This window comes from Pinus tabuliformis, chromosome 3_1 (assembly GCF_031772625.1).
Source record: "Pinus tabuliformis cultivar Carrire ecotype Pingquan chromosome 3_1, CPIR1, whole genome shotgun sequence".
NCBI lineage: Eukaryota > Viridiplantae > Streptophyta > Pinopsida > Pinales > Pinaceae > Pinus > Pinus tabuliformis.
Genome location: NC_142301.1, coordinates 834,933,634 through 835,077,812, shown reverse-complemented (window position 1 = coordinate 835,077,812; position 144,179 = coordinate 834,933,634).

Here is a 144,179-nt window from a genome sequence, read left to right as displayed (position 1 = left end):
TCTACTAAAGTGTTCTCCACCCATTCTAGTTGATTTTCATACTGTTCTATTTCAGGAATTCTGTGGTGGACATAGGGAGATAGTTTGTTCTTTTGTCTTCTATTGCAGATGAAATCTAAAGGGTCATATCTCCATATGAAACTTTGTTTCAGTTTCAGCATTTGAAGGATTTCTTCTGCTTCCTTTCCTGCTTCCCTACTGTTGCGTATAAAGGGGCCAAGCGGGTCTTTTATTCTGAGTTGAGCTTTCTTCTTAGCCTTCACAAAATGTACCTCATCTGAATTAATCATTTGCTTGTAGTTCTCCAAAGTAAACAATCTCATGGGGAGGTATCTTGGTAGTTTGTAGGGTGCTAACTCACAACCATATATTCTGATTTCACTGTGATTTTGGTACAAGTACCAGTCTCTCACTCTATATTGTTTGGAAAACTGTAGGACCCTCTTGATATCTGCACTAATTCTGGGCAGAGGACTTCCTGACAACATAGTTTCCACTGGGTGCACAAAAAGATCTATGAAATCTGTATAAGTATATGGAGAGTCATATTGGTGGATTAATGAAGTCCAAAAGACTACTGATTTGGGGTTGCCTATAGTATGAAGCTTTTGGAGTACAAATGGGAATTTATTGGCTTGATAGTACAGGAATAGATGATATAAAACTGATGAATATTTGAATACTCTTTCATTGTCCATTCTCATGAATTGATCATGCATCTTATCTGCAATGAACTTAGTGTTAGTGTCAGCCTTTGTAGCCTTCCTCTAGTGATCAAATATGCTCTTACAAGGTGATTTTAAGGTGTCAAGGTCAATTTTGTCATTTCAAAGTATCTTCAAGCAAAATTTGGTCACTAGGCATTAGGTCTAGGGTTTGCTTTCACTCTTTTCAAAGTTTCCCAAATGTCAGTCTATGTCACTTTTCAGATGAGTCTATCATCATTCATATGGTTGTTATCATCATGTCAAGTTCCATTGCATCATTTTACAGCTTATTCATGCTTCAGTTGTGCCTTGGTAAGGTCCATTTCCCTCTCTTAGGGTTTTGGAGCTAATTTCTCTTGGATGGTCAAATCATTAGAAAAACTTGTATCCAGATGTTCATACACCTTCCCCTATCCTTCATGTACCTTATTAAACACTTCCCATCCCTTAGATCCGCCAAATTCCTCATTTTCGCACAAACCCTAGTTTCTTGCTACAACCTGGCAATTTTCTAGGTTGGGTCTGTGTTTTGCCCTTTTGGACCCCTCCCCTCACTTGATCTCTAAGATTCCACTTTCCCCTACTTCCTAACATCCGTCCCTACTTCCAAAAATTTCCCCAAGAATTTAGAAGCCCCTTATCCCCTTCATTTCGCTTCATTTCGACAAAATCTCTTGTTCCACACATCGGGGTAGGTTTTACTCAAATGATGTTTCTGAGCAATCAAAGATGAATTTGGGAAAACTGAGAGAGGTTTTTGTCCAAAACATGCAAAGGAAGAAAAATTTCCTTCACATTTTACACAGGTTTCATGGTTTTAGAGAAATGTCAAAACTATAATCGCCTCGGGAGAATTGATGCACCTCTAAAGTGACCTTGGGAAAATCAAGTTTTCTCCTAGCTTGGTTAGTCAAATGACTTTCTTGATGAGTCAAATGATAACTAGACACAAAGAGATTTGCAATGAACTATCATGAGATTAATTTGGAGTTGAGAAAGGCATTCAAAAGTTGACTGCAACAACACTCTTCCTTGAGGCAGCCTCATTTGGCACATTTTTACCAGTCTTGGGAAATTTGATTTTTAACAAGGCAAATGAACTTTAAATTAAAACATTCCACTTGGGTTGGAAAGTAGACTCAAAGCCCTTTCCAACAAGCTATCTTGTGCCCAATTTGGACACTAGGAAGGCCTCCAAACGCCTCCTGTAAAAGGCGCTACGCACTGAGATGGGCGCTACGCACTGGGCCTCACTGGCCAGTGTAAAAATACACAAGCGCTACGCACTCAGGTGTGCGCTACGCATTGGATAAAAAATTTTGCTCCTTCATCCAGATTCATGCCAAATTTCCTCCAACTGCTTTGAAGTAGGTTCTTTATGTTTTCTTAGTAAATTTTAGACATGATTATGGTGTTTTGAAGTGGAGAAACAAGTGGGAAATGTAAAAACCTATGTTTATTTCCAAATTCACTTCTTAGGGTTTGAAACAAATATTAGGGACTGTGTGGGTTAATATATGCCTATGTCATCTATTTTCAGTGGTTTCCATGCTCATTGTTAACCTTAGCCTCACACTCTCTTTTTTCCATTACATCCCTGCTGTCATTGTTATGGCCATTGTCATTTCCACCTCTTTTCTACACACTTGTCAAATTCCTTCATAATCAAAGCAATGACTGTTTTTTCATGCAAACTCATTTGAAAAAACTATTCTCATTGTGGCTTTCCTATGATACTTTGATACACATGTGACATATTCTGAAATTGTGCCAAACTCTCATTCTTCATCTCATTGAAAGCCAAACAAACTTGAAACACCATGAAGGCGGATAGACAGTGACTTTACAACTGAAACTGCATGCACTAGAAGGACACTAAAACGTCGAAAAAGGGAGGATAGACTCTGGATTTTGGTTGAGGCTTCGGTGGCTGGGCATGATACATGATGGAGGGTCTTCGCTCCGAATTTGAGCAAATTCGGAGAAATTTTTGTCATTTTGAAATTTCTGGCTTGCAAAACAGGTTTTTCAGCCCAACGCGTAACGCGTCGATGCGCTCGATTTTGATTGGGACACTTTCTGGAGGGAAACTTTATATTTTTAGGTTTTTCATGGTAAGTTATGCATGCTCAGTTATTGCCGAAGCATTTCATCAAGTTCTGGATGATCAAAAGGCCCAAAAACACCATGAAAACCACCTTGCTGCCACCTTTTGCAACAGCAGGAAGTACTTCTGGGAGAATGCAGTTTTGGAGGGGAAAATGAGCTCCAAATTGAAAAGTTCCACTTGGGTTGGAAAGTAGACATCCAGGGATTTCCAACGAGCTATCATGAGCTCAATTTGGATGTCAGGAAGTGCCCCAAAAACAGGCTGAAAGGTGTGTTACGCATTGGGATCAGGGCGCTACGCATTGGGGTTTTTGGTCCAGCTTTCATCCTCCAGCTCAAGATTTCGGCCAGTCATGACCAGTTTCACCTCTTGATGTGATTTTTGACCCAAATTGATGTAATTTAATGTACATGGTGTAAATTTGGTACTTATTTACCTATTCTAGATGATTCATCCACAAAATAGCAAAAAATTAATGTAATGAATCAGTTTCCTAGCATATAGGGGTTAGTTGTTTGACTACCTAGATTTCAGTTCCTTGTTTAGAATTGGTTGAAACTGCTCAGAAGGAGGAGCTCGACCCCTAGAGGTTAGGGAATGGGTTGGCTTGGTCTATATTATGTAAACTTTCAGTCAGTAGCAAAGGTTGGACTCTTGGGAAGATTTTGGACACTATTGTACATATTTTTCATATTTTGGCTAAGGAAAGATCAGAGATTTTGCAGCACCTATTGGGATCCTTGTGGGTTTGTGTGTTGATGGTGTGTTTCCTTCTGTAATTTTAAGTTGTTAATGTGTATCATTTTCCTTCTTTCATCTTCTGCAATTGAACAAATGAAGTGTTAAGGTAGAATCCATAGATTGTTATGCTCTACCTTTAAGTTTGTTTGATTTTCCATGTTTTCGTCAATTTGAAGAGGATCCATATTCTCTTTTGCCCTATTCAACTCCTTGTCATTCTGATCCATCCATACATCTCATCAAAAGGCATCAAGACTATTGCCTACCTTGCCCCAACTCGATCTCTGAAAAAATCTGACCTCAATCCCCGCATCCAAAATTGGTTTTCCCATTTCTCCAACAAAAAACTCAAAAATCTAAAACAAACCTTCCTATCTCTTTACTAGCCTAAAATCAGTATTAAATTTGAGTCATCTCAACCCCTTTGAATACCTTTTTCCGAGATAGACCCAGAGAGAGCCCTCTCCTATCCTCGTAGGGCTAGCTACGAGGCTGAGCTTGGTTTGATGTGGCCTTGAGTTTTGCCTTCCTCAGCCTGAGGCAGATTTGAGCGCTAACATAATGGCGACCATACTGGGGAAAAAAATGGTTTGCTTGTTGATGCCATTTGTTTTATAGCTAGAGATGGAGCCTGAAGTTATGTCAGGTAGCCTTCGAAACACTTTTGATTTGCATTAGCGGAAGTAGATAAACGTTGCTTCAGTCAATCTCCAGTCTAGCTTGTAAATGTGACATCTAACTTGTTAATTACCCCAGTACATGTATCAAGTTTAGATCTGATGGTTGATGGTGGACAACGATCAGACACTGGCAAGGCTGAAATCATTCACCTGGTGACTCTAAATCAGTTTCGAGATCAGATCCAAAGACTCCACTAGAGGATGATCTGACCAGCAAAAACATGAAAGGACAACATGGACAGATCAGGTATTCAAGTTGGAATTTCATCCAAGAAATTTTGTTCTTTTTCATAAATTATTTCTTCTGTTTTCCCAAGAATGTCAAGAAGGCTTTGCAAAGTATATTGTATTTGAGAGGAGATCCTCAGCCTGCAGTTGATTCTTTCCCTTTGAAGATTGTGAATACCAAAGATTTGCATGCCTTTGAGCTTGATCAGGATCCTTTTTCCAAATTTTGTGATGACCATCTTCAAATTGATGAATCTCAAGAGACCAAGACTGATTCTATACCTTCTGTACATACCCCTACACCTTGTAAAATTCCAGATCGGTATAAACCTCTTGTTTTACCTTCTGTTCTCCATGCTTTCCCCAAAAACTATGATCTATACTTGTCGAGGTTTGTCCGTGAATGTAAGAATGTCAACGCTGAGCAACATGTCCAGAATTTTGAGTCTTTTCTAGATCTTTTTGAAGTTGATGAAGAAGACATCAGTATAAGGCTTTTTGCTCTTTCTTTGCAAGGCAAAGTGAAGAGTTGGTTCAAAACCCTGCCTGATGTGAGCATCTCAGATTTCCGACAGTTCGTCAAAGTTTTTCTCGACAGGTGGATGATTGGGCAGAACCTTTTCTTGATTATAGAAGAGTATAACCAACTGAAAAGATTACCAGGGGAGACAGTACAACAGTTTTCGGCCAGATTTAATCAAGTTTATTATTCAATGCCAGTTGAGGTAAGGCCTACTCCTAGATCTGGTCTCTTGCACTATCCGGGTTCCTTTGATCGGGAGATGGAGTTTCAGCTGAGAGAAAGGGATATTGCAACACTTCACGAGATGCAAAACAGTGCAGTAAATGTAGAGGCGCATCTACTGATCCGACGAGCAAGGTTGAAAGAAGAAAAGATGAAAAACATAGGTCCGACCGAATCAACATCTCTAGAGGTGAAGCTTGACATTTTGGTAAGTGCAGTGGAAAAGATGATGGACAAGATCAACGCAAGGAATGATTATGATGTTCAAGCTCATGGCTTGTTGATTGAAGAAGAACAAATGGCCGCTCCAAAACATTTTGTTTCTTATTGTAGTTGTCATAGATATGATAATGATTGTTTTGTAGATCACCTTGGCGAAGAAAGAACCATTGATATGACATGCATGCTTGATGATATGTTTTATACCGATGATTTGCCTCAGTTTGATCAGTATGATGATGATTATGTTCTCCAAACAGAAGCTAATCTTGCAATCAAACAAGCAGCTAGTTTGTGGGAGGAAGAAGTTCATTTTCAGCAGCTTGAATACAATGTTCAGCCATCACATATCAGCTATGACAGTGACGAGGAAAGTGCAGCAAATTTTGAAGTAAGTGAAGGATCTTTGCCTTTTTGTTTTGATTCATGTCAGTTCATCAGAGACAACTTCCATGCAATCAGAAATCAGCTGTCAACAAGTTTTGATTTGGACCATCTTGAGAGCAATGAAAACCTTGTTCAAGACTTGTCATATCCAGAATTGCAGCCCCCGAATGCCTTTGATTGTCAAGTTGCAGATGAAGGCATGGAAGCTAACACATATGATCAAATGATACAAGAAGATTCCCTACCTTTCTGTTTTGAATCATTTCAGCTTTTGAAGGGAAATTTGCATAGTACATCTTCAGTGAAGAATGAGCAGCATGTAGGCAATCATGTAATCACATTGGAACCAATAGAGAATGGTTTGCAGCAGTCTTTTCAAGTTTTTCATGATCCAATATCTGATGTTTTGGATGAGGTTTGCAGTCAAAGTCTTTCTCCATTGACTATATGTGAGCTTGAAATGTGTATTGATACAAACTTGATCTGGCAGCCGGTTTCTTTGTCATTTTCAGCAGAGGTCTCGTCACAAGGCTCAGATCAAAGCTTGCATTCATGGTATGAGGAAAAGAGAAGTAATCCATTGGATGAGCTACGTTCCAGTGTGCTTGAATTTCAAGATCCTTATGAAGTGTTTTTGGAGGCGGATAGAGAATCCATATCATTCAACGGATCTGTTTCTAAGTTGTCATGGGAGTTGCCTTTCAGTAGTTCTCTCTTGTTGTTCATAAGCGAGCACTTGCGGAAAATTCAAACAGCAGATGGAATACTTACTTGGTTGCACTGGTTGTTTCATTTCACTTGATCAGGTGATGAATGAAACTGTTAGAGTAGGTTGTGATGAATAAGCTCCCGTTTAAGCATCATTTCCAATTTGTCGGTTGTGTTTAAGTATCGAGTCAGTTTTTAGTTGAGTGAGAGTCAATTTGTGTTGTCAAGTCTCGGTTTTCAGTCATGCATTTCAGCTTGAGTTTTTGACTCCATTGCCCAATGGATGAAGGCACTGGTCTGCTCTCCCAAAGGTCTGTCGTTCTTGGCACCTCCAAGGAGCTACCATCCCCATTGGAGCCAATGTTAGTGTTAGCCTTTGTAGCCTTCCTCCTGTGATCAAATATGCTCTTACAAGGTGATTTTAAGGTGTCAAGGTCAATTTTGTCATTTCAAAGAGTCTTCAAGAAAAATTTGGTCACTAGGCATTAGGTCTAGGGTTTGCTTTCACTCTTTTCAAATTTACCCAAATGTCAGTCTATGTCACTATTCAAATGATTCTATCATCATTCATATGGTTTTTATCATCATGTCAAGTTCCATTGCGTCATTTTACAGCTTATTCATGCTTCAGTTGTGTCTTGGTAAGGTCCATTTCCCTCTCTTAGGGTTTTGAAGGTAATTTCTCTTGGATGGTCAAATCATTAGTAAAACTTATATCCAGATGTTCAACACCTTCCCCTATCCTTCATGTACCTTATTAAACACTTCTCATCCCTTAGATCCACCAAATTCCTCATTTTCGCACAAACCCTAGTTTCTTCCCACAACCTAGCAATTTTCTAGGTTGGGCCTGTGTTTTTCCCTTTTGGACCCCTTACCCTCACTTGATCTCTAATATTCCACTTTCCCCTGCTTCCTAACATCCCTCCCTACTTCAAAAAATTTCCCCAAGAATTTAGAAGCCCCTTATCCCCTTCATTTCGCTTCATTTCGACAAAATCTCTTGTTTCACACATCTGGGTAGGTTTTACTCAAATGATGTTTCTGAGCAATCAAAGATGAATTTGGAAAAACTGAGAGAGGTTTTTGTCCAGAACCTGCCAAGGAAGAACAACCTCCTTCACGTTTTACACAGGTGTCATGGTTTTAGAGAAATGTCAAAACTATAATCACCTCGGGAGAATTGATGCACCTCTAAAGTGACCTTGGGAAAATCAAGTTTTCTCCTAGATTGGTTGGTCAAATGACTTTCTTGATGAGTCAAATGATAACTAGACACAAAGATCTTTCCAATGAGCTATCATGAGATCAATTTGGAGTTGAGAAATGCATTCAAAAGTTGACTGCAATAGCACTCTTCCTTGAGGCAGCCTCATTTGGAACATTTTGACCAGTCTTGGGAGACTTGCCTTTTAACAAGGGAAATAAACTCCAAATTACAAAATTCCAATTGGGTTAGAAAGTAGATTCAAAGCCCTTTCCAACGAGCTATCCTATGTCCAATTTGGACACCAGGAAGGCCTCCAAATGCCTCCTGGAAAAGGCGCTACGCACTGAGATGGGCGCTACGCACTGGGCCTCACTAGCCAGTGTAAAAATACACATGCGCTACGCACTCAGGTGTGCGCTACGCATTGGGTAAAATTTTTTGCTCCTTCATCTAGATTCATGCCAAATTTCCTCCAACTGCTTGCAAGTAGGTTCTTTATGTTTTCTCAGAAAATTTTAGACATGATTATGGTGTTTTGAAGTGGAGAAACAAGTGTGAAATGTAAAACCCTATGTTTATTTCCAAATTCACTTCTTAGGGTTTGAAACAAATATTAGGGACTGTGTGGATTTATATATGCCTATGTCATCTATTTTCAATGGTGTCCATGCTCATTTTTAACCTTAGCCTCACACTCTCTTTTTTCCATTACATCCCTGTTGTCATTGTTATGGCCATTGTCATTTCCACCTCTTTTCTACACACTTGTAAAATTCCTTCTGTTGTCGCACAGATTGACATGACAATGCTCAGACCGGGGGCTGTCACTCTGATCCCCGATCCCTCCGTTTAAGCCTGTCTCCCGCGGCTAAGGGGGGTAGTCCCTGTGAGATGATGAGACCAACTGTCGACCAGTTGGTTGGGAGACACGAGACACGATATGAAAAGCACTAGATGGATTTCGATTAATTTAGCAGACTAGTGCCTTAAAAGATGATTACTTGTTAAATGATATAAAAATATGGACCATGAACAGCAATCATTTATCATTAAAAGCAAGATATATGTTAAAACCACAAAGCCCTTTAATGACCAAACCTCAACAATGATATCCAAATTTTGATCAATGCTTTAAACAACAACGAAATTAAGAATTATTAACCAGATATCGACTTGAAAATTTAGATCTCAGCATGAAAGATAATTCCCGAAAAATAACTGGATCTGACAAAGAAAAAATCCCGCAAAATTTTTCAATTTTTTTTTTTTTTTTTTTTAAAGATTTAAAATAAAATAAAAAATCTAACCATTAAAAAATTTAAAATTAAAATATGTACAAATCTAATTTAAAACATTATAAATCTAAATTCTAAAAATAAAACTAACACATTAAAAATTAATTAAATCAAATCTAAATAAACAAAATAAAATCTAATTAAAACAATAATTAAATCAAAATCTAAAACATACACATTTTTATTTTTTTGATCTTTTTTGAATCTATAATTAACAAAAAGAAACTGAAATAATTAAAATCCTAAAAAATACGTAACTAAGCAGAACTTAAAAACTAAATTAAAATTTAAGTTATAATCTACGCTACCCCAAATCAAAATGAAACGAAACTCAAATCAAAACCCTAATTACCATCTATGCTAACTCTACAATGTAGAAAATAAACCAAAAAAATAAAAACGTAGGCATATGTGTATGAACGATGAAACGTAACTGGGCATGAATGTCACGTGGAAACCCTAGCCGAATAGGAAAAATACCACAGGTGGAGAAACTTCACGATTAATGGCGCATTGACAGATTTCGGGCTCAGAAAAATACGAAATTTTAGCGGTGATTGAAAATTTGGAAACGCTTAGAGTTTACCTGCGTGATGGCCTGACATTTATCCGATTGTCGGCAAGGAAAAATTCGATTACCTGATAGCTGCTGAAACGACGTGGCCCTGGCATAAAACAAGACTGCGGAGAAAAGCTTTGGAGGCACAGTTGACGGCAGACTGCAAATTTCATAACCCAGCTACGGATCGACGGATTGCCCCTACTGCCAGCGTGGTTTACAGGTGATGGCGGCAATGTGTGAGTAGATCCGATGCCGAACTCGTGATAGAGCCTGAGCCGCAGCTGGAAACTTAAACCGTCAGAGGATTTACGCTATACATTGCTGGTCTCCTGCTCATACTCGTTTCTTGCCTCAGAGATACTCAGAGCACGGTTTCAAAATATCGCTCCGAGGAGAGACGAAGTGATGTGGGATATTTCGCTTGGGCTTCGAACTTCCTGTGCAAGTAATCTCTTCTCACCAAAGTTCTGCGGTCTTGCTAATAGGCATCATTATCATCATATGCGACCAAACAATATTTCTCCTCTGCCGGCGGAAATCATTCAGAGATTTGTTAATGGACGAATTGTACTGTTTGCGAGGTCGACAGAACAGTCCACCGTAACTTCTTTCTGATGCCCACGCTGAAGATTTTCAATAAATATGCAGAAAGAAGCTATGCTTGCAGATGGACAGCGTGTTTAGATCGATTCTTTTGAAGCTGAAATAATGCAATGATAATCCACCGCGTATAATCCAGGACCTGCCAACTGTTATTCCTACGTAAGATGCCCACAACGATAGATTTAATGCTTAAACTCCAGATCCGCAGGTTTTGCAGACGGCTTGATGCCCAGTATTACATCGATCCGACAGCTGATGAACTGAAACCTCAAAAATTCCTCAAATACTAGCACCTGCAGAAAAAGGAAAACCCTAACAAAATCTGTATAAGGCAAAAATTTTGAAACCCTAAAACAGCTGATTAATGTACAGGTTTAGCCCCTTAATAGCCAGATTCAGCAATGAGCACATGAATATTTTAAAGAAACAAAGATTTCAGATTTTCACTGTGAAGAACTTCAGAAAATCTCTCATGCAAATTAGAAAAAATAAACCGAATGATAGACCTAGGATCAAATCCAACTGGGCTCAGCAAAAAATGCTTGGGGGAGTTGGCTTGTTCAGCCGAGAACTTCCCCGAACGCCCAAAAAATTCCTTCAGAAAATGTTTTCTGCACAGCTGAAAACAACCGTCAATAAAGAGGGCAAAAATGCTGCTAGATCTCAAACAGTAATGGAGATACCTGTCATTACTTCAGAAACCCTAACAGCACTCAAACCCTAGCAAGTCGACAAGATACCTGTGCCCCCAATACTCTACAAAACAGCTATTATTAATGGCTGAAAAGAAAATATGCAGAAATTTAAACAATCTCACAGCATTTCAAGAGAGTAACACCAGCTAAAATTTTGACCCCAAAGTCTTCTTTTATTAACCAGAAACAGATTTACAAGAGAGCTTCTTCAGTACTAGACTCACAGATCCCATGATCTGAAATGACCCCTACCACCCTATTTAAAGGAAATGATCCCAACGGCTAGTTCGAGTGATCCATGTAGAAATGATCTCGACCATTGATGAGGATCAAGACATCTCTTGATCTCATCCATCGATTTATTAAATAATATTTTGCATGCATTCACTAAAAATATTATTATTTTATTAGTTAGGGTTTTTGCTTTATTTTTTAATTTTTTATTATTTTTTTATTTATTTCATTTTTTAATTTCTTAATTCATTTTAAAACGGATCATCGAACTAAGCCTTCGGAAACATCACCTAGGACCTAGGACTTAGGACTCATGAGGGGATTTAAAACATTTTCAACCCTCAAGACACATTTCATGATGACTTTTTACAATTTACATCTCAAGGGGACAAACCTACTTAATACAGACCCTCACAAATCACCCAGTTCTGCGACACAACTATAATCTAGCAGATCAGCACACTAGGATTCTCCTAAAGTTCTAATGACAAAATCCATCCCGGCTTTGGGGTCAGGTTTGAAGGAAAACTCTGCCGATCATGGATCGGTGAGACGAAAAACCTTCCGGGACGTAGATTACCACTAGAAGGTTAGGTCCACCTAGGCAATTTACATACACGACTCATATCTGCTAAGATTATTTACAATTCATACATGCAGACTGGGTTTACAATCAAAATGATTAAGCTGCTGATGACTGCAGGATGGCACGGACACGCTGATCAGGTGCTGCCCCTTTTTGCAAAGAAAAGGGGGGGGGGGGGGTACTGCATGGGTAGTTGACCAGTAGAGGTCAACATCTGGCTCTACTTGGGGACACGTTGCTGCTTGCAGGAATGTGAGAATCTAGAATCTGCATCCATACAACACAAAAATAAGTAGCGTCCATCCAAAATCATCATATACATTAAGCACATGAAAGATAAAAGCTCTTCATTTATTAACTATCTAAAGCAGAAATAAAAATGCGGAAAAAATAAGGAGTAGGGTTAGAAATACGATACAAAGGATGCCCTACGGCATCAGATGTGTTCAATATAATGCATATTGAGCATTTGCCTGCTTTCAAGCAAATCTGTCGGCTGTTTGTTGGATGTGCCATGTCCAATTTTGCATATGGTAGGACTCTTTCCTATCCGAAAATCAAGCTGCTCGCGGCCGTCTGATGCGTCAAATCTTCTTCTTATTTTCTTTCTCTTGCGCTTTTTCTTTCTGGCAGGTTGAATTACTGATGATCTGGTACTTTCTGTTTCAAAACTATCAGATGAAGTATGCGTGATATGTCTTTCTTTATCCCGCATCTGATCTTTATGTCTATCTGGATCACCTTCAATTAACCATCTTTCATTCGAACCAATGACCTTCTCATAATAAGATGGAGCTTGTTGCAGCAAATGAGAAGGTTTCTGATCTATTGATGTCCCCTGGTTTCTCTTATCCTCTGACCATTGTTGAAACTTTAGAACCCTTATTTTAATGGCATCCATCTGACTAGAGTATTCAACCTTTATATCACTGATTTGTCTGGCATGGTGTTCTTCCATATCTTTTATTGCTTTATCATTCTTTTCCTTTATGTTCTTCAAGCAATGTTGCATGGAGTTTATTTCTTCTTTATGATTTGCTTGCATGGTGGCCAACTGATGATCCATAATTAATAACTTGTTTTGCATAGAATCAATTTCCCTATCATGATCAGCTTTCATGGTCGCCATATTTTCTTCTAAGCCTGACATCTTGCTTTGCATGAATCTAATTTCTGTTTCATGATTAGTCTTCATGGCCTCAATTTCTTTAGCATGCTGATTTTGCATAATCTCTATCTCCCTATTACGTTTTTCAAGGTGGGTGCACAAAGTTCTCACGTCATTGACATAATTAGTTTGATTAGCCTCCATATTTTTTACCAGCATCATTAGTTCTTGTATAATTTGCTTTTGCTCTTCCTTTTCATTGTCATTTGTCCCTGATTTTTCACTATCATGAACTTGGTCTGCGATATTTCCGGTGGATGACACATTCTGATCTTGAAAACTTTCTTCAACAGCTGGATTTTTTATAAGATTACTTTCTTTCTTTTGCACAATTTTAGAGGTAGAAGGCAAGCTGTTTGGACTATCATATCTATCTTTAAAAGCATTGAGAATGTCTTGTAAAGAAGTGAAAAAATCATTAGGAAAATTATTAAACCAATTCAAGGCATCACCCTCTAAAGAATGGACAAATAGACGCATCTTGAAATCTTCATGATTATATTGAGGAAGTCTACAATATATGATCATTACACAAGTAAACCTGTTTAAATGCTTTCTAACAGCGACCAAATCACCACCCGAGAACTTAAATAATTTAGAAATGGCCTCTTTCGGAAGATCATGAAGATTATCAGTAAAATGACATGGTTTAAATGAATAATCCATGATGAATGATAAGGGATTAGATAGATGATAGAACTAGATCTCTGCTCAAGAAAATCAAAAGATGAAAGAAGTGGAGTCGCCACTTGAACAACGAGTCTGATTCTAAGATCTAGAAGCAATCAACAAACAGATATGCGGGAGGCTTCTTGTCTGGGAAAAATAAGAAAGTGGAGCCGCCACCCAAACAAGAAACACACCGAAGATATGCTGATGATATGGTGAAAAATAAGGCAATAAAAGATCCAAATGATAACCTTAAAGGTCGAATCTGCCAGCACAAATGAGAGATGAGAAAGATGATAAGATGAATGTCGATGAAAAGTCGTTGAAACGCCGAGAATAAAGTGTCCCCAGCAACGGCACCAAAAAATGTTGTCGCGCAAATTGAAACGACAACCTCAGACCAGGGGCTGTCACTCTGATCCCCGATCCCTCCGTTTAAGCCTGTCTCCCGCGGCTAAGGGGGGTAGTCCCTGTGAGATGATGAGACCAACTGTCGACCAGTTGGTTGGGAGACACAAGACACGATATGAAAAGCACTAGATGGATTTCAATTAATTTAGCAGACCAGTGCCTTAAAAGATGATTACTTGTTAAATGATATAAAAATATGGACCATGAACAACAATCATTTATCATTAAAAGCAAGATATCTGTTAAAACCACAAAGCCTTGTAATGACCAAACCTCAACAATGATATCCAAATTTTGATCAATGCCTTAAACAACAGCGAAATTAAGAATTATTAACCAGATATTGACTTGAAAATTTAGATCTCAGCATGAAAGATAATTCCCGAAAAATAACTGGATCTGACAAAGAAAAAATCCCGCAAAATTTTTCAATTTTTTTTTTTTTAAAGATTTAAAATAAAATAAAAAATCTAACCATTAAAAAATTTAAAATTAAAATATGTGCAAATCTAATTTAAAAAATTATAAATCTAAATTCTAAAAATAAAACTAACACATTAAAAATTAATTAAATCAAATCTAAATAAACAAAATAAAATCTAATTAAAACAATAATTAAATCAAAATCTAAAACATACACATTTTTATTTTTTTGATCTTTTTTGAATCTATAATTAACAAAAAGAAACTGAAATAATTAAAATCCTAAAAAATACGTAACTAAGCAGAACTTAAAAACTAAATTAAAATTTAAGTTATAATCTACGCTACCCCAAATCAAAATGAAACGAAACTCAAATCAAAACCCTAATTACCATCTATGCTAACTCTACAATGTAGAAAATAAACCAAAAAAATAAAAACGCAGCCATATGTATATGAACGATGAAACGTAACTGGGCATGAATGTCACGTGGAAACCCTAGCCGAATAGGAAAAATACCACAGGCATAGAAACTTCACGATTAATGGCACATTGACAGATTTCGGGCTCAGAAAAATACGAAATTTTAGCGGTGATTCAAAATTTGGAAATGCTTAGAGTTTACCTGCGTGATGGCCTGACATTTATCCGATTGTCTGCAAGGAAAAATTTGATTACCTGATAGCCGCTGAAACGACGTGGCCCTGGCGTAAAACAAGACTGCGGAGAAAAGCTTTGGAGGCACAGTTGACGGCAGACTACAAATTTCATAACCCAGCTACGGATCGACGGATTGCCCCTGCTACCAGCATGGTTTACAGGTGATGGCGGCAATGTGTGAATAGATCCGATGCCGAAGTCGTGATAGAGCCTGAGCCGCAGCTGGAAACTTAAACCGTCAAAGGATTTACGCTACACATTGCTGGTCTTCTGCTCATACTCGTTTCTTGCCTCAGAGATACTCAGAGCACGGTTTCAAAATATCGTTCCGAGGAGAGACGAAGTGATGTGGGATATTTCGCTTGGGCTTCGAACTTCCTGTGCAAGTAATCTCTTCTCACCAAAGTTCTGCGGTCTTGCTAATAGGCATCGTTATCATCATATGCGGCCAAACAATATTTCTCCTCTGCCGGTGGAAATCATTCAGAGATTTGTTAATGGACGAATTGTACTGTTTGCGAGGTCGACAAAACAGTCCACCGTAACTTCTTTCTGATGCCCACACTGAAGATTTTCATTAAATATGCAGAAAGAAGATATGCTTGCAGATGGACAGCGTGTTTAGATCGATTCTTTTGAAGCTGAAATAATGCAATGATAATCCACCACGTATAATCCAGGACCTGCCAACTGTTATTCCTACGTAAGATGCCCACAACGATAGATTTAATGCTTAAACTCTAGATCCACAGGCTTTGCAGACGGCTTGATGCCTAGTATTACATTGATCTGACAGCTGATGAACTGAAACCTCAAAAATTCCTCAAATACCAGCACCTGCAGAAAAAGGAAAACCCTAACAAAATCTGTATAAGGCAAAAATTTTGAAACCCTAAAACAGCTGATTAATGTACAGATTTAGCCCCTTAACAGCCAGATTCAGCAATGAGCACATGAATATTTTAAAGAAACAAAGATTTCAGATTTTCACTGTGAAGAACTTTAGAAAATCTCTCATGCAAATTAGAAAAAATAAACTGAATGATAGACCTAGGATCAAATCCAACTGGGCTCAGCGAAAAATGCTTGCGGGAGTTGGCTGGTTCAGCCGAGAACTTCCCCGAATGCCCAAAAAATTCCTTCAGAAAATGTTTTCTGCACAGCTCAAAACAACCGTCAATAAAGAGGGCAAAAATGCTGCTAGATCTCAAACAGTAATGGAGATACCTGCCATTACTTCAGAAACCCTAACAACACTCAAACCCTAGCAAGTGGACAAGATACCTGTGCCCCCAATACTCTACAAAACAACTATTATTAATGGCTGAAAAGAAAATATGTAGAAATTTAAACAATCTCACAGCATTTCAAGAGAGTAACACCAGCTAAAATTTTGACCCCAAATTCTTCTTTTATTAACCAGAAACAGATTTACAAGAGAGCGTCTTCAATACCAGACTCACAGATCCCATGATCTGAAATGACCCCTAGCACCCTATTTAAAGGAAATGATCCCAACGGCTAGTTCGAGTGATCCATGTAGAAATGATCTCGACCGTTGATGAGGATCAAGACATCTCTTGATCTCATTCGTCGATTTATTAAATAATATTTTGCATGCATTCACTAAAAATATTATTATTTTATTAGTTAGGGTTTTTGCTTTATTTTTTAATTTTTTATTATTTTTTTATTTATTTCATTTTTTAATTTCTTAATTCATTTTAAAACTGATCATCGAACTAAGCCTTCGGAAACATCACCTAGGACCTAGGACTTAGGACTCATGAGGGGATTTAAAACATTTTCAACCCTCAAGACACATTTCATGATGAATTTTTACAATTTACATCTCAAGGGGACAAACCTACTTAATACAGACCCTCACAAATCACCCAGTTCTGCGACACAACTATAATCTAGTAGATCAACACACTAGGATTCTCCTAAAGTTATAATGACAAAATCCATCCCGGCTTTGGGGTCAGGTTTGAAGGAAAACTCTGCCGATCATGGATCGATGAGACGAAAAACCTTCCGGGACGTAGATTACCACTAGAAGGTTAGGTCCACCTAGGGAATTTACATACACGACTCATATCTGCTAAGATTATTTACAATTCATACATGCAGACTGGGTTTACAATCAAAATGATTAAGCTGCTGATGACTGCAGGATGGCACGGACACGCTGATCAGGTGCTGCCCCTTTTTGCAAAGAAAAGGGGGGGGTACTGCATGGGTAGTTGACCAGTAGAGGTCAACACCTTCATAATCAAAGCAATGACCGTTTTTTCATGCAAACTCATTTGGCAAAACTATTCTCATTGTGGCTTTCATATGATACTTTGATACACATGTGACATATTTTGAAATTGTGCCAAACTCTCATTCTTCATCTCATTGAAAGCCAAACAGACTTTGAAACACCATGAAGGCGGATAGACAGTGACTTTACAACTGAAACTGCATGCACTAGAAGGACACTAAAACGTCGAAAAAGGGAGGATAGACTCCGGATTTTGGCTGAGGCTTTGGTGGTTGGGCATGATACATGATGGAGGGTTTGCGCTCCGAATTTGAGCAATTTCGGAGAAATTTTTGTCATTTTGAAAGCTTTGGCTTGCAAAATAGGTTTTTCAGCCCAACGCGTAGTGCGTCGACGCACTCGCTTTTGATTGGGACACTTGCTGGAGGGAAACTTTATATTTTTGGGTTTGTCATGGTAAGTTATGCATGCTCAGTTATTTCCGAAGCATTTCATCAAGTTCTGGATGATCAAAAGGCCCAAAAACACCATGAAAACCACCTTGTTGCCACCTTTTGCAACAGTAGGAAGTACTTCTGGGAGAATGTAGTTTTGGAGGGTCAAATGAGCTCCAAATTGAAAAATTCCACTTGTGTTGGAAAGTAGACATCCAGGGATTTCCAACGAGCTATCATGAGCTCAATTTGGATGTTGGGAAGTGCCCCAAAAGTAGGTTGAAATGTGCGCTACGCATTGGGATCAGGGCACTACGCATTGGGGTTTTTGGTCCAGCTTTCATCCTCCAGCTCAGGATTTCGGCCAGTCATGACCAGTTTCACCTCTTGATGTGATTTTTGACCCATATTGATGTAATTTAATGTACATGGTGTAAATTTGGTACTTATTTACCTATTCTAGATGATTCATCCACAAAATACCAAAAATTTAATGTAATGAATCAGTTTCCTAGCATATAGGGGTTAGTTGTTTGACTACCTAGATTTCAGTTCCTTGTTTAGAATTGGTTGAAACTGCTCCTAGAAGGAGGAGATCGACCCCTAGAGGTTAGGGAATGGGTTGGCTTGGTCTATATTATGTAAATTTTCAGTCAGTAGCAAAGGTTGGACTCTTGGGAAGATTTTGGACACTATTGTACATATTTTTCATATTTTGGCTAAGGAAAGATCAGAGATTTTGCAGCACCTGTTGGGATCCTTGTGGCTTTGTGTGTTGATGGTGTGTTTCCTTCTGTAATTGTAAGTTTTTAATGTGTATCATTTTCCTTCTTTCATCTTCTGCAATTGAACAAATGAAGTGTTAAGGTAGAATCCATAGATTGTTATGCTCTGCCTTTAAGTTTGTTTGATTTTCCATGTTTTCGTCAATTTGAAGAGGATCCATATTCTCTTTTGCCCTCGTCAACTCCTTGTCATTCTGATCCATCCATACACCTGATCAAAAGGCATGAAGACTAATGCCTACCTCGCCCCAACTCGATCTCTGCAAAAATCTGACCTCAATCCCCGCATCCAAAATTGGTTTTCCCATTTCTCCAACAAAAAACTCAAAAATCTAAAACAAACCTTCCTATCTCTTTACTAGCCTAAAATCAGTATTAAATTTGAGTCATCTCAACCCCTTTGAATACCTTTTGCCGAGATAGACCCGGAGAGAGCCCTCTCCTATCCTCGTAGGGCTAGCTACGAGGCTGAGCTTGGTTTGATGTGGCCTTGAGTTTTGCCTTCCTCAGCCTGAGGCAGATTTGAGCGCTAACACTTAGCATAGTCAAACATGATGGTAGGGGGCTATCCAGGAGTGTAAATGGACATGAAGGCTATAATAATGTCATCAACAAATTCACTTGTAGTCTGGCCTAACACACTGGATATCATTACTATGATGTCTCTGCCAAGTTCAGAAAATATGGTCCACATGTAAGGGGGAGGGTCTTTTGGAATGTATTGTTCTTCCCTATTGAAGGTCTGGAATAACTAAGCAAGTTTGATGGAGGTGAACATAGGGAATCTGTTAAGCAGGTCTCCAATAGAAAGGGGGGTCAAGTTTTGGCCTAGTTGCAACTACAACATTTGATTTATGGATTCAGCAGTGATGGTAAATAATACAGTATGGTCAGGATTCATCACTACTCTTTGGCTAGGACTATAGTTCATATGGAAATAGTGGACAATCTTAGGGTAAACCCGATTCCAAAAGACCTATTTTGTCTGTGTGGTTTAAGTACTAGTCTCTGTACCTGCAGTATAGCTTCAGTGGGGATTCTTGGACAGAGGTATCTTTGATTTGAAAGTCTTTATCTGCTAAAGGGAGATGGTCTAAGTCTCTGTGGGGAGTAGAAATTGGTAGGACATTCAATGCAACTGGAGCAACCATCCTTGGTTCTTGTGGATTCAAAGATGGGGGCAAAAGGTTTTCAGTCAAATTGGGGGCAAATTGGTTTAATTCAGAATGGTTTGGAGTTGCTGGGCAATTGTTTTACTTAATTACTTAATAACTTAAAGCAATTGAGTAAAGGTTTGGGAATTAAACAGGGTTTCTCAGTGATTTTAGGTAAATACCTGGTTTCGGCTTTGAACGGATTGATGGACGATTGTGCACGATTTGCAGGAAACATACGTGACTGAAAGGTGGTCTGGAAGTTCATCAACTTTTAGCAGGTTGGCAGTTGGACGTGGGTTGACGGTCACATGTACTCTAGTGCTTTCATGGAGGTCTGAGCAGTCTTTTTCACGATAAAACTAAAAACACTGAGTTTTTTAGTTTTATTTGGAAAGTCAACTATTTTAGCGGGTACATGGGGAAAGGTACGATCAGATTTAAGTGGGGTATGAGACGTTTTGTCATCTAGCGGGAGGCGGTAAGCGGGTTTATTTCGCACAACTTTTGGGCTGGAGTGGTTTTGGGGGAAGGCCACCAGATGCCATTCATCGGGCGCCACGTAGCAGTGGGGTGAATAGTGAAACCACCCATATCGGGCGGGTAAATTTTTTCCTTTGGAGGCCACCGGATAAGATCATCAACTCTCGGATCAAATGGGACCTGATCGTATGGTGATCGGGGTGAGGATTTGACATGAGGTTTAATGGAGGGGCCCGACAGGGGGTTTTAAAGCAGTGGGTTTTAATTAATCATGGATTATGGCGGATTAAGGGCATTGGGGGTGATTTTATTGGTGGGAGTCGATTATTAATTAACTGCAAATTGGTTAATTAATTCGTTTTATTCAGCAGAGGGTTTTGGTTCTTAATTAGCCGTTGATGGACTAATTAACACATTAATCATTCATTAATAAATTTTATGTTTCAAACTTCGGGGCAGGATATTAATATAGGGGGTTTTTAACAAATATATAGGGAAAATGTTGGGTTGTGTTATATTCTTTCCATGACTAGCCCACGTAGTTAACTAGGTGGTTAGAGGGGGGGGGTGGCAGAGCCCCCTTCGTTGTGCCAATTGTGTAGCAGGGGGGGTCACAAGGGGTTTGAGGTGTACCCGTAACCCCACTTTATGGGGTCCAGGGTAGCGCCCCGAAAAATTTTGGTTTTGGACCCTAGGTTAACATGGGCAGACCCACCTATGGTTTTTCATGATTTTCGCACATGTTTTTGGACGTGATGGTTTTTGGTCCATGGTATTGGACGTGATGGTTTTCGGTCCATGGTATTGGATACTGCAGCATGTATAAATATGTATTGTAACATTGAAAGGAAAATAATGAAAAATCAAGCTAGTAGTCTCAGTTTTTGGATCTAGGGGAAAATCTCTATTTATATGTGTTTTATGTGTTATGCTCTCACATTGTTAATTTTCTGTGTTTTATAATTCGTATGTAGGTAATTTCTGTACGGAGTTAAAACTTACATTTGGTATCGGAGCAATTTTGGCTTCAAGGGGACGCCTTTGTTGCTGAGGGGTTTTTCTCAGGCCTGTGGTAAACCCTGTTCAGTGGGAGATCTGCGAGATCAATTCTGGTCGTGAAAAAAATGGCAAGCAGTGGAAAGATAGAGATCAAGAAATTTAATGGTCAGATTTTTGAGTTGTGGAAACTCAAGATGGAGGATTTTTTGGTGGATAAATATCAGTGGATCGTGGTAGGATCTGGGTACTAAACTAACGAGAGTGTCCAATGAAGAATGGAATAAGTTGGATCAGAAGGCAAAGAGCACAATACGATTGTGTGTCTCAGATTCAATATTGTTGAATGTATCAGGGGAAGCTAAGGTGAAGGCTTTGTGGGACAAGTTAAGGACTTTGTACCAATTTAAGTCTCTAGTGAATAAACTGTTCCTGTGGAAAAAGCTATATAACCTGAGGATGAAAGATGGAGACTTGGTGACAGAGCATCTGAATGCATTTAATACTGTGGTAAGTCAGTTAGTATCTGTTGATATTAAAATTTCAATTGAAGATAAGTGCATTAGTTTTTTGTGTTCTCTAGCAGATTCGTGGGATAGTCTAGTTATGGCAATAGGTAGCAATGCAACTACCTTGCAATTTGATGAAATAGTCTCATCCTTGCTGACGGAGTAGATGAGACGGAAAAATATGGAGAGCCAGAATGGTGATGCCTGGTCTGTATGAGGACGGTCCCAGAACAAAAACAAAAATAAGTCATCGAGTGGGAGATCTAAATCTCCAGGAAAACCTTTAAACGTGGTGTGCTGGAAATGCAGAAAGGAAGGGCACTACAAAAGGGACTGTAAATCTAAAGCTCCTAATAAAGGAAAGGGATATGATGATGCTCCTTCTGCAGAGGCAAAAACCACCTCAGATGAAGGTGGGGATGTGTACTTGGATTCTTCAAGTACACATGTAGATCATGAGGCATGGATGATTGACTCAGGTGCATCCTTTCACTTCACTCCCCATAGAGAGTGGTTTTGTGAGTATGAGAAATATGATTGTGGTGATGTCTTCTTGGGGGATGACAGGAAGGCTAGAATCATTGGTCGTGGAAAAGTAAAGTTGAAGCTGCAAGGTGGAAGGATTAGAACACTTCCGGGTGTTCTGCATATTCCTGCATTAGCAAGAAATCTGATTTCTGTTAGCAAGCTGGATGATGCAGGTGTAAAAACAGTGTTCGAGAAGGATACCTGCAAAATGGTTCGATGAGCATTGGTATTGATGTGGGGAGTTCGAATTCGAACTCTGTACAAGCTGCAAGGTAGCACTGTTGTTGATGGGTGCAACAGTTTTGTGGTTCCTGAAAGTGGAGCAGAAAATCTAGTGGTCTCTGGAGAGAAGACCATGTTGTGGCATCAAAGGCTTGGACATATTGGAGAGAAGGACCTTTGAATATTTCATGGTAAAGGTATGGTAGAAGGTAGGAGTAATAGCTCTCTGGATCCCCTCTGGTGGTAAGAGGGCGAAACAGATATTAGAACTTGTGCACAGTGATGTGTTTGGACCTATGAAGGTTCCATCACTGGGTAAGTCTGTGTACTTTGTATCATTTATAGATTACTTCTCAAGGAATACATGGATATATTTCCTTAAGAAGAAATCTGAAGTCTTTGATAGGTTTAAAGAATTTAAGTCTCTCGTGGAAAATCAGACAAAGAAGAAGATAAAGGTGCTGAGGACAGATAATGGTGGAGAGTTTTATAGCAAGGAATTTGAAGAATTCTATAAGAAGTGTGGTATAGCATGGCAGAAGACTGCTCCATATAAATCTCAGCAAAATAGAGTTGCAGAAAGAATGAACAAGACATTGATGGAAAGGGCAAGAAGCATGCTCAATGGTGCCGGGTTAGGACAGGAATTCTGGGAAGAGGCGGTGGATACTGCATTTTACCTAGTCAATAGGTCACCTTCATCAGCGTTGGAGGATAAGAGTCCACAAGACATATGGACTGGTAAGAAACCCTCTCTTTCACATCTAAGGGTATTTGGATGTGATGCATATGTACATGTTCCAAAGGAGAAACGAACCAAGTTGGATAATAAATCTGAAAAGTGCATCTTTATTAGGTATAAGGATGGTTTAAAGTGTTATAACCTTTGGAACCCAATCATAAGGAAGGTTGTGTACAGTCGAGATGTGGTGTTCAGAGAGGTAAAAGATGTTATTAAACATGAAGTCCAACTAAAGGAACCTGAGAAGATAGAGTTTGAGCTTAAGGAGGAAGAATTAGACTCTACAGCAAAAGAGGAATTAGAAGATGAAGAGCCACAAATTCCAGGTGTGAGAAGATCAGTTCAAGAAAGAAGGCAGCCAGAAAGGTATAGTCCATATACTTTCTGTTGAAATTTTTCTTTATCTATTACTGACGATTTTCCCATAACTGTGAAGGAAGCAGTAGATTCAGAGGATGGAAAACTTTGGAAAGAGGCCATGGTTGATGAAATGGCATCTTTGCATAAAAATGAGGCTTGGGATTTGATGGACTTGCCGGATGGAAGGAAACCCATTGGCAGCAAATGGGTGTTCAAGAAGAAGACAAATGCAGAAGGAAAGGTGGAGAAATAAAAAGCTCGGTTGGTAGCAAAAGGTTATTCTCAGGCGTCGGGAATTGATTTTGGTGATATTTTTTCTCCTATTTCCAAGGCAACTTCTATTATATTACTTTTAACTGTTGCTGCTTCTTTTGATTTTGAGGTAGAACAGATGGATGTGAAGACAACATTTCTTCACGGGGATCTAGAAGAGGGAATATACATGAAGCAACCTAAAGGCTTTATAGTGAAGGGTAAGAAAGAACTAGTATGCAAGTTAAAGAAGTCTCTGTATGGGTTAAAACAGTCACCAAGGATGTGGTATCAGAAATTTGATACATTTATACAAGGACGTGGCTTCACCAGAAGCAAAGCAAATCACTGTGTGTATTTTAAATTAATTGGTGACCGTGTTATTTATCTAGTCTTGTATGTGGATGATACGTTGCTGATTGGAAATGACAAAGAAATTATCTAGGATTTGAAGACCTAATTGTCCTCCAAATTCAACATGAAAGATCTTGGTGCTGCAAACTATATTTTGGGCATGGAAATTAAAAGAGATCGGGCAAAGAGGAAGCTCTGCTTAAACCAGAGGAAGTATGTCGATAAAATACTGCAGAGGTTTAATATGCAGGATAGTAAACCGGTGAAGGTTCCTATTCCTATAGGTGTGAGGTTATCTATTGAACAATGTTCCAAGACACAAGAAGAGGAAGATGACATGTCCCATGTTCCATATGCTAGTGCAGTCGGTAGCCTGATGTATGCAATGGTCTGTACTAGACCAGACATTGCACATGCAGTGGGAGTATTGAGCAGGTTTATGTCAAAACTAGAGAAGAAGCACTGGAAAGCAGTGAAGTGGGTTTTCATGTATCTGTGTGGCACTAGTGATTATGGTTTGTGCTACCAAGGAAGACCGGGACTAGAGAGAGTGTTAGATATTCATGGCTTTGTTGATGCAGAATGGGCTAAAGATCTGGATCAAAGAAGATCTACAAGTGGGTATGTGTTTAACCTATTTGGAGGTGCAGTCAATGGGATGAGTAAGAAACAATCTATAGTGGCACTATCAACTACAGAGGCAAAATACATGGCAGCCGCTCATGTAAGCAAGGAAACAGTTTGGTTGTAGAGATTGTGTTCAAGTATGGGGTTAGTACAGGAAGCTATAAGGATAGACTGTGATAGCCAAAGTGCAATTTTCTTGGCAAAGAACCCTGCATATCATTCAAAGACAAAGCACATTGATGTTCAATATCACTTTGTGAGGGATATGATAGAAGACAAAAACATGTTGCTGGTAAAGGTGGACACTTTGAAGAATACTGCAGATGCATTAACAAAATATGTGAGCTCTGAGAAGTTCTCTTGGTGTAGAGAAACAATGGCCATTTCAGGGCGAGAAAAATGACTAAGCTCTCTTGTGGCCCCCTATGGAAAGAAAAAAACAAGTGGGAGAATGTTGGGTTGTGTTATATTCTTTCCATGACTAGCCCACGTAGTTAACCGGGGGGTTAGAGGGGGGGCTGAGCCCCCGTTTCTTGTGCCGATTGTGTAGCGGGGGGGGGGGGGGGGGGGGTCACAAGGGGTTTGAGGTGTACCCATAACCCCACTTTATGGGGTTCAGGGCAGCGCCCCAAAAAATTTTGGTTTTGGACCCTATGTTAGGATGGGCAAACCCACCTATGGTTTTGTGCATGATTTTTGCACATGTTTTTGGACGCGATGGTTTTGATCCATGGTATTAGATGCGATGGTTTTCGTTCCATGGTATTGGATGCTTCGGCATGTATAAATATGTGTTGTAACATTGAAAGGAAAATAATGAAAAATCAAGCTGGTAGTCTCAGTTTTGGGATCCAGGGGAAAATCTTTGTGTATATGTGTTTTATGTGTTATGCTCTCACATTGTTAATTTTCTGTGTTTTAGAATTCGTATGCAGGTAATTTCTATACAAGATTAAAAGCTATAGAAAAGGGTTGTTTTCTTGGGAGTTTAATATAAATAAAGTCAAAAGTTAATATGAATGAAGGCGGAAAATGTTTTAGCGCTAAGTATACAATGAGTTCTTTGCAATTTGTTTATGCTTTTCTCGTAGAAAACATAAAAACTTAGGCTAAGTATGAATTTATGGGTTTTTGTGAAAATGGGTTTTTATGGGGGTAATGGCTTTTCTAAGGTTTTATCCTTAGAGAAAAGGGGTTTATTAGGGGATATGAGTGAATTTGAAGGGGGTGAATGCTTAGGAGGGGACTTTTAGTACTTAGGACCTATAAGTTATTGGGCCGAGGGTCCGGTCCCTCCAAAAGTCAGAGAAATGCTCTGAGCCCCTTTAACTTAAGATTTTAGGTACTTTAAGACTTTCCTTGGAAATTAGTTAAGTGAAAAATGTAATGAATGAGGGAGGTTAATAAATTGACTTTGTGTACTTTGGTAAATATTCACTTTTCATCCATACTTAGAAATTTGATGATTAAGGTGAATAATATGATCTTATCTAATCAATCATCACATTTTTGCAACCATTCAACTACTTACCCATCTACTCATCCTACCATTTTTACTTCTCTTTATTAGGGTGCACTTAAGCTGGCAAACCCTTATCAAAACATTTTCTTTTCTTTTACAAAAGTAATCTATCTAAGTCTAACCTTATTACATCCAAGGGCTTAGATTAAACTGTTGAGCTCCTTTTATTTACTCTACCTATCTACTTATCTACCAAGATTAAACAGTTTGGTCAGATTTTATTCTCTATTTCTAAACATAAAATTGAAAACATGAAATAGCCAAGTTTAAACAATTTGACCGTCCATGGATTGTGGCAAAGGTAACAAGCTGCACACAATCTTTTATTCTACATCAAAAGTAAATAGTAGTGGCATTTTGTCTTGCACAATTTCATGGCTTTTTTCTTTCTTGGGGTTCATTTTTCATCTTTTTTTACCTCTTTTATTCTTTTTGTCATTTTTTATTTTTTTTGTCCTTTGATTTTTCTTTTAGAACATACCTTCTTTACATTTTTTAATTCTTTTGATTTTTTTAATATGAAAAACATTTGCAGAGAGCAAAGGTATGTACATATTACAGTTTTAATCTTAGTCATTCAAAAATTATGACTCCTATTGGTATAGGAACATAACATGCGGACCATGGGATTGTATAAAAAGAGCTAAGCTCTAAGTAGTTTTAGAGAGATAGAATAATCGATCATGTAAGAGAGTCATAGCTTTGAAGCAGGAAGTCTAAGTGTTGGGTTGTAGCATAGGTAGAGGCTATGTAACTGAGTGTGCAGAGGGCTAAGGTAGAAGTTCATGATTGAGTGCACGGACCCCTGCAGTTGTGTGTGCAGTGTGGACAAAGTTTGTAAACACTTGGAAGATATTAATAAAGAAATATATTTTGCAATTCCTGTGTCTTTGTTCTATTATTGCATCTTGATATGTTATGTATGAATTTCCTTTATTATGCTCAAGTGATGCATAAATGAATGTAATTATGTTGAATAATTGAATGCAATTACAATTATCTTTTTATGCAGTGATAACTATAATTATTTGATAAGATAAGCAAGTCACTTAGAGTAATTTGGGATTCTACATGGCACACTACCACAGTAGCGCGAAAGTACCTAAGCAGTAGGCTAGGGCTGTGCAAAGTTCGATCGTACCCTTTTGTAGAGGTGTTAAAGGACAGAATAAAGGGCTCGTCTTGTAGGCCCCAGAGTGAAATGACCTGCATGAAGGAAGGGATAGAGGGAATCAAACAACATCAAAACCATTTCAGGGTGTGGAAACTTGGTTCCAGCATCCCCCCATACTGCTTCGAGTGAGACTTCAGTCTGTGCTCCACGGGCTGATGCCGAAAGGGCCAGTAGTGTAGAGATTTGTTTGGCTAATTAACATTGAACCTGGGTCAGGCCCGCTCAAGCCAACATGTCGCTTAGCCATGGATTCTCCCTTTTTAGGCCATTTTGGTAGAAAATACAATTTTTCAAAAGCACAAAGTCAGGCTAGGGTAGACATTTTGAAATGGAAACAAACTACGATAAATCAGGCTCTTAGAGAAAAAGGTCCTCATCAAGGTGGAAAATGAGCATTCTCTCCACTAATTTATGTGGGTTTAAGGGGACCCCAAAAATACTAGCTCTCAAAAAAATTATTATTACCAATAGCCCAAATATAATCATGATACATGAAACAATTATTGTAGGAGAAAAATCCAAAGAAATCTTGCTACTTCGATGTGAAAATTGGAATACATGAAACATGCACATGTCGATTTCCTCCCCATGCTTCATTTCCATTGATATGTTTGCTCATGAACTTAATCTAAATTTTAGGGCGGTGAATATATATAGGTCATATAGTGATCAAAATCCCTTTTGGGAAATACTATCTATAGATGATATTCTTAGCACTAGCCTTGTCATTCTTGGAGGTGATATGAATTTTCTACAATGATCAGGGAAGTGTGGGTTCCTTTTGCTAGAAAATACCCTTTGGAATATTTCTTCACCCACTAGATAATCTCTAAAAAATTGATCAATATCAAACTTGTTAAACTCACTCCAACCTGGAGGAATTCACGTTAAGGGAGTGAATCAATATTAAAGTGATTATATAATTTTCCAATGTCGAAGAGTCTTCTTTCAACCCCCCTGAATGTTCGATCATGGATTGAGGTTGTGATCCATAAGTGTCATGGATAATCCATTAGATAGTTCATCTGTAACAGCCCTGGTTAAAGATCCATGTAAAAGTTAATAAAGGAAAAATAATAACCACAGTTGATGGGACACTTATTCCACGCTGAATGTTGGGAAACAACATGGTGATGGGGATCACTAGTGATTTATTAATGGCTAAGGAAATTGGAAAAGAAAATGGCAAAGGAAAAGGCTTTAGAAAGGTAAAATGGCATTTTGGCACATTTATTTATGAAAATAATGGAAATTAGGAGAAAAAGGAAGTGAAAGGTCAAAAGTTTCATGTGAGGATGAAAATGATGGAAAATAATGGAAAATGAAGAAAATAGATCCCTCATTAATCAAAAGGATTTTGAGGATCAGTTCATAGACTTTTGTCTGTTTAGTTTTGGAGCTCTCTCACTATTATCTCTCTCTCTCATACTCTTGGTCACTTAGAGTTTTCTTGGAGCACTATTGGAGAGTGTGTCATACTTGGAATTTTCAAGCAAGAAGGAAAAGGAGGAGAAGGAAAGTGCAAGAGGACATCGATATCAACAACTACAAGAAGATTTTCTTGCAAGTACTGATTTGCATGTATGTTTTCCTTACTAGCTTTGGCATCCATAGCATATGCATGTGGTTTATTAGTTATGATATGTCATTCGCATGGAGGATTCCCTTGATTGATAGTGGATTTGCCTAGCCTTTCCATTTCTTGGATAACCATGGTGTTGTGGGTTCATTTCTTTATTTTTCTGGTTGGTTCTCATATTTCCTTTAGTTTGGATCGAGGTACTAGTTCCTAGAAGCCTTGGTTGGATAAATGCTCTAGAATTTGGACAAACACTTTGGAAGCCTTGTAACAACTTGAGTTGAGATACTATTCTTGGAACCCTTAGTGGGAAAAATGCTCTGGAAGCCCTTGTTGGGTTGAGTTACTAGTCCTGGAAGCCCTGCTTGGACAAATGCTCTAGAAGCGCGATGACAAACATGGTTTGAGTTACTAGTCCTGGAATCCTTGGTTGGTACAAATGCTCTAGATCCCTGGAAGGCTTGCGTAGAGACCGATCTCATGACAGTTTTGTGATGTTCATCCGTGAGGCGGAAACATTGTTTGATGGGTTGAGATGGTTTGGCCTCTGGAAGCCCTGGATAGTTTTGACTGATGTGTTTTTTGAGATACCACATTCATGATTGGAATATGGCATGGGTTTGATTGGATGAAGAGAGATTTGGCTCAGCTATGTCTATGGTCGAATGGTTCATGGAAGTCCCACAACTGGTTGGCCTGTGCATCATTAATATGAGGCTATTTCTCCTTGTTATTTCATGAGTATTATACTAATTTATATGTGGATTATATGGCTATTGTTTCCTTAGTATTTCTATTGCTATTATGTTGGTTATGAACATGTGTATGACAATGGCTATGTATAGCTCTTATCATGTTTTTACTTGTAAATAAATGAACAATGTATATATGGCCTAATGGATGAAACTGCAACTAATGTGTTTAGGCATCAATGCTTCTTAGCGATTCTCATATGAGTATGAGACCCCTATGTTCAGATCTATTGTTTAAACCTGTAGATTACATAATTGTGACATGTTTGACGAAATGCTTGTCATGGTTAGTAGGGTTCTAGTCAAGTCCTTGTTCAAGTAATTGCATTTATCTCCCTACTATATTGTTATATTTCGGTTCGGAAAGTGCCATTGAGTTTTGGCTAGTGACTTGGGCTCTGGGCCTGAAAAAGTGGCTAAAATCCCAGAGACATAGGCACAACACTGGGCATAAAAGTCCCTGGACACATCCATACCCATGTTGTGGGAGCGTCTGGAGCCTCCTAGACACATGCTTGTCCATATCATGGGAGCATCCAGGGGTTTAATGGTCTAAAGCCTCAATGGGACCGAAGGGTTGGTTGATTAACTGGTTAGGATGGTTCGTGGGAGTCCTATTGTTGATGTGGAAGGTCTCTATCATGTGTTTCCATCAATTCCACTTCCTTAAGGTGACTTAGGAGGTCGAATCATATCATAGTAAATTCTTGTCACATGTTTACCCAAGTTTGCCGGTTACTTGGGTAGATGTGGGAGGAGGGTGTTAAGAAGTTGTATCAGATCATGGTTCACCCCTCCGACTAGATGGGTTGTGTGTTGGTCATGCTTCATATTGGTTTCAAATGTGTTTCTTGTGTTGTAAGACCATGTTCTTGTTTCATTTGTATGGTATGGGTTATGGTTGTAGTGAGGTCACCATTAGAACTTGATGGTGTTGTTGTGGAGTGTGTCATCATGAGTGTATGGTTGATTATGCATTTTTTATGCACCTTAGTATTGACATGTGATCAAGTGTGCAATGATGTGGTGGTTGTTGTCATGCATGAGGTCATGGTATGTGTAGTTGATATGGTCATGCATTGTTGACTGGACTCTAGCTAGAATGGTAGTTATATGGTAATTCTTATGTGTTATATTTCTATATGTTTTCATGATTATGTTATACATGTACTACACTGATTTGTTGATCTTGTAGATGAGGTATCCTCCCCAAATTATGCTAAGATATGTTTGTTTATTGTGATTTGGTTTAGCTGACATGATATACCTTGCAGGAAGAATATCAAAGATGACTAGCAAGATGGTAGACTATAGTTCTCGAGACTATCCCTATTGATAAGATGAGCAGCGTGGTGTTGGGAACTCTTTTGGTTTGGCAGACACACTGAGAAGCTTAAAGGAAGAAATAAGTAGTTGTAAGGCAGATAGTGATAGAATCATACAACCACAGGAGAAACAAGTAGAGGTAAATACATTGATACTTCAGAGTTGGGAGAATTGTAGCGATAGTGGCCACTTCAGATCAGCATGAACAAGAGGACAAAACTAATGGGGCATAAGGTAGTAGGTCTCATGGTGGTCACAGGTCGGATAGAGATGACATAGTGAGAGATGGCAGGTTGTTGGATACTCCTGATAGGAGAGGCGATGGACACAGGTACTACTCTAGTTATGGTTCTAATAGGCATTATGGTCATCATTGTTATCATCCCTACAAAAGGAGTTATAAGGGATAATTTATAGATGAACTAAATAAAGAAAAGATACGTACATTTAATGAAGAGATGAAGAAGTCAAAGGATGCAGAAGCATGGTTTCTTCGTATGAGGAATTTCTTCAGATTACATGATTATTCATAGAAAATGAAAGCCAGAATAGCTACATTCATTCTGAAAGGTAAAGCAGATATTTGGTGGGAATATGTGAAGAATGTTAGAGGTATTAATGAGGAGGAATTGACTTGGAGTGAATTTGAGAGACTATTCAAGAAGAATTACTTTTCGGAGAGATACTTTGATGATAGGGAAAAATGATTATGTGAGCTACATATGGGATCAATGATAGATGAGGAGTACACCAACAGATTCTTGGGGCTATTGAGGTATGTTCCTTATCTCAAGGAGGAGAAGGTCTAGATTTAGAGATTTATTAGTGGATTATGGATTGCATTCAAAGACAAGATTGAGTTCGATGAGCCTAGATCATTGGAGGAGGACATCTGAAAGCTAATGCATTGTTATGAGCAATCGAAGTGCAAATTTTATATTGAGACGAACTAGAAAGGTAATGCAAAGAACAAAGGAAAATGGGACAAGAAGTGAGAAATAACTCAAGATACAGGTAATAAAGAAAATGCAAAGCTGTTTATGAAGTTCAATGCATTCTGTTGGGAACAGGTCCCCTAGGGTGAATTTTGGGGTTAAAAGCCCAAGTTTTGGGGCTAAAGGCACAAGTTTTGTATAAAGAATGTAAAGTCTCCGCATTTTGTGGTCATAGAGTGCGAAGATGTAAAGATTCAAAAAGGGTTTCCACCTTTAGTTTAGGTAACTTGTGTCGGCTTGATAAGATCCACCCTTGGTCCATGGACCATGGGAATGTATAAAAAGGGAGAGTCTTAGAAGAGTCTAAGCAGTTCTTAGCAATTTTTTGGGCAATTGATTGATGTAATGGGTCTGTGAGAGCTAGGAGAAAGAGTCTTAGTATAGGAAAGAGGCTCTGCAGCTGTGTGCGCAGAGGCCTAGGGTAGAAGTCCACAGCTAAGTGCGCAGACCCTTGCAGCTGTGTGTGCAGGGAAGTTAGAGTCTGTACTGAAGATCTAAACCATCAATAAAGAGAATTATTTTGGAGATATCTATGTATGAGTTATTTTACTTCTATTATAAATGTATGCGGTTATGTTATGTTGAATACTAGGTTTATGATTTAATGTTGTATTGATTGAATCTATGTATTTAACATTGTCATATGAACGCAAGTAAGAATATCTGTTTACGTGAAGATAATCATAATGCTTATTGGAATGATTTAATACTTAAGCTAATCTAGGTAGACACAGAAGTAAGGGTAATTATAGAGGTGCGTAAGCGTATGAATTTCCTACTTAGGGTACGTGAAGGACGATCATAGACCTTCGCGAAGGTCTCAAAGCTAGATTAGATAAGTGCATTGATAAGCCCTAAAGGGCTTATTGGTCTATGAAAAGGAAGGGTTAGGGTATAAAACAACATCACAACTATCTCAGGGTGCAGAAACTTGGTTCCTGCATCCCCCCATTCTACTTCGAGTGAGACTTCAGTCTACGCTCCACAGATTGATGCTGAAAGAGCCAGTGTAGGGATTTTCTTGGCTAATTAACGTTGAACCTGGGTTAGGGCCCATGTCAGGCGGATAAGTCATTCTTGCGGACAAGACCGACCTCCCTAGTATCTAATGATATCTAGCGACAAACAAACAAAATAAATCCTATCTTTCTCTAAATATGCAATTTATAAATAAAGGCAAACAAGTGTTTTAGGCCTACATTGAGTCCAATGCAAGTTTGTGGAAGCCTTGCTCCTTTGATCCAAATGAGCTCCCTTGTATAGAATCTACATACACAAACAAGCACACACATTAAATAGCACCTAAAAAGCCAATATAATAAAGCATACTTATCATGATGATCAAGGAATTCATGAAACAAATCACATAAGACAATTTGTTGAGAAAAATGAATCTGATTGTATTAACTCAAATCAAAGAAGAACTTTATAACCCGTGCCTTGATGTTGTACAAGCTCCTCCCAGGGTCCAGCAAGAAGTCTCCTCTACTTTGACAAGTTTCACTCTCTTCCCAATGAAGCCAAAAGGTATGTAATCTCTCCTCTCAAGCTTAACTAGGAAGTCTCAATTCCACCAGCATTTACCCTCAAAAATGTTCAGCTTCTAACCTCCCTAGCAACCAGCCCAATGCCTTAATTTATAGTGCAATGGAGGGAAGTTACTAGGTCCACCTTCAAAGGGATAAAGCCCTCCTTCAAAGAGATAAGCTCCTCTCATCAAGGGATTAGCTCCTTCACTTTTGGGATGCATGAACCACCTAGGAGCGAACCATCCACGTCAAAATTCCTTCTAGAATCATCTAGAATTAACCCAAAGTGAGTTTTTAAGAATAAACTTGCGCCTTTTTAACTTTCACAGAGGTCCGCACCCACTCCTTTAGAGACGGAGCGGGCAGGTCCGTAGGTAACATGAACCAGGGGTGCGGGACCACAGGTAACAGTGAGAGAAAGTGCGGAACCAGAGCATTATTGATTTTCAAAGTCTCTCTCATTTTTAAAGCTTGACATGAAGAGCTGAGGTTTGAGACTTGCTAAGGAGGATAGTATGAATGATGATAGACCCATACTGACTGCAAATAGTCATGGTGACAATATTTTGTGTAACAGATTGCCCCCTAAAGTGCGAAGTCTGTAGTAGATGAGGATTTCATTTATTATCTAGGAAGAGTGAAGTACTTTATCATTTCGAGGATCATCTCGTGGAGAGCCCGGTTGGAACCTGTCAAAACATTCAATGCAAAATATATATATGAGATCATATCATTGCGAAGGTAGGCATTCCCATACTCAGATCAAAACTGACTAGAAAACTAACTACTGCTCTGATATAGGAATGATCTTGTAGTACATCACAAGTATAGACACATGTAGACACAGTATGGACGCAACCATCTGTTTATGAATAGTCCACTGTATAATGAATACAAAATTCCTTGAAGCCTGGATGGTGGAAACTAGATCCAGGGTCTTGATTTCTACTTCCTGAAATAGTACGATTCTAACCATGTGAATGAATGTGTTGAAGTCGAACATGGTAGAAACCACTCGATTACTAGTCAATGATGTAAACTGTTAACAAGTGTGAGAGAAACCACCAGTAATGTCAATGGCCCTCAAAGTACTCAGTACAATCCATGAAATGTGAATAGATGTGTTGATGTCGAACATGTCACAGAATCCTTTGATCGAAGGTCAATGACGCAACCTGTCATCAAAGGTGAGAAACCTGCCATTGAGACATGCAGATCCCAAGGTACTGACGATTTCTAGATCATCTTTCTAGATAATGAGTTGAAGTCGATAAAAAGCCATCCGTCGCAGGCAAGCCCACAACACCAAATCATAGATCAAGTTTGAAGAAATTTAGTTGCAAGGACTGACTCAGGGATGGTCAAGATGGATGACAGATATTTTGCAGATGAATGGCTTATTTGCACTGACCTCTTGAACACATAACGACACAGCAGATGGTTTGGTGACAATTGACCCAAATTTAATACCCAGAAACTGGCTGAAGACTTTCAATATGGTTTGATCAACTATTAGGCAAAGGATTTCCCAACCCAGGTGAATAAAAGTGTCATGTTCAAGAGTGGTTACAAAGTATGACAAACAGGCTCATTTTTCTCTCTTTTCCCCCACCATTTCTGGCAAGTACCTCTTTATTTTTGACAAGCTTGAGGAGGATAACATTTGCTTGATTATAAGCTCATCCTTCGGATGAGTCCAACTTAGTTTAAATTTGAACCCTAAGAAGCAATGGTCCATTCTTGTTTGTAATTGAACAGGTCCTTTATTGTTAAATTTTAATGAGTCCAGTATAGGAGAAACTCATCGTTTTTCAATTTTAGAGAGTCTGAAAAAACTTAAGAAGACTCCATGGTTGTCCTTTTCCGTAAATTTGTGTCTCCCAAGCCCGAAAAAGTATAAAATAATACTTGAGAGAACCGCTTGATCATTACGACCAAGGAGTACTTTTCATAATTAGTGCCTCTGATCCAAAAAATTAAAAAAGCGATCAATGACACGTCGTTTTATAACCAATATCGAATTTGAAACGACAAAAATCCGGTAATCTTTTCATGTTTTTACGGTCAGAAAAGAGCTGTAAGTGGACCATCTTTTTAGTTCCATTTTAACGAGTTTAAAAGGAAAAAACTCAACAATCTTTTCATGTTTTAGGAGTCATAAAAGATCTTAAAGGTGACTCTAATGTTTTTTGTCGAAAGTGATCAATTTTGCCTGAAAAATTCGTTATCCTGCACAAAAACTCAAACATTACTCATACCTATTTAAAATAGATAAAAAAAGCTGCAAAAGTTACCTTTTTAAAGTGAAAAATAAACAAATTGACAATTTATTTATTCAAAAAAGCTTATAAAAAGGGCTTTCGTAAATTCATTTTTACCGTTTGACTTCAGAGTGAGAAAAGAGGGCTTTTGGTCAGAAAATTCCCGTGAATATTGCTGAAAATCCGTCCATCAAAATCAAACGACGTCTCCTCCAGGAAATCTACAACATCCTACTCTTTCATTTCATCTATTTCAAATTTGTTTTTAGGCTTTGATTTCATTTTTTAAGGAACTTTTAGGTTAAAAACCCGCGCACGGGGGCCCGCAGGCATAACACAGGTAACCTGCAGACCCCGACTTTTTCGTAAAAGGAAAAAAGTCGGGGGTCCGCACCTGCCATGAAGGAAAAGTGCGGACCCATGCACTGTCTCTAACAGAGAGGGTGCGGTCCCCGCAGCAAAGGTTTTTAAACCCAAATTTCTCAAATTTCACCCAAAAATTTTGCTTGTAGATATTCTAATTCTCCTTTTTGTTGAATGTAGAGTATACATCATGCTTGATTGGTGAGAACGGGAGCACGAGGATGTAGATCTCACCGCGATAAATCATCAACCTTCGATTGATGCATTGAAGGCATGCAGCTTATACAAATTCTAGGCCATACCTAGCATGAGGGCCCAGGTGGACTTTTTACAATGGCTGGTAGACAGGTGGAGTGTACAGGACCAGTGCTTCTTTATAGGTGGCCACCAGCTCAAAATGGAGCTGGAAGACATTTACTTTCTGACTGGTTTTCCTAAGAGAGGTGAACATTTGACTCTATTCGGGACTAGGCCAGGTGGCCAGTCTGTCGATAGCCTCCGACTAGAGTTCTGCAACGTCTAGACCAGAGACACAGGGATAGATATCAAAACCATATCCCATCCTGAACTCAAGGTTATTGCGTTTACTGTTACCAGGATTTGCGGGAGCGTAGCACTACATGTGGCCACTGGATCCTAGATGTGGATGGCAGTAGACTGCTTTCGAGGCACCATCTTCAACTGGTGCGAGGCTGTGTTGGCTAATATAAAAGGCCAACTGACTAGAGCAAAGAATGGACAACTGAAGACCTTTGGATATGGTGCTTTAGTCGTGAGCTTTGGTCTGGAGAGGGTCCCAATGTTGGTCCCGTAGCATCTTACTGTTGGAGTTGGGCTTCCTCGAGAGCCCAAACTGATGCGATGGGTTGCAGTTATGGCCCGTCATCTTGAGGAGGGGGCAAAAGTCATTCGATTTACTCCTGAGTATTTTCATTGGTTGGAAAAACAAGTTTTTGCTATTCAAGACTTTCCTTATGCTGGGGTAGATTTTCGTGGTGACCCAGACATGGCTCTTCCACCAGGAGAGCAATGGGATGACTCAGGTAAAATCATTTTCAACATTTTCTAATTTTTTTATTTTTTTTGTTTTTATCTCGTCCCAAAATTGATAGTAAAAGTTTCAAATGCAGATGTAGGCCCACGACGACCAGCCACTCTCTGGCCCTATGAGAGGAGACAACTAGCTGTAGCAGCACCAGCCCCACAGGATGAATCCACAGAGACTTTGGCCGAATTGGAGAGTCATCTAGAGCGATTGACAACAGACATTCCGGAGACCAGCATAGATGACATTCCTATTAGGCTACAGCGCCATGTGGTTGGGGTCCCAGGACCTTTTAAGAGGTTCCTTTGTAGGGTGGCCCATACAGTGGTTTCTTATCGTGATCATCACCAGTGATAGGATGATTGCCTGTTGTAGACACATATGACATTTTTTGCTTTTTGTACTATCATTTTTGCCGATCATAAGGTGTTTTCAACCTACGATCGAAGACGATGTATATTTGACACACTCCTATGTTATACTATATCACTGTTACCGGCTTATCTTGTAAAACATGTTATGGAGTGTTTTTAAATTTACTTGTATGATTATTGCAAATGTCTACTTAACATTCGAGAAGCAATTGCATCTGCTAATGTATTTAAATATCTTGGAATATGCTGATATTCAATATAGTCAAATTCACGTTCCAAGAGATGAACTCTAAAAAATAATCTCAATAACACTGGATTTCTAATGGCATATACTCTATTAAGCTGTAATACAACGAGTTCAGAATCTAACCTCACTATCAAACTCCGAATCCCAAATGAGATGGATTCAGATAATAACTCAATCACTGCACTATACTCTGCAATGTTGTTCGTTGTTTGACCGAGGCTTACCCCATGCATAGATACCAACTCGTCAGAGGGCGAATAGATAACCCAAGCTGCGGAAGAAATGTTCCATGTATTATGACAAGCACCATCAGCAAAACCAATGTATGTTTGGAGAGGCGTCGACATCTCCAATATCAAGAGTAAAATCAAGATAAGCAGGAATAATGACAAAAACACTCTCTAAGCTAAGCACATTTTTTAATCTAAAACACACCAGCTAGAAAGAAAACTAATCTAACTAAAAATCTCCACACCCAGATTTAAGCATAATACCTCTTCAGGTAAAGACCATTTCTGGGTTTACCTAAAGAGACCCTGTCAAAGTCTACCAATTCATAGGCCCCTTTTTCCAGATTTTGCTTAACAACATAAGGACCATTCCACATGGGTACGAATTTTCCAGCGCCTAATTTATCATTTGCTTGATTGTACAATAAGACTAGGTCTCCTTCCGAAAAATTTCGAGGGGTCACATTTCGATCATACTGAGCTTTAATACGTTTGGCATGAGCTTCGATTGCTAATGCAGCATTTCGTCAATTCTCATCTAGCTGAGCCAAGTATAACAAATGTTTTTCCTCTTCGGAAGTGGCTGGAAGTAATTCGATGGCCATTTGCAATGACGGGATTTCGCATTCAATGGGTAACACAGCTTCCAGACCATAAACTAGTTGGAAAGGAGTGAAATCGGTTGACATTTTTACTGAGGTTCGATACGCCCAAAGCGCTGAAAATAGCATGTTATGCCAATTCGACCTATGAATCCCAATGATTCGTCGGATCATGATGGCGAGAAATTTGTTCATGGCTTCAACCAGACCATTAGCCTGTGGATAATATGGAGTTGAACTATCATGACGCAAGCCAAGTTGATATGTAATTTCGGTAATCATAATGTTTCGAAAATTATGCCCATGATCAGTGATAATCGCTTGTGGAACACCAAACCTAGCAATTATATGATTAAACACGAAAATCGCAGCAGTTTTGCCATCTGCCTCAAATGTAGGCATCGCCTCGGCCCACTTGGTAAAATAATCTACCGCAAGGATGATATACGCATGCCCCCCGGACGAGTGAGGGTTACATGTAATAAAATCGATACCCCATTTCACAAAAGGACCAACGGCAATTATAGGGTGGAGAGGAGCAGGTTCAGCGCGCATCTTTCGATCAAAAATTTGGCAGTTGTGGCATTTTCAGACCTCGTTAATACAATCTTTAAACAAAGACGGCCAAAAATAGCCAACATGCAATATCTTTTGGGTTGTGGCAAACCCAGACATATGACCACCACATGATCCAGAGTGACAGTCATTTAGAACCCTTTCAGCTTCCTCATGAGTTAAACAACATCGGAAAACAGAGTCCGCCCCACGACGATAAAGTGTATCTCCAATAATTTTGAATTGTTGGGACTGGAATCGTATTTTCCGACGTTCTGACCTTGAAATTTCTGGCCGAAAGGATTGGGTCTGGAGATAAATTGTGGCGGAGGAGCCCATTGCAGACGAATCTTTGTTTCTAATCAGCACTTTAGATCCATGGTATGGAGATATCATCGATTTTTTTGTCTTTTCCAATACACTCAAAAAACGAGACCACTAGTTATGCTCACGAAAATTTCTCTTTTCTTTCAAACACTCAAATACTACAAAAACAAACTTTTTTCAAAAGAGATTTTTTTTTTTTAAGTTTATAAATCTCTCAAAACTATTGACAAATCTAATCTTCAGATCTATAAATTCTAAAAAACTATTTGAAGTAAAAGCTTACAAGATTTATTTTCAAGGATGTTTTACTTAGCTATAAGCAAACTAAGGAGTAATTTGTCCAGAATCTCAAATCAATCAAAAAAAACCAATTTTTGTTTTCTTTTTTAAAAATAAAATCCAAACTTTCAACACAAGTCTTTTCGAAGTTTCGCAAAGGGAAAAACAAGATGGATTCCTCAACAAAGGTAGATTTTACCAAACTGTCAAACTCATAAGAAGGCCAATAAAAACCAAGGTGATCTGAGGTTTCTAAGGCTTTCAAGCTCTGAGCTACTACAAGACCAAAATGAAAATCAAGCCCGGAAACCAAAACTTCTAGGAATTTCACCTAAAACCCTAATGCCAATGGAATTAACCAAAGAAAAGTTTCTGACAAGTTACGAGCAGGTTTGGGTAGAGGCTAAAAACATATAAAGAAAACATAAACTAACTTAAAGAGAAAATCTTAAGTTTTTCAAAATTTTGATAAGGTTCGCAGGCCCCCAGTTTACCCAGGTGCGGTACCACTCTGTGTGTAAATAAAAAGTGCGGATAAGTCCGCACTGTGTTACAAGTAGAGGGTGCGGTCCTCTCTCAAAAGTACGAAAAACAAAAAATAATTCAAGATTAACTAAAGCTACCCAATCCCACACACATCAAGCCAAAAATAGAAACAAAAACATAGTTTCTCAAGTCAAAGTAAAAGCAAGGAAAAAATCAAACATTCAAGTCCCCAGCGGAGTCGCCATTTTGTCAGGCGGATAAGTCGTTCTTGCGGACAAGACCGACCTCCCTAGTATCTAATGATATCTAGCGACAAACAAACCAAACCAATCCTATCTTTCTCTAAATATGCAATTTATAAATAAAGGCAAACAAGTGTTTTAGGCCTACCTTGGGTCCAATGCAAGTTTGTGGAAGCCTCACTCCTTTGATCCAAATGAGCTCCCTTGTATAGAATTTGCATACACAAACAAGCACACACATTAAATAGCACCTAAAAAGCCAATATAATAAAGCATACTTATCATGATGATCAAGGAATTCATGAAACAAATCACATAAGACAATTTGTTGAGAAAAATGAATCTGATTGTATTAACTCAAATCGAAGAAGAACTTTACAACCTGTGCCTTGATGCTGTACAAGCTCCTCCCAGGGTCCAGCAAGAAGTTTCCTCTACTTTGACAAGTTTCACTCTCTTCCCAATGAAGCCAAAAGGTATGTAATCTCTCCTCTCAAGCTTAACTAGGAAGTCTCAATTCCACCAAAATGTTCAACTTCTAACCTCCCTAGCAACTAGCCCAATGTCTTAATTTATGGTGCAATGGAGGGAAGTTACTAGGTCCACCTTCAAAGGGATAAAGCCCTCCTTCAAAGGGATAAGCTCCTCTCATCAAGGGATTAGCTCCTTCACTTTTGGGATGCATGAACCACCTAGGAGCGAACCATCCACGTCAAAATTCCTTATAGAATCATCTAGAATTAACCCAAAGTGAGTTTTTAAGAATAAACTTGCGCCTTTTTAACTTTCATAGAGGTCCGCACCCACTCCTTTAGAGACAAAGTGGGCAGGTCCTCAGGTAACATGAACCACAGGTGCGGGACCGCAGGTAACAGTGAGAGAAAGTGCGGAACCAAAGCATTATTGATTTTCAAAGTCTTTCTCTCATTTTTAAAGCTTGACATGAAGAGCTGAGGTTTGAGACTTGCCAAGGAAGACAGTATGAATGTTGATAGACCCATACTGACTGCAAATAGTCATGGTGACACTATTTTATGTAACACCCCATCAAGCCAAAAAATGGTTCCGTTTCCGAGACCGGGGTAACGAGATGCATGATGTCGCATCACTGGAATCCAACTAAGAAGGAGATCAAAGACTGGTTAGATAGAAAGATCCACGAATTTGTGGCACAAGAGTACAAGAATCCGTGATTGATGTGTTGGGCAGGGAATCCCCTTGGAAGCATGTTTTAACCAAATGATGGTGTAAAGCCCCGCGAATTACAGGCACAGAAGTATGTTAAAGTCACAGGGTTGTCCACCCTAGTTTGTAATGTAATGTCGGCCCACCCATGGTCCACGGACCATGGGATTGTATAAATAGAGCAAGGCTCTAAGTGTAAGAAAAAACCAAGTATGGAATAGGAACAAGTCCAAGGGATTGAGAAGTAAGTATCTAAGTGTCTTTGGGTCGTAGAGTAGGGGAAGGCTTTGCGGCTGAGTGCACAGAGGCCTAGTTGTCCACAGTTGAGTGCGCAGACCCCTGCAGCTGAGTGCGTAGAGTAGGGTCGAGTCTGTAACCAGAGAAGAGAATAATAAAAGAAATTTTATCCAAATTTTGTGTGTCTGTTCTTGAGTTATTTAATGTTTGATATCAATTGCAAATATCCTGTTTATTTACTGCGCGCACTTATATGAATGATTTATATTGCTAAGTATACTTTACACATGCAAGTAAGCTAAGTTAATCAATTAACGGTGGAATATTAGTAAGGAATTGGGTAACAAAAAAGTTCAAGCCCCAAGTAGGGCTGTGCGATAGCAGCATCTCAGACTGCGAGGAATGGGTAAGTGCGCGTAGCAACGTGCGCGCAGGGTCGAACCGTGGACCACTTGAACTCATCAGACATCTCTAGGGTGCGGAAACCTAGTTCTAGCACCCTCCCATACTACTTCGGGTGAGACATTAGTCTGCACTCTCTAGACTGTTGCTGAAAGGGCCAGTAGTACCAGGATTTGTTTGGCTAAATCACCTATGAACCTAGATCAGGCCCCAACAAGCCAACAAATGATTCTATTGCCGGGATCGGGATTTGAATAAGGGATGTCTGATGTCGTGTCACTGGAATTCAATGAAGAAAGAAATTGAAAGGTGGTTGAATAGAAAGATTCACTAGTTCGCGGTGCAAGAAAAACAGGTTTCCGTGAGTATCAAAGGAATAGTGGTTAAAGTGCAACTTATATACGAAAATCCATGAAATTTTCTTTGCATCTTGTTATCACTAAGATTTTCCTAGAAGTTGTAAGAAGGGGGAAAGGGGTCCGAGGTAACCACAAACCAACTTTTGGGTATAGAATCTAGCCAATCTGTACCTAGAGAGGGCTCTCTCTTTAAGTTTTAGCTTTTTTTTATTAAGATTTTAGGCTAGTTATTAGGGCTTGGGGTTTTGTTTGAATTTGTTGGTGAAGTTCAATAGCAAAAGGGTAGAACTGAATAGTTTAGTCCATTGGGCTAATGGAGTCAGGGAAATGGCTCAACTGGATTTGGTTTCTCAATAAAGGATGGCTTCACATGGCAAGATAGCTGAACAGGGAGAAAATAGAGACTTAAAAAAGATGGGATGGACTTAAAAGGTTAAAGGGCAATTAAGAATCCTTTAACATGCTTTAAGAGAGTAGAACATGACTAACCATTAATAAAGAGCAATCAAGAATTCTTTACTAAATGATTAAAATGAATAAACTAGGAAACATGAGCAATTAAGAATTCACTATTTATGTTAGTTTAGAAGAAAACATTGAGAACAAAAACGATTGAAGACAGATTGCACTTAAGCACTTTCTGAATTATTCTTTTTCGTTTTAATATTCAGATATGGAACATAATGAATATAATAAATTAGAAAATATTAACACATGAGATATAAGATACTCATTTGTTTGATGTCCAACACATGAATCCTGTGAAAAGTCCTTTACATCAATCCTTCATCCAGCCAGCCATGAAAAATTTGTCCAACAACACTTTTTATTCCAAAATAATTAGTTTTACAGCAATGTCAAAGAATCCACCCTCAATACTCTGAATGGGGGTGTATTTATACAAAAAACTTTACAATGAAATATCTCATAACAAAGTGAGATATAAAATGGGATGACTAATCATATTTTACAAGAAAATAGGGCTAGAAGACTTTGTAGATGACAGATAAGGCAACAGAATGGTTTGTTGTCCCTATTCTTGAGAATGTACTGGGGTTAGGCCCTATGATTTGGCCTCTTGCTGTCCTTGGTGTAATTATGTGTTAGCTGCTCTATTTTGATCTTCCTACTGATACACTTTACCTGCATCTGATACTCTTTACCTGTTGATCTCTTTTCATCCTCTTTACCCTTATTGACTGTAGTAAAAATCAAAATTTACTTTTTACCAAGGATAAATTACAAAATTTCAAGCATTTCTTCCCACCATTTTGGCTGTGGTATTCTGGTTTTCTGAAGCTTTCTGAGGGTTTCAACTATTTATGTATACCTGAAAAATTTAGGCTGAATTGGGAATAAGTGCTTCAGTTCATGCTCGACATAGAATAAGTTCTCTAGGCTTTCATAGAGAACTCTGCCTATAGGGAGTGCTTTTATTCCTGATGCACTTGTTGATGAACTCACTTGATTGCCTGCATATTGATTTAATTTATCCACATAGTCTTTATGCCTCATTAATCTGTCATTAATCACTAAAGGACTGGGTAGCCCTTTATTCTGCAGAATGGCAAATTTCTCCATAAAAGCATTAATCTCTGCCTGCATATCATGACATCTTCTTTCTAGATTTTGGATCAAAGTTCTTTTGGTTAATACCCTTTTGATTTCCAAAATGGTTTCTGTTCTATCTGTAATACCCATTTCTTCCTGCCGGTCCTTATTCTTGGTATTCAAAAAATGTATAAGCCTATTGGCTTCCTCAGGCATTCTTCCTAATTCTACTTTTGTCCTTTGGATTTCTTCTTAGGCTGCCTTTACTAGATCAATTTGCTCAAAAATTACTTGAATGGATGGCCAAACATCATTGAAGGATTGAGTGATGTTGGCCCAAAGGATTTTCTTAATTTCTGCCAGAGGCTCGTCAAAAGTAAGATCATTTTCTAATGTTTTCACTTTGTTTTCTAATCCTTTAATCTCCCTTTTCTTTTCTGCAACATTTATCTTTGAGAGATCACAGTTTCGTTCCGGTTTAACATATTGTTCTTTTACCCTTTTTAGCTCTAAAACTTGTAGTTTCATATCCTCCATTGACTTTATCAGTTCCTCTGTGCTCAGATTGATGGTGCTGCCTTGTGCTAATCCTGTTGTTCCTGCTGTTGTTGTACATGTGACCACCTCTGCTATGGCTACTGGGACGTTTGGTGCTAGTGTTGTTCCAAATTTAGAAGGGACTGCTGTTGAGACTACTGGTATCACATTGGGAGGCTGAGAGGTCGACTCTCCCTGCATGTCCTTTAATGATTTTTCTAATGCCTGCTATGTCTCATTTAATCGTTCATTAAGTTTAAAAGTAAATCCATCAGCTCTTCTTTATATTTTTGCTTCATGATCTCATCAGTCTGTGGATGCCTTGAAGGAGGCAACTTTAGCTACTTCCTCAAGGCAACAATATCTTCATCTTTCTTTTTGATTAATGCTTCTACACCCTTCACATCTTTGGGATTATGTCCCAATCCAATAATTATTTCTTCTAAAGACTTTATTATGTTATCTTTAGCCTGGGAGGAGGCTTTCTCCAAGTGTAATTGGGCAGTTGTGTTATCCAAAGAATTTTGTAACCTATGGGCCATCATTGCCTTACCAGTCAAGATTGAATAAATCATTTCTCTAGTCTGTTTATGCAATTCAATATGATCCACAGGATGAATATCCTTTGCCATGACCTCCAAATTTGTTCTGAAATAATCTGTTGCTGATTGAGGTTGTTGCACTTTAGGCTTGAAGTAGCTCATTATCATTTTGCCTCTTTAATGTCATAGGCTGACATTAATACATGTTGATTTGTGGGGGCCATTTTAAAATATTGATTGTAAATTTGAAGTCTCAATGGATCATTTCTCGCTTTTATTTCTATAAATTTTCTCTTGATATCTAAGGCATCTTTCACTGGTGACTTGAAAGATTATATCTCTGCACTTTGCTGCCTTTCTAGCTCTTGTCTCTGTGAGCTAGTGGATGTTCCTCCCACTAGAAAAGTATGTTGACTATCTACTCCTTCTCTCCTCTGACTATCTGTAGTCTCTTCAACAAATTCCTCCGTTGAAAAGGGATTTAACCTTTTCCTTTTTGAACCGGGCTGCTGTGAGGGTCCACTGGCAAGGATAGCTACTTCCCTGTCTCTCTTTTTATTCCTTTCCTTATTCAGAGGAGTCTGCAAGTTTGGAAGTTCTTCTACATTGGTTTGAGTTGGAGGAGTTGGAATTTTGACCTGTTCTTTGGAAGTTTCAGGCTACTTAGACATTGTAGGCTGTTCTGTGACTTGAATACTAGTTTCTAGTTCTTTACCTTTAGATAACTCTGTAGCTGGTGTGCTGGTTTCTTGTGGAGGTTACTGAGAGGTTCCAACAGTAGATGCAACAATTCCTGATCTTTGTACCTGCCCAAAAGAATCCAGGTCATTTGTTTTTTTAAGATATCTCATAGCATTCTCAATATTGACCTGTTCACTATCATTTTCTACTAAGGTCCCTTCTCTCCATTCATCCATATTTGCAAACTATTCAATCTCTAGGATCCTATGGTGAATATATGGTGAAAATCTATTCTTCATTATTCTATCACATATAAAGCTGTTAGGGCCATATGGTATCCACCCAAAACTCTTTTGTAACTTAAGATGCACTTCTAAAAAAAAATTTGCTTCTTTCCATGCTTCCCTATTGTTGCAGACAAAAGGGCCTAGCTGATTCTTGATTCTAAGCTAAGCTTTCTTCTTGGCATTATAAAAATGGACTAGGTCTGCATTTATCATTTGCCTGAAATATTCTAATGCAAAAAGTCTCATTGGAACATACTTTGGTAGCTTAAAGGGGTAGAGCTCAAACCCATAGATCCTGATTTTTATATGGTTCTTATATAGGTACCAATCACCTATCTTGTATTGCTCTGAAAGCTGAAGGATCTTCTTAATGTCACCACTGATCCTAGGAGGGGAAACTCCTGTCAATAAGGTGGTTGCTGGATGAACAAATTCATCAATGAACTCAATGTATAAGTAAGGGGACTCAATGGAATTATGGAAGATGGGACTCCAAAAGATGACGGACCTTGGATTGCCTCTGGTGTCAAGTTTCATGACAGGGAAAGGAAAGTTTTCTGACTGATAATACAACATGAGATGATATATAAAGGTAGTATACTTGAAAACCCCTACATTATCTAATCTCAAGAACTGGTCATGAATCTTGTTAGCAATATAGGAGGCATAATCATACTTAATAGCAGGAGGCTGTCCGAGAGTAAAAATTGACAATAGTACTAGGGTTACCTCATCCACAAACTCACTAGTGTTAAATCCCATAATTAGAGATATCATATCAACAATGAGTCTTCCAATTTCTGTGAAGAAAGTTTGTAGATAAGGAGGTGGGCCCTTGGGCTGATGTTTCTGTAACATGAAGGTCTGACAAATGTGATTTAGTTATGATTGGGACAATTGAGATGATTTCTCAAGTAAATACCCCATGGAAATGGGAGTGAGAGCTTGACTGGAGTGGAATTGCAACATTTCATTGATGGATTGAGCAGTTATGGGGAAAAGGATTGTTTGACTTGGGGACATAACTACTCTACGATTAGATTTATAATTAGCACAACATTGATGAATTATATCTGGGAAAACATGGACTAAGGGGAGGAAATACATGGGAAGGTTAGATTCCCATAGTCCTAAGATGTCAGAGCCATTCAGATAATTGTCTCTGGCTTGGCAAAAGACCTTAAGGTGGTTTTTATCACTAGATAAGTCTTTTATCTGGAAATCTTTATCGGCTAGAGGCAGATAGTCTAAATCTTTGTGAGGAGCATTCATGGGTGCAACATTCAGAGCTATAGGGGTTTCCATTTCTGGTTCTTGTGGATTCAGAAAAGGAATTTGAGTTTTTTGTGAAAAATGGAAAAACAGCAGGTTGGGAACTTATATAGTGAAATAGAGACTGAATTTGCACTGAATTTGGCCTTCTTCTGTGGAATATACAGTGTAAAACGTGAACTTGCAGGGTTTTGACTGAAATTTGATAAATACCTGTGTTTGAGGAGTGAATAGTGCAATGACAGGTGCTGATGATGGCTAACAGGTTCTGAGCTGCGTCACTGCAAGTTTCTCAGCAAAGTGGCGGTTAGAAAACTTGAACAGTTGACTTCATTTTTGCATGAGAGCATAGGTTTGCAGTACGAAATAATGAAAATGACACTTTGTTTGTTTTATTTAACTAAGTCAAGGTTGGTGGGGGTTTTTTATTATTCGGGTGGATGATGTAAGAAAGAAATGATAGTTTATCATATGTTGAGGGCGGTAAGCGGTATGGTGTCGCACCGCTTTTGGGGTTGGGCGGTATTCGGCCAGGAGCCAATGATTCCATTGGTTGCTTGCCATGTGGCGGAGGTATGGTGCAAAAACCACTTTATGATCGCGCACTAATGCGCGGTCACAAAGTGGTGTGTGATATCAATAATGATCATTAGATGATGGAGGCGGGATCGGATGGTGGACAGGAGGCGAGGTACGGTGGAGCTTTAACTGTAGCGAGCCCAATATAATTAACAAGTTAATTAATCGTATCGGGTTAATCATGAATGGACGGGGAGGTTATTAATTAACCATAAGGGTTAATTAATCCCTTTTCATGCAGTGGGGGGGATTAGGTTGTTAACTAGTTACGGGTTAACTAGTTAATCCTATTAAAACAGATTTATGGTTATAATTAACCAAAGGGACAGAATATATAAATTTCGGGATTTTTATATATATTTAGTAATACAGGAAAGGGTGAACTTTTATGTGGGAGTTATAGATTAAATAGGTTAATAGTTAATATGACAATGTAATGAAGCGCCAAGTAAAACATTACGATTGTGTATTTAACTTAGGCTTAATGTGAGAAAAGGGGTTTTTATGTAAATTGTGAATTTTTCCTAAGTAAAATGGGATTTTACTTAGGAAAAGACTTATGAAATTAAATGAATGGTTTATGGCTGATTCTAAGTACTTAGTCTTTTTTAAATTATTGGGCCGAGGGTTCGGTCCCTCCAGAAGTCAGAGAAATGCTCTGAGCCCCTCCAATTTAGCAAATACCTTAGTGCTTAGGGGAAATTAGTGAATAATTAGGGAAAATGAGAAGGGGAGTTAATCATTGTGACTTTGCTTTGCTTGTGGTGTCTTCAATGTAGTGTATGCATTTGCCTTATGATGAAAAAATTAAAGATTAACACATTTAGAGACATTATTCATCACACATAATTTTGCAACATCAACTACCTACCCTACCTACTTTAACCTAGCATTTTTTCTTCTTTATTAGGGTGCACTTGAACTGGCAAACCCTCTTCAACTTCCTTTTCTTTACATAATTCTTTCTATCTAAATCTACACTTATTACATCCAAGGGCTTAGATTAAACTGTTGAGCTCCTTTTATTTACTCTACTTATCTACTTATCTACCAAGATTAAATAGTTTGGTTAGATTTTATTCTCTACTTCTAAAACATGAAATTGAAAGATGAATGAGCCAAGTTTAAAGAGTTTGACTATTCATGAATTGTGGCATAAGTCACAAGCTGCACACAATTGTTTTATTACACAAAATGAAAAAGTAGTGGAATTTAAACTTGCACACTTTCTTGGTCTTTTTTGTTTGGGGTTCATTTTATTTCATTTTTTCAACCATATTTATTCTTTTTACCCTTTGATTTTTCTTTTAGGGTATACCCTCTTTACATTTTTTAAATTTTTTTATTTTTTGAAAATATGGAAAAACTTTGCAACAAGAAAAGGTATGAACATATTACATAGCTCATCAAGTCAATCATGACATATGACACCTATTGGTATAGGGGCCTAACACTGGCTCCACTTGGGGATGGCTTTTCTTAGTGAAAAGTCAAGAACAGTGGATTAGATGGCCTCTGAATAACTTTGACTGTATTCTGCAATTTTCTCTTTCCTGTTGCTTTATTATAACTATGACGATGATACTCCTAAAGCTTAGTGCCTTCTCTTCGAGCTTCAACTCCAAAAGTCACTGTCCAATCAAAACTGTGACATTACAAAGGATATAGTATGTACAGGGTAATCATCATGGTAAACTTAATAGGTAGGATCAATGTAATGTGTTATCATTTGACCATTAACCGCTCCTTCTTCTGATGCCGTACCATCCAAGTTCTTCAAATAATATGTATTGTTTCCTTGTAGAGCCTGGATAATGTATGGACCTTTCCATAGGAAGTCAAACTTCCCATGTTTTCCGTTGTCCTCTCTTCTGGAATCCCATCTCAGCACTTTGTCTCCAGGGTGGAAATCTTTTGCTTTAGTTCTTTATCAAATATATTCTTGATCTTTTCCTGCCATATTTGGGATCTCTAATACACTTCCTATCTGGTCTGCTGTAAATTTATGGTTTGATTAAACCTCCTTTGGATATCATTGTTTTCCACTTGAGCTTCTTGAAGCAGTTTCATAACAGGAACTCCCAATGATGAAGGGAATACTGCCTCCATTCCATAAACTAATTCATAAGGACTAGTGCCAATGGATTTTTTAGTTGTCAATCAATCTGCCCATAGTGCATTTATCAGTTTCTTATGCCAAGTCTTTTTATTTTCTTCCAACAATTTTTTAATAATATTTATGAGGCTCTTGTTGGAGGATTCAGCTAATCCATTTCCTTGTGGATAATAGGCTGTGGAATGGCCTAAGGTAATATGGTATTTATTACAAAAACTGATCATCTTTCTTGATTTAAAGGCTGCAGCATTGTCTGTTATGATTTTTGTGGGGCAGCCAAATCTGGATAATATGTTGGTTTCTAGGAAACCTATGATTACTGCATCTGTGGCCTGTCTAGAAGGTATGGCCTCTATCCATTTGGTAAAGTAATCAGTGGCTGTAAGGATCCATTTATGTTGGCCAGAGGAGGGAGGGTGGATTTCTCCAATGAAGTCAAGACCCCATTGTTGGAATGGTTTTTCAGTAGAGATGGGTTTCAGGGGTAAAAGTAATAGTTTTCTCTTGCCCTCAAAAATTTGGCATTTATGGCAAGAGGTAACAAATTTTTTCACATCAGCAAACAAGGTTGGCCAATAGAAACCCGCCCTTAAGATCTTATCTACAGTCAATTTCCAGTAGAGGTGTCCACCACAGTATCCTGCATGAAAATCTTGAAGTGTCTTGTCAGCTTCATTCTTTAGTAAACAACTCAATAAGATTCCTTCATGATTTTTCCAAAAAAGAGCACTAGATTATATCAGCATACCAAGGGGAATCTGAGAAGGCCTGGCTGATTTGTGGAGTCACCATCCCCTGTTTGTCGTCCAATTCATTTATGTTCAGGGCTTGGCAATTTGTTTCTACCATGAGTTTAGCCAATCCCTGTCCTTTTATCAATTTTGTAGGTTTTATTTCAATATCATACTCTAAAATGGTAGCGATCCATTTACCTCTTTTGCCCTCAATTCCATCCCGAGTCAGGGTGTCCTTGACAACAGCATTTGGTACATAAGCTACCACATGAGAATACAATATGTAAACTCTAAAGTCCTTAATTGCTTTAACAAGTGCAAATGCCTATTTTTCCATGATTGTGTACTTTAGTGATGCATCTCTAAGTGATTTACTAAAAGAGGCTATGGGTTTCTCACATCCTTGGTCATCCTTTTGTAGTAAAACAGCTGCTATAGTGTGTTCTGAGGTGAAAGAAAAAATTATGAAATCTCTATCAAATTGGCGACTTGTAAGAACCGGTGTCTTGGTCAAAGCCATTTTAATTTCTTCAAATGCTTTTTTGGCTTATACTATCCATTTTATGCTTGAATCCTTTCTTAACATATTATTGAATAACCTACTAAATTAGATATGAATCTTCTCAAAAAGTTTATCTTTCCTAAGAAGGCTTGAAGTTCTTTGATACTTCTAGGATGAGTTATCTGCAAAATTGCTTCTACTCTGGTAGGATCGATATGAATGCCATCCTTTGAGATAATGTGACCTAAGATCTTACCTTCCCCCAGACCAAATAAAGACTTTTTGGGATTTAAAGAGATACCATATTTCCTACATTTGAGAAACACCTGTCTAATATGATCTAAATGCTTCTTATTTGACTTAGAAAAAATAGTTAAGTCATCTAGATATAAGACAAGAAATCATGAATCTCTTTAGCAGTTGCAATGTCCATTGCTCTCTGAAAAGTAGCTCCTACTTTTTTAAGTCCAAAAGGCATTTTAATATACATAAATGTGCCCCATGGTGTAGTAAAAGAAGTTTTTTCTTGATGATCAGGGTGAACTAGGATCTGGTTATACCTTGAAAATCCATCCAAAACTGAAATCCTAGAGGCTCCCACTACCCTTTGAAAACTGTGATCCATCTTAGGTAAAGGGTAATTATATTTTAAAGAAACTTTGTTTATATTTCTCAGATCTACACATAGATTTCACCAGTCTTCTTCCTAGTAGGTACTAAATTAGATACCCACTCTGAAAATCTTATAGGTGCAATTATCCCTACCTCATACATACGTTTAATCTCTTTCTCAATCAGTGGTAGTAATACAGGGTTAATCCTTCTGAGTTTCTATTTGAATGGTTTCTAGTCTTCCTTCAAAGGTATGGTAAGTTGGATTATTGAGGTATCATATGATTTCAAATCCTCATAACTCCAGGTGAAGACATCCTGGAATTATCTCAAGAGTTCAACATATTTTAACTTTTGGTCAGGAGGTAAGGACTTTGATAGTTTTACCATTTTTAGATTTTCTTCTGTTCCTAGGTTATATTCTTCAATGTCTGCTTTTAGTGGTTCCATCTTTGGTTTCTTAGGAATGTCATTGGAATTGAAGAGGTCCTCTAGAGGAGTTAATCCCTTAGGTAGGTGATTGTCTTTTAGATCAATGATCTCTGTTTCTTTTTCATTTATCTCATCAAAGTACATCTATTTTAAGTCTTGAATTTCCTGTTTGGTGAAAGTTGTGGGATGAAGCATTTGAATGGAATTGTCTTCTACAATGTTGGCATCTACTTCATCTATCTATTTAGTAGCATCAATATCTATGTGACTATGAGAAAATTCACTATCTAAAGTCAGAAAGTTATTAATTTTCTCATCATTTTTGAAAACTTACCAGTTCTCTCAGGGATAGCTGGCCTATGCCTAATTTCAGTAATGAACTAGTGGTTAGGCTCGAAAGGTAATTTACAAGTACTGGCAAACATGGCCAGACTATGAGCATGTAAGTTGTGCTCCCTAGATACTACTACAAGTTGAGTTTCCAGAAAAGTATTAAGAATCTCTATAACTATTCCCCTATAGTATCCTAATCTATAATCTCTAGTAAGGTACTTTCCTTTAATCTGATTAATAATTAATTTTGAATCACCTATAACAGAAACTCTAATTGCTTCTAACCTTTTTACAATTTTAAGTCCTAGAAAAATAGCTTCATACTCTGTCATATTGTTGGTGCATTTAAAATTCAACCTGTAGGCATGGCCTTCAACATGGTCATTTTCTAAGTTATGCACCCAAATTCCTACCCCTGCCCCTAATTTATTTACTAAACCATCAAACTCTAAGTGCTAGAGAATTTCATGGACATAATCAGTGTCAGGGGTAGTGAGAATGTGTTTAGCTGGGGGTTTCAGTTTTTCATTTTCATCAAGTTTATCTTTGTCATCTGATTTGTCATTTGTATCTGAGATTTTTTGGATCTGAACATTGGTTTTTCCTATTTCAATTTCTTTTGGTTTTGCTGTTAAAACTTGTTCATTGTTGGTAGGATTGATTTCAACATTATATAGAATAAATGAATCCATATCTGAGTGTACTGAGTAGACAGGGAAATTTTGTGGTTTCTCCTAGCTGCTTACTACATATTTCATTAATGTCTCTCGATATAGCTTCTTAGGTTGGCCGAAAACAGAGATAGTAGCATAAGACATGTCCAACTATAGTGATCCTTGAAGTTTAGCACCCTAGGACATGGATAATAACATTCCATATTTTGGAGGAATATTTGCTACTATTATATCCATCAAGATTGTTTTAGCAGGGTACTGAACTAAAGAAACAAACAAGTCTTTTATTAACCCTAAACATCTCACTTGGCTTGAATCAAAAGAAAAGAGATCTTTATAAGGTCTAGTGATGTCAAGATCTAATTTCTCCATTACAGATTTGGGCATGAAGTTGTGGGATGCCCTAGAATCAAACATGGCATTATGAAGGATTTTGTCATGAATATTTAAACTCACATAGAAGGGAGGCACACTTCCTTCTAGGTGTTTCCCATTCACTTCAGGGCCAAAGATTAGTTCTGGTTGGTCATCAAAAAAATTTACAGAGTCTTTAGTTCCAGTGATTTTAAGTGATTTGTTCATTTTTTCTTAGTAGGCATCATGTTTGGCTAATTCAGACAGTGGAACAACTACCTTTAGTTTGCCTACTTCGGCTTCGAGATTGAAAGGTTTTTCATTTTGGACTTTAGTGTTTCAAACAGATGGATTCTCTCTACTTTTTGGATTTTCAGTGTTTTAGTCTTTTTCATGAGTAGGGTTAGCATTTACATTTTCTCCTAGATTAACTTCTGGAGGTTCTTCCACAGTTGCCTTAGAGGTAAGGGGAATGGAAGAGTCTCTGTTATTCTGTTGATTATCAGATACATCTTCTATTATTGGATTAGAGGGGTTATTGTTAGGTCTAGACAAAATTTGTACATGTGGAGGTACTGCTTTACCTTTCGCTGGTTGTTTTGGACCTTTTTGTTTGTTGTTATCAGGAACATCAATTCTTCTACTTCTCAAATTATATTATTGTTAGAAAATTATATATTACGGAGCAATGGAACACATAAAATATTGCAGAAATATAAACACAGAAAACGCACAAAACAAGAAAGACACAGATATACGTGGTTCACCCAATTTGGGCTACGTCCACCCCGAACAGCCAGTCCTTCCTTTCTATTATCCAGCAAAATGAAGAGATACAACCTACAGCAAAACCGCTTTAATATCCTCTGTTTTCTCTCACAGTCTCACCTCTATGTTTCTCGCTCACCGAATACACATCTATCTCACAGCCTCAAATACATTGCCCTCATATAAAGAGAGGGGTTGCCTTCTAGGGCAAAAAACCCTAAACTAAACATAAGTTCTACCATCAGATCATCCGCCTAATGAACGGCCCAGATTGACTAGAAATTACTATACTTTTACAAGGCAATTTTACATCTGTTTTTAGCTTTGGGGGCGCTGCCCCCGAAACCCCCCGACCCCCCACGGCAGCGATTATTTTACGGGTGGCGTTTCCGCCCCATTTTGAACTGGGGTCCAATATGCCGGTACTATAGAAGATAATCAGGCTCCACACCCAACAATCTCCCACTTGGAGACTGATTGTAGCAACTCCACCGCTGCTCCATTTGCTGGACAATGACTCCTCTTTGGACCTGGCTGTTTCTCATCTTCATCGTCATCCTTGAAGACCAACTGAAACTGAGCATATTCTCAGTTTCTCCCTGGTTACAACTTTTGTTAGCATATCTGCAGGGTTCTGGCTGGTGTGTATCTTTTCCAGCTTCAACTCTCCATCTTCCAACACTGATCGTATGAAATGGTACTTGAGCTGTATGTGTTTTGTCCTGGAATGAAACGCTGAGTTCTTTGCAAGATGAATGGCACTTTGACTATCACTGTATAACGTGCCCATATCATGCTCCTTACCCAATTCACCCATAAACCTTTGTAACCAAATCATTTCTTTACTAGCCTCTGTAGCAGCAACATACTCTGCTTCTGTTGTTGAGAGTGCAACAACACTTTGGATTTTTGAAACCCAACTGACAGCTGTTCCTCCGACAGTAAATACATATCCTGTAGTGCTCCTCCTATTATCTCTATCACCTGCCATATCTGCATCAACATATCCTTGTAGGGATATGTTTGAACCACCAAAGCATAATGCCTGATTTGTGGTACCTCTCAAATATCTGAGAATCCATTTCACTGCCATCCAATGTTCCTTTCCTGGATTGTTCATGTACCTGCTTACAACTCCCACTGCATGTGCAATATCAGGCCTTGTGCAAACCATTGCATACATTAAACTTCCAACTGCTGATGCATATGGAACTTTAGACATATAATCCATGTCTTCTTGGGTCTTTGGGCACATTTCTTTGCTAAGTTTGAAATGGCTAGCAAAAGGTGTACTAACTGGTTTTGCATTTTGCATGTTAAATCTTTTCAACACCTTTTGTATGTACTCATTCTGAGACAATGTTAATTTTTTATTTTTCCTGTCTCTAGTTATTCTCATACCAAGGATTTGTTTTGCAGCACCCAAATCTTTCATTGCAAATGAATTTGCCAATTTTCTTTTGAGCACATTTATTTCCTGCATGTTAGATCCTGCAACAAGCATGTCATCTACATACAATAACAATATAATATAGCTGCCATCATTTTGCTTTTTCAGATAAACACAATGATCAGAGTGACATCTAGTATAACCTTGTTCAGACATAAACTTGTCAAATTTTAGATACCACTGCCTTGGAGCTTGTTTTAAACCATACAAGCTCTTCTTCAACCTGCACACAAGTTTCTCCTTCCCTTTCACCTCATATCCTTGTGGCTGCTGCATATATATCTCTTCCTCCAAATCCCCATGGAGAAAGGCTGTCTTTACATCTAACTACTCAAGATGCAAATCTTCAGCTGCTACAAGACTTAAAATAGTTCTGATTGAAGTCATTTTAACAACAGGAGAAAATATTTCATCAAAATCAATACCTTTCTTCTGTGCAAACCCCTTCACCACAAGTCTAGCTTTGTACCTTTGCTTTCCTCCATCTTCTTCCTTCAGCCTGTAAACCCATTTATTCTTCAATGTAGATTTTCCTGCAGGCAACCTGACTAAATCCCAAGTCTGGTTATGCATTAAGGAGTCCATCTCTTCTTCCATGGCTACCTCCCACTTCTTCTTGCTTTCAACCTGCATTGCTTCTTCATAACATTCAGGTTCACCGGAATCAGTCAACAATAAATAATATAATGAAGGAGAGTATCGTTCAGGAGGTCTACTTGTCCTGGTAGATCTTCTAACACCACTTTCAGGTGTTTGGGGTGCCTGTTGTTGTTGTGATGGTTGTTGTTGTTGTGGTTGTTGATTATTATTATTTTCAGGCACCTTTACTTTTTCAGTAATTTCATCAAGAACTGCGTATTCCTTGTTTTCTTTTTCTTGTTTCTTTTCCTGCAACTGATTCTTATACAAGACCTTTTCATTGAATATTACATCTCTGCTCCTAATGATTTTGTGATTTTCATAATCATATAAGCGATAACCAAAATCATTAACACCATATCCAATAAAGGTACATTTCTTTGACTTTGCCTCAAGCTTTGTTCTATTTTCTTTATCAATATGGACAAAGGCCTCACAACCAAAAGGTTTTAAAATAGAGTAGTTTACCTTTTTCCCTGTCCATGCTTCCTCTGGAACACCACCATCCAAGGAACTTGAAGGTCCGCTGTTTATTAAATAAACAGCAGTATCTACAGCATCTGCCCAAAACTGTAAAGGCAATCCTGAATGCAATCTCATGCACCTTGCACGCTCCATGATTGTTCTGTTCATCCTTTCTGACACACCATTTTCTTGTGGTGTTCTTGGAACTGTCTTCTCTCTGCGAATTCCATGCTCTGAACAGTACCTATCAAACTCTTTGCTGCAATATTCACCTCCATTGTCTGATCTAAGACACTTCAATTTCTTTCCTGTATCAATCTCAACCAAAGCTTTCCATTTCTTGAAAGTATCAAATACATCAGATTTATCCTTAATACAATAAATCCAAGTTTTTCTAGTTGCATCATCAATAAAAGTAACATAATAACGAGAGCCACCGAGAGATGATACCTGAGCAGGTCCCCATACGTCTGTATGCACAAGCTCTAATTTTTCGTTCTTCTTTTCTTTCCCAACTCTGAGAAATCTGACTCTCTTCTGTTTTCCATAAATGCAGTTCTCACAGAAATCCAAATCAACATTCTTCAAACCTGGCAACAAATTCCTTGAGTGAAGAATCTTCATCCCTTTTTCACTCATGTGTCCGAGCCTATGATGCCATAATGCTGCATCTGCTCCTCTGGAAGTTAAAGCATTAACAGAGTTAGAAATACCATTGCATAAATACAATGTACCAACCTTTTCACCTTTTGCTATTACCAGGGCTCCTTTAGTGACCTTCCAAGCTTTATCTGTGAAATTTGTCACACAACCTTCACTGCCTAACTGCCCTGTTGAAATCAGATTTTTCTTTAGATCTGGAACATGCCTTACCTCCTTTAGTAGCCATTGGTTTCCATTCTGCTGTTTTACAAGAACCTTACCCATTCCAACGATTTTACAGGGTTTATCATCACCTAGACGAACTTGTCCAAAATCTCCTTGAACATAGTCATGAAAGTATTTCTTATCAAGTGTGGCATGGAATGAAGCCCCTGAATCTACCACCCAGGAATCAGTAATATTTTCGAAAGAAAGAATCAAAGCATCTTGTAACACCTCACCTGTCACATTTGCTTCATGATTGTTTTCTTGCTGTGCATCTCCTTCTTTTCCCTTCCGAGATCTACAGTCTTTCTTTAGGTGTCCTTTCTTTCCACATTTCCAGCACACTATCCCCGATCTGGACTTGGATCTGCCTTTCCTTGATTTACTGCGATATCCTGAGCTCTTTCCTCTTTCCATTTTTCTTCCTCTAGACTCTGCACTCAAAGCATTTCCCCATGTCTCACCGGAGCTTTTCCGTCGCATTTCCTCGCTAAGGATAGCACCGACAACATCATCAAACTTTAAAGTACTAGATCCAGAAACAGAGTTACTGATGCCATTACCAAACCATTCCAGCTTTCTGGTAACGAGCATAAGAATAACAGAGCTCTAATTTCATCATCAAAGTTTACCCCTACAGAACTTAACTGACTTGTAACTGTATTAAAATCATTTAAATGGTCTGCAACAGATCCACCTTCCAACATCTTCATATTAAATAACCGTTTCATAAGAAATACCTTGTTCGAGGCCGAGGGTTTTTCATATAGTTTCGACAACGCCTCCATCAAACCTGCTGTCGTGGTTTCCTTCGAAATGTTGAAAGTGACTGACGCAGCAAGGCACAGCCGTATTGTTCCGAGTGCCTTTCTATCGAGAAGGTTCCATTCTTCGTCTTTCATACCCGTCGGCATCTTTGTTTTTCCGCCCAATGGTAGGTATAGATCTTTCTGATACAGATAATCTTCCATTTGCATCTTCCACAGCGAGAAGTTTTGGCCGTTAAATTTCTCGACCCTAAACTTACCATCTTCCGCCATTGCTCCCACTCGAACCAAGAACCCTTCTTTCCTGTGAGTTTATCAGCCAAATAGACCTTCGGCTCTGATACCAGTTGTTAGAAAATTATATATTACGGAGCAATGGAACACATAAAATATTGCAGAAATATAAACACAGAAAACGCACAAAACAAGAAAGACACAGATATACGTGGTTCACCCAATTTGGGCTACGTCCACCCCGAACAGCCAGTCCTTCCTTTCTATTATCCAGCAAAATGAAGAGATACAACCTACAGCAAAACCGCTGTAATATCCTCTATTTTCTCTCACAGTCTCACCTCTATGTTTCTCGCTCACCGAATACACATCTATCTCACAGCCTCAAATACAATGCCCTCATATAAAGAGAGGGGTTGCCTTCTAGGGCAAAAAACCCTAAACTAAACATAAGTTCTACCGTCAGATCATCCGCCTAATGAACGGCCCAGATTGACTAGAAATTACTATACTTTTACAAGGCAATTTTACAGCTGTTTTTAGCTTCGGGGGCGCTGCCCCCGTGTTGTAGGGAAAAGTATCCGACTTGGATGACCCTATCCCACTCTAAGGGTGACAGTTCCTTAGCAACAACTGTAAAACAAACTACTTAAGGTTTACTTCTTTATGAAAGCAAAAGAGAATGGAGAAATGCACTAACCGTTGCCTTGCGCTTAATGTCGAATCCAAACTCTTCTCTTTGGCCGCTTGCTCCTAGCTCCTTGTTCTTTTGCTCGCCCAGCTACAATGAGATCCTGCAAAATAACAAAGAAGGAAACTACAAGAGGCATGCAATCATAACTGGTTCATGCATTAGTGTAAACCAAACATGCAATCATCACAATATATCATTGAAACAAGAGCACATAGAAGAACCTCAATAGCTTTTATTAATGAAGAAATAAAGGTTCTGAGAGTATTACAACCATTGAAGGCTCCAACCCAGCAACACCTCCCAGCAGAAAGAATTGCTCTTCTTCACCTCTCTCAAACAATCACCCAATAGTTCTATAGTGAAACCAACAGCATATCATTACTTTGCACAAAATTCCAGCCCCCTGAGCTCATAGGAGAGAGCTCAATATATAGATGAATTGAGAAAGGATGAGTCAGCTTGCAACTGATGTGTAGCTGCCTTGTGTCCTCTCTCTCTTCAGTTAATCTTTAGTTGATCTTCAGTTCTTGAGTCCACTTGGTGAACCTTGCTTCCACTTGGAGAAACAAAGCCTCTGACTCATCACAAGGCGAAATCCCTGATCCAAGTGTCATTTTTGGAAGATTCCAGAGCAATGACTCAGTGTGCCACATGTCCAAACTCGCTCAACGCAGGTGGGCTTTGTTCTACCTGCTTTGCAACGCAGGTACACCATGGAGCAGTTGTGTTTCAGCGCAGAAGCCTAGTGGAGCACCTGCTTTGATTTCAAGATTGCTTGTTTTTGAGTGTTTTCAGGTGGAGAACTGATCTGAGAGCTGTTGGTTTGCTGACCTTGTTCCTCTAGGGGTAGGAACATCATGTTTAGGGACCTTTGGATCCCTTGGATTATTGACAATTCATGCTTGTTGCTGTAAGGCACAAAATTGTCTATAACAGATGCCCCCTAAAGTATGAGGTCGTTTATCGGGTGAAATGCTTTATTGAGAGGATCCGAAGTTCATTCAATCTGCTGAGAAGTGTCCTGTAATAAGATACAATACGATACATTATTTTTCATACATTTTCATGATCTAGCTGAGGCGGGCATTCCCATGCTCAGCTTTATAAATACATTTTGGTACATAGAACAGACGATCGTCTGATTGTAGACTGATAATTCTCTGCTGAAATTATCATCCTTTGAGAAGGATGATCATCTGCTGCAATGATGTACATATCAAATGTCTTTATATCCTGAATATATATCGCAGCCCGGATGGATGAAACTAGATCCGGGGTCTTCAATCTCTTCCGATCTTCACTCGATGTACAAGTCGATCCATGTGAGAATTTCTTGAAGTCGAACATGGAAAGACATCGCTTGATTACCGGCCAATGATGTAAACCGTTAACAAGCGCGAGAGGAATCACCGATAAGGATGATGACCCTCAAGGTACAGCAGTACAATTCACATGGTGGGAATAAAGGACTTGGCGTCGACCACCATGCAAAATCCTCTGGTCGAAGGTCATTGATGTATACCTGTCGCCGGAAGTGAGAAACTTGCCATTGAGGCATGCAAGCTTCAAAGTACTGAAGGGGTTGTTCCTAGATCAACTCCTTGGATAATGAGCTGATGTCGACAAGGAGCAATCCGTCAAAGGAGGGCCTTAATGAATCCCACATCAGTGACACGGAACGGAGCTAGTGATTGTGATGAGGTGAAAACAAACTGTGATGTATGATTCAGGGTGGCGGTCATGAAGTGGATGAAGGATAATGTATGGCAGTGGGTGGGACACGGTTGACTCTTTGCAGAACCACATCTCTTGAACATATAACGACACTGATGTGATGGATCGGTAGCATTACCCCAATTGTGGATGGTGTGGCGAGGACCATGGTTATGAGACCGGTGAATGAAACAACCCAACCCGATGTGATACGGAGGACAAAGTGTCATGTTCAAGAGCGACTTGCTACCATTAATGCTGTGAGGTTCTCCCAATTTTTCCCCAGTCATTGCTGACCAGTACCTCTTTATTTTTGTCAAGCTTGAGGAGGATAACATATGCTTGTTCTATAACCTGCCCTTCGGGCAAGCCTATCGCTATGTTTTAACGAGCCTAGCGATAGGGAAACTCGTTCTCGTCTAAAGACAAGTTTGTCGCTATTTAATGAATTTAACGAGTCTAACGACAAGGATAACTCGGTCCTTTTCATTTTTAGAGAGTCTGAAAAGGCACATAAAGCCAACTCCAAAATTCCTTTTTCGTCATCTAATCCCTTAAGTCCGAAAAAGTATAAAACAATACAGAAGGGATGAATTTTCGATTGCTTTAACGAGCCGAACAAAACAAGCGCTCGATCTTTTTGTGCAATAATCCCTCAGGTCCAAAAAGATTAAAATCTAGAGGAGGGATAGCTCTTCCGGTCGCTTTAACGAGCTGGAAGGCCAAAACTCGGCAAACTTTTCATATTTTACGAGTCAGTGAAAAGAGCTCAAAGAAGACTCGTCTTTTGAGGAACGAGTGATTAACAGGGCTAGCAGCAGATTCCAGGTACAAGTTGGAATATTCCAATCACGGCAGTGTCACAAGGATGGCTAAGTGAAATCACTCTTCCCAGCTATTCCTCAAAATGGGTAAACAACATATGGAGATGAACGATTGGCCAAATGAACGGATGGAGGTGAGACTGCAAGAACACGACCAAGGGCTTTAATATGGCTGTCAAAGGTTACATTCACCAAGGTTATTTACCGGTTCATTTTTTCTGGGTGAGCTTGAACACTAGGGGAAGATTGCTCACAACTTATGTTTATTTTTTAACGAGCATGAACTATGCGCTAAAACTGCTCGGATCTTGCGTTTATTTTTTAACGAGCATGAACTGTGTGCTAAAACTGCTCGAACATACCAGTCATAATACAAGAAACGCCTCAGGTGAGGTAGTCATTTTTAAGGAGCTATACCTCACTAGTTACTCCAATTTGGCAAGTTTTAACTTTTGCCCCACATCCTTTCTTTATGCAAGCTCGGAAACGACTAATCCAAAAAACAGATAAATAACCGCTCTTTGCTTGCACTCCAAAAGGTTTGCATGCCCCCAGGTATAAAATACAATTTCAAGGCTACCCCTCCTCCGTCTCACCTCTATTTTTCTACTTGTCATCTTGCTATATTTTTAACGATACTTGTCTTCTCGTTATTCTTCGGTGCCGACGGTACTTGTCTTCTCATCAGTTCACTTTTAGGTTTTTGCAAGATCGCAACAGATAAAACAATGGTGTTACGGATGGAGGTTTTCCTCTTACTTATTATCCGAAAAATGGTTTTGTTTGCTGCCGCAAACTAAACTCTTTCTCCCGGTGATGTCTACCATTAGGTTACTAAAGATGGTGACCACTTGTTGTAGCAATAGAATCTCTTTCTTTGGAGGCTGCCCCTACTTATCCTTCAAAACATATGTTTTAATGGGTGAGGCTTGTCTTCAAAGATGGTTACTACTTGCTACCGCAAATGGTCCCCTTCCTCGGTATCCTTATTATCTAGACAAGGGGAGCGAGAAGCAGATTATCTCACTCACATAACTTTGACAAAAGAATCTTATTCTAGAACAACCCTCTTTTCCTTCTTTCGGACGGGGTACGGACTAGTCATATTCTTCTGCGGAAATCAACTTTATACCCAAGGTTTCCTCTGCCCAAGGCAGGCCAGGGTGCATGCCCCCTGGGTCCCAGTTCTTTCTTTCTGAATTACTCGCATTCATCGGGAAGTAGAACCGGGGGTGGAGGCATTTCTTGAGTGAATAAGCCGTTTAGGGTTGGTATTTGACTATTTGCGATGCGAGATCCTGGAAATGAAAGTTGGTCTACGAGCTTGACCATCTTTCCTTTGTGTGGAAAACACATTACTCTAAAGAGTGAGGAGACTATAGCTCCCATGCAATATATATAGTCCCGTCCAAGGAGTAGGTTATAATCCAAGGGTCCTTGGACGACCATGACATTCATATGAACTGTCTTCTTCCTCAATGTAATGGGAACATTGGGGAGGATCCCTAAAGGGCGACTGGTTCCTTTATAAAAACCTGATAGATTTCTCATCTCAGGTAAAAGCGCTGGGGAACCCAGTGCTTTCCAAGCAATAGAGGAAAGGATACTCACAGATGCCCCTTCATCAATTATGGTTCCAGCCATTACCATTCTATAGATTTGGACAATGATTCTGAATGGTATACTGGCTGGTAACCGGGGTCTGCCTAGTTGGTTCCAATCAAAGGATACAACCAGGTTGCTTGGTGGTGGGACCGAATACACGGCCGGATACGACCCTGACGATGTTCCTTCCTGCGATAAAGGAATGGGCGCATTGCCCTGATGCTCATCAGAGTCTGTGTTGATGAAAAGAATCTGGACGGTGTCATCCTTATTCTCTTCAGTGAGGGTGTCATTTGAAGATGAATCTTCAACGACGGTGTCATTTGAGGATGAAATCTCTGAAGGAAGAACCGGGTCAACTGCCGTTTCGACCTTTAGACTTTCGTCTGGTCTGGATTCAGTTGGTTCATTCTCAATGACCGACACTTCAGCTGACCACTTGAGCGGGCCAGCTGGATTTTCAACTATCGAGGGATTAGGCACGAGTTTTTGGTATCCAGGAGGAAGCCGTAACGGTGATACCGGACGATCTTCCAAAACTCTTTTCGCCTCATCTAAGAATGGACATCGGTGGATGGCGTGATCGCCTTCACACAACATACAGGGTGATCTTGGTCTCCCTTTTCATCCTTCACTCTCGCTAGTTGACGAATTGCAATCAACATGACTACCAGAGGTTGATGCTACCGGATTGTGCAACCTGGGGGACCAGTCCCTTAGTATCCGGGGAATACAAGGACAATCATGGTGGAAGTGGGTCCCTTTGCAAATGACACATGGCGATTTAGGCCCGGTCGGTGCAGTGTGTGGATTTTTGTCAGCTGTCTTTTGCTTGCCCCCAGTCGCCTTCGCCATAGGCCCCTTCTGCTTCTTTTCTTTCTTCTTCTTTTCCTTCTTCTCCATGGGAGGCTGACTTTTGCCGGCTCTACCTTGTGAAGAAGTGGAAGGCTGGTGGGTAGTTCTAGACTGGTCTGACTGTTGATTCGACTGCTCAAGATTAGTGGTGATCTAGACTACATTAGTTGAAAAGAGCCATACAGGTAGGCCAATTGTCAATCCTGGAAGTGACAATGTGGCCATATGAGGCGCACCAACATCTCCCCAAGAGGAGAAGGGATTTGGACTTCCGCCAAGGTTACTTCCTTGGTTGGTGGGCTCCATACTTTTTCAACTGAAAGATCAACGCGGGAATAAGAGGTGATTATGTTCCGTTTAAAATAAATTTTATTAACGACGCTTTTAGACACAAACTTGCTTTTTCATGTTTTAAGAGTCGAGAAAAAGCTAAAGATGACTCTAGTCCCCTTCGATGTTTTAACGAGCCCGAAGTGACAAATGCTCGGATGGACTTTTTCAGTTATAGAGTTTGAAAAAGGCCAAAAGAAACTGCTCTGGAGATCTAGGCAGAGGGTGTGCCAAACTTTTCGCGAAACCACAGAATACGTTTTACGGTACGGGTGGTCGATCTTCGTGAATGTTGTGTTCACTGCATCACGATCAGTAGGGCGGCCGACACGGCTTCCTATGGATAAAGGATAATTGCCTATAGGGGTCTCCCAGTATATACGCGACGGTACGTGGGAGCACAAGTCCGTATTAGTGCCACCGACTCTCAGGAGGAATCACCCACCTTCGTAGAGATCGACAGTCACTATGTTTAACGACGCCGGAACACGTCTCTACCTAGACCTCTATTTGTTTGCGTTATGTTACAAAGCGTTGTTATGTAAATTGAATTTATTTTAATGTTGATCTTGCTTAGCAGTTTGCCTTTAAGGATCACCACGAGATGTATGTAACAAATTCCTGAATGCAGTCTAAGATGAGAAGCAAACTTTTCAATCTTTCAACTTTGAAAACCTTAACTACTGAGGGAAAAGAAAGGCAAATATTTTCACACAGATCATAGAGCACACACTAAATGCAAATTTTTCCTAAATCGTCAAGCAAACAGTCAAATGCAAAATGCACAATGCATGTATTTTCTTTTCCCTTTCTTAATGTGGATGGGTTACAAAAAGAAAGTGGTTATATAACTTTGATTTCGATTTAAAGCGAAAGTAAACAAGCTTGTCCAAAATCAAAAGACACCTTAAGATTCACTTGCTTAATCACTGGAAATGCATGAAATCAAACCATAATGACGAAAGTAAATGACTAATCAGCTATGGACAGCAAACAAGCTAACTCTTTAGACCAGCAAAATGCCTAACACAGGTTCAGATCTAAGAGGCCAAAAGCAAGACTAGTTTACTTTTCGTTATGGGAAATTGTAAATGAGTAAGAAATACAAAGAACAAGTACAATTTCGTTATATAACAGAGGCGGAATGATGGCAAGTAATATTGGTTTCAGAACAGGTGCAAGACTGGTAACTGGCAGCCAAATCAATAGTGAAAACTGGCAAGAGAAAAGGAGGAAACCCCAACAGCACTAGGCAAAATTGGGCCAACGCAGGTGCTGCACAGCCAGTCTGGCTCTCAGCGCAGGTAGCCCCTTCGGGACCTGCGTTGCAAAGCAGGTAGCCTGTGTACTACCTGCTTTGGAAAACGAAAGTTGCGTTTTCACAGTTTCCGGGTCATAATTTTCTCAAAAATGCACAGTTTTTGCTCAAATCAGAAGCAATCAGTCAAGCACACTCAAAGGGATGATTAGGAAGGTAAAAAGCTATCAGTAAGAGCTTACAAGGATCCTTGTAGATCAGCTTTTCAAATCATGAACTTGCTCAGAAATGAGCTAGAGTAGCTGCCCTCTACTTCGCTTTTGATATAGTCAAAACCTTTTCGATTTGGTACCCTTTTGTTCAGGAAATGAATAGCAAGATACTACAAACACAATCAAATGGATACGATCCCCAGCGGAGTCGCCAGTTTGTTGTAGGGAAAAGTATCCGACTCGGATGACCCTATCCCACTCTAAGGGTGACAGTTCCTTAGCAACAACTGTAAAACAAACTACTTAAGGTTTACTTCTTTATGAAAGCAAAAGAGAATGGAGAAATGCACTAATCGTTGCCTTGCGCTTAATGTCAAATCCAAACTCTTCCCTTTGGCCACTTGCTCCTAGCTCCTTGTTCTTTTGCTCGCCCAGCTACAATGAGATCCTGCAAAATAACAAAGAAGGAAACTACAAGAGGCATGCAATCATCACAATATATCATTGAAACAAGAGCACATAGAAGAACCTCAATAGCTTTTATTAATGAAGAAATAAAGGTTCTGAGAGTATTACAACCATTGAAGGCTCCAACCCAGCAACACCTCCCAGCAGAAAGAATTGCTCTTCTTCACCTCTCTCAAACAATCACCCAATAGTTCTATAGTGAAACCAACAGCATATCATTACTTTGCACAAAATTCCAGCCCCCTGAGCTCATAGGAGAGAGCTCAATATATAGATGAATTGAGAAAGGATGAGTCAGCTTGCAACTGATGTGTAGCTGCCTTGTGTCCTCTCTCTCTTCAGTTAATCTTTAGTTGATCTTCAGTTCTTGAGTCCACTTGGTGAACCTTGCTTCCACTTGGAGAAACAAAGCCTCTGACTCATCACAAGGTGAAATCCCTGATCCAAGTGTCATTTTTGGAAGATTCCAGAGCAATGACTCAGTGTGCCACATGTCCAAACTCGCTCAACGCAGGTGGGCTTTGTTCTACCTGCTTTGCAACGCAGGTACACCATGGAGCAGTTGTGTTTCAGCGCAGAAGCCTAGTGGAGCACCTGCTTTGATTTCAGGATTGCTTGTTTTTGAGTGTTTTCAGGTGGAGAACTGATCTGAGAGCTGTTGGTTTGCTGACCTTGTTCCTCTAGGGGTAGGAACATCATGTTTAGGGAACTTTGGATCCCTTGGATTATTGACAATTCATGCTTGTTGCTGTAAGGCACAAAAATTGTCTATAACACCCCGAAACCCCCCGCCAGGGGGGGGGCTCCCAAAAGTCGCTGCCGCCCCCCCTGGACCCCCCACGGCAGCGATTATTTTACGGGCGGCGTTGCCGCCCCATTTTGAACTGGGGTCCAATATGCCGGTACTATAGAAGATAATCAGGCTCCACACCCAACAATTATTTGTGTACTTCATAGATAGCTGTGTCATATCCCTCCCTGAAGTCAAATGATTCTACTGACTGAGTTTGAAATTGTTTGAGAACATGAGCCTCTTGATCTTCTTGAGTTAAAAACACTTCTCCTTCATTGTTAAGTCCCATTAGATTTATCTGAGTATCCTCAGGGGGGTCCTCGGAGCTGGAAGCTTCTATGTAATTCTCTTGGAAAGGGGGTCTAATGCTCTGATCAGGGCCAATTTTCCTAGTGTTAAGATTTTGGTTTTTTTGAAAATTGGGATTCCTCCCTGTATTGGCCTGCTGACCCTCCCAAGGTGATTTTCTTTCTATTGTCTCCACTCTATCCCCTAATCTTTCCATTCCTTTGATTATAGCATCCAATTTCTATTCCACAGGTGAAGATTCTTCTTTCAGTGGTATCCTTCTTTCACTTTTAGCCTTGGCACATTTTGACATCAAATTAGCCTCGACACTGACAGCTATACTTTGCATTTCTTCTAAAGTTCTAGGGGCTCTTTCCCTTAGCTGAAAAGCCATATCTGAATCAAATCCATCTGGGAACTTGATCAAGGCTAAACTAGGTGGGGGTTTGAGGTTTTGAGGAATTGCATTGTAGACAACATTAAACCTAATGCAGTAATCTTTCATAGTTTCCTGAGTTCCTCTCTTAAGGTTTTCATATTCTAGTAAGATCTACAAAGGATCTTTATTCTTCTCCCAACGATCTAAGAATTGTGTATAAAGGGCTTCTAGGTTATTTATGTTGTTTTCTCTGAGAGCCCTAAACCAAGTTCTGACTTCACCTGTTAAACTTTGGACAAATATCCTCATTCTAATATCATCAGCATCAATCTCATATATTTCAAAATAGTCAATCATTTTTCTGGTATGTTGTTGAGCTATGTAGGTGCCAGTGCTACCAAATTGGGTGATTTTACTTTGATAGTCTTTGGGCATGGCACCCAAATTGGTAGGTAAATTCAAGGGGGTATACCTATTTTCCATAGCTGGAGGTAGTGATGAAACAACAGATGGGGTAGGGGTAACAATAGGAATGTGAGTTGTGGATGGAGGGGTAGAAGGAGGAGTTTGTGGTGGAGTAGTTTGGGATTGAGATGTATGAGGGAAGGAGGTGGAACTTGCAGAAGTAGCAGTGATTGTAGAGGGATCAGGTGTCCTTTTAGAAGTGAGTTCAAATTGTATTGAATTTTGTAAATGTCTGTCAATTGAAACATTGATAGCCTCAAATTTTAAATCTTCAATAAATACAGGGTCTTGAACCAAGTGAATCAATTCAGACCTAGAAAATGTTACAAATAAAGAGGTTTCAAACTGCTCATCAAAGGGCTCGTCCTCAAGATAAACCCACTTTACAGGGAAAGACGTTGATCTATAAATAGGCCGAGAACTAGCAATGTTGGTCTGATAATCACCCTATCAGTGACCTCAGTTTGAAGATTTATTAAACAAAAGGTATTACAGACTCATGTGCTGGTGGGTGTTCTGTGTTATTGAAACAACGGATTGATCAGATTGCCAATACACAGAAAATAAATGGAAATACAGTAGAGAAGTGCAGTAAGCAACACAAGACACAAGAAATTTTAATAAGGAGTTCACCCTATTCTCGTGGGCTACATCTTCGGTCCAACTCTCAGTGCTGGCCTTGTTTTATTGTATCTTTAAATAGATTATTTACAATACAGGCACTCAATGTGAGTTCTCCTGAAGAAAGTTTGCTTGGCAGGGTGGTTCTTGGATTCCCCAAGTCACTCGGAGTACACAGACTCTCGTTCTTCCTACCAGTTATGTGACCCTCGGTCTACAGTGGAAAGAGCCAACTGTGATGCTCAATCCGGACAGATTCCACTATGGGAAGGCTTGAATCTATAAGCTCTCTGGTGCTTGGTGCTGCCTGTGGTCAACTCGGCCCTCTGTCTCCTTTGCTTGGCTTTACTGCTGTCTGTGTTCAGTCCTCCTCTCAGGGTTCACTGTTCACTGTCTCTCTTGGTTGCTCTCGCTCCCGTGTTCTCTTTCTCTCCTTGTTTTTCGACTGTCTCTGTTCATGGCTTTAGCCATTCAATCCATGTGCCTGTTCGGTTCCTCTCCCGCCTGCGTCAATCCACCTTCTGCAGCTGCGCTTGGAGTTCCCTATTCAGCGTCAGCATGAATGCTCGGGAAGTGGCCACATGTCTTTATCTAACTGGCACCATCATGCTTCGTCGATTCATTTCTCCCGTTACTCCATGTATGCCTTCTTCCTCCACTGTGGCGGTCAAATGGACTCCAAATCTCTATAGAATGTGGCTTAATCCCCTGTTGATTCCGCTTTCTCTGTTAGGCGTAATCTCAGTCGTCCGATCTGGGCTCCTCCAGATCCAACGTCATACGCACGTCGAGCGCGGTTGACTTTCTCGACTGACAACGCGCGATCGTGGTGGTTTTTCTCTCACCTCCAATGCCACGTGTCGATCACTGAGTGGGATCGCTCCGCTCTCCTTCGAAACCACTTACTGTTCAAGAGCACCCCGATCAATACCGCCGATTTTCTAGAGTGCAGGTCTCGCTTTTTGTCCTTCAGCGCTTTTTCTTCTCCGCCCATGGTTCTCTGGCTCCCAACTTTACCGGGTGCTTAAGGCTTTTCCATTTTAGCCCTTTTTTTCTAGCGATGTGCGATTAGCATAAAAAACTGCCTCCTTTTCCTGATCCGGGGCTCCCAGGGGCTGTTTTTGACCTCCCGCGCAGTCTCCATGGGCCTCGGCAGTGCGCTTTGACCAAGGTCCTCGTCGTTCCACGTTGGCGGCCATTTCCATTGGTTCAAGGTGTTTTTTATCGCTGCTTTTGGATTTCATTAGAGATTTGTTCATCCCGATACAGTCAAGGTTCTTGACAATCTTTTTGTGGATCCGATTCGGATCATGGCCTCCCTACTGAAAAAGCTTTTGGACCACCAAAAGTTGGTTTTCTTCAAGCATCGACTAAGTGAGGAAACTGTTGTCTCACCTGTCCAATCTCAATCCATTTCACACTGCTCGGCTTCGAAACTTTAAGCCCAATCCTGAGGTATTCCACCTGTCCACTGCGCGTCGTCCTTACCTTCCTATCCAGCACTGTATCTTCCTGCAACTCATTAAGATATTCAGGTAGCAGGTCGTCCACAGAAGGTAATTGACTCTGCTCTTCAAGGTCCTCAATCATTGAAGGTTCAAACACCCTCAAACAGTCTGCATTTATGACTGAGTAGATGTGCATGTAAGCTGGTAGCTCAAGGTGGAAGGCATTTTCACCAACCTTCTCAAGTATCCTGAAAGGTCCATACCTAATAGGTTTTAGCTTTTCACCTTCACCTTGCATCCTGTCCTTACTGATCTATAGCCAGACTTGGTCTCCAACTTGAAAACTATGCTCCATCCAATGCTTATCATGCCTAGCCTTGTACTTGGCCTGGCTCTTTTCCAGTTGTTCCTGTACTTCCTGATGGATCTCTTGGATCTGTTCAATGAACCTAGTTGTCTTGTCCACATCACTATGTCTATCAACCATGGTATCTTTACCAAAGATAAAATCCAAAGGAGACCTTGGTATGAAACCAAAACAGGTCTCAAAAGGAGATCTCTGTGTAGAAGAGTGTTTGGCTCTATTGTAAGCATGTTGTACATAACACAAGTGTTCATCCCAAAGCTTAGGATGTTTGCTGCAATATCCTCTCAGTAACTGGATCACCGTCCTGTTAACTACTTCTGTCTGGCCATCTGTTTGTGGATGAAAAGTTGTGCCTTTCTTTAACTTGGTGTCCATTAGTTCCCACAGACTCGACCAAAACTTTCCCACAAATAGGGTGTCTCGATCAGATACAATAGAAGTGGGTAATCCAAAATGAACCCATACATGTTCAAAGAATAATTTTGCAGTTTGTTCAGCTGTAATCTATTTACTACAGGGTATCAAAATACACATTTTGCTAAACATATCCACAACAACATACAGTTAATCATGACCTTTCCTACATTTATGCAGTCCTCCAACAAAATCCATGGAAATGCTTTCCCAAGGGTGAGAAGGAACTGGTAATGGAGTGTATAAGCCTAGTTTTCTGTTGCTGGGCTTGCTTTTAGCACACATAGCACATCCTCTTACATATCTAGAAATGGTTTCATTCATTTTCAGCCAATAGCAAAACCTTTGCAACTGTGAAACTGTTTTACTTACCCCAAAGTGACCTGATATCAGAGAAGTGTATGCTTCCCTAATTATCTTTGCTCTGTCAGTTTGTGGAATGCAGAGTTTCCCACAATGATATAAGAGTCGGTCCTTCACATGATAGTCCAATTCTTCTACTCTTTTTCCTTGACTCAAAGTTGCATATACATCTTGAAAATCCATGTCCTGAGCATACTGTTCTATTTAGCTTTCATGCAGCACAGAATTATGCTTAAGTATGGTAGATGCATTTATAATAGGTCTAGATAACATATCTACAACCTTTTTATGTATGCCCTTTTTATACTTGATGACTAAATGAAACTGTTGTAGAAAACCCATCCATTTGTAATGTCTTGATTGTTGCAACTTAGTTTGGGAGGGTAAATATTGAAGTGGTTGATGATCAGTGTGTATTACTGTCTCTTTGCCCATTAAGTAATGTTTCCACTTTTTCACACTTTGAACTAATGCATACAATTCTTTATCATAGGTAGGATAGTTAACTACTGCAAGATTAAAAGTCTCAGAATGATAACATATGGGTTTACCGTGTTGTGTCAACACTGCTCCCATGGCATAGTCACTGGCATCAGTTTGGATCTCAAATGGTCTCTGTAGATCTGGCAGTGCTAGTATAGTTGCTGTACTAATCTTTTCTTTCAAGGTGTCGAAGGCTTTCTGATGTTTGCCTCCCCACTGAAACACCTTGTTCAATCCTGTCAAAGCATCTAAGGGAGCTGCAATTGAGGAGAAATTTGAAATGAACTTCCTCCAATATTGTGCTGCTCCTAAGAAGCTTCTCACTTCTGTAGTAGACTTGAGTTTAGGCCAGTTTATAATAACTGCCACTTTAGAGGGATCTATTTTCAATTCACCTCCCCCTACTATATGACCCAAATAATTTAGAGAGGTTTTGCCAAATTCACATTTGCAGAGTTTAACATAAAGTTTCTCTCTTCTCAAAACATATAATGTCTACTTAACATGCTTTAAATGTTCTTCCCATGTTTTACTAAAAATCAGAATGTCATCCAGATACACAATAACAAAATCATCAAGAAAAGGTCTAAGTACATCATTCATTAATCTCATGAAAGTAGCAAGGGCATTGGTCAGGCCAAAAGGCATAACCAGCCATTCATACAATCCCTGCTTTGTTTTGAAAGCAGTCTTCCATGCATCTTGCTCTGCAACTCTGACCTGATGGTATCCACTGTGCAAATCCAGCTTGGTGAAGTAGACAACTTCCTTCATTTGATCTAAAATATCATCTATGCGAGGAAGGGGATAACGATTTTTGATTGTTATCTTATTCAGTGCTCGCTAGTCAATGCACATTCTCCACGAGCCATCTTTCTTTCTCACCAAGACGATGGGTAACCCACATGGTGATGTGCTAGGTCTGATGAACCCTTTCTCTAGAAACTCCTACACCTGCTTCTTGATTTCAGCATTCTCTAAAGCAGATAACCTTTACATCCCAATGTTAGGCAAAGGAACATCTTGCTGCAAAATAATATCATGTATTAATCCCTTTTTGGGTGGCAGATATTTAGGTTTTTGAAATAAGACATCATACTCTAAAACAATATTTTCTATATCAGCTTGCTGATCAACATTACAGCCCTCAAATACATTGGTTTTATCAGATTTATTTTCCTTTACAACCATTAGTAAGAACTGTTTGCATGAATTTATCATTCTTTTCATCTGTCCTGAGTTGATGAGAGTATAATTATTCTTGAGCTTATGAGCCCTTACAAAGTATCCGACTCCATCTTTAACAAGTAGATACTTGTTCTCAGCTCTATAGAAAACAACTTTTCTATCATACAAATAGGGACTTCCTAAAACAATTCCACATATATCTAAAGGAATTACATCTAACTCAACCTCATCTACAAATTCTGACCCAAAAGAAAACTTGAGTTTGCACTGTCTAGTCACTTGTATTTGTGCTTTATCATTCAACCATCCTAATGGGTATGGTTTCTTATGAGGTGTAGTTTCTAATCCCAATTTCTTTACAATTGCTTCAGAAATCAGATTTACTTGTGAGCCACTATCAAACAAAGTATCAATCTTTTGATTTTTGGAAATAACTCGAATATGGAAAAGCTCAAGCCTTTTTCTCTCATGTTCTTCATCAACAACAGATTGAGCAGAATTACTAGTAGATGTTTCAGAATTCTTACCTTTTATACCTGTGGCTGCAATGATTGTTTTATCTCCTGAGTCTGACCCAAAATCTTTTTGAATAGCTACAACAATATTCTTCTTCTTGCCGTCGGACTTCTTAGGTCTCAGCTCTGGATGCAGAATCCAACAGTGCTCATCATCATGCCCCTCCTTTTTACAGTGAGTGCATGAGGCTTTTCCTTTTTGTGCAATGTTAGCCTTCCTTGCTTTCCACTTCTGCTTCCTTTCTCCTTGCTCTTGCTTACAGTGGGTTGGCATGATCCCCCAACTTTTGGATTGCCATTCTTTCCTCTAGCTTCTAGACGAGTAGCTTATACAGATACCTCATCTATAATAGTGGGATTAAACATGAGGATGGTATGCCTCATGTAGCTGTGTAGACCACCAATGTACTTCAAAAGAGTCTCTGGTGAGTCTAGTGAGATACCCAACATCAATGCCCTCTTTCTGAACTCTTGAGTATACCCTTGTACACTTTGCCCTTTCAATTGCTGAAGAGTTTTCCAACTCATCATGGCTTGTTGCATGTAGGCCAATGGATAGAACTGCCTTTTGATTGCGGCAACAAATTCACTCCAGACAGAGATGGTCTTACCATGTCTTTTCATATCAACTTGGGTTCTGCCTTCCCACCAAATCAAGGCAGTGCCTCCTAGGCGTAGGCTTGCCAACTTGTTGTGGTCACCAATAACCCCCCTATTTGATTGGTATTAGCAATAACACCAAGCAAATGGGGACCCTTAACGAAAATCCAAAAAACATTTTATCAAAAATTTTTGTATTTTAAAAACTCCCTAAAAGCTATATCGCATCGCGAGAAGAGAGTGAGACGTTTTCCTATGCGCATAATAAGCTGCGAAGAAGCAACGCAAAATTCATCGCATCGCTTATACTGTGAAGCGCTCTCAAATGAATAACTTAAGGAATCACCGACGGCCGATATGCGACGTCGCGTATTGCAACATCGCATAAACAACACACGATGATTATGATTAACTGTGATCTGCGATACTGCGATCTGCGATTTGCGATCACCAATTCCTGCGATGATACATCTTAAATGACGCAATCCTCGACACTGCGATGCGAGTCACAAAAATCACTCATCGCAAAGGTTCCTCGGCACAGCGTTCAAGGAAAGCTGTCTGCAGACCAAATTGAGCGCGCACCTAAGAAGAATTTAATGATTGTACGCCAAAGTATCCGAGAAGGATTGTGTTGTGTTTTTCGAAGAGTCAGTTCATTATGAGTGTCATGATTATGCATTCATTAGAGCTTAAAGCTTTCATGTCAATCTTTTCGGCGTTGCTCTTTTCCTTTGCGTAAACTGTAAGACAACAACTATTATAAATCAATGTGCAGGAAACATCTAAGGAAAAGGGGAAAGCGTTAATACTCAGAGAACAGAGAAGAAATGCCTTCGCAAATGGATGCTACATGCAGCAGGACCGCGGACTCTAGAGTATCACTCAATAGAGACTGATGGAAATAGACTATCCAAGACTCAGAGTCAAAGGCGCACAAAAGTAGCATGTTCACAAAAGATCCTGAAGCTTAGACTGGGTAAAGCAAAAAGAAAAACGCTAAAGAGGGGAAACGCACCAGAAAAGCCTGGAACAAAGAACGGAAGGAGTTTTCATTACAGAAAATTGTTCAGAGAGAAAAGTCCCTAACTTGCTCAGTGATTCACCAGGCCAGAAACCGAAATAGCAACAGCATAATCAGTTTGAGAGAAAGTTGGGATATTAACAAATATACGCACAACGAATACACCAAGCCAGAAGAAAATATCTTCCAGTCTGCCAGAAAGCGGTGCCAGCTCTTGTTGTTTCTATTTTCGTAACTCAAACGAAAGAAGAAGACAACCAGCCGACTCTTCCCAGGCGAATGGTGCATTGCTTACAGCACTAAGGAGCAAATACAGAAACGGTCAGAAATTAGATTTAATTTTTAGAAATAAATTTGCTTTAGTAGAAGGGCGGTCATTTGAAACCGTGTCCTAAATTTATGTAATTAAGATTAATTAGTTAGCAGTCTTTAAACCCTTCTCAGGCATTTAGAGAAGGGTCCGGAAATTTGTCAAAAAACTTGTCCTCAGAACATGCACTTTTGCACCCTCGGAGGGGGTTTTTGGTGAATGTACGGATCAAGATTTATCAATGTTTGCATTTAATGTCTGCTACTGATGTTGCACTTTTGTACTCTTATTAGATGTTAGAACAAGTAGAGATAAATCGTTATTGCTTGAAGCTTATGAGTGGAACCAGTCATAAATGGTACTTTTATCTCTTGACCTGTTTCTGTTCATATTCTTAAAGTGATATGCAGTTTCAGTTGTTTATACGTTAATGCATGAATGTGTGGGTTACTATTTGGCACTTCTGTACGGTGGAGTCATTTATTTGTGCTTGATATATGAATAACTTATTATGCGATATGCTGTTCACAACTGTTTTGCCTAACTTTTTATGTAGAATGGTTTATCTTAATTGATTTCTATTCTTATGATAGCTGAATGATCTTTATTACCAATTATTGTTTGAAATCTTTTTAGATCGCATAATAGAAGAAATACACCCCGGGTTAGTGTATATTAGATGTGTTGTTTTTCCTTTATTAGATTACAATAGCATAGAGTTAGCTTAGAAGTTTGAATTAAATTAGCTTAAAACACTCCTAGATCAGCATCATTCAACTCTACACACACACACACCCCTTATATTGGGAAACTGGTCCCATTATCCCCAGTCAGACCCGCTATACCAAACGGATAAGGAGCTGCCAACCAAGGTCCGGACCGGGTGGGTATCCCCCTTGTTGTCGACCCGATTTTCAGGGCTTCAACATATTTGGCGCTAGAAGGAGGGCCCGAACTATGAATGGCATCTAAATCAAAATCTAAATACCATTCTGAGAGTAAATCGCCCTCACCAACTCCCCCGACTTCTCCAGTACGATTAAATCCAGAGTCAGAAGTCGCTCGGGTATCAACCGCTGCTACATACCCTAATATTTCAGACCAACCTATCATTGAACCCCCTGAAGTTCAAACTCTGATTCGCAAACTCCAGGGATTTTCTATTTTTACTCAGAGGTCTGAAAAATCTCAAAGCAGCGTGACTTCGCAGTACAATCCTGCTCATCCTCTGACCAGATTAAAGAGTGAAAAATTTGGCATCCAGCCAACTGAGTTCCCTCTTCCCACCAGGAAAAGAGCAAGGAAAACACCACCAGAGTCTGACAGTGAGACTCTTTCATCTACGTCGTCCATCTCAACTCCCTCACCGCGAAGTCAGCCACCCACGTCTTCATTTCAAACCATTCATCCATCTTCCACAACCCCTCCTCTTCAATCATCAAAGATCATAATACCTTCATCTTCCCAGCATCAGGGATCATCCTCTGCACTTACATTCACTAGCAGCTCAACGATGGCCCAGTCTCCATGGAACAATCCTGGGGCAGTTTTAATGCCTCCACCTCTGAGCCCAATACCGGCCCAATCTGAGAAATGGCTACCCAAATTCAATCCAGAAGCAGGCATGCTAGCTGAAGAACATATCAATAATTCCATGCTTTCTGTTAATCTCAACGGAGTTACCAACGAGGATGCTGTCGTCCGGATTTTTCCCTACACCATGCAAGGAACAGCCGGGTCATGGTACTTTTCATTACCTTCCGGGTCTATCACAAGTTGGGACATTTTTCAAAGTCAATTCCTTACCAAATTTGGCGATGACAGATCAAAGGCGACATTAATAAATGACCTATCCAATCTCAAAGCTGAGGCTAGAGAACCCATCAAAGACTTTAATTTACGGTTCAATAAAATCCTCAACAAAATTCCTACTGCTTCCCAGCCCAGCGAAGAAGTGAGATGTGAATGGTATATTACTGCCTTACCATCGAACTTGGCAATCTTCGTGGATAGGGCAAATAAGACAACCTTAGTTGAAAATTTGACAGAGGCGATAGCAGTAGAAAAACGCGTAGTAGCCCTGGAAAAAAGATCTGCGATAGAGGAACGCAAATCTAAGAAAGTCTCCTACAAGGAACACCCCAAGAAGAAACAATCGAAAGATCCTTTCGATTTGGAGGGATTACAAAAAGTGTTAAAAACCATGTCCAATGAGATGATTGACATAAAAAAACAAGTAGCAGAAACTTCTTCGAGAAATCCCTATAGAGCTTTTAAAAGAACTCCTTCAATGGAGGTGAAACCACCCAACGCTATCTCAAACGTCGAATCTGAAGAAGAAGAAGAAGAAGAGAATACCACTGAAGGGCAGACCAATGACGAAGAAGTTGTGGAACTACAAGGAATGTGGGATTTCATCCTCCCACAAGAAGAAGATCAAGAAGCATTTCCGGTTAGTACACGAAGCAAAAATCAACTTGATCCTCCCCAAACTACCCCCAAGCAGAAGGGCGCAAGCCCTGCAGCAAAAGATAAAGTCGCAACAAAGAAAACAACCGCAAAGGCGACTAAATCTAGCCTAGTCTGATCAGATCAAACGCCTCCATCAAGAACACTCATTGTGTCGGATGAAATGGAGTATAACATTATTGATTACATGAAAAAGACTAGGGCTAATATCACTCTTTATGAGTTGAGCAAATTGAAACATCAACAGAAGATAATGATGAAAGAATTACATGTCGTGCCTACAGCTGTAGCTTCCCACAACACGGGAAGACCTCCAACCAACACGATCAATAAGATTGACCCAAACGACATCGCCTTGATTGGAGGGAGATCAAGGTCTCACACTCCCCCTTTTCTTCTCACTTACGAAATTTTCAACAAAAATGTGCACAATTGTTTGATAGATTCTGGTGCTTCAACGAATATTTTACCCAGATCAATATGTGCCAAGTTGAATGTTCAACCGCAGAAATCCGCAGTGCGCATAGTTCAACTTGATCGATCCCAAGTCGAAGTGATTGGTGAACTTAATCAAGTGACCATAAGATTGTCATCTAACCCGAAGGTGTGTCAAGTTATTGACATTCTAGTAGCTGATATCCCTGAATTCTATGGCTTAATTCTTAGCAGGGATTGGTTCGAAAAACTCCATGGATATTTCTCAACCCACTGGTCGCACATGTGGTTACCCTACAATGGTAAACCGAATCAAATAAAAGTTGAACGAGAGTTACACCAGAAGTACATAGTTACAGAATTGGAGGGAGAAAATGAAGCAATAGCATACAACAGCAGCATCATAGGAAACTACTCGGTAGATTCTTTCCTCGGCAATTTTAATGCTCATACCTCACCTTACTTAGAAAATTCAATTTTGTCCCAAGTTGAAAATTTTTCCCAAACTGATGATTCGAAGTGTGTTAATTTTTTAGATAATTCTGTAAATACATCTTTGTTTTGGAAATTATATTTTGATGGCTCCAAATCTAACGAGGGAGCAAGAGCGAGATGCGTTCTGACTAGCCCAGACGGAAATAAGACCATGCTTACGTGCAGACTCGAATTCGATTGCACAAACAATACAGTGGAATACGAGGCCTTGGTGCAAGGCCTATACAAAGCAATCGGGTTGAACGTTAAGTACCTTCAAGTCTTCGGAGACTCTGAAATTGTCGTCAAACAGGTACGTAACACCATACATTGCCTATCAGGTCATTTGAAGCACTATCAATCTTTAGTTCAAGATCTGACTACACATTTCATAGCATTCGATATTTCGTCAATCCCAACACTCCAAAATACGAGCGCAGACCTGTTAGCTAACGTAGCCTCTAGACTTATTCCCTCCGAAGATTTTAGTCCGGATAGATTCTCTATAGAATTAATTTTTAGACCTTCCATCCCTAACAACATTACAAACTAGAGAGTGTTCAATGACGATCCAGACATTGTAAATTTCCTCACTTCTAAAGGATCCTACTCAAATCAAATAATTGACGAAGACCATCATGATCATCAAATACAACAGCATAATACTGATAATGCTATACCTAAGTCGGTGGTTAAATTAGAAGACTTATATGATTTGAAAAGTCGGTTTAAAAGGTCTACCAATGCTAAACTTTACAGTTCGACTCTGAACTACGATTTAGTAAACCTAGGAACCGATGAGAAACCACAAAACGTTAATCTAGGCCACGGCCTAGCACCTGAAGAGAAATTAGCATACATCCGTCTTTTGAGACAATACAGACATGTTTTTGCCTGGAACTACGATGAGTTGAAAACGTACGACACTTCTATCATTCAACACACTATCCCGATGATTGACAATGAAAAACCTGTCCAACAGAAGCTCAGAAAAATCCACCCCAATTTAGAAAATCAGATAAAAACTGAGCTAAATAAGCTGTTGAGAGCCAGAATAATCTTCCCCGTCAGACATTCCAAATTGGTCTCTAATATGGTACCCGTTAAAAAGAAAAACGGAGATATTCGAATTTGTATTGATTTCCGAAATCTCAACAAAGCCTGTCAAAAAGACAATTTTCCCCTCCCACCTATGGAGCAGATATTACAGGCAGTAGCAGGCTCAGAATTAATGTCTTTTTTGGATGGATTTTCAGGATACAACCAAGTACTGGTGCATCCCGATGATCAGTTAAAAACCACATTCCGAACTAAATAGGGCACATACGCATATCGGAAGATGCCATTTGGTTTGATCAATGCCGGCGCTACATTTCAGAGAGCCATGGACATCGCATTCAAAGGCTTAGTCAATAAATCTGTAGTGATTTACTTGGATGATATAATAGTGTACTCCAAGAAGCGAAGCGACCATCTCAAAGACTTGAAACAAATCTTTCAATGATGTTTAAGGTATGGTATTTCACTTAACCTGAAGAAATCTTTTTTCGCATTAAGTGAAGGAAAACTTCTAGGATTCATAGTGTCAAAATCTGGCATTCACATTGAACCTAACAGAATCAAAGAAATTTCTGAAATATCCATGCCTCATAATAGAAAAGCCATGCAATCTTTCCTTGGTCAAATTAATTTTGTAAAGAGATTTGTCCCAGATTTCTCACGTATTGTTTCTCCTTTGCAAAATATGATCAAAAAGAATTCAAGTTTTAAATGGGGTCAAGATGAGCATGAAGCATTCAACTTGATAAAACAAGCCATCATTAACGCTCCATCTTTAGCGACCCCGAATTTTTCAGAATCTTTTATCTTATGCACATTTGCCTCAGAAAAATCTTATGCCGCGATTCTAACTCAAACAAATCAAGAGAAAGCGGAAGCTCCAATTGCATTTTTTAGCTCGAATTTACAAGGTGCTGAACTCAACTATTCCGACGTAGAGAAACAGGCGTACGTTGTTTTCAAAGCAATCAAATATTTCAGGCCTTTCTTACTCAAAGCCCATACTAAAGTCATAGTACCGTTTCCAGCGGTAAGAAACCTTCTGATACAGAAGGATGTGGGCGAAAAAAGAGCAAATTGGATCACCGCTTTACAAGAATACGATCTTGAGATCAAACCAGCAAACATTGTAAGAGGTCAAGGCTTCTGCAAAATGTTGGCTGGAGCATCGCAAATTCCTGAGAATTCATCTGACGAGGTACATACGTATGAGGTAAGCCTAAACGATGCAGAATCATTATATGCTGACACCATTTATTATCTTAAGAATGGGTATGCTCCATCACGCCTGGATCACACCAAGAAAAGAGCTCTGAGGTTGAAAGCCAAACAATACCAGCTCATAAATGATGTTCTGTTTAAAAAGAATTATGATTCTGTGCTTCTTAGGTGTCTTGAGAAAACTGAAGCCGAAAAGGTTTTGCAGGAACTCCACGATGGACCAGCAGGCGGACACTATGCTGGAGATGCTACTGCACATAAAATCTTACGTGCAGGATATTATTGGCCCACACTGTTCAAAGACTCACACAATTACGTGAGGAAATGCCAAGTCTGCCAGACTGCTGCAGGGAAACAAAAGAAACCGTCCATGCCACTACAGCCGGTAAACATCGAGCAACCATTCAGCCAGTGGGGCTTGGACATAATAGGTGAGATCGTTCCTCACTCTTCTAAGCAGCATAGGTACATCCTCACGGCAACATATTATTTTACTAAATGGGTAGAAGCAGTTCCTCTCAAGACAGCTAATTCTGAAAATATTATTGAATTCATAGATCAATTTATAATCACTAGGTTTGGATTGCCAACGGCCTTAATATTTGATAATGCTTCATACTTTTCTGGAAATACAATGACTGAGTTTGCACTTAAAAGAGGGTTTAAACTGAAATATTCGGCCAACTACTATCCGCAAGGTAACGGATTGGCTGAATCAACAAACAAAAACCTGATTAGGATTATTAAAAGAACAGTCGACCAAAACCAAAAGAATTGGCACAAAGCGTTGGTAAATGCTTTATGGGCAGATAGAATAACGAAGAAAGCTTCAATCGGCACTTCTCCCTTTAATTTAGTTTATGGGAAAGAAGTGGTTCTTCCAACTCACTTAGTCATTCCCTCTTTATCTTTAGTACAACACATCGATGAGGTACCTACCTCCTCCATACAACTAAGACAAATGGAAATAATTAAATTAGAAGAACGACGAGAACAAGCTAAGAAAACCCATGCTCATCACCAAGCGCTGATAAAATCCTCTTTTGACTCAAGCATAATGACCAGAAAAAAATTTCAGATGGGAGATTTAGTTTTGAAATGGGATAAGGCTCATGAAGAAAAGGGCAAACATACGAAATTTCAGAAACTGTGGCTTGGTCCTTTTCAGATTGTAGAATTCATAGACCCGTCGACGTTTGTGTTGTAGGATTTAACAGGTAGAAGAGATTCCTTGCCTGTTAATGGACAGATTCTTAAAAAATATTTTCCATAGAAGATCACTCTTCTATTTTTTGTAGGATAGTTTTAGTTTTTATTTGTTTTCTCTTTCTTATGAATAAAATCGGTTGTAGATGGTCACTAAAAGGGTTCATGAAAAGGACACCAATTCTCTATTAGATTTTGAGCTTTTCGCTTGTACAAGTAGCAAAAATTTTCGAAAGGTTTGATTTTTATTATTGACAGGTAGAGTTAACTTTAGCCTAAACATTGATGCTAGTTTCAACTTCAAAATTTGATGAAAGCAACCTTTTGGTAAACAATTGTTTTATATCAGCACAATGAAAGGTATCAATAATAAAATAAATATTCTCTATAAGGCTGCTGCTTTCAAACTCTATTATTGTCGTCCAAAACTTTCTTAAGGAAAAAAAATGACTTCCTCTGTGCTAAAGGAAATCGCAACGTTGATCCAGGTGGATATTGGTGGCCACCTGCCAAGTCCACCTGGACCCCCACCATTGTCTTTCTCAGCATTTTCAGTTTCCTTAATTGTAGCACAACTTACTATTTTTAGCAGTTTTTCGGGTCCTGAACTTCCGGAGCCGTTTTGAGGCCCTAAATGACGTTTTTTGGGGAATCCAGGGGCAACATGGGTCCATGAAATGGACCGATGTTGCCCGTTCCAACAATGATAGTGCTCGGATAGATCTTTCTAATGAGCTATTGTACGCGTCAAACGGAGATCATATGCCAAAGTTACGACCCCGGGAAGTTGATGTACCAATTTACCCCAAATGGGGCCCACAGTTTGGCGTTTCATCTCCTAGGGTTAGGTTTTGGAATGTTAAGGGTTTTCCATTGTTCCTCAACAATAAATAGGCCTTCGAGCCTCATTGTAATATAGTTTAGAGGCATGTAGCCATCACATCTCTTCTCAGAGATAAGCTACCATCGCCCTAGCTGGTTTATTTCCATTTCTGGTTGTAAGCATATTTCAGTATTTTCCATTAATGAGATGAAGTATTATTTCCGCCGCATCTTTGTGTATATGGTTATCTCTGTAATTTGTTGCGTTCCTGTTTAAATCCGGATCAGTGGTTTCAGAGCGGTCTGCTTTTTCTCGGTTTTTCTTTGCATGTCCCCAACAAGGTCGGGATATAAGGAGTTAGGGCTTGAACTGGTTGAACCTTTGCAAGACTAGCCTCACAAATCCCGATGGCCTCCCATGGCAGACGAGAAGAAAGACGAGGGGGCAGGAGATCCCATCAAAATCTTGCTCGAAGAAGCCCTCGAGCGACAACGGAACGCGATGATGGACAACTTTGCCCAGATCCTTCAGCGGCTACCCAGAAGCAACGCATCGGCTTCCAGCAGCTACTCTGGAAATGCCACACCCTTTAAGGTACAAGTTAATTTTGAAATCCCCATATTCGAGGGTCAGATAGATGCAGATGCCGTAGATAAATGGTTAAATCTGCTAGAGGGTTATTTTTCTATTCATGAATTTTCGAGTCGGGAAAAGATTGTTTTTGCTCTTCTCAAAGCAGCCCCCCACGTCAAGGACTGGTGGGAAACCTACTGCAAGTAGAAGGATGAAAGTACTGGCTCACTATTTTCAGCCGCACCCACCTGGGATTCGTTCCAGGATGCCATCAAGGAGCAGTACTACCCTGTCGAAAGCTATGAGGATGAATACATAAAGTGGACCACGCTGCGGTAGGGAAGGGACCAAGACATGCCGGAGTTCACCAATCTTTTCCATACCCTTCGCACAAAGTTGGGTATCAAGGATTCGAAGAAACATTTGATACTCAAATACCGTGGTTGTCTGCACAAGTACATCCAGGAAGAAATACAATTCCTAAACATTCCCTCGCTCGGCGCAGCATACCGATATGCCGTCAAGGTCGAGCAGAAGTTTAAACAAAAGAAGCGAGACTTTGGATCTGCGAATCCAAAGCAGGGGAAAGGTGCCCCTAAACCACAGAACAAAGGACAAAGCCAAGGCGGGACAGCGCAAGACAACCAGTCGAAGCTGCAAGCAAAGAACAGCGTCGCGAAGCCGAGAAAGGACAATGGAAAATGGTGCGAGTTCCATAAGAGCTCCACTCACAACACAAGTGAGTGTCGGGCCAAGCAGTCACTGTGGCTGAGCTAAAGGTTTCAGAATCAGATGCATGTTCCGACTCTGAGTCAGAACCCGATACGGGGTATGAAAAAGGGAAGCAGATCATTGATGCGGATCCCAGCGCCACTGTTGCTACCGCGAAGATCCAGAAAAATGAACCCGAAGATCCAGAGGAGGAGGAGCGTCTCTTCCACTCCCAGATGTGGGTAAAGGGCTCCCCGATACAGTTCATTGTTGATAGCGGGAGTCAAAAGAACCTCATTTCGGCAAAGGTCGTGAAGCGGTTGGACTTACTGACCACAGCACATCCACAACCATACACCATCGGGTGGCTCCACTAAGGACGAGATCTTCGCGTGAGCCGGTAGTGTCACCTTCCATACAACATCAAGCCCTTCACGGATGAGGTATTGTGTGACATTGCTCCCCTTGAAGTTTGTGATGTATTACTAGGACAACCATACTTGTGGAAGCGACATGCTGTGTATGAATCAAGGCCCCATGCTGTTATTATTACATTGGGAAATAAGTTGTTCAGGATACCAGTGGTAGCACCACCTGTCGCCATCTCTTTGATTACTGCAAAACAATGCAGTAAGATCATTTCCAAAACCAGGAAATTTGTTTTCCTGATGATACGCCCTCAAGGAAAGAAGAAGACAGTGGCCACGGCCTCCAAACGGGGTCCCTCTGCACGACAACTACAGATGGACAAGGTTGTGGAGGAGTACGAGGACATCTTCACCTCCCCGGCAGGGGTTCCTCTGCACTGTCAAGTCAAGCACTCCATCGATCTGACCCCAGGTGCGCCGCTACCCAAAGGACCAATTTATCGGCGCTCCGTTCTGGAGAACGATGAAATCAAGAGGCAGATTCAAGAGCTCCTGCAGAAAGGTCACATCCGTCCGAGTTCATCGCCCTGTGGGAGCCCGATCGTGTTGGTACAGAAGAAGGATGGGACGTGGAGACTCTGTATTGACTATCGGGCGCTGAACAAGATCACTGTCCGTAATAGGTACCCGATCCCGCGGATTGATGACCTCCTAGACCAACTAAAGGGGGTGAAATATTTCAGCAAGATCGATCTGAAGTCAGGATATCACCAGGTACCAATCGAACCCTCCGATGTGTGGAAGACTGCCTTCAAATCCAAGGAGGGCCTCTTCGAATGGTTGGTCATGCCTTTCGGATTGACGAATGCTCCTGCAACCTTTATGAGGCTAATGGATGACATCTTGTGGCCATTCACCAACTCCTTTGTAGTAGTATACTTGGATGACATTCTGATCTTCAGCCAGAGTTGGGAAGAGCACCTCCACCACATCCGACAGGTTCTCCAAACACTGCGGCAACACAAGCTATGTGCCAATTTGGAGAAATGCACTTTTGGCATGACCCAGGTTCAGTATCTGGGATACATCATTGATGAACGGGGGGTGTATGTCGATCCAGCCAAGATCCAAGTCATTTGGGATTGGCCCTCTCCAACCACTCTAACAGAGCTCCGCAGCTTTCTAGGCCTTGCCAACTTCTACTGCAGGTTTGTGTTGGGGTTTTCTCATATTTCTTGGCCCTTGAGTCAAGTCACCAAGGGCGGGGCGAAAGCAAAATTCTTTTGGTCTGAATCTCAACAGAAGGCATTCAAGGAGTTGAAGGATCGCCTCTGCACGGCACCAGTGCTCGCGTTACCAGATTTACAACAACCATTTGAGGTCGAGATAGATGCCTCTGACTATGCTATTGGGGCAGTCCTTACTCAACATGGACATCCAGTTGCATATCACACTGAAACACTTTCAGACACAGTCCGGAAGTACCCCACTTATGATAAAGAGATGTATTCCATTGTACAGGCCTGCCGACAATGGAAGCATTACATTTTGGGGAAGGAAATGGTCATCCACACAGACCACCGACCTCTGCAGTTCATACAGACCCAAGGGAAATTGCAGAATGATTGCCATCAGAAGTGGTCTACATACCTGCAACAGTTTCACTTGAATATCAAGTATAAAAAGGGCAGCACCAATAATGTTGTAGATTGCCTCAGTCAGCCACCGATCATGGCGCTAACCACCGTGCTCAACTCTTGTGGGCACGAGACTTCTGATTGGCCACTTCTCTACAAAAGCGACCCAGAATTCGGCCACACATACCAGACACTCTTGGAGGGTCGGCATGTTGCATATTTTCACCTCCAGGATGCCCTATTATGCCACCTCAGTCACCTTTGTGTTCCTTCAAGCGAGCGTGCCAAGATGATTTGGGAAGCACACTACAGTCGGGCTGTTGGGCATTTCGGGGTCGAGAAAACAGTGGCAGTACTGCAAAATTATTTCTATTGGCCGAATCTTCGACAAGATGTTGGGAAGTACATCCGATCATGTACTGCCTGTGCCATTGCCAAACCGACCATTAAGAAGCATGGTCTCTATACCCCGTTGCCTACCCCTAGTCGACCTTGGGAATCCATCTCCATGGATTACATGTCAGGCCTTCCTTCCACTAAGCATGGAAATGATTGTGTTTTTGTGGTCGTCGACAGGTTCTCGAAGATGGACATTATGGTGGCCTGCAAGAAGAATATCACAGCAGAAGCCACTGCTAAACTCTTCTTTGAACGAGTGTGGGTGCACTTTGGGATCCCACAGTCTATCATCTCAGATCGGGACAGTCGGTTTCTCAGCACATTTTGGTCCAGTCTCTGGTCAATGCTGGACACCAAACTCACAAAGTCCACAACCTTCCATCCTCAAACTGATGGCCAGACAGAGGTTGTCAACAGGATGATTGTGCACATTCTGCACATGTATAACTCAAAGCATCCACGCACATGGGACGAGAGCCTCCCCTATGTTCAGCACAGCTACAACCGAGCTCTTCACAGCTCCACTGGCCATAGCCCTTTTCAGGTGGGTTTGGGATTCCAGCCACTATGCCCCATTGATGTGGCCATGCCACTTACAGCTACTCACATGAATTCAGCTCATATCTAGTCCGAAACAGATAAGGCCACCAGCTTCATTGAGCGCATACAACATATTCGCCAGCAGGTCCATGACATTCTTGAGAAATCAAATGCCAAGTACAAGCAGCGACATGATCAACACCGGGTGCCACACAAGTTTCAGGTGGGCGACAAAGTCTGGTTGCATTTGCAAAAGGAACGCCTTACTGGAGCCTATCGGAAATTGAGACCACTCCGATATGGTCCTTACACCATTACTAGGGCTATGGGAGACAATGCATTTGAGCTCAGCATTCCCCCATTCCTTGGCCTGCACCCAGTGTTCAATGTGGACCGCCTTCGGCCATACTTTCCACCATTGCTAGACACATCCGACATTGCAGAACAGCTCAAACCCACAGAATTAAATCCCGACTGCATGGAACAAGCTGCAACTGATCGGATCATAGACACACAGATCAAGAACACTCGCCAACATAATATCCAACTGTATCGAGTTGTCAAAGCAGGCCAACTCCTTCAGCAGGGCGAGTGGCTCACCAGGGAACAAGTTCAGCAGAAGTTTCCTCATCTCATGGAGGAGCTCAACGCAATGGGGACCATTGCTTCCTAAGGGGGGAGGAATGATCCAGGTGGATATTGGTGGCCACCTGCCAAGTTGACCTAGACCCCCACCATTGTCTTTCTCAGCATTTTCAGTTTCCTTAATTGTAGCACAACTTACTATTTTTAGCATTTTTTCGAGTCCTGAACTTCCGGAGCCGTTTTGAGGCCCTAAACGACGTTTTTTGGGGAATCCAAGGGCAACATGGGTCCATTCCATGGACCCATGTTGCCTATTCCAACAATGATAGTGCTCGGATAGATCTTTCTAATGAGCTATTGTACGCGTCAAACGGAGATCATATGCCAAAGTTATGACCCCGGGAAGTTGATGTACCAATTTACCCCAAATGGGGCCCACAGTTTGGCGTTTCATCTCCTAGGGTTAGGTTTTGGAATGTTAAGGGTTTTCCATTGTTCCTCAACAATAAATAGGCCTTCGAGCCTCATTGTAATACAGTTCAGAGGCATGTAGCCATCACATCTCTTCTCAGAGATAAGCTACCATCGCCCTAGCTGGTTTATTTCCATTTCTGGTTGTAAGCATATTTCAGTATTTTCCATTAATGAGATGAAGTATTATTTCCGCTGCATCTTTGTGTATATGGTTATCTCTGTAATTTGTTGCGTTCCTGTTTAAATCCGGATCAAACGTTCAGAGGAACAATCCTGGAAAACACTATATCTCAAAGAATAAGAGGTCTCATCACGAGCCGGCTTATCATGATCACAGATATTATAACTTGCTGACTTTGCCAATACTGTCTACCAAAACAGGGCAACGACTCAAGATTGTTGCAAAACAAAAGACAAGGGGTCTCATCACGAGCCAGCTTGTTCAGCAAAAGTATAAATCAAGTGAATGACTGTGTCATAATTTGGCCACCAAACCAAGACATTGTTCTTTAGAGAATAAAAAAGGAAAAAGTGTCAAAAAGGGTTTTTTTTTTTGAAATTTTGTAAATAACCTCAAGCAGGATAAAGGATCATTGCTGGATAAACAGGTAACCCTATCGAGGCTATGGACGCTTGCGGGCAGCAGAGGCTCTACCTACGACAAATGAGCATATTTTAAAAGGCCAGCGCGCAGAGAAGACCTTATTTTATCTTTAAAAGACCAAGTAGTTTCTGGTGTGAATACAAAAACTAAGCCTGAGGAAACAAATGATTGGAATATGAAAAGGTTGAGACGAAGTATCAATGCTAGGATAAGGCATAATATACTCTATCTGTCCATAACAAAATTTAGACATATGAAAACTTTTCTTCTTCGGAAGCTGAAATTCAATAGAAAAACAGAGATAACTGGTTCTTCACAGTGAATCGCTATTGTTGTGGTCACCAACAACCCCCCTCTTTGATTGGTATTAGCAATAACACCAAGCAAATGGGGACCCTTAACGAAAATCCAAAAAACATTTTATCAAAAAATTTTGTATTTTAAACTCCCTAAAAGCTATATTGCATCGCGAGAAGAGAGTGAGACGTTTTCCTATGCGCATAATAAGCTGCGAAGAAGCGACTCGAAATTCATCGCATCGCTTATATTGTGAAGCGCTCTCAAATGAAAAACTTAAGGAATCGCCGACGGCCGATATGCGACGTCGCGTATCGCAACATCGCATAAACAACACATGATGATTATGATTAACTGCGATCTGCGATACTGCGATCTGCGATTTGCGATCTGCGATGAATGCGATCACCAATTCCTGCGATGATACATCTTAAACGACGCAATCCTCGACACTGCGATGCAAGTCGTAGAAATCACTCATCGCAAAGGTTCCTCGGCACAGCGTTCAAGGAAAGCTGTCTGCAGACCAAATTGAGCGCGCACCTAAGAAGAATTTAATGATTGTACGCCAAAGTATCCGAGAAGGGTTGTGTTGTGTTTTCCGAAGAGTCAGTTCATTATGAGTGTCATGATTATGCATTCATTAGAGCTTAAAGCTTTCATGTCAATCTTTTCGTCGTTACTCTTTTCCTTTGCGTAAACTGTAAGACAACAACTAATATAAATCAATGTGCAGGAAACATCTAAGGAAAAGGGGAAAGCGTTAATACTCGGAGAACAGAGAAGAAATGCCTTCGCAAACGGATGCCGCATGCAGCAGGACCGCGGACTCCAGAGTATCACTCAACAGAGACTGATGGAAATAGACTATCCAAGACTCAGAGTCAAAGGCGCACAAAAGCAGCATGTTCACAAAAGATCCTGAAGCTTAGACTGGGTAAAGCAAAAAGAAAAACGCTAAAGAGGGAAAACGCACCAGAAAAGCCTGGAACAAAGAACGGAAGCAGTTTTCATTACAGAAAATTGTTCAGAGAGCAAAGTCCCTAACTTGCTCAGTCATTCACCAGGCCGGAAACCGAAATAGCAACAACACAATCAGTTTGAGAGAAATTTGGGATATTACCAAATATACGCACAACGAATACACCAAGCCAGAGGAAAATATCTTCCAGTCTGCCAGAAAGCGGTGCCAGCTCTTGTTGTTTCTATTTTCGTAACTCAAACGAAAGAAGAAGACAACCAGCTGACTCTTCCCAGGCGAATGTTGTATTCTTACAGCACTAAGGAGCAAATACAGAAACAGTCAGAAATTAGATTTAATTTTTAGAAATAAATTTGCTTTAGTAGAAGGGCGGTCATTTGAAACCGTGTCCTAAATTTATGTAATTAAGATTAATTAGTTAGCAGTATTTAAACCCTTCTCAGGCATTTAGAGAAGGGTCCGGAAATTTGTCAAAAAACTTGTCCTCAGAACATGCACTTTTGCACCCTCGGAGGGGGTTTTTGGTGAATGGACGGATCGAGATTTATCAATGTTTGCATTTAATGTCTGCTACTGATGTTGCACTTTTGTACTCTTAGTAGATGTTAGAACAAGTAGAGATAAATTTTTATTGCTTGAAGCTTATGAGTGGAACCAGTCATAAATGGTACTTTTATCTCTTGACCTGTTTCTGTTCATATTCTTAAAGTGATATGCAGTTTCAGTTGTTTATACGTTAATGCATGAATGTGTGGGTTACCATTTGGCACTTCTGTACGGTGGAGTCATTTATTTGTGCTTGATATATGAATAACTTATTATGCGATATGTTGTTCACAACTGTTTTGCCTAACTTTTTATGCAGAATGGTTTATCTTAATTGATTTCTATTCTTATGATAGCTGAATGATCTTTATTACCAGTTATTGTTTGAAATCTTTTTAGATCGCATAATAGAAGAAATACACCCCGGGTTAGTGTAGATTAGATGTGTTGTTTTTCCTTTATTAGATTACAATAGCATAGAGTTAGCTTAGAAGTTTGAATTAAATTAGCTTAAAACACTCCTAGATCAGCATCATTCAACTCTACACACACACACACCCCTTAGATTGGGAAACTGGTCCCATTATCCCCAGTCGGACCCGCTATACCAAACGGATAAGGAGCTGCCAACCAAGGTCCGGACCGGGTGGGTATCCCCCTTGTTGTCGACCCGATTTTCGGGGCTTCAACACAACTGAATCTTACTCTTGTCTGAGTCTATGTTTTGTACCCTGCAATACACATCAATTTGTCTATTCCAATTGTCCAACTTTTCAACATTTAGCTCTCCATCATATATAGGCAAATCAAATTTAACATCTAACGTAATCAAAGATGCTTTCTTATTATGCACAGGGCTATTAGGAGGTGTGAGAAAGCTTTCCCCTTTCCCCTTTCCTTTGGAGTGGTTATGGGAATGAGACTTATCTTCTTCTTTTTCTTGTTTAGACCCTGATGAATCTTCATCCTTATGCTTTCTAAATTCCTTGTACATTTCTTCTACCATAGACTTTATAGCTAGGAAAATTTCTATGAATTGAGGGTCTAGCCCTATAAAACCTTCTTCTGACATTGTCTTCCGAGAATAGACTCTCCCAATTTCAGGATTAGTTTCCACCAACTCTCCTTCTCCTAATTTGAACTTTGATCTAGTGAGAATTCACAGCTAAACCAACACAATCTTGTATAACCTTACAGGCTAGAGCTCTGATACCACCTGGTTTGATAATCACCCTGTGAGTGACCTCAGTTTGAATATTTATTAAAAAAAAGTTATTACAGACTCATGTGCTGGTGGGTGTTCTGTGTTATTGAAACAATGGATCGATCAGATTGCCAATACACAGAAAATAAATGGAAAGACAGCAGAGAAGTGCAGTAAGCAACACAAGAATTTTTAATAAGGAGTTCACCCTATTCTCGTGGGCTACATCTTCATTCCAGCTCTCAGTGGTGGCCTTGTTTTATTGTATCTTTAAGCAGAGTATTTACAATACAGGGACTCAATGCAAGTTCTCCTGAAGCAAGTTTGCTTGGCAGGGTGGTTCTTGGATTCCCCAAGCCACTCGGAGTACACAGACTCTCGTTCTTCCTACCAGCTTTGTGACCCTCGGTCTACAGTGGAAAGAGCCAACTGTGATGCTCAATCTGGACAGATTCCACTATGGGAAGGCTTGAATCTTCAAGCTCTCTGGTGCTTGGTGCTACTTGTGGTTATCTCGGCCCTCTTTCTGCTGTGCTTGGCTTTACTGCTCTCTATGTTCAGTCCTCCTCTCAAGGTTCACTGTTCACTGTCTCTCTTGGTCGCTCTCGCTCCCGTGTTCTCTTTCTCTCCTTTTTTTTCGACTGTCTCTGTTCATGGCTTTAGCCATTCAATCCCCCTACCTATTCAGTTCCTCTGCCACCTACGTCGATCCACCTTCTGCAGCTGAGCTTGGATTTCCCAGTTCAGTGTCAACATGAATGCTCGGGAAGTGGCCACATGTCTCTATCTAACTGGCGCCAGCATGCTACGTCGGTTTTTTTCTCCCGTTACACTGTGTATGCATTCTTCCTCCACCATGGCAGTCAAACGGACTCCAAATCTCTATAGAATGCGGCTTAATCCACTGTTGATTCCGCTTTCTCCATCGGGCACAATCTCAACCATCTGATCTAGTCTCCTCCAGATCCAACATCATACGCACGTCGAGTGCAATTGACTTGCTTGACCGATAATGCGTAATCACGGTGGTTTTTCTCTCACCTCTGCTGCCACGCGTTGATTGTTGAGTGGGATCGCTCCGTTCTCCTTCGAAACCACTTACCGTTCAAGGGCGCCCCGATCAATACCATCGGTTTTCCGGAGTGCGGGTCCTGCCTTTTTTCCTTCAACACTTTTTCTTCTCCACCTGTGGTTCTCCGGCTCCCAACGTGATCAAGTTCTTAAGGTTTTTCCATTTTAGCCCTTTTTTCCTAGCGATGCGCTAATCGTGCATCAAAAACTACCTCCTTTTCCCGATCCGGGGCTCCTAGGGGCTGTTTTTGAACTCCCACGCAGTCTCCACGGGCCTCGGTCAGTGCGCTTTGACCGAGGTCCTCTTCATTCCACGTTGGCAGCCATTGCCACTGGTTCAAGGCGTTTTTGATCATTGTTTTTAGATTTCATTAGAGATTTGTTCATCCCGATATAGTCAAGGTTCTTGACAGTATTTTTATGGATCTGATTCGGATCAAATACTTTCTTGACTTTCCTTTCTCCTAAGAATTCTGGGAATCAGATTAGGGTTCTCAAACACAGGTGGTGGATTTAGGTCAAGGTTTGACCTAGTATACTGAGTCCTTTTCGAAGCTAGATTTCTTGGTTATGATTTTCTGAATTAATATCAACAACTTCTATGTTTTCTTTAGGATTTTTGAGATTGAATGTAAATAGTCCTAAAGATTTGTTTGACTAAGGAACTGGTTTATGTTCAGTTCATAAACTAGACCGGAGATAGACTGAAGCAACATTCATCTGCTTATGATCTTGCAAAGCAAGAGCAATTTGAAGGCTACCTGGCTAACTTCAGGCTCCTTCTATAGTTTATAAAGTAAACAGTAACAATAACAAATTTCCGATCCCCAGTGGAGTCGCCACTATGTTATCACTCATATTTTCCCAGAAGTTGTAAGAATGGGGAAAGGGGTCCGAGGTAACCACAAACCAACTTTTGGGTACAGAATCTAGCCAATTTGTACCTAGAGAGGGCTCTCTCTTTAATTTTTAGCTTTGTTTTATTAAGGTTTTAGTCTAGTTATTAGGGCTTGGGGTTTTGTTTGAATTTGTTGGTGAAGTTCAATAACAAAAGGGTAGAACTGAATAGTTTAGTCCATTGGGCTAATGGAATCAGGCAAATGGCTCAACTAGATTTGGTTTCTCAATAAATGATGGCTTCACAGGGTAAGATAGTTGAACAGGGAGCAAATAGAGACTTAAAAAGATGGGATGGACTTAAAGGGTTAAAGGGAAACTAAGAATCCTTCAACATGCTTTAAGAGAGTAGAACATGACTAACCATTAATAAAGAGAAATCAAGAATTCTTTATTAAATGATTAAAATGAATAAACTAAGAAACAAAAACAATTAAGAATTCACTGTTTATGTTAGTTTAGAAGAAAACATTGAGAACAAAAACGATTGAAGATAGACTGCACTTAAACACTTTCTGAATTATTCTTTTTCATTTTAATATTCAGATATGGAACATAATGAATATAATAAATCAGAAAACATTAACACATGAGATATAAGATACTTATTTGTTTGATGTCCAACACATGAATCCTGTGAAAAGTCCTTTACATCAATCCTTCATCCAGCCAGCCATGAAAAATTTGTCCAACAACACTTTTTATTCCAAAATAATCAGTTTTACAGCAATGTCAAAGAATCCACCCTCAATACTCCAAATGGGGGTGTATTTATACAAAAAAAATTACAATGAAATATCTCATAACAAAGTGAGATATAAAATGGGATGACTAATCATATTTTACAAGAAAATAGGGCCAGAAGACTTTGTAGATGACAGATAAGGCAACCGAATGGTTTGTTGTCCCTATTCTTGAGAATGTGCTGGAGTTAGGCCCTATGATTTGGCTTCTTGCTGTCCTTGGTGTAATTATGTACTAGCTTCTCTGTTTTGATCTTCCTACTGATACACTTTACCTACATCTGATACTCTTTACCTGTTGACCTCTTTTCATCCTCTTTACCCTTATTAACTGTAGTAAAAATCAAAAATTACTTTTTACCAAGGATAAATTACAAAATTTCAAGCATTTCTTCCCACCATTTTGGCTGTGGTATTCTGGTTTTCTGAAGTTTTCTTAGGGTTTCATCTATTTCTATATACCTGAAAAATGTAGACTGAATTGGGAACAAGTGCTTCAGTTCATGCTCGACATAGAATAAGTTCTCTAGGCTGTCATAGAGAACTCTGCCTGTAGGGAGTGCTTTAATTCTTGATGCACTTGTTGATGAACTTGCTTGATTGCCTGCATATTGATTTAATTTATCCACATAGTATTTATGCCTCATTAATCTGTCATTAATCACAAAAGGACTGGGTAGCCCTTTATTCTGCAAAATGGAAAATTTCTCCATAAAAGCATTAATCTCTGCCTGCATGTCATGACATCTTCTTTCTAGATTTTGCATCAAAGTTCTTTTAGTTAATACCCCTTTGATTTCCAAAATGGTTTCTGTTCTATCTGTAATACCTAGTTCTTCCAGCTGGTCCTTATTCTTGGTATTCAAAAAATGTATAACCCTATTGGCTTCCTCAAGCATTCTTCCTAATTCTGCTTTTGTCCTTTGGATTTCTTCTTGCGCTGCCTTTACTAGATCAATCTGCTCAAAAATTACCTAGATGGATGGCCAAATATCATTAATGGATTGAGTGATGTTGGCCCAAAGGATTTTTTTAATTTCTGCCAGAGGCTTGTCAAAAGTAAGATCATTTTCTAATGTTTTCACTTTGTTTTCTAATCCTTTAATCTCCCTTGTCTTTTCTGTAACATTTATCTTTGAGAGATCATAGTTTCGTTCCAGTTTAGAATACTGTTCTTTTACCCTTTTTAGCTCTGAAACTTGTAGTTTCATATCCTCCATTGACTTTATCAGTTCCTCTGTGCTTAGATTGATGGTGTTGCCCTGTGCTAATCCTGTTGTTCCTGTTGTTGCTATACCTGTGACCACCTCTGCTATGGTTGCTAGGACGTTTGGTGCTAGTGCTGTTCCAAGTGTAGAAGGGACTGTTGTTGAGACTACTGGTATCACATCAGGAGGCTGAGAGGTCGACTCTCCCTGCTTGTCCTTTAATGAATTTTCTAATGCCTTCTCTGTCTCATTTAATCTCATTAAGTTTCAAAAGTAAATCCATTAGCTGTTCTTTAGATTTTTTCTTCATGATCTCATTAGTCTGTGGATTCCTTGAAGGAGGCAGCTTTAGCTGCTTCCTCAAGGCAGCAATCTCTTCATCTTTATTTTTTATTAATGCTTCTACACCCTTCACATCTTTGGGATCATGTCCCAATCCAATAATTATTTCTTCTAAAGACTTTATTCTGTTATATTTAGCCTGGGAGGAGGCTCTCTCCAAGTGTAATTAGGTAGTTATGTTATCCAAAGAATTTTGTAACTTATGGGCCATCATTGCCTTACCAGTCAAGGTTGAATAAATCATTTCTCCAGTCTGTTTATGCAATTCAATCTGATCCATAAGATGAATATCCTTTGCCATGACCTCCAAATTTATTCTGAAATAATCTGCTGTTGATTGAAGTTGTTGCACTTTAGGCTTGAAGTAGCTCATTATCATTTTGCCCTCTTTAATGTCATAGGTTGACATTAATATTTTTTGATTTGTGGGGGCCATTTTCAAATATTGATTGTAAATTTGAAGTATCAATGGATCATTCCTGGCTTTTATTTTTTTAAACGTTCTCTTGATATCTAACGCATCTTTCACTGGTGGCCTGAAAAATGATATCTCTGCACTTTGATGCCTTTCTAGCTCTTGTCTCTATGAGCTAGTGGATGTTCCTCCCACTGGAAAAGTATGTTGACTATCTACTCCTTCTCTCCTATAACTATCCGTAGTCTCTTCAACAAATTCCTCAACTGAAAGGGGATTTAACCTTTGCCTTTTTATATCGGGCTGCTCTGAGGGTCCACTGGCAGGGGTACCTACTTCCCTATCTCTCTTTTTATTCCTTTCCTCATTCAGAGGAGTTTGAAAGTTTGGAGGTTCTTCTACATTGGTTTGAGTTGGAGGAGTTGGCATTTGGACCTGTTCTTTGGAAGTTTCAGGCTACTTAGACATTGTAGACTGTTCTGTGACTTGAATACTGGTTTCTAGTTCTTTGCCTTTGGATGAATCTGTAGATGGTGTGCTGGTTTCCTATGGAGGTTGCTGAGAGGTTCCAGTAGTAGATGCACCAATTCCTGATCTTTGTACTTGCCCAAAAGAATCCAGGTCAAGTGTTTTTTCAATATCTCTCATAACATTCTCAATATTGACCTGTTCACTATCATTTTCTATTAAGTTCCCTTCTCTCCATTCATCCATATTTGCAAACTGTTCAATCTCTGGGATCCTATGGTGAATATATGGTGACAATCTGTTCTTCATTCTTCTCTCACATATAAAGCTATTAGGGTCATATGGTATCCACCTAAAACTCTTTTGTAACTTAAGATGCTCTTATAAAAAAATTTATGCTTCTTTCCATGCTTCCCTATTGTTGCAAACAAAAGGGCCTAGCTGATTCTTGATTCTAAGCTGATCTTTCTTATTAGCATTAAAAAAATGGACTAGGTCTGCATTTATCATTTGCCTGAAATATTCCAATGCAAAAAGTCTCATTGGAACATACTTTGGTAGCTTAAAGGGGTAGAGCTCACACCCATAGATCCTCATTTCTATATGGTTCTTATATAGGTACCAATCACCTATCCTGTACTACTTGGAAAGCTGAAGGATCTTCTTAATGTCACCACTGATCCTGGGAGGGGAAACCCCTGTCAACAAGGTGGTTGCTGGATGAACAAATTGATCAATGAACTCAATGTATGAGTAAGGGGACTCAATGGAATTATGGAAGATGGGACTCCAAAAGATGACAGACCTTGGATTGCCTCTGGTGTCAAGTTTCATGACAGGGAAAGGAAAGTTTTCTGACTGATAATACAACATGAGATGATATATAAAGGTAGTATACTTGAAAACCCCTTCATTATCTAATCTCAAGAACTGGTCATGAATCTTGTTAGAAATATAGGAGGCATAATCATACTTAACAACAGGAGGTTGTTCGGGAGTAAAAATTGACAACAGTACTAGGGTTACCTCATCCACAAACTCACTGGTGTTAAATCCCATAATTAGAGATATCATATCAACAATGAGTCTTCCAATTTCTGTGAAGAAAGTTTGTAGATAAGGAGGTGGGCCCTTGGGCTAATGTTTCTATAACATGAAGGTCTGACAGATGCGATTTAATTCTAATTGGGAAAATTGAGATGATTTCTCAAGTAAATACCCCATGGAAATGGGAATGAGAGCTTGACTGGAGTGGAATTGCAACATTACATTGATGGATTGACTAGTTATGGGGAAAAGGATTGTTTGACTTGGGGACATAACTGCTCTACGATTAGGGTCATAATTGGTGTAGCATTGATGAATTATATCTGGGAAAACATGGACTGAGGGGAGGAAATACATGGGAAGGTTAGATTCCCACAATCCTAAGATGTCAACGCCATTCAGATAATTGTCTCTGGCTTGGCAAAAGACCTTAAGGTGGTTTTTATCATTGGATAAGTCTTTTATCTAAAAATCTTTATTGGCTAGAGGCGGATAGTCTAAATCTTTGTGAGGAGCATTCATGGGTGTGACATTCAAAGCTATAGGGGTTTCCATTTCTGGTTCTTGTGGATTCAGAAAAGAAATTTGGGTTTTTTGTGAAAAAGGGCAAAACAACAGGTATGGGAACTTATATAGTGAAACAGAGACTAAATTTGTACTGAATTTGGCCTTCTTCTATGGAATATACAATGCAAAATGTGAACTTGTAGGGTTTTGACGGAAATTGGATAAATAGCTGTGTTTGAGGAGTGAATAGTGCAATGACAGGTGCTGATGATGGCTAACAGATTCCGGACTACGTCGCTGCAAGTTTCTCAGCAAGGTGGCGGTTAGAAAACTTGAACAGTTGACTTTTTTTTTCATGAGAGCGTAGGTTTGTAGTATGAAATAATGAAAACGACACCTTGTTTGTTTTATTTAACAAAATCAAGGTTGGCGGGGGTTTTTTATTATTCGGGTAGATGACGTAATCAAGAAATGACAGTTTTTCGTATGCTGAGGGTGGTAAACGGTATGGTGTCGTACCGCTTTTGGGGTCGGGCGGTATTCGGCTGGGAGCCAGCGATTCCATTGTTCACTTGCCACGTGGCGGAGGTATGGTGCGAAAACCACTTTGTGATCGTGCGATAATGCACGGTCACAAAGTGATGCGCGATATCAATAACAACCGTTGGATGATGGAGGCAGGATCAGATGGTGGACATGAGGTGAAGTATAGTGGAGCTTTAACTGCGGCAGGCCCAATATAATTAACAAGTTAATTAATGGTATCGGGGTAATCGTGAATGGACGGGGAGGTTATTAATTAACCGTGAGGGTTAATTAATCCCTTTTCATGCAGCGGGGGGGATTAGGTTGTTAACTAGTTTCAGGTTAACGAGTTAATCCTATTAAAACAGATTTATGGTTATAATTAACCAAAGAGGTAGAATATATAAATTTTGATATTTTTATATATATTTAGTAATACGGGAAAGGGTGAACTTTTATGCGGGAGTTATAGATTAAATATGTTAATAGTTAATATGACAATGTAATGAAAGCGCCAAGTAAAACATTACGATTGTGTATTTAACTTAGGCTTAATGTGAGAAAAGGGGTTTTTATGTAATATTGTGAATTTTTCCTAAGTAAAATGGGATTTTACTTAGGAAAAGACTTATGAAATTAAATGAATGGTTTATGGATGATTCTAAGTACTTAGGCTTTTTTAAATGATTGGGCTGAGGGTCCGGTCCCTCCAGAAGTCAGAGAAATGCTTTGAGCCCCTCCAATTTAGCAAATACCTTAGTGCTTAGGGGAAATTAGTGAATAATTAGGGAAAATGAGAAGGGGAGTTAATCATTGTGACTTTGCTTTGCTTGTGGTGTCTTCAATGTAGTGTATGCCTTTGCCTTATGATGAAAAAATGAAAGATTAACACATTTAGAGACATTATTCATCACACATAATTCTACAACATCAACTACCTACCCTACCTACTTTAACCTAGTATTTTTTCTTCTTTATTGGGGTGCACTTGAACTAGAAAACCCTCTTCAACTTCATTTTATTTTACATAATGCTTTCTATCTAAATCTACACTTATTACATCCAAGGGCTCAAATTAAACTGTTGAGCTCCTTTTATTTACTCTAGGTATCTACTTATCTGCCAAGATTAAACAATTTGGTCAGATTTTATTCTCTACTTCTAAAACATGAAATTGAAAGATGAATGAGCCAAGTTTAAAAAGTTTGACTATTCATAAATTATGGCCTAAGTAACAAGCTGCACACAATTGTTTATTACACGAAATGAAAAAGTAGTGGCATTTAGACTTACACACTTTCATGGTCTTTTTTGTTTGGGGTTCATTTTCTTTCATTTTTTCAACCATCTTTATTCTTTTTACCCTCTTATTTTTCTTTTAGTGTATACCATCTTTACATTTTTTAAATTTTTTGATTTTTGAAAATATGGAAAACCTTTGCAACAAGAAAAGGTATGAACATATTACATAGCTCATCAAGTCAATCATGACATATGACACCTATTGGTATAGGTACCTAACACATCCTTCCCCTCTGAGTTGTACGAGTGGATCACAAAGCTAGCAGACAGTCAAGGAAGGTGTAGGCTCGACAAACCAATTGTGTGGACTCCAAAGTTGGTGCGCATACTAGAAGCATTGAAAGATAGGATTGCACGTGCTGTGGATCATTGGTTCGATTGAATTATAGGAGGGTTTGTTACCGAGTTCGCGGTAGATACTTCAATTAGCTACAGCAAGGCAGAACGACGCTTCCTCAAAGGACCACGAGGTAAGTACATTAAATCTTTGAACACTTGGATTAAAATGATATTGTGTGAAAAGCTAATTATGCAAATAAATTGATGTTTGGGGCTACATGGAGTGGGAGGATCTATAGAAACGAAGGTAGCACAGAGATAGAGAATAGCCCCTTGATTTCACCTCAGCGAGAAAGCGAGGAAGAGCTCACGAAAGTTTCACCAAGAAGTGCGATTATTCTGATAAAGTAGCAGTTTCCGCGCATACCACCTCCACCTACACCACCACCAGTCTCACCATCTTCACCCCCATCTCCACCCACACCACCTCCACCACCACCATAGTTCAATATGGCGAGCGTGATAAAATTGCTGGTGTTCAAAGGAGTAGGGAACGAAGATCTGGACCAATTTTAGTTCGTGGTAAAAGCTGTATGGGAAGCACAAGAAGTCATGGATGACAATATAAAGAAGGAAACATTGGTAAGCAAGTTGTAGGATCACGCACTGACATGGTAAATTAAGTATTCCAACAATAATCCAAATGTAGGGATCACGGATATCCAAGTTGCGTTGAACAGGGAATTCAACAGGCCAAAATCAGAGACACATTCGATTATCGGGCTTAAGGAAATCATGATGCTTTCAAGTGAGACCCCCTCGGAATTGGATTAGATACTGAAGGGCATGATTCGTGAAGCCAACATGACCTTGACAAATGGGCAGCACCGTGCATGGTTTGTAGCATCACTAATGCCGCATCTAAGAATGGTGTTGTCGCAACAGAAGTTATCCACCCAGGCCGAAGCTTTGGAGATTGCAATGAGACTGCACGAGACCCCAATACAAGATCCTAGCTTGGGAGTCCAACAAATCCACGTGCAACTGAAAAATTTGTGTCTGGAAATGAAGAGTTTGAAACAAAATAGGACAACTCGTCCAAAGGCACGCAAGGAGGTATGGTGCATAAAATGCAAGGGCTAAGGGCATTGCAAGGACCATTGTCTAGTCTTCATGAACTATCTAGTGGGAGGAGGGCCGATGCCATTGAGACTAGAGGCACAAGTAGTAATAAGCATGACACCTGCATTATGGTGTACGATTTGTTAGAGAGGAGGGAAGCACACTACAGATAACTATCACCTATTACAAAAGTATACGCAGACGTCCCAACAGTTGTTCTATAATTTCTGCAGGTCAGTAGGCCATGATGAATGCACCTGTAGAAGTTATGAACTGATGATGGATCAGACTCTTGCCTATAGAGTTCAGACCGAAACACGAGCCCTCAATCAAAATATAGGGATGGCATATGCTCGATTTCAGGGGCGTGGACGAGGTCGAGGTGGAATGGGACTAGGAAGGGGTCGCGGATAGCTGATTTGTTACAATTGCGGAGGGCTAGGGCATTATGCCCCCCGATTGTACAAATCTGACGAGGGCATCATGTTTATATTGTACCCAATTTGATCATGAGATGGAGGACTACCTCACACTGATAGTGAGGTTTCGTGATAAAGGAATACTCCAGCCTCCTCTAACTTAGAATCTACAAATGATGAGGTCTCAGCCACGCGAAGAGGACCCGAATGTAAACATTGTGCTCCAAAGTGGTATTATGACAGGAGATGACAAGAGCAAGCAACCTGAAGAAAGTGCTTGGGTTCGCAAGGCTCCTACAAAGGAACCAAAGTTCGATTTGGAGCGCGCAAAGGAGACATTCATGGAAGATAAGAAGAGCTTCACGAACACCTCCACTTCAGGTAGTAAAGACAAAGTAGAACCGGAGATGGACACGCCAATGCTTACTACATTTCTGGAGACATGCATGAAGCTGCTGCATGACAGAAAGGCTATGAAGGGACAAGAGGAACTCATCACTAGGTGCATTGGGTCAGGAGAACCGTGCATATTCCAGAAGCTTGGGAAGCAAACAATGCGAATAGGAAGGGAGATGAGATTGACTGCGCAAATCGAGGAATATGAAATGGATCAAGTGATTCTAGATTTAGGATCAGACATGAACGTACTGCCGAAGCAAACATTGGAGCACATGGGTAGGCCTGCATTGCAATGGTCCCCTATTCAATTATGAATGGAAAACTAGTAGAAGATCTTACCAATGCGAAGATTACAGGGAATAACGGTAGACATTGAAGGTGTGAGCGCACTTGCAGATTTCGAAGTGATATAAATTTTCGATGGCAACAATCCCTATCCCTGCGCTACTATGAATAGATTGGGCCACTGATATGAACGGGGTGATAAATATGAAGAAGTGCAAAATCATTATTGAGAAAAATTCATTGTGCATAATGGGACCTTTAGACCCTATGAAAGGATCTCACTACACAGAGTTAGTGTGCGACGATGATCAAGACTGTATCTACAAGATAACCACTTGGGAACATGATTGGGTAAATCCTATAAAGGATGGCAGGATTTCGTGGGAGCACGAAAGCTCCTCCACATCTGATTTAGATGAGGAAATAGAAAGATGGTAGAATTGGTTACTAAGTCTAACGGGTTGATAGCGGTGGATGAATTCCTGAACAAATTTGAAAGAGAAGTTCTAGAACAGTAGCGTTTTGACACTCTAAAAAGGGCATTGTGTGCTACGCCCACAAGGTGGTGGGGAATGCATCAGAGAAGCTTGGAGGACTAGCAAGAATGTAGAAGGATGATGCACCTACGATTTGGGAAACCACAGATGCGGCTAGCAGACAAGTATGATGGACATGATGATCCACATACACACCTCACGAAATGGACCAAGGTCTATGGGGAAGAGCCACAACCTGAATGGGTGCATTTGTTAAGTCATACTCTGAATGCTATACCCATCAATTGGTATACTGAGATGGAGCTCTGCCATGTAATGAGTGAATGGGACAACTTGTGCGAAGGATTCCTATTAACCTTCATGTTTGAAGATCATTGGTGGGATATTGTTGATGATGTGCTACAAGCAGTAAAAGTAATTATCTTCAAAATACCCCACGAGGCAATGGAAGTGCTTCAGGCGGAATGGGTGACACAGCTGAGCCACGCGCTGGAGTGTTACAATGTAAATATTGAGGAGGATGATGAGGACCCACGGAATATTAACATTTCTAAAATTGAAGGTTGTCGCAAGGTTCGAGGACCATTGATTGAGGATCCTGACATCACCGCGCTGCTAAAAACGAAGCAGGTAAACATTGGGATGGAGGCAGAACCAAAGTATGCAACACTCGGTGACTATTGGGATGATGCCACGGTGGATAAGGTCACTGAGTTACTCTGTGAATACCAAGACTTATTCCTGACCAAAATTATGGATTTAAAAGGGATCGTTGGAAACTTAGGGATGATGAAGATCACCCTAAAACCCGACGCGAAGCTAGTCAAGTGGAGGCCGTACTGCTTGAATCCTAAGTACAAGGAAAAGGTTCGTGTAGAATTAGACAAAATGTTCGCAGCCAGAATTATTGAGCTGGTGGAAGAATCCAACTGGGTGAGCCCTATGGTAGTACAAGAGAAAAAGTAGAATGGCGAAATAAGAATATCCATGGAACTCAGGAAGCTGAATGACACTTGTGTACACGACCCATTCCCGACACCATTCACAGATGAAGTATTGGAAAATTTTGGCGAACAAGAAGCATACTCGTTCACGGATGGGTTCTCAAGGTACCACCAGATCAAAATCACAACAGAAGATAGGAAAAAGATGACCTTTGCAACAGAATGGGGCTGCTTTCAATACATTGTTATGCCATTTGGATTAAAGAATGCGCCAACCATATTTTCGTGCATCGTTGTTGCCGCATTCAAATAATACATCCACAAGTTCCTGGAGGTCTATATGGATGATTGGACTGTCTTCGAATTAGTTAAACACCATGTAGCAAGCTTACGCTTGATGTTGAATAGTTGCCGACGACACCAAATTGCACTAAACCTTAAGAAGTGCACATTTGTCGTTCCCTTTGGAAACTTGTTGGGACACATGGTTTGCAAATAAGGGATGGTGGTGGACCCTGCGAAGATTGCAATAATTCTAAATTTGGAAGCACCGTGAAGTGCTAAATAGCTACACCCTACTTTGGGACACACATGATACTATAGGAAGTTCATCAAAAGCTATGCCCAAATCACCACGCTGATGGAGAAACTATTAAAAAAAGATGTCACAGTCTGCTGGAATGATGATTGCATGAAGAGCTTGGATGTCTTAAAAGGGAAATTGGCCTCTGCTCCAATCCTGGTCTTTCCAAAATGGGATGTGGAGTTTCATGTCCATGTTGATGCGTCGTGTATCACACTGGGAACAGTGCTCACATAAGAGGGCGGTGAGGGCTTGGACCACCTTATCGCATTTGCAAGTCGTAGATTGTCTAAAGTTGAGAAAAACTATTCCACCTGAGCACGAGGAGTTAGCGATGGTGTATGTGCTCCAAAAATACTAACACTATTTGCTAGGAGGACATTTCAAGATGTATACAAACCATTCTGCACTGAAATACTTGGTCAATAATCCTGTGTTGGGGGGGCGCATATGCAGGTGGCTCTTATTATTTAAAGAATATGACTTTGAGGTCGTGGTCAAACCTGGATTCCTGAACACAGGACCAGATCACTTGTCACGTATTGAAACAGGCGAGGAACCTACTAATTTGGAGGAAGGATTACCTGATGCACAGCTCTTTGTGGTGTGCGTCGTAGATAGGCACTTCGAAGATATAATCCATTTTCTGATAGTAGGGACTGTGCTGAAGGAATGCTCCATCTAACAGAAGAAGGAATTGGTGGTGCACTCGATGGATTTTTCTGTCATCGCGGGGCACCTATAAAAAATGGGAAATTATGAGATATTGTGAATATACATACCTAAATTTGAACGAAGTCAAATCCTCGCGGAAGCACATGGGGGCGCTACAGGAGGACACTATACAGGACGCACGACTGCACAAAAGATTCTTCACGTAGGGTTATGGTGGCCAACCCTTCACCAAGATTCAAAAGCATACTATAAGGCCTACAATATATGTCAAAGGATTGGAAAACCATTACGAAGGGACGAGATGCCGTTGAATCCACAAATGACATTGCAACCATTCGAGAATTGGGAAATTGACTTTGTGGGACCTATCAATCCTTAGGCAAAGATGGGCATGCTAGATCATCACTGCGACAGAGTACCTAACATGATGGGCAGAAGCGCAGCCGGTCAAAGACTACATGGCTGCTACAGCTACAAAGTTTTGTTCGAAAACATGTTGACCCAATTTGGCTGTCTGAAAATCTTAATGAGTGATTGCGGAGCACATTTCCTAAACGAAACCATCAGTGCACTCACAGAAGAATTCCAGGTGTATCATCAGAAAATTACACTATACTACCCACAAGCCAATGGCACTGTGGAAGCCTTCAACAAAATACTGGAGACTGCACTGACCAAAGTGTGCAATGCGCAGCGAAGCAATTGGGACCTGCGCATACCTGTAGTGCTATGGGATTACAAGACAACGTGTAAGAAACTAATGGGACAAACAACTTTCTGGTTATTTTATTGCGTGGAAGCTATCATGCCGATGGAATATATCATACCTAGTCTACGCATAGCAGTTCTCACAGGGATGACAGATCACAAAGCTCTAGAGGAAAGGCTCACACAATTGGAATAACTTGAGGAAGAACGGTTCTTGGCTGGGTTTCATCAGCAGGTACAAAAGCAGTGTGAAAAAGCCTGGCACAACCACCATATCAAGTTGTGCACCTTCAAGGTAAATGACTTAGTACTGCTGTATGACAGTAAGTTTGAAAAATTTCTGGGAAAATTTAGAATGCATTGGCTAGGACTATACGTGGTTAAGGAGGTCATAGATGGAGGCATGGTCCAGATAGTCAAACTAAATGGAGAACCCTTCCCAAGCAAAGTAAATGGTAGCCGCTTGAAGCCCTACATGGGTGGGGCGACTATCTAACTAGTCGACTGAAGCACAGTCTTCATGCTCTGAGGAGCCAGACAAAGGCACAGGACTATAAACATGCGCAATAGATGCCGATATAGATGTAGGGAAACAATTCAGATACAGAGGTCTCAGAACAGAGGATGCAACAAATTCAACAAGCAGCGATGCAGTGCACTATCGACATCAGCACAATTCGAGGACAGTTGGAGGAACTTTGTGCCAAGATTTTCGCACTATAGAGTGACTCGAGGGCGAGTCACGATGTTTGTGTTGGGGGCCTGTTGGGCATGGAATCCCCTCCGAAGCATGTTTTGGGGGTCAAAGCCCATGTTTTAACCGAATGATGTTGTAAAGCCCCGCAAATTACAGGTGCGGAAGTATGTTAAAGTCATAGGCTCATTTGGCCGGGGGCTCCCGAACACATCATAAGCCAAACCCGTGCTTACAAATAACCAACCTGCAATGAATAGAGAAGGTATGGTAATGCTATGGATAACCCAGTATCTAATACTAGTAATAATGTCAGCAAAGGAGCGTTCTCCCGTATTCCTAGACATGCTCAGCTCCATATATTATTGTAAAGTCAATCAAGGGGGAATTGATCCCATGAAAGATAGAGATCAGGAAATGGAAAACTACTAATATCTTCTCCAATCCTTGTTCGATTGTCAATGTTATACCAAGGGTATCTTTAAAGTCTACTGGACCAGTATAGCTAGCTTTCTTCTGACACAGCAATACAATGTCTGCCCTAGTTTGTAATCTAATGTCGGCCCACCCATGGTCCACAGACCATGGGATTGTATAAATAGAGGGAGGCTCTAAGTGTAAGAAAAAACCAAGTATGGAATAGGAACAAGTCCAAGGGATTGAGTAGTAAGTATCTAAGTGTGTCTTTGGATCATAGAGTAGGAGAAGGCTCTGCAGCTGAGTGTGCAGAGGCCTAGTTGTCCGCAGCTGAGTGTACAGACCCCTACAGCTGAGTGCGTAGGGCAGAGTTGAGTCTGTAACTAGAGAAGAGAATAATAAAAGAAGTTTTATCCAAATTCTGTGTATCTGTTCTTGAGTTATTACATGTTTGATATCAATTGCAAATATCCTGTTTATTTACTACACGCACTTGTATGAATGATTTATATTTCTAAGTATACTTTACACATGCAAGTAAGCTAAGTTAATCAATTAACAATGGAATATTAGTAAGGACTTGGGTAATAACAATGTTTGGGCCCCGAGTAGGGTTGCGCGATGACAACATATCAAATTGTGAGGAACGGGTAAGTGCGTGTAGTGATGTGCACGCAGGGTCAAACCGCAAACCACTTAAACTCATCAGACATCTCCAGGGTGCAGAAACCTTGTTCTAGCACCCTCCCATACTACTTCGGGTGAGACCTTAGTCTGTGCTCCATGGACTGTTGCCGAAAGGGCCAGTAGTACCGGGATTTTTTTGGCTAAATCACCTTTGAACCTGGGTCAGGCCCCAATAAGCCAACATGACGAAAGAATAGTGTTTGGACAGATACCTATACATGGAGATAGACGAGATCTTCTTTTGTTCCTTCCCAGTCGAGTTGTATGAGTGGATCGCGAAATTGGCAAAAGGCCAAGGATGGTGGTGGCTTGACGGTCCAATAGTATGGACCCCAGAGTTAGTGTGGAGATTAGAATCCTTTGAAGATAAGATCGCACATGTTGTCGATCATTGTCTCGAACATATCATAGGAGGGTTCGTGACAGAGTTCGCGGTCAATACCTCGGTCAGTTATAGTGAGGCAGAGCACCGCTTCTTCAAGCGGCCATGAGGTAAGTATTTAAAGTCCTTAAATACTTGTATTAAGATTCTCTTGTGTGAAAAGCGGGTTATGTAGCTACCTTGATGTTTGGGGCTACGAAAAGTGGAAGGACATTCAGGATCAAAGGGAAAACATGCCTTGAATATAGCCTACTAATTGAACCTCCTCTGAGTGACGACAAGGAAGCAGCACAGGCATCTCCACAGAGTGTTGTTCAGTTGATAAAGCAAGGGCTCTCGCGAATACCCCATCCACCCACACCACCTCCATCTTCACCTCCACTGCATACACCTTCGCCTACACCACTACTACCATTCAATATGGCGAACTTAGTAAAGCTACCTGTGTAGATCCAGACTACTTTTGGTTCGTCGCGAAGGTTGTATTGAAGCGCAGGGTATCACGGATGATAAAATGAAGAAAGAAATGTTGGTTAGTGCTTCAAAGGATCACGCACTACCATGGTACATTAAGTACAACAATGATAACCCAATGTCCATGTTGGAAGATATCTAGACCGCGCTGAATAAGGAATTTAGTAGACCTAGGTCTAAAGCACAATCAATTGTGGGATTCAAAGAGATCATGATGAATCCTAGTGAGACACTCTAGGATCTAGATTAGAGATTGAAGTGTACAATCTATGAAGCTAACATGAATCTAACTGATGGGTAGCACCATGAATGGTTTGTGGCTTCGCTCTTGCCTGATTTAAGGGTTCCACTATCATAGCAAAAGATTGGGACCCACATGGAAGCCCGGGAAATTGTGATGAGATTGCATGAGACACCGATGTAAGATTCTAATCTGGGGGTTCCGTAGATTCATGTGCAGTTGCAAAAACTTTGCCTAGAAATGTAGAGTCTAAATAAAGATATAAAAGCTTGGCCCAAGGTGCACAAAGAAGTTTGGTGCCTGAAGTGTAAAACCTAGGGGCATGACAAAGATCAATGTCCAGTTTTTACAAATTATGTTGCAGTGGGAGGACGAATGCCTCTGAGGACGAAAGCTCCAGCAGCACCAAGTATAGGGCCCACGCTATGGTGTGCTATCTGTCAGGTAGTTGGAAAACATGCAATAGACAATTTCCACTTGCTGCATAAATTCGCACAGGCACTGCAACAACTCTTTTACAAATTTTGTCAATTGGTGGGTCATGATGAGTGCAATTTCCATAGTTACGAATTAATGATGGACAAAACACCTGCATATAGGGTGTAGGCAAAAACTAAGTCTCCAGACCAAGGTGCTAGGGGAGCGTGAGATGAGTATCAGGGGTGCAGATGAGGCTGAGGTGGAGGAGGACCTGGTAGAGGTCAAGGGCAAGTCATTTGTTACAACTGTGGGGGACCAAGACACTACGCATGAGACTACCCGAATTTGACACATTTTTCATGCCGCTATTGTACTCAGTTTGACCATGTAATAGAATATTTCCTAGTATTTCTAGCTAAAATATGGGAAAAGGGATCGAAACCTTAGTAGCCGACTCAGAACCTACAGATGATGAGGGTTGAGCCTCATGAGGAAGATCCTAAGGTAAATATTGTGTTGTAGAGTGGAATGAAGACTAGTGAAGATAAGTGGAAGCAGCCTGAACAAGGTGAGTGGGTCCACAAAGCACCATAAAAAGAGACTAGGTTTGATCTAGAATGTGCAAGAGAAACATTTATGGAAGCGAAGAAAATCTTCGTTGAGGCCTCTACCTCAGGAAATCAAGAGAAGCCAGTTGAAGAAATGGACCCCTCCATTATTACTACTTTCTTAGAAACCTGTATGAAGCTATTGCGTGATAGTAAGTTTGTGAAGGGACTATAGGAGTTGATCAATAGGTGTGTTGGGAAGGAAAACACTAGTAACGGACTGCACGTAGTCAGGAAGATTGGTAGGCATAAGGCGAGAACGGGGCTCACTGCGCAGATAGGAGAATATCAGATGGATCAAGTTATTCTAGATCTGGGGTCAGACGTGAATGTTTTGCCAAAATAGACATGGGAGAGGATGGGGATACCTGTGCTACAGTGGTCTCCAATTCAGTTAAGAATGGAGAATCAGCAGAAAATCATCCCCATGGGAAGATTGTAGGGAGTAACGGTTAATATTGAGGGTGCGAGCGCATTAGCTGATTTTGAAGTAATAAAGATTGTGGATGATAGAAATCCCTACCCCACACTCCTTGGGATTGATTGGGCCACTGAAATGAATGGGGTAATCAATTTGAAGAAGTGGAAGATGATATTTGAGAAGAAATCACTCCGCGTAGTGGTGCCCTTGGACCCTGCAGAAGGACCGCACTATACTGAACTGGTCCACGATTATAAAATTGATGACGATTTGGAATAGATTTACAAGATAACAGTACGAGATTAGGATTGGGTGAATCCAACAACAGATGGGCATATTGCATGGGACTATGAAAGTTCCTGCAAATTAGATTCAGATGAAGAGTTGGAGCATTGGCAGAATCGACTACATGAAGTATCTAGGTTGCATTGTAATATGATGACCAAGTTGTTGTGTTGTGTATTGTCAGAGGTAAAAAATCTACCTTACTATCATGGTTTAACTGATTTTGATAACTTTTTGGATGCATTCAAGAGAGAAGTACTAGAGAAGCATCGCTTCCAGGCCTTAGATTGGTAGCTACACCTACGAGATGGTTGGGAATGCACAAGGACAATTTTGATGATTGGCGGCTGTACAAAAAAATTATGAGAGTAGGGTTTGGTCACCCACAAGTGCGACTAATAGAAAAATATGATGGGAGGAATGACCCGCATGACCATTTGGAAAAATGGACTGAAGTGTATGAAGCAGATCCTTAGCCAGAGTGGGTACATCTATTTTTTCATACCTTGGATGTTATACCGATGAATTGGTACTTGGAGACAAAGCTCCACCATGGCACTAAAGAGTGGGATGTTTTGCAACAAGGATTTTTTATCACATTCAGTTTTGAGGATGGCTTTGAATGTATTGATGAAGCATTGTAGGAGGTCAAGGTAGCGATGTTTAGGATACCACAGGATCCTCTAGATTTGATTCAACCTGATTGGACTACCCAACTGAGCTACACATTAGAGTGTTATAATGTGACAATTGAAGAAGAGGACGAAGACCTGAGGAAGATTAATATTCCAGAGACTGAAGGTCACCGCAAAGTTGAAGGACTGCAATTAGATAATCCAAACATCACTTCACCACTCAAAACTAGATAGGTGAACATTAGCATGGAAGTAGAGCTAAAGTTTGCAAATATTGGGAACTACTGGGATGGCACAACAATAGATAAGGTCGCTGAATTTCTCTGCGAATATCAGGATCTGTTCCCTATGAAATTTTCATATCTGAAAGGGATAATTGGGGACTTGGGTGTCATGAATATTACTCTAAAACTAGAAACGAATATAGTTAAGAAAAGGCCTTACTGCCTCAACCCGAAGTATAAAGAAAGGGTCCGCTTAGAGTTGGATAAAATGCTTGCAATAGGCATCATTGAACGAGTAGAAGAGTTTGATTTGGTAAGCCCAATGGTAGTTTAGGACAAGAAACGGAAGGATGAGATACAGATATGTGTAGATCTTAGGAAGTTGAATGACGCTTGTGTGCATGATCCTTTCCCAACTTTGTTCACTAATGAGGTGCTGGATAATGTTAGCGGCCAAGAAGAATATTCATTTACTGATGGGTTCTCGGGGTACCATCAGATCGAGATCATGCTAGAGGATATAAGTAAGATGACCTTTGCGACTGAATGGGGATGCTTCCAGTATACAATGATGCCTTTTGAGTTGAAGAATGCGCCAACGATATTCTTGCGCATAGTCATCGCAACATTCAAAGATTTCATTCACAAATTTCTGGAGGTATACTTTGATGATTGGACAATGTTTGGATTGGTAAAGCACCATGTAGCAAGTCTGTGCTTGATGTTGGGTACATGCCAGATGTACCAGATCACACTAATCTAAAGAAATGTTTGTTCTGTGTCCCTTTTGGGATCTTGCTGGGTCACGTGGTATGATAAGGATTGATGGTAGACCCTATGAAGATCGTAGTTATAATCAATTTGGAGGCACCAAGAAGTGTGAAACAGCTACGTGTGACATTGGGGCATACATGGTACTATAGAAAGTTCATCAAAAGCTATGCCCAGATTATCACACCGATGGAGAAACTGTTAAAAAAGGATGCTACATTCTGCTGGAATGAAGACTCTGAGAGGAGCTTGGAAGCGCTAAAAGAAAAAATGGTCACTGCGCCGATCCTAGTCTTCCTAGATTGGAAGAAGGAATTTCATGTGCATATGGACATGTCGTGTATTGCACTCGGAGCAGTACTGACATAGGCCAGTGAGGGAGAACTAGATCATCCTATAGCGTTCACAAGTAGGAAGCTATCACAAGCTGAGAAGAATTATTCAACGACAAAGTGTGAAGGTCTGGCTATGGTATACGTGCTCCAAAAGTTTAGGCACTACTTGCTAGGTCGACACTTTAAGATGTATATAGACCATTATGCTTTGAAGTACTTAGTGAACAAGCCTGTGTTGGGGGGGGATATGCAGATGGTTGTTGCTATTTTAGGAATACCATTTTGAAGTTATTGTGAAATTAGGACGATTGAATGTCGGACTGGATCATCTGTCGTGCATTGAAACATGAGAGGAGCCTACTAATGTGGAGGAAGGACTACATGTCGTGCAACTTTTTGTGGTGCGCATCGTGGACAGACACTTTGAAGATATTATACACTTCCTGGCAACGGGGACTGCTCCAGAAGGATATAGTAGCCAACAAAGGAAGGAATTTGTGGTGTGTGCGACAGACTTTTATGTTATTGCAGGGAACTTGTATAAAATGGGATCAGATGAAATATTATGATGTTATGTGCCAGAATTTGAACAAAACAGCATCCTCGCTGAGGCTCATGGAGGAGCCGTGGGAGGACATTATGAGGGAAAAGCAATAGCACAGAAGATTCTACGCACTTGGTTATGATGGCCGACACTGCATAAGGATTCAAAAGTGTATTGTAGGGTATGCGATGCATGCCAAAGGACTGGCAGATCATCATGGAGGGATGAGCTACCTCTGAATCCACAGATATCATTATAGCCATTCGAGAAGTGGTCGATTGACTTTGTAGGACCAATTTAGCCTCCAAGAAAGAAGACAGGTGCACGTACATCATCACTACGACTGAGTATTTAACCAGATGAGCAGAGGCGTAGCCTGTGAAGGAATGTATAAGAGAAACAGTAGCAAAATTCATCTTTGAGTACATGCTAATGAAGTTTGCTTGTCCGAAAATTTTGATGAGCGATCACAGTACGCATTTTCTTAATGAAACAATCAGCACGTTGACGGAGTAATTTTAGGTTTACCATCAGAAGAGCATGCCATATCACCCGCAAGTCAATGGAATGATAGAAGCATTTAATAAGATATTGGAGAGCATGCTAAAGAAGGTTTGCAATGCACAAAGAAATGACTGGGATGTGTGCGTACCCACGGTGCTATGGGCTTATAGAAAAACTTTTAAGAAGCTGACTAGACAAACGCCTTTCAAGATGGTTTATGGCCTTGAAGTTGTAATGCTAATGGAATACATTGTACTTAGTTTGTGCATAGCATAATTCACATGAATAGCAGATTGCGGAGCCCTAGAAGAAAGGCTCGCACAACTGATAGAACTAGAAGAAGATAGGTTTTTGGTTGGATTCCATCAGCAAGTCCAAAAGGAGTGCAAAAAGGCATGGCACAATCAGCACATCAAACTACGCACCTTCAAGGTAAATGATTTAGTGTTATTATATGAAAAAAAGTTTGATAAATTTCTAGGAAAATTTTGGATGCATTGGCTAGGGCCCTATGTCATCAACAAGATTATCGATGGTGGAGCAGTTCAATTGGTGAAGTTGAATGGAGAGCCATTTCCAGGGAAGGTGAATGGTAGCCGATTGAAGCCATACACCGGGGATCCGACCAGATGACTATATAGTGGAAGCATAGTCTCAGTGCTCCAAATAGCTGAAAGGAGGCGCGGGACTATAAACTACACTGCCCAGGTTGTAGAGCTGCGCGATTGGGGAACTGTGTGGAATGGAGGGTTGTCATAGTGTTAGCAGAAGTGTGAGGGGAGTTGCGCTATTGAAGGAGAGACTGCACAAAGTAGCCAAATTGTGACCATTATGGTCACTTTTCATGATTTGAAAGTGGGAAAACGAATAAATGGAGTGAAGGGGTGACATTTAAGTCAAAATTTAAGAGAAAGATATTTGAAAATCTACTGCCACTCTAGAATTTATGAACATATTTTGGGGGGAACGGTCGGATTCAAATTTGAAACTGCCTATAAATTACAGATGGCCGCCTAATGGAAAACACATGGTGTTTTCAAAATTGAGGTGTTGAGCTATTAAGCACGCATAAACCTTGACTATTTCTAGGCTTTAGTAGCGAGTTTAGTGTTTGAGAAATTGCTAAGGGAAACTTAGGAGCTCTTAACTAGCATCATTTCGACACCCGTGGAGACCACAAGTGTTAGAGAAGTAATGGCAGCTGGGGGAGATACCCTAGAGGTTGCGAATGTAGAGGTACTTGCAGAAGTATCCAAATCACCAAGGTTTCCCAGGTCGAGGCCCACGTTGACCAAAGAGGGTCCAAAACCAAGGAAAGATAAGCAAAAAGTGGCACAGACGGTGCACATGTCGCCTAGAAAATAGCTGCAAAACAAAAAGCCCACTACACAGGAGAAGGGCAAGGTAGTAGACCTAGAACCTGACGAGGACATAGAAGACATCGATATGGGCATGGAAGACATTGATATGGGGGCAGAAGACATTGACGTTGAGGGGGCAGACCCTTTCTCTAAACTACCAAAATATGTTCGTCCATGCCGAGGCAAGCTAAGGCTCCCAAAGGACCTCGATGAGAGAAAAATTACACTTCACACATCATTGCTACCAGAGAAGATCACATTTGAAGGCCCATGCCTGCCGCACATCCCCCATTTAAAGCTGGAGGATTGGGATTTGGTAGATACAGAGCGCTTTCCCCACTTGGCGACCGATACAATCATGCATCGCGTCTTCTATAAAAACTCTGGTGTGACTGCACTAGAGCCAAAACAGTGGATAAAAGGGGTGGACAAGGTAGGACTAATGAACCTACTATGGGTGCCATATTATAACTGTGTGCCCATAACTTTGATAGTGATCAAACAACTGTTATTCTTGGTGCACAATGGGTGTCTATGGTTAGGAGAACCGCTACTGATCACTGACATGATGATCCACAGGATCACTTTGCTCCTGCATTCAGGCTTGAATCCGGCCATGGAATTTGGCAGAAAGATGGGTGAGTGTGACCTTGCCGAACGAATGAAGGACAAGTTCAAGTTTGCCAAGAAGCCACGCAGCTACTCCATTTCCAGCATAACTGACCCCGTGGTTAAAGTAGCCACCTAGATCCTGGTAGGGAAAATAATGAGGAAGTGTCGCGCAGATGAAGTGCCAGCACCGGTTATGTCTTTAGTGGCCCAGTGTGCCGAGGGAATACAATTTAACTAGGCGCGCTACCTCTGCAACAAGTTCCTTGTGAACTGTAGAGAAGTGCAAGACCAAAGAAAGACCTTCCATTATGCATGGCCATTGTTGTCAATTGTACTGGTTGTGTGGGATTTACCAAAGGATAGTCAGTTTCCTCCAATTGCAGTAGAGTTGCCAGAAGTAGTGAAGTTCATTTCGCTCTGGGCCATGAAGGATCCCCAAAGGGTCAAGGATAGTAAGATATTTTGGATCCTTATGGAATCAAGCATTTGTGTCACAATCAACTGCAAGACGTGACTCTCACTGACTTTTTTTGAGCAATTGTCCAAATACGTGGAGTTCAAGGCGAACTTACACTGTGTTTCCATCAGAGTGCGAAAGGACCCCGGGAAAAAATGGTATGGTCTTCCATACCTGGCAATGGATGATGCAATCGCCGTGGTCCTGGATAGTTGGCTAGCAGATTAGTGCATGGCCTCAAACTTATCAGTTGAGACTAGCAAGTATACCACAAAGAAAAAGAAGGAAGAGGCCAGGTTAAAGATGGAGCAGTTGGCCGAAAGAAGGAGGAAGGAAGTCGAGGACAAAGCAAAAGCAGAGCGTGCTGCCAAAAAGTAGGCAGAAAGGGAGGAAGAAGAGGAAGAGCGTGACTCTGATAGGAGTCATAAGTCACCTTCTCCGCAGACAGAGGAGGAGGAGCAGCATTTAGAACAGGGAGGAGAAGACCCAGAGACTATTCCATTCTAGGTTAAGCGCACAAGGGAGCAGGAGAAATTTGGGCCACGAAAGAAGTCCAAGGCCAGCAAATCATCCCTTGCCCTAATCACCTTGACAGAGGGTGATTTGGATGACATCAGCAATATAATGAGGGACGTGACTGCGGAACTACTGTAGCTGTTCTAGCAGCAGCAGAAACAGGCTTTGGTCACCATTCAAATGGGTCTGCGTGAGCTACAGTTCTAGGCTACTCAGGTGTAGACCAATGTAGGGTGGGGAAACGCAACGTCGAGCAATTTGGTACTTGGAACCTCAAATGCAGCAGAGATGGTCTGCTCAATGGATCCCCAGGCTGTCGCACTGTCAGATGGAGCATTGACTGTAGAAACAGAAGCTAAAAGGGCCACTATCAGTGCTCTCAAGAAAGTCGGGTTAAACTTGACAACGCTTCCAAGTGAAGCCCTTCACACCCTGCAAGACAGTGTGATTGCGACATTTTGAGCTCAGGAACAATGTGCCTTGAATGTTATTAGTGAGAAGAAAGTGAACAGTGCCCATATGTTTGTAGAAAATATGTCCACAATTGAGCTTCTTAAGAAGATCCCAAAGAAGAATGAGTGCACAACAACTGTGGTGGCTGAGGCATGCTGGACTATTCTAGAGCTAAATATCCCAGAAGATGCACTAGTCGACGCAAGAATCTAGAAGCTCGCTACAGGTGTGTGCAACGCACGAGTAGAGCTGGCTAAGGTTCAGTTTGAACTGAATCTTAAGATCACAGAACTTGAGTTGAGGGCCCAGCCTTGGACTCCACCAAAATTCAGAGAGCAGCGCGAGGCCATTGTTAAAGATGTCGTTGCAGCTATTGATACCGTAGTGAGGGATTGCATTATGCTCTTCAAACATGCACTCAAAGTAGTTACCAGTTTGCAAGAAGATCCCAACCTCCAAAGGCTAGAAACTGAGGCATGGGAATTGCAGCAGAGGTACGATGAGGTTAAAGCGATGGAGCGCACCATCTCCATCACACAGAGGTTGGCGAAGTTGCAGGAGGAAAATTCACTCAAGAAACTGGTGGACACAACACAGCGTAATGAGGAAGTATTGAAGGCCAGGTTGGGGCCTTGGCTAGATGAAGCATATGTGCTCATGACCACCATTCAAGGAAAATTGGATATTCTGTAGGAAACACAGCAGAAAATACAGGCAGATAGCGAAGGACCAACGACGAAGCAGCTAGTAGAGCAGGTGAAGTAGGCGGTGACGTAGTGCACCATTGAGGTTGCAATAGTCCAAGTAGAGCTGGGAGGTCTTTGCAAAAAGATCTTCACACCAACCGAGTGACTCGAGGCGAGTCACCAGATTTGTGTTGGGGGCCTGTTGGGAACAGGTTCCCTAGGGTCAATTTTGGGGTTAAAAGCCCAAGTTTTGGGGCTAAAGGCCCAAGTTTTGTATAAAGAATGTAAAGTCTCCGCATTTTTTGGTTGCAGAGTGCGAAGATGTAAAGAGTCAAAAAGGGTTTCCACCCTTATTTTAGGTAAATTGTGTCAGCTTGATGAGATCCACCCTTGGTTCGCGAACCATGGGAATGTATAAAAAGGGAGAGTCTTAGAAGAGTCTAAGCAGTTCTTAGCAAGCTTTTTGGCAATTTATTGATGTAATGGGTCTGTGAGAGCTAGGAGCAAGAGTCTTAGCATAGGAAAGAGGCTCTACAGCTATGTGCGTAGAGGCCTAGGGTAGAAGTCCGCAATTGAGTGCGCAGACCCTTGCAGCTGTGTACGTAGGGAAGTTAGATTCTATACTGAAGATCTAAACCATCAATAAAGAGAAATATTCTGGAGATATCTGTGTATTAGCTATTTTACTTCTGTTATAAATGTATGTGGTTATGTTATGTTGAATACTGGGTTTATGATTTAATGTTGTATTGATGCATGAATATATGTGTTTTACTTTGACATATGAGCGCAAGTAAGAATATCTATTTACATGAAGATAATCATAATGCATGTTGAAATTATCCAATACTTAAGCTAATCTGGGTAGACACAGAAGTAAGGGTAATTACAAAGGTGCGTAAGCATCTGAATTGCCTATTTATGGTACACGAAGGACAATCGCAGACCTTCGCAAAGGTCTCGAAGCTGAATAAGAGAAGTGCATTGATAATCCCTAAAGGGTTTATCGATCTGTGTGAAGGAAGGTTTAGGGTATAAAATGACATCAAAACTATATCATGGTGTGGAAACTTGGTTCCTGCATCCTGCCATACTACATCGGGTGAGACTTCAGTCCGCGCTCTGCAAATTGATGCTGAAGGGGCCAATAGTGTAGCGATTTTCTTGGCTAATTAACACTGAACCTTGGTCAAGGCCCATCAAGCCAACACATTCGACAAAGGACAAGGACTTTGCCCTAAGGAGCAGAACAAGGAAGCAGGCTGGAATACTATAGAGTGTTGGACTTGTGGAAAAGATCATCACAAAATTTACTATCCACATCATCAAGGTGGTAGAACATAGATCTATAGTGCTCAGGAGGCATAGACAGTGGGATACATTGGGAAGAGTATTCATAGGATCTATGCCACACTAGACAATAGACAGGTATACCATCAAGCATCTATCATTGAGATGGATGGTAAGCTTTGTGATCAAGTTGTTTCTATTTTGATTGATTTTGAATCTAATTATAGTTATGTTAATGCTAACCTGGTGGATAAGTATAGTTTGAATAAATATGTGCATGAAGAGTCTTATTTAGTGCATTAGGATGTAGGTACCAAGAAGAGAGTTCATCACTTGGTAAGAGCTTGTACATTTGATTTGAATGTTATTCCTACCTTAACACATTTGAATGTATTACCATTGGGATCACACAATATGTTGTTGGGCATGGATTGTGATGAGCCTCATAAATGGGTAATTATATGGGCTCATTTTACCTCCTAACCTAGTCAAATCAACAATTCTCTTAGCTTATCATATGATTTTCTAATTATATTTGCTCTTATAGAGTGAGTTGAGTTAGTTATTGTGCCATGTGGTCTAACATGTATTTAATGCAGATTATTGATGGATTTCGAGGTCAAAGTCAAGGATCCAGTGGAAAAATGGTAGAAATAAATCAAAGTGGACAGAGGAGAGGACTTATAGGAGGGAATCCCCCTCATTTATTACTCCTCACTTTGAATTCCCCTTCATTCAGCTCAGAGTACAAGCAACCAAATCATGCACTAGAAGGCAGCCGAGCAAGTGGAGGATGACTGGTGATTATCTTGAGTTTTGGGAGCCAAGCCTCCCTGATTTTAAGGAATATTTTGGTAGCTTCATTTGTATAAGTAGAGAGTCCTAGGGCCTCACTAGGGTTGGATTTTTGCTTATGTAAACTCTGCTCAAATTTCGAGCTTATTATTTTGTGACAGTTTCATGTAATCTTGTTATTGTTTTGAAAATAAAGATGGAATCCTTTTTGAGCTAGCACTGAGTTACCTCAGAGGGCTGAAGCTCTTGTGTTAGGGCCCAATCCAAGCAGCCAATCTCCTCTTTAATTGTATTTGTATGCTTTGTTTCAGTTTGTAGATTAGTTTGATGTTAGATGTATTTCTCTTATGGTTAAGAATAGGTTGCTTTTGATGATTTAGTAGTTTGCTTCCATTTGTGCTTTCTATAGCAAGTTAAGCAATGACCAGAAAAGATTCAAAAGGCTAGAAATAGTGCCTTGGCCTCTGTTCCTCCCTCTGTGACCATGATTTGAGGCAAAAACTCTCTTACTATGCCAAAAACGGAGATTTTCCTCCTTCATAGGACTTCTAGTGTTTGCAACTTTTTAGTAGGTTAATAGTCCAGCTTTGCTTTGCTTTAGATCTTCTTCATCATGCTCACTTCCTGATTTTCAGTAGTCTTCTTTCATTCTTTCCTTTCCTACAGCATTTCTCAACATTTCCTTTCATAGATCATAGTTTAGACCATTTTTATGCAAAACTCTGTTTTTCCTAAATGCATTCATTTCATTTGTCGCTTGATTTCCTTGGATGACTATCAGTTTCTATGCAGCAGATCTCTTCCAGTAGTAGGCTAGATTATCAGCAATCACACCCTCCATCTAATCCATGCCCTACAGGTCTCCCAAATCTCACCTCAATTCTGCCCTAGTTTCCTACATTTTTCCATAGAACTTCTTCCTCTTTCCTTGAGCAAACCCGATCATCTTTCTCTCTCCTGGTGATGCATGGTAGACCTTAGGCACCCTAACACCTCATTCCAACCTTCGTCCACCTTTTTCACCCACTCTCACACCCTCAAAATAGTGAAAACTGCTCTTGGCCTCCTCCTGTAGGCCTCCTGTAGTGTCCTTGTTTTCCTCCTGTAGATTTCCTGTGTCCTCCTGTAGATTTTCCTGTAGGCTTCCTTTTGAAGGCCGAGTGTGGGAAAAGCCTCCAGAATGCCACTTGAGACCTCCTAGGACCCATCCAAACCATCCTACATCCTCTCAAGTCCCAAAACTTCCCTTCAACGCCACCTATTCACTGCCACACTCACACACAATAAATTACATGCATGTCAAATTCACATAAAAATACATAAAAATCCAAAAATATGTTTTTTGCTTATTTACTTCCAGAAATAGCATAGTTAGATGTTGTTTACTTCCTTGAATAGGTAATGGCATTCCTTTCATGGTTTTCAAATTTCTTTCTACGAAAGTAGAATTAGTTGGTTAATTAGGGTTTACTAGGTTTGCTTTACATTTCAGTCTTTCTCCTTTCTACAGTTAGAATAGAATATGTAGAGTAATCTTTCCTTCCTTTCATCACATATAGAGCTTCTTCTGGAATCCATAGAATTTGGCTTGAGCTCCTAGTGATCTTACGCCAGCTGACCAAGTGACAACGTGTAGTGAGAACTAGTACTTGTGCATACAGCACCAACGCTTCCAAGTTTGTTACGAACTACCGGGTTCGTAAGAGTAAAGTAGGCAGCCTAGGAGTTGCAGCATTATTGCTACAATACTAGTGCTCACCAGATTGGTTGTACCTTCATATAACCAAGGTGAATTTTTATGAAAAATTCATTGAGTGCTTGGATGACAATGGAGAGAAAATTAATTTTGCGGGGTAAGAAGAAAGAAACATCAGTTGGAATGGTAAGAGCTATGCAGGCCAAGCATAGTCACAGGAAAGGGTGTGTGTTATTTGTTGTGCACATTTCTAGTGACAAAGGTAAGGAAGTTGAGGATACAAATGTTTTGAGCAGGTACTAAATTATAATACAGTTTTAGGATGTATTTCCTATAGATATTTTAGAGTTTCCACCTCACAGGGAAGTAGAATTCTCTATTGAGTTGGTGCCAGGGGCAACTCTGACATCAAAGCCACCTTACAAGATGAGTACACCTGAGTTGGTAGAGTTGAAGCTGCAATTGAAGGAAATTTTGGACAAGGGATACATTAGGCCAAGTGTATTACCTTGGGGTGCACCGATATTATTTTTGAAGAAGAAGGATGGAACTCTTAGATTATGCATTGACTACGAGAAGTTGAAAAAAGTGACCATCAAGAATAGGTATATGTTATTGAGGATTTATGACTTTTTTGTTTAGTTGGAGGGCGCAACATTGTTCTCGAATATTGATCTGAAATCTGGATATCATCAGGTACACATTAAAGAAGAGGACATCTACAAGACAACTTTCTGGACCAGGTATGCACATTATGAGTTTGTTGTAGTTCCGTTTGGTTTAACTAATGCTCCCAATAATTCTATGTGCTTGATAAATAATGTGTTGCCTATGTATTTGGACAAGTTTTTTTATTGTGTTCATAGATGATATATTGGTATATTCGAAAAATGAAGGCAAGGATGTCGAGCATTTAGCAGGAGTGTTGAGATTGTTGATAGAGCATCAATTGTATGCTAAGTTTAGAAAGTGTAGTTTCTTTTAGACATAGGTACATTACTTGGGGCATATTGTCTCCATGGAGGGCATAATAGTGGGTCCCAAAAAGGTAAGAGTTATCATGAAGTGGGTAGCTCCCAGGAATGTAGATGAGGTGAGATCTTTCATGGGATTAGAAGGTTATTATAGGAGGTTCATCAGGTACTTCTCATAGATCACTTATCCTATCACATCATTACAAAGGAAAGGTAAGAAGTTTGAATGGAAAAAGAAGTGTGCGGCCAGTTTTGAGCAGCTCAAGCTGTTGTTGACACATGCACCCGTGTTAAGGATTTCATATCCGAACAAAGAGTTTGTAGTATGTATAGATGCTTGCAAGAAAGGATTTGGTGGAGTCCTTATGTAGGATGGATAGGTGGTATGATATGAGTCATGGAAACTAAATGAGCACGAGCATAACTACCTAACACATGATCTTGATTTTGCAGCGATCATACATGCATTGAATATGTGGAGGCACTATCTTCTTGGAAGTAGTTTTATATTGATGAGTGATCATAGTGGTTTGCGGTACCTATTTGACCAAACAAATCTGAATTCTAGGCACGCTCATTTGTTGGCCACGATCAGCGAGTTATATTCCAAGATCATGTATATCAAAGGTAAAGAGAACAATGTGGTAGATGATATTAGCAGGAAGATACAAGTAAATCATATAGTAGTTATGAGTTCCTATGGGACGGATCAATAGGATAGGATCTTGTAGGCAGGTCAGCAGGATGTCAGGTATGTGGAGATTGTGCATAGGTTGCGGCAATTTTCCAATAGTGGTATAGGTACATGTACAGGTAGTGGTATAGGCAAAGGTACAAGTAGTGGTACATGTACAGGTATAGATGTGGGTGCACAGGATGTGGACTGTCATCTCATGACAGATGGATTGGTTATATTTAGAGACAAGATATATGTGCCAGATAGCAATGAGCTCAAGAAAGTGATCTTGAGGCAACAACGAATAAATTCTATTACTGGTTGAATTTGAAGGGAGATGTAGCAAAGCTTATGGCTACGTGCTTGGATTTTCAGTAGGTGAAGGAAGAGTGTAAGCATCCAAGTGGACTACTACAACTAATTTTGATTCTAGAGTGGAAATGGGAGGTCATTTCCATGGAATTTATCATAGGTTTTCCGAGGAGAGTGAGACACCATGATTCCATCATGGTAGTGGTGGACATATTGGCAAAGTTAGCACACTCATTCCAGTTAAGTCTACATTCTTAGTGAGAGATGTAATCAACCTCCTAAGTCACCTTAAGGAACTGGAATCAATGAAAACACACCATACAGACCTTCCACATAAGCAACAAGATTCTCAGGAACCATCACAACCTCTTAGGTAACTAGCACCTAAGTCCCAGTGAGATTTTAAACCACTACACTCCCAGATGATCCCTTGACATGGGCATGCATGCATCCAAAGGGCTCTGGACACTCCCAAAACATGGTATGGTAGTGTCTAGGGATTTCTGCATAGTTTTGTGCCTACATCCTCGGGATTTGAGCCATTTTTTTCAGGCCCAGTGCCCAAGTCATTGCCCATAATTGAATGACACCTTCTGAATAGAAAGATAACAATGGAATGATGATACAAAGGCAATACTTAAATAAGCCCTTGACTGGACCTCTTCTAGCCATAACAGGGATTTCATCAAACATATCACAAATATGTAATCTATAGGTATAAACAAAAAATATAATCATAGGGGTCTCATATTCATCTAAGAATCACTAAGAAACATTAATGGCTCAGCACATTTGCTGTGGTTTCATCCATTAGGCCATAGATACATTGTTCATTCATATATAAGTAAAAACATGGTGAGAGCCATACATAGCAACTTCCATAATACATGTTCATAATGAACATAATAGAAACATGAATACGAAGGAAACAACAACCATATAATCCACTTGTAACTAGTACAATACTTAGGAAATAAAAACAAGAAATAACCTCATATTAATGTTGTAAAGGCCAATTAGTTATGGGACTTCAACTAACCACCCAACCATAGACATGGCTGAGCTAAAACTCTCTTCGACCAGTCACCCCCATGCCATATTCCAAGCATGAATGTGGGATCTCATAAAACACATCAATCCAAAACCATCCAGGGCTTCCAGATACCAACCACCTCAACCTATAAAATAGTGATTCCACCTCACGTTGGACATCACAAAACCATCATCAGATTGGTCTCTACCCATCCTTCTAGGTCGCCAAAGTGTTTGTTCCAACCATGGCTTCCAAGACTAGTAACTCAACATAAAATTTACTTTGGGATTCCAGAGTGTTTTTCCAATGAGGGATTCCAGGACTAGTAACTCAACTCACCAAGGGCTTCTAGAGCATTTGTCCAATCAAGTCTTCCAGGACCAGTAACTTAATCCAAGATATTACAGGGCTTCCAGAGTGTTTTTCTAACCAGGGATTCCAGGAAGTAGTAACTCAACCCAAGCTAAAGGAAACAAGAACCAACCAAAAAAAAAAAATGAACCCACAACACCATGACTATCCAAGAAATGGAAACACTAGGAAAATCCACTTTCGATACAGGAAATCCTCCATGCCAATGAGAGATCATGACCAATAAACCACATGCATATGCCATGCATGCAAAAAATAGTGATGCAAACACACATGCAACTTGGTGCATGCAAGAAAAACCCACTGTAGCTATTGATCCTAATGTCCTCTTGCACTTTCCTGCTCTTCCTTTTTCTTCTTGCTCCAAAACTCCAAGTATTCCACACTCTCTAGGATTTCTCCAAGAAAATTCTTAAGTGTCCAAGAGTATGAGAGAGATAGAATATAGAGAGAGATCCAAGACTAAAATAACAAAAGTCTTGCCAAAAGATCCTCGAAAGAATTTTTATCAATGAGGCTTCTATTTTCTTCAATTTCCGTTATTTTCCTTCAATTTCCTCCTCACATGAAACTTGTGACATTTCACCTTCCTTTTCTCCTAATTTCCTTTATTTTCATAAATAAATATTCCAAAAATGCCATTTTTCCTTTCCAAAACCTTTGCCATTGCCTTTGCCAATTTTAATTAGCCATAATAACTGAAATGAACACCCACTAGGATGTGTTTTCCCATCATTCAAGTTGGGATATGTGTCCCATGACTGTGAACTTATATATTTTTAGATGGATTTTTAACCAGGATTGTTACAGAACCCTCTCCCCTTGGGCGAAAACCATCATCAGTGTTTAATGACACCTATAACCAATAAGGCTGCTAAAAACAAAGCATACTACCCATGGAGATTTATAACATAGCTCGTTGCAATATTTATAATGACTATCTACTAAAACATGACAAACATACTATTTACTGAAGCTTTATAACACAACTCATTACGATATTTACAATAATAGCCACATATACACACATAAAACATTTGCTTCACCCAACAAATAATAATAATGTCTATCGATCTTTATAAATCCAACTCGATACAATATTTACTATAATACACACATGCACATTTTCTCAACAAACAAATAAAAGGTTACAATGCCTGAATCCGCAACAAGAGAATCAAGAGGCTCACACCTCCACCCTCAAAGTAATACCAGGATTCACCTCCTTCCTAGGAAGTCAAAAATCCAGTGCAAGGTCAAATATGCATCCAATGTAAACCGCTATAATCCTACACCTCTTGTCCTCTTAGTGAACAGTTACCGACTCATTGTTCCAGGGCACACTACCAATGCACATTTGATTCCATATGGAAATGCTAATGACCAAACCAAGTCCATCCCTGTGTTGGAAATAATACTGAGAGCAGGGGTGAATCAGTATTTGTAAATCAATAATATTTCATTTCCATAAACAGATTTGTATACACTACTTCAGCTAAGTGAACCACAGTGTACACACTACTGTTCTTAAAGCAACCATTGTATATGCAAAGAATTTTTGATTTACCCAATTTAATATTCATCGAACTTTAACCAGTATGTCAGATATTAATTAAATAGTGTAGTAAAAGTATAATAAAGCATTACACATAAGCATCACACATGAACACCAAGATATAAGGTCGAAAGCAAATGTGGGTAAAAACCATCTGCTGTTGTCGTCTCTATCTTCTTTTAATAATAAGAAAAAAATCTATTTACAATCTTGTACTGGTGCAGACTTATACTAGTATGCAGGCTTCTACCTGTAGAAGGCTACAACCTTCTCTCGTTTTCAAACTACTACTGGAAGGCTACAAACCCCTAGCTCTTGTACTAGCCAATATTTTTACTAGTATTTAGGTGCCACCCCACAGAAAAACTCCACTCTTCTACCAGGGACCATGTTTCATAAATTTTCAGACTGAATACTCTTGGAATACAACACCATAATTTGAAGGCCACATTTCATCCAATTTTCATACTGGACCCATAAACAACATCATAGCTGCAGTACAATCATCAAGTACATAAACCAATCATTGAAATTCTTGAATCTAATCATTCATAATACTGTCACCAGATTACAGTCACCAGAACAGAACCCAGAACTCTATAACAACAAACAAAAACAATAGAAACATTCTTTATAAGGTATACGCTACTTCCTTATGTCGAATCAACATATGTATACGCTTTTATCAAAGCCAACCAACTTATACATCTGCAAATGTTAATTCATAATTTTACAACTATTCCAAACTTCAAATATACCTAAATCATAACAGAATAATACATGCGTCAATATTCAGATCTATAATATACATGAGAAAAACCACATAATGATAATTCATTTTAAGCCTTAAGAACCCGATCCATCATTAGATCTAATCCCTCATCAACTGCTAAGGTTCATCCTTGGTTCAAATCTAGCAATGAGCCATAAGCCAATAACCTGTATACTAGATCTCACACTTCATCAGATATTCGATACTTGTACACCTTGGCCTAATGATCTTCTCCTCCTTATATAGTTTTAGGCCTTTCTCAATACCATGGACCAAAACCACTTAGAACCAATACCTTGTACCAAATACCTAGGGTCAATACCTCGGACCAAATACCTTGGACCAATACCATCGGTCAAAATACCTTGGACTGAATACCATGGACCAAAAGCTTAGTTTTCCAACATATACACGCTTTTTCTTACGTGAAAGTGCATGTGTGCATATATGCGACTTGTATACAATGAACCTACGTGTATACGCAGCTTGGTCAAGGTGAACCTACATATACCTCTTTTTCTTCATTCTTTGTAGTCTAATCTGTAATTCTTTGTTGTTAACCTGTTGTACTGTGATCTTTCATCTGAGTGAGTTTCCATTTGTACATTACTTCTGAACTGCCCTGCATTTTGTCACATTTGTAAACACAATTGTCATGCATTCTATCACATCTAATATCTCTTTTATAGATTCATCTAGTTCCCATATACAAGAGAGTTGTTATGCTATAAGTGAGTTGCCATCAAGTACAACACATACATCATAATGTCAACAATCTCCCCCTTTGGACTTGATGACAACCATAACACCACCATGTCACTCTCCCCCTTTGACATCAAGGGCAAAGGGTCATGCTCCCCCTGAGTAAATGTTGAATTCTTTGATATGATGAAATGTACTGATTGAGCTCCCATGATTGAGTCCATGCTCCCCCTGAGCACTAGCAAAGTCTGCAAGAAGATTTTATAAAGAAATAACATGACTCTATAAATTAACTATGTGAGGATGACCTTCCTATCATCAAAGACTCATACATCCATCTCCCAACCAAGTGGGTATATACAAAATTTGACTCATCCACCCAACCAGGTGGGGATATATCAAATGTTTATACATGACTGAAAATAGAAATTACTACATCATCCTTCCCATGCAAAGTGGGGTTACAAATTAGGTCTTTGAATGACCTTTACATCAAATGATATACATGAATTTTATAACAAAGACCAGAAATCTAAATAAGATCATGATAGTCATCAGCAACTATCATACACCATATATGATTTGCACCATCAATAGCATCAGGATCAACAACCTGTATAATTCCATCACCAAAAGAGTCACCTGAATCAAAACAATTATGCGGATCTATGCCAACAATGCATTATTAGAAGTATATGCTCCCCCTGAACCTGTGCCAGATGTTCACTGTCAGCTCTGATTATTGCATATATTAGTAAGAAATATCAAGGCATCATCATCAGTCAGATATACATCAAGCTATGAACAATTTATGAGGACCAACATATTTCCACATGTTATCAGCAGATTATAAACATCATCAAACAGAGCAGATAATTGACAAAACCATATTAGACCCCTTTTTCCTAAGTCTAGCCCACTGCTTTTCCTCAAAGCAACAAATACGTGATTGTGCCCATAGAAACTCACGTATGTACGTGACTACACTTCATGAAACTTGCATATAACTGCCTTTCTTTGAAAAAGTAGGATTTAACAGCAGGATGATGCAGCAACTACTCCCAGCTTTTGTCTAAGATATTCAAATGTCTCTCTGGGCAGTGGTTTAGTGAATATATCAACAACCTATTCTTTGGAGGGAACATACTCCAATTTGACCTTTTGTTCAAGCACTTGTTCACGTAGAAAATGATATTTGATGGGTATGTGCTTGGTCTTGGAGTGCATGACTGGATTCTTTGAAATACTAATGGCACTTGTATTATCACATAGAATGGAGATGGGTGGAGTACATGTGATCTGAATGTCTTGCAAGGTTTGCATCATCCAAAGTAGTTGTGTGCAGCAAGATGCAGTAGCCACATATTCTGCTTCATCTATAGATAATGCAATTGAACTTTGTTTCTTGCTGAACCAAGACACTAACCTGGAACCCATATAGAATGCACCACCACTAGTGCTTTTTCTGTCATCAACACTTCCTGCCCAATCTACATCTATATATGCATGAAGAGTAAGATCTATATCTCTAGGATACCATAAACCAAAGTTCTGTGTTCCTTGAAGATATTTGAAAATCCCTTTGACTGCATGAAGGTGTGATTCCTTTGGATTTGCTTGGAATCTTTCAACTATTCCTACTGCATGCATGATGTCAAGTCGGGTACCTGTTAGATAAAGCAGATTGCCAATCATGGATCTATAAGTTGGTTGATGTACTACTGCTGATTCATCATTTAAGCTGAGGCTGCATCCTATTACCATTGGGGTACATACTAGTTTAGAATCTTCGATGCCATACTTTTTCAAGATCTGTTTGAGATATTTGGTTTGTGAAAGAAAAATACCATCTTTATTTTGTTGAACTTCTAGACCAAGAAAATAGGTAAGCTCACCAAGCAAGGACATTTCAAATTCTTTCTGCATTACTGAGGCAAAATTCCGACTCATGGATTCTTCATTGCTACCAAAAATGATATCATCAACATAAACAACAATTATGAGCAATTGAATAGTGTCAATATTTGTATATAGATTGTTATCTGCTGACCCCTTTGAAAAACCCTGTTGGTGGACATATTTGTCAAGACAGTAATACCAAGCCCTTGGAGCCTATTTTAGACCATAGAGAGCCTTTCTGAGTCTGCATACAAGTTTTTCATCATTTCCAAGAATGGATCCTTCTGGTTGTTCAATATAGACTTCTTCTTCTAAGTCTCCATTAAGGAAGGCAGATTTTACATCCATTTGGTATACTTTAATTTCTGAAAACTAGAAAGAGCAAGAAACATCCTTATGGCTTCAATTCTAGCAACAGGTGCAAAAGTTTCTTCAAAATCTATACCTTCTTGTTGAGCATATCCTTTACAAACAAGTCTAGCCTTGTTTCTAATAACTTCTCCATTTTCATTCAAATTGTTTTTGAATATCCATTTAGTTCCTATGATATTCTTATCATGAGGTCTAGGAACTAATTCCCAAGTATTATTCTTTTCAATTTGCTCAAGTTGTTCATTCATGGTCTCGACCAGGATTCATCTTTGCATGCTTCATTTACATTTTGAGGTTCGGTGGAGGATAGTAATGCTAGATAGCTTGAGTTTTCTGTAATAGTTCTTCTTGTTTGTACACCTGCCTCTTTTTCCCCTAAAATTTGAGTTTCTGGATGATTTTTCTGAACATACTTGGACGGAGTCTTTTCTTCTACCATTATCTCTTCTTCTAGTGCTTCATTGGTTTCTTCTTCAGAATCATTGTGATTTGATGTGGGAAAATAATCCCCATCTTCTTCATTGTCATAATCTTCAATTTTTATCTGTTTTGGATTTTTGCATGCTTCATCAACTACAACATCAATACTTTCAAAAAATTTCCCAAGTCTTTTATTATAACATTTATATCCTTTACTTTAGGAAGAGTAACCAAGAAGAATACCTTCATCTGCTTTGTGCTAAAAATTACCAAGTTTTTCATCAGTCCTTTTGATATAGCATTTTCTTCCAAAAACTATAAAGTATTTTACCATAGGAGTCTTACCATGCCAAAGTTCATGTGGAGTTTGAGTGTTGTTTACCCGAACATTTTCTTGGTTGATAATAGTTACGGTGGCGAATGCAGCTTCACCCCAGAAGGTTGCAAGAGTTCCAGATTCATCTAGCATAGCTCGAGCCATTTTTTGAACAGCTTTGTTCATTCTTTCTACCATTCCATTTTGCTGAGGAGTCCTTGCAGTGGAGAACTGCCTTTTTATTCCATGTTGTTCACAAAAGTCAAAGAATTAATCTGAGGTAAATTCCCCTCCTCGATCAGATCTGAGGCATTTTATTTTGCGATTTGATTCATTTTCAACCAAAGCTTTGAAGGCTTTGAACTTTTCAAATGCTTCATCTTTATGCTTTAGAAGACCTATCCAACACATTCTGGAAAAATCATCAATGAAAAATATAAAGTATTCTTCTCCACGAGGTGACTTTTTCCTTGATGGTCCACATAAATCAGTATGAACAAGTTCAAGAGGCTTACTAGTTGACCCTTTTTTTTCAATGAAGTGAGATCTGGTTTGCTTACCGAATTGACATGGTTTGCATATTGTATTTTCAGGAATGCTAATATCTGGAAGATCATGAACAGCCTAGAATCTACATACTTTTCTTATTTGAGAAAAGCTTAGATTTCCCAATCTTCTTAGCCATAGCCAGTTTTCATCATTTTTGCTTAGATAGCACTAATGTTGTCCTCCCTTGAGTATGTATAAGTTGTTTGGAGTTCTTGTACCTTTGATCACGGTTTCTCCTGTATCAAGCTCATGAACAACACATCCGTTTGATCGAAACACCACTTCATTTCCTTTATCACACATTTGGCAAACACTCAACAGGTTAAGCTTTAGACCATCTACATACATAACATTCCCAGCTTTAACCTTTTCTTTCAAGAAAACAGAGCCTTTACCTTTTATGACAGTAGGAGTGTCGTTTCCAAATGAGACATTCCTTTCTTGTTCTAAGGCATTATATGAATGAAGTTTTTCTTTATCACCTGTCATGTGTTTTGAGCATCCACTATCGATGTACCACTGATTTTCTTGTCCTTCTGCATACAAGGCTATACCACATATTTCTGTTTTAGGTTCTTTCTTTCTCCATATTTTGGGATTTAATGGAGTTTTCTCCTTTCGAGATATTTGCCGAAATTTACTCTTGCATTCAAATTCTTCATGGCCAAAGTTGTTACAGATTGAGCATTCTATTTCATTTTCAAGAAGAAAAAAGTTATTATAGGAGCTTTTCTTGATCCCTGTCACATTCCTTTGATTTCGTGCTTCTCTAGTCATGATGTTTTTGTAAGAAACACTTTGAGCAGCTTTGTGTCCACAATTATGACATGAGAAACATGGACCATTAAAGAAGTTCCTGTGATTATCGAATCTATTGACCTGGTGATTGTAGTTTCTATTCATCTTTGAAGAAATTTGAGTATGATTTACTTGAGGTTGGTTGTGACTTATGTTCATCCTTGAAGCAAATTGATCCTGATTTACCTGGTGATCTACTTTATGCCATTGCTGATGATTGTCATATTGTTCACTGTTCTTTGTTGCATCAAGATAGCTTTTAGTGGAGGTTCATGGCATCTGTGATTGAGATTCTTGTTCAGTATATCCAAGACCTGTCTTTATCAGAGGAGAACACTGCACTTTGATAATTTCATTTAAGGTTTTTGATCCTTCAGCAAATCCAAGATTGAGAGATTTTGTTTTCTCAAGATCCTTTCTTAGACCCACAATTTCACATTCTAGTTTTTCATTGTGTTTTTCTCTTTTAGCAAGTTGATATGTCAAGGTATCTATAATCATATTCTTTTCTTCTAAACAGATTTTGAGTTTAGAGATTTCTTCATGAAGGTCATCTTCTTCTAAAGCATCCCAAAAATTATCATCTTCATAAGCCATTAAAAGTCTATAGTCGTTACTATTTTCATCTTCATCGCTATTTGATAAACCATCGCTATCTTCATGAGTATAGTAACTCTTTTTACTTACACTTTGTTTTCTATTCCATTTTTCAGATTCCTTCCCTTTATCATATTTATCTTTATGAGGACATTTGGTAGCATAATGATTGACTTTACCACAGGAAAAACATTTGAAAAGTAGTTTACCTCTAAATCTTCCGGAACCCTGTTGAAGCTTCTTGACGAAGTTTACTTCATCTTCTTCTTCTGAAATATGACCTGATTCATTGAGTTCTTCTTTTCCTTTTGCTGAAGCTTTAAATGCGGCTTCTCTCATATTTGACGGGCCTTCTTTTCTCATCTCAAAGGCATTTAAGATTCCATGAAGCTGTGTCATAGTGATAATCTGTAGATCCTATTTTTCTTCTATGGCAGATACTTTTGATTCAAATTTAGCAGACAAAGATCTTAAAACTTTCTCAACTAAGGTAACTTCCTTTATCTCTTAACCCAAATTCTTCATGCAATTAACAACCTCATCTATACATAAGAAGTAACTAGCTATACTTTCATCATTGTTCATCTTAAGAGTTTCATGTTGAATTCTGAGAGTTTACAGTTTAGCACATTTTACCTGAGAGTCCCCTTCATAGCTTAGAATGATTTTGTCCCATATTTCTTTGGCTGATTTGAGCTGCATAACTTTGACAAACTATGATTGTGAAAGACTTCCCAATAATGTATTGACAGCCCTAGCATTGGTTTCATATTGCTTTTTACCTACTGTATCTGTGGGAATTGCTGATGGAAATGTATATCCTCCTTACACGATTTCCCAAACATCTGTTCCAAGTGATTGTAGATAGGTTGTGGTTCTTATCTTCCAATAAAAAAAGTTACTCCCATCAAATATTGGCTGTCTGATAGATCCCACACTTTCTTGATTACTCATGATGATGGATATCCCTTCAAGCGATCAAGCTTCTTCTAAATAACTTGCTCTGGTACCAATTGTTGGAAATAATACTAAGAGGGGGGTGAATCAATATTTGTAAATCAATAATATTTCATTTCCATAAACAGATTTGTATACGCTACTTCAGCTAAGTGAACCAGCGTGTACACGTGACTGTTCTTAAAGCAACCAACATATATGCAGAGAACTTTTGATTTACCCAATTTATTATGCATTGAACTTTAACTAGTATGTCAGAGATTAATTAAACAGTGTAGTAAAACTAGAATAAAGCACTACACATAAGCATCACACATGAACACCAAGATATAAGGTGGAAACCCAATGTGGGTAAAAACCACCTGCTGTTGTCGTCTCTGTCTTCTTTTAATAATAAGAAAAAAATCTATTTACAATCTTGTACTGGTGTAGACTTATACTAGTATGCAGGCTTCTACCTGCAGAAGGCTGCAACCTTCTCTCGTTTTCCAACTACTACTGGAAGGGAGCTACAAACCCCTAGCTCTTGTACTAGCCAATATTTTTACTAGTATGTAGGTGCCACCCTATAGAAAAACTCCACTGTTCTACCACGGACCACGTTTCATAAATTTTCAGACTGGATACTCCTGGAATACAACACCATAATCTGAAGGCCATGTTTCTTCCAATTTTCATACTGGACCCATCAACAACATCATAGTTACAGTACAATCATCAAGTACATAAACCAATCACTGAAATTCCTGAATCTGACCATTCAGAATACTGTCACCAGATTACAATCACCAAAACAGAACCCAGAACTCTGTAATAGCAAATAGAAACAACTGAAACATTCTTCGTAAGGTATACGCTACTTCCCTATGTCGAACCAGCATGTTTATGCACTTTTATCAAAGCCAACTAGCATATACATCTATAAATGTTAATTCATAATTTTACAGCTATTCCAGACTTCAGATATACCCAGATCATAACAAAATAATACATGCGTCAGTATTCAGATCTAGAATATACATGAGCAAAACCACATAATGATAATTCATTTTAAGCCTTAAGAACCCGATCCATCATTAGATCTAATCCCTCATCAACCGCTAAGGTTCATCCTTGGTTCAGATCCAGCAATGCACCATAAGCCAATAACCTGTATACTAGATCTCACACTTCATCAGATATTCAATACTTGTACACCTTGGCCTAATAATCTTCTCCTCCTTATATAGTTTTAGGCCTTTCTCAATACCATGGACCAAAATCAATTAAAACCAATACCTTGGACCAAATAACTAGGGTCAATACATCGAACCAAATTCCAAAATACCTTGGACCAAATACCACAGACCAAAAGCTTAGTTTTCCAACACATACACGCTTTTTCTTCTGTGAAAGTGCGTGTGTATGTATATGCGACTTGTATACAGTGAACCTACGTGTATACGCAACTTGGTCAAGGTGAAACTGCGTATACCTCTTTTTCTTCATTCTTTGTACTCTGATTTGTAATTCTTTGTTGTTAACCTACTATACTATGATCTTTCATCTGAGTGAGTTGCCATTTGTGCATTACTTCTGAAATGCCTTGCATTTTGTCACATTTGTAAACACAACTGTCATGCATTCTATCACATCTGATATCTCTTTTGTAGATTCATCTAGTTCCAATATACAAAAGAGTTGTTCTGCTACAAGTGAGTTGCCATCAAGTACAACACATACATCATAATGCCAACACCCTGGCCTTCCCATCTTTGCTATATAGTCTAGTCAGCCCCTTTTGTGCATTCACACACCTTCCAAGTTCCACTGGCACCCCCAACTGGGGCAGTCCATCCCTTGGCAAGGCTTCCTCACATCAGAAGACATAAAAACCGAGGCATATCCCTACCTCAAAACCATCATACCGGTCATAACATGCCCATGGAAATCAATGGACACTATTGGGTACCAGTGTCTCAAAATGGCCCTACTCCTGAATGCTTTACCAGCATACTTCTTCTTGTTCCAATTCCTTTTGCTACTGTTGCTAACACTTGCCGTCAGTTTCAACCACCAAACCAAGAATTTCTTGATTTCCTATACCAAGCACATGATTTCCATTAGATTCAAAATAAATTGAAATAAATTCACATCATACATCATTGGTGGCCTGTCAATAAGGTATATTTGCAATTCTGTTCACTTCCTAGTACCATAAGTCAAACTAGCATATTGACCAAATCATCATGTATAAACATATCACATCAGGTTATCTCAAAACAGAACCATCATAGATCAAAATCATAAATCACATGTAACCATCATAAACCAGAATCATAGATCACATGTAATCATCATAAATTACATGCATAATTAAAATGAAATAAAATATTGATACTTATCCTTTAATCAATCCTTAGCTTCTACCTTTGTCCTTATTCCATACGCACATCGGATCAGTTGCCTCACTTGAAAAATACCCAATGCCTTCTCCTCAACCATGTGCACATACACATAGTGTGCATCACACACATATAACCACACACGACATACACCACTATGCAATACATCCACCTACACCCAGTGCACAACACAATGTGACACATACTCCTACATCCGATGTACACCACAACACAATAAATAAATTTACACTCGATGTACAACACCATACATATACGTCCACATTGTAAAACACAATAAATACACATGTCATGATGCCACAACTACACAATGCACATGCATAGTACTGCATGTACACAACACAACATGTACGACATGAACATAATACCACATGTACACCAGTACGACATGTAAAACATGTACACAATACCACCTATACACAACATCACATGTACACAACACTACCTGCACAATGTGTACACAATGTCACATGTACACCGCACCACCTATTCGACATTTACACAATATCACATGTACACAACACCATGTGCATGACATGTACATGACACCACATGTACACAATGCCACATGCACGACATGTACACAACACCACCTACACACAACACCACATGTACGACATGTAGACAACACCACATGCACATAACACCACTTGTACAATCATGCACACAACAACATATGTACATAGCACCACATGTACAACATGCACACAACACCATATGTACATAACACTACATATGCAACATGTACATAGCACCATATGTACACAAAATTGCATATCCAACATGAGCACAACACTATATGCACACAACACCACATATCCATCTTGTGCACAATGCAATATGTGCACAACACTACATATCCAACATGTACATAGCACCATCTATACCCAGCACTGCATATGCAATATTCACACATCACTATCTATACCACCTTGTACATAACATTTTATAAACAACATGCACACACTATATATACACAACTCTACATGTGCACAACATCATAGATGCAACATGTACAACATATACAACATATGCACAACAATAGTACCACACATCCAAAGCCATATTGTCTCTACCAAGCAACCTTACTTCTAGTGTCTTATCCATGCTTGTCCCAACATGCCGCATACCACACTGCTTTCATTTTGCTGATGTATCCCTTGGCCTAGCCTGTCCATAACATAAAAATACTATAATAACATAATATCAATTCATATCCACATGATACTTACCTCATAGATTTTTCAAGACTACTCTTACCACTTGATTCCTCATGAACCAGGAACCTCTTCATGTCATTCACCTATGTAAGCAATCATTCCTTCACAAGAATGATTCCTAACGACCATGTCAGACAACAATGTACATACATATATACATATAAACATTAGCATAAAAAAATCATGATCCATGGTGACCGTGTCAGACATGACATACATACATACATACATACATACATACATACATACATATATATATATATATATAAACAGTAGCATTAAAAAAGTCATGATCCATGATGAACCTGTTAGACATGACATACATATATACATATATAAACATCAACATAATAGTGATCACAACATAGTTTCCAGATATCATAAGGTCAATGTTAAGAGAACTCCATTTATCTATTCACATCATGCACAACATTGAGAACAATGATTCCCAACATAGATAAGGCATCTGACACCTCAATTCCATTTACTTTACCTTTCTTGATTACTTTTCCCATGACTGTTATTCCATCATACATTTACACCAACGGACCCAACTAGTCCAACTGGATGTTAAACTCTATCTTTAATTTCCCTTATACATGCACGAGCTTCATCTAGGTCTTACCTTATCTGTTGATTACCACATACCTCTCCCCGACCTCCATTAGCTTCCTCCTTCCCTGACCAATTCCCAAGACTCTCAAAACATAAAATGCATGATCAAGAAGAAAACAAGAAGAAAACCTTGGAAAACCAACAACAATATGACACCACAAACAAAGTGGTATGGCCATATACTAGACATAAACAAAGATGAAAATCAAGGGAAAATAAAGCATAAAGAATCGAAACCTCAAGAATCTCAATATACACCATGACTCAATACCCACGGTTCCTACTACTTCCAAAGGAAAGCTCAACCTGAGTCTTCTTCAAAATTCCATGGCAGTCTATTTTCCATGCAAATCCCTGCATCATATTTCCATAAACACATAACGATTAGTGCATAAATAAACATAAAAATACACTATTTACCTTACGTTCTTGTGCCAAGCATGTTTCTGCATTGTACTCATGTACATTTCATTCCTCAAGGGATTCCAATTCTCTTGACGAACCCAACTATAGCTAGAAACTAGCTAATTTATCTGTCAAATACATGTTTAGAAATATAACATATATCCACATAATACCAGACAAAATATAGGTTAATAAGACTTCTTGTATTCAAAGCATTCATTTGTGTGGATTTTTAGTTTCCAAACATAGCCAAAGGAATTCTTACCCAATTCCCTTGTTTACCTTTTTACCTTGCTACAATCAAGTCTTACTATGTATTGTCACATCACCCCACTATTAGTTATATAAACAATTCAACTATTACCTTATCATGCTAATGCCAAGAATGTTTCCCTACAACTATTCACACATGTTAGTCACATGTTCCATAAGTCAAGGCATCATGTCTATGAATTTGAAATCAACCTTTACCAAGTCTAACAACCATGCCATACTCAAAAATAAACTCACATTCATCAATCATAATACATAATGATACAACTATCACCTACTTACACTCAAGTACATATCAGTGGTCTCAACGTGTATGTATTAGTACAAGCATCTTAAAACAAGATCATTTCGGCAATAAATATTATAGACGCATATTCATATCATTCAAGTAATCAAACATTTAGACAATAGATAGATGACATAATATACACCAAACACTCAAGCACCAAATAAACGACACAATCAAACATTCAAACACCAAATAGATGGCATAAGACAACTCATACCTTAATGTATCTCAGGGGAGGTTATATTTTATGCAAAATCAATCTAGATTAGCATGATATAACTTCACAACATATCAACTCAAACATAAATAAGGTCGTGATATCCATAACAATAACTAGCTAATATGTTCACATCATAAGCTCATAGACAATTGTCATTCATGCATAATAATCACATATGCACAGTGAGTCTAGATTAGTATGATATAATATCACAACATATTAACTCATACCTGAATATCATAACCTTAACCATTTGCATATATTAATCCAAATTAGTTTGATACATACAACATCAATATCTTAATGTAATAACCCTAATCATCAATTTACTAGCATGTAGAAACAACAAGTTATTTATCATTCTCATCAACAACATATAACCTATTCATCGAGTTATCTAACGTAAAACAACAATAGAAATTCATACAAGCACATGTTACTGTCATTCATCACTATCTGACACATGTGCATATGACTACACTAATCATAATGCATATAACAATCCTTAACTTATATACCTGCATGCCCAACATATAAACTTGTATGACAACATGCTCTTGCCTCGAGGTTCAATGCTACAACTTCACTTTAATGGTCTACATATCCTGCTCTATCTCAGTCAACACACTAGAATCATAACATAACAACTACATCATGATGGCATAACTACACCCAATGACCTCACAATTCATATCTAATCTACCATACATGCATAACCATAACCATGACAATGCATGCATAACAACGTATAGACACTAACATGCACAGTAAATGCATGTACAACCATACACTCAAGACAATGCATCCCACAACAACACCATCAACCTTCACATGACGACATCGCTACAACCATGATCAACATCATGCAAATGCAACAAGCACATGGACTACAAGCATAACCAACACATATGAAACTGACATGAATGCATGGCTAACACACTGCCCATCCAGTCCAAGGGGTGAACCATGCTCTGATACCACCCTATAACCCCCTCCTCCCACATCTACCTAAGTAACTGACCAACCGGGGTAAACATGTGACGAGAAGTTACTATGATATGATGTGACCTCCTAAGTCACCTTAAGGAAGTGGAACCGATGGAAACAAACCATACAAATCTTCCACATCAACAAAAATACTCTCAAGAACCATCCCAACCTCTCAGGTAACCAACTGCTAAGTCCCGCTAAGATTTTAGACAATTACGCTCAAGAACGCTCCCTTGATATGGGAATTCATGTGTCCAAAGGTCTTTCGATGCTCCAACATCATGGTATGCCAACGTCTGGGGAATTTTCTGCCCAGTGTTGTGCCTACGTCCCTAGGATTCAAGCCACCTTTTCAGGCCCAAAGCCCGGGTCACTGCCCATAACTGAATGAAACCTTCAGAACAAAAAGATAACAATGGAATGATGAGGGCTTCCAGGACTAGTAACTCAACCCACCAAGGGCTTCGAGTGCATTTGTATAACCAAGGCTTCTAGGACTATTAACTCAACTCAAGTTGTTACAGGGCTTCCAGAGCTTTTGTCCAACCAGGGCTTCCAAGAATTAGTAAATCAACCCAAAATAAAGGAAACATGAGAACCAATCAAAAAAACAAAGAAATGAACCCACAACGCCATGGCTATCCAAGAAATGGAAAGGCTAGGAAAATCCACTCACAATCCAGGCAATCCTACATGTCAGTGACAAATTATGACCAATGAACAACATGCATATGCCATGCATGCAAAAGCTAGTGAGGAAAACACACATGCAACTCAATACCTGCAAGTGATACCTGTTGTAATTGTTGATCCCAGTGTCCTCTTGCGCTTTCCTGCTCTTCCTTTTCCTTCTTGCTCCAAAAATCCAAGTATGCCACACTCTCCAAGAGTGATCCAAGAAAAATTTAAGTGTCCAAGAGTATGAGAGAGAAAGAATAGAGGGAGAGCTCCGAAAATAAACTGATAAAAGTCTTGCCAACTAATCCTCAAAGGCCTTTTTATCAATGACGCCTCTATTTTCTTCAATTTACATTATTTTTGTTCAATTTCCTCCTCACATGTAACCTGTGACTTTTCACCTTCCTTTTCTCCTAATTTCCTTTATTTTCATAAAATAAATTTGCCAAAATTTCCATTTTTCCTTTCCAAAATCATTGCCTTTTCCAACTTCCTTTGTCCATAATAACCAAAATGAACACCCACTAGGATGTTTTTTTTTCCATCATTCAGCTTGGAATACATGTACCATGATTGTGGTCTTATATATTTTTACACGGATTTTTAACCAAGGTTGTTACATGTTTTCTGAGGACAATGAGACATCATGATTCCATCATGGTAGTGGTGGACAGATTGACAAAGGTAGTGTACTTCATTCTAGTGAAGTCTACATTCTCAGCGAGTGATGTAACATAGGTATTTATCAGGGACATGGTCAGATTGTGTCAAGTTTTGAAGAAGATTGTGTAAAACAAGGATGCAAAAATTACTTCTAAGTTTTGGAAGGAGTTATTTGCAGGTTTAGGCACAGAGTTAGCCTTCAGTACAACCTATCATCCACAGACAAATCGACAAACAAAGAGGGTCAACAGGATATTGGAGGATATGTTGAAGATGTATGTGATGCATTAGCAACGAAAGTGGGAATAATATCTTCCATTGGTAGAATTCGCTTACAACAATGGATATCAAATATCTTTGAAGATGAGTCTATTTGAGGCATTTTATGGGTAGACTTGAAATATTCCCGTCAGTTAGAGTGATCCTATTAATAAGGTGTTGATTGGACTAGACATGTTTGTAGACATGGAGTAGGAAATGCAGGTAATCAAGAAGAATTTGAAATCAACATATGATAGGAAAAAGAGCTATGTAGATTGGAATAGGTTATTCAAGGAGTACCAGGTTGGGGAACATGTGTACCTGGGCATCAAACCGAAGAAGAGATCCTTGCAAATTGGATCATATGCCAAGATGATACCCTACTTTTGTGGATCTTTCAAGATTGTTGAAAGGATTGGGCTAGTAGCCTATTGAATTTCACTACCTCTCACAGTGAAAGTCCATGATGTTTTCCATGTGTAATTTATTAAGAAGTATGTTAAAGATGTGGATCATGTGATTGACTCGTCTTTAATGTAGGTGGATCTAGAAGGAGAATTTGAGCTAGAACCAAAACATATTTTGTAGAGAAAGATGCTCATGCTCTGGAACGGAGCAATCAAGCAAGTTAAAGTGCAATGGAAGCACTTTGGGCATGATGAAGCTACATGGGAGATGACAAATTTGATGTGAGTTATGTATCCTTCCTTGTTCGCTAGTTGAGCAGATGTTTTGGTATATATCTTTGGTATATCTTTTGGTACATGTTTTGGTGATGTTTGGTATATGTACCTATGTATATGGATGTAAATACCACCATCATCTATGTTATAAAGCTCCAATAAGAAGTATGGGTGTCATGTCATT